The sequence below is a fragment of the Artibeus jamaicensis genome, unplaced genomic scaffold (assembly GCF_021234435.1).
Source record: "Artibeus jamaicensis isolate MK-2021 breed Jamaican fruit bat unplaced genomic scaffold, CSHL_Jam_final contig_685, whole genome shotgun sequence".
In the NCBI taxonomy this organism is placed as follows: domain Eukaryota; kingdom Metazoa; phylum Chordata; class Mammalia; order Chiroptera; family Phyllostomidae; genus Artibeus; species Artibeus jamaicensis.
In genome coordinates, this window is record NW_026521924.1 from 34,267,394 (window position 1) to 34,390,663 (window position 123,270).

Below are 123,270 nucleotides of genomic sequence, written 5' to 3' on the forward strand. Positions count from 1 at the left end.
TGAGAAACATTTTTTCACCTGTTCGCATTTCCAAAATCAGGATGATTCGTAGGGTCCAAATTGTGTTATAGGCCACGACTTGGGCGGATCATACGTATTCAAGGACGTCGCTGAAGTAGGAACCGACTCAGAAAAACTGTATCGAATTCTAATGTCTTCTTGTGAGTCCAGCACTCATGACCTTTAACTCTTCCACGGGCGCTTTACGGCAATGCCCCAGCACCGGTGCTCTGGGTGAGGGCTCGGAAGACAGGGCGGAGTGGAAAAACCCCGACGCGGATGAGTCTGGGCCAAACAGTGATTCAGAAGGAGTCGGATTCCGTGGAAGAACGTCTGAGGAATGACAACCAATTTACCTCACTTGTGTTTTCATTTTTATGTGTACACAATAGTCATACGTGATAAAAACCTGTCTGATTAAGTCTCCGAGAACTCTTTCAATCAGTAAAATGAAAAATCCTGAGCGACAAGGAAGCGTCGTGTCATGGATTAATTGGCAGCGTGTTTCTCCTTCACGGAGGAAGAAAAAATAATGCCAATTCTTGCGAGTGTGTCTTAGAGTTGATGGAACGCGGTGCTTCTGCCTGCGGCTGCTCTGTCATCCCAACCATTTCCATTTGAGTTTAAACAAGGTTTCTGGCCACTCAGAAGGTTGGTTCCTTTGGCTTCAGAGGCCACTGTGAGTCCAGATCTGACTGGCTCTGAACTGCTTCTGACGGCCGCCGTGTGCCTCGGGCTCGGACGTCCATGGGTCTGGCCCTGGTGGCCCTGGGGGACATCCATCCTGGGAACCTGGGTGCCTCTCTGTCACCTTCAAAATGGTTTTTCCTGAACCCGTGACTCACTTGTACTATGGTTGCACAGTTGTCCTTTCAAAAGCTGATTTTCCAATAGTTTACAGACTCAAAAATAGTCCGGAGAGAGCCTATGGACCCATTTCGCCCATTTCGGAGGGAGCGGCTTCCAGCCAATCACTGTCCTACGGAATCCAAAGTAGGAAACGCAGCCTCATCAGCCTGCGGACCTTATTCTGACGGCACCAGCCGTCACGCACACTCGTGTCTGTTTGTGTAGGTCTATGCAGTTTCATGGTGCGTGGATACAGGGTCTCGGCCACTCTCTGTCCCTGACCCCAGCCACCACTAGCCACCTCTATAATGTCGTTGTGAGAGCATCATATGAATTGGATGAGGTGGTAGGTATGACTGCTCTTTCCTTTATCTGGCGTGTTGGCCTTGAGATTCTTCTGAGTTGCTGGGTGCGTTGTGTTTTTTTTTTTTTTTTTTTGCTTAGTGCTCCACTCCATAGACGCAGTGGTTTACTTAATCGCTTGCTTGTTGAAGGACTTTGGGATTCTCCCAAGTTTTGGGCCAGTGCAGATAAGGCACCCAGGAGCACACACACGCAGGTTTGCGTGTGAAAACACATCTCTAGTTCTCTGGGAGAAGTGCCCTGACCTGCTGCTGCCTGCGTTGTCTAGAAGCTCCTGTTCAATTTCCTAAGAATCTGCCAGACGGTTCTTAGGGTGGCTGCCCTGTTTTCACTCACACCGATGGGTGTGGGGAACCCCTTTTCTCTGCTTCTTTGCCGGCATTTGGGCTCGGCGGTACTTTTCCACTGGACGCATTCCGACGGGTGTGCGGGAAGGTGCGCTGCGGTTTCCGTTTGCGCCTGGTGAGGCGGAGCCTCTTCTCACCTGCTTCCCGGCTGCCGGCTGTCGTCTGGGTGGAGCGCGTGCTGGTGGCCGTGGCCCATTTCCTACCTGGATTTGTTTTTGTTTCTGTTTTTTTGTTTTGTCATTGTTGGGTTGTGAGAGTTCTTTATGTGTTCAGGATATGAGTCTTTTGTCAGATATTTTTCCAACTATTTAGTGAAGACATTTAAAAAAACATTTTATTTATTTACCTTCAGAGGGGAAGGGAAGGAGAGAGGAAGAGAAACATCAGTGTATGGTTGGCTCTTGTATGTCCCCTGCTGGGGACTGGCCTGCAACCCAGGCATGTGCCCTGACTGGGAATCGAACTGCAGTTGTTTGATTCGCAGGCCCGCACTCAATCCACTGAGCTACACCAGCCAGGGCTGGTAAAGACATTTTTTAGAGCAGTTTTAGGCTCACATCACAATTGTGCAGATAGCACGGAGCTCCCATGAGCCTCTGCCCCCCATGCACAGCCTCTCCTCGCCACCGATGCCCCCCGGCGAACCTACAGCAACACCCAAAGTCCGTAGTTTACTTCAGAGCTCACTCTTGGTGCTGGACATTCTGCGGACTTAGAAAATGCGTGACGATGCGTATCTGTCAGCACAGTGTCACCCAGAGTGTTTCCACCGCCGTGAAAATCCACTGGCCTGCCCGCTCACCCTTCCTGCTGCCCCCTAGTTTCTGGCAACCACCAGTCTCTTCCTTGACTCCAGTTCTTCCAGAATGTCTCCTATGGTGGGGGTCATCCAGGGGGCGGCGTCTCAGACCGGCTTCTCTGCCTTAGTTGTGTGCGTCGAAGTCTCTCTCTGTCTTCTCACGACTGGACAGCATGTTTCTGGCTAACGCCATACAGCGCCCCACTGTCTGGACGGACCCCAGCATGTGGACCCATTCACGTTCCGAAGGACCCCTCAGCGGCTTCCAGTTTGGGCAGTCAGGGACAGAGCTGCTGTCAGCACCCGTGGGCTGGTTTGGGGTGGACGTCCGCCTTCGACACCTTTGGGTGGAAACCAGGGGCATGACTGATGGATCGGACGGGGGGAGGATGTCAGGCTAAGTCACGGTCCCGTCCAAGGTCACCTGGGTTTTCTCCTACGTCATCGTCTGGAAGTTCCATAGTTCTGCATTTTGCATCTGGGTCTGTGACCCATGCTGAGTGAATTTTTTGTGACCAGGTTCACATTTTTTTTTGTTTGTTTGTTTGTTTTGCACATGGACCTCCCGCGGCCCAGCACCAGCTGTGCGATGGGACTTGTTTTCCTTCCTCTTAGTCTGCTAAGACTAAATCCTTCTGCAGAGCGGAGGATTTACTTTTAATAAAGTCTAACTTACTGATTTTTCTTTTATGGATTACAGTTTTTGAGTCATGTCTAAGAACTCTTTGTCTTAATCTTCGGTCTCAAAACTTTTCTCCTGTGGTTTCTTCTAAAATCTTTATAGTTGTACATTTAAATTACAATCCATTTGGAGTTACTTTTGGTCTAAGGTGTGAGGGTTAGCATAGTTGGGCTGGGTTTTTTTGCCTAAAACATCCAATTGCTCCAACATTATTTGTTGAAAAGATTATTTCTTGCACCTTTGTCAAAACCATTCAAGCATGTTCCTGCGGGTCTATTTCTGGGTTGTTTATTCTGTTCTGTTGGTCTGTGACGCGTTCTCCATCAAAACCACGCTGTCTTGATTACCGTAGTTATTTAGCGAGTCTTAAGAGGAGGTGGTGTGTGTCCCTCAACTTTGTTCTTCTTTTTCAAAATCATTTTAGCTATTCTACTTGGTTTGGGTTCCCAGAGGAGTCTTAGAATAGAATTAATATTTTACTTAAATGGGCTATTTAAATGTATTCTAAGAGAGAAACACGTGAATTCGATCTGTTAGCTGGAGCTGTGCTAAGTCACATTAAAATAAAAACATAACTACCATGACTTAACAATTCATTTGTAAACCATGTGAAATGATCCCATAAACCACAGAATTGGCGCAGACCCTCATTTCTCCACACCGCCCCCAGCCCCGTATTGGGAGGGGCCTTCCGTGGGATGCTGGCCATGTCCTTGGGAAATTCACGTGACTGTCCCTTGTTTAGGGCTGGCTCGGTGTTGGCTGGCTGTCCCCACAGAAGTCATCCGTAGGATGGGTAAGCTCTGACCAAGTTCAAAGCCCTACGTGGGAGCCAACCAGATCCTCCCTGCATGTCAGGTGGGAAGAGCCCAGAGCTGTCAGTGAGCCTGGGTGGAGGCCATGACCTTGTAGAGGCTCCAGGGGTCGGGGCTTGCAGAGAGCAGGCCTGCGGCACGGGGGTGGGGCAGCCCTGCGGCCCAGCAGCGCCCGGGAAGTGTGGGGGACGAGGCCCCCGGCCCGCGAGAGTCGTCCTAGGCCCTGAGCAGCCCTCTTCTCCGTGAGACCTGAAGTCTGAGGGTGAGACGGTTCTTCAACTGCTCTTCCGTGTGAGGCAGGAGTTCCGAGCTGGGGGTTCACAGTGATAACGGAGCACAGGGCCCCTCAGGGGACATGGAACCCCGGGGTTGAACAATGACAGGTCACCGAATGGCAGGTGGCACCCTTCCCAACCACCTCGGCCTCCATCGCCAGGTCCTTAAGTTCTGGGCCCTCTTAAATCACCTTTTAGGCAGGAGAGGCTTGGTGTTAGGGCTTTTGAGGACCAAGACTCACCACCTAGAGTTTTATAATGGTGCTCTGTTTTCACTGTGTTCAAAAAATTTTGTTTTAATCCTGACCCAAGTATACGGTTATTGCTTTTAGAGGAGGGGGCGGGGGAGAGAGAGAGAGAGGCATTGATGTGGGAGAGAAGTGTCTGTGAGTCGCCTCCTGTACCCACCCCGACTGGGGATCGAACCCTCAACCTGCGTGTGTGCCCTGATTGGGAATTGAATCTGCAGACGTTTGGTGCATGAGATGACGCTCCAACCACCTGAGCCCCCTGGTCGTGACTTGCTATGGTTTTTGATAGTGATCTGCTGATGCAATTTTTTTCCACCCGTGGATAATGCCTGGTACCTAGCAGAGGTTCAAATTCTCAGCTCACAAGCGGTTCCATGACTTAGATGTTTTTTTTTTTTTTCATTATTCTTTGATGTTCATCTTTTTACCCCAGGTGACTGTGAGCTCCAGGAAGGCAGGGACCGTGCTTTCGTTTCTCTGTTCCCTTTTTGTCCCTAGACACAGCCAAGTGCCAGCAGAGCAGGTTCTCCGAGACATGGCGGTGGCGTGTCCCGGTCACTGAGCAGACGGGTTGGATGAGGAAGGCCTGGGGAAGTCGAGACTGACAGGCTGGCCTTGCTCTGGTTTGGCTCCCGGAGGAAGCTGACATCACTGGCTCCCATGGGCCTGGATCAGTGTCCCCGTCAGGAACTTGGCTCATCACTCCATCCTCGAAAGCCGCTCTGCTGGGGCTGCCCCGCGGACTGAGTCCCTCACACACATCCCCTCTCGCTTCCCTCCCAGGACGACGGCCTTCCCGCACTCCAGTCCCAGCAGGCCTGGCGCCACCTGCCTCCCCCAGCTCACACCTGCCTGGAATTTCTCCACCGTCCAGGACAAAGCTGTTCGCTGGGTCCAGAGAAGTCGATTCTCCTGGAGAGGGGCCCAGAGGGCGGCCTGGCCGGCTTCCCCTGTCCCAGGCCGGGCGGTCGGCTGGAACCTGAGTCGAACTTGAATTTCGCTTTCTCTTTTTGTTGGCCTCTAATAATAACCTGCCGTGCATGGAGGACTGCATTGCCAGCCAGGACACAGAGTTCTGTAAAAGAAAGCCCGGCCAGGCCGACGCGTGTGTCCGTGCCATCGTGACCCTCCTCAGAGGGAAGGTCAATAAATAACTTCGGCTCCGTTTAAAGCCTCTGATGGGTTCCGTAAGACGTGCTAATCACCAGTAATTATCTGTGGAAGACCTGGCAGGCTTCTTATAGGTTTCTACACCCGTCTGACCTGGTTCACACGGGGTCCGAGTTCTCCGATGTACAGAAGCAGGGGGGAGCATTTCTTTCCTGTTCTACTTTTTTTTTTTTTTTTTAAATTCTGTGATTTGGAGTGTTTACAAAAACAGTCGAGCTTTCTCTCTTCTTGGTCTGAGGCGGGGAGCTTTCACTCCCCTCTCCATCTGCTCCTCCCCGTCCCCCGACAAGAAAGGAGTTGCCGCCTCCGTGATATGGAAGCACCTTTTCTACCCGCAGCAGTGCGTCGGCTTCCGGTTTCCTCCCCCACCTGCGTGATCCGCTCACGGGGACTGGAGGGCCCGCCTGGACCAGGGTCCCCACTCCTGCCACACTGCTGACATCGGGCTGGGTCCTTCTCCATTGGGGGACAGTATCCCTGGACTCCGCCCACTGAACACCAGCACTGTCCCCCGGCTGTGACAACCAAAAATGTCCCCGGACTTGACAAATGTCCCCTGTTGAAGGCAAAGTCTTCCTCGGTTGCAACAGTGTTCACAGGCAGAGGCCAAGGCACACAGGCTGGCCCACGGCCTGGCTCCTGGGGAGCTCCAGCGTGGCGGAGTCCGTTGCCAGCCCACTGGGGGCCCCAGTTGAGCCGATGGTGCCAACGGTCCCTCTCCCGTCTCCTGGCCCACTTCCCAGCCTGACCCCGTGTCCGGGCCTCCCTCTGGCACTGGGGCCTCTGGAGGGCAGCCTCAGTCCCCTTGTCCCATCTCTGTGCCCTGCACAGGTGTGTGGGCAGGGCGCTGTAAACCCGGGGAGGCTGCCCCGCGGGGGCCCTCGGAGCTCGGGTCCCTTCCCGGCCACTGGCCACCGGCCACCAACCACCCCATTCCCTGGGCTGTGGAAATGAGGAGGGCACGACCTGACACAGGGGAGAAGACGCCAACAGCCCCCGAGGGGTCGTCTGCCTCCCACGTGTTCCCTGTCCTGCCGGAACCACGCACTGCGGTCCTTTGGTGACCGTTTAGGGCCATTAGCATTGACAACAAGCCGGAGAGTCTGGTTTCCAGCACCTGTCGTTGCCTGCCTTCTCTTGCTCTCTGGCCGAAAGCGTTGATTTGGGATTTGAGCCAAGTCACCTCTGGGGCGGTGGGTGGGGATGTGTACGTGTGTGGTGTGTTCGGTCACTGGTGGTGGCGTGGCTCACGGAGAGGGTGTCTTTTCGCCTAAGGTCTCACATGGTCTGGACACGTTGGATTAAACATAGTTGGAGAAGATTCTTTCTTGTAGGACTTCTCAGAGGCTTTACCTGCGAACGTGCCCTGTGACGATGCCATAGCAACCGTTCCCAGAGTCATTTCACCCCAGGACTCCTTCTTCCCATAGAGTCTCTCCCACCACCACTCACAGAACTGTCCCTGGGAGAGTGCCACCCATATATGAAAGGGCACCTGCTGGGCTTGGCGGGATCTGAGGCCACTTGAACACCAGCAGGGATGAGTGGCAGCCACGCAGGGAAGCCCACGCCCTCGTGGGTCCTGCGGCTGCCAGTGGCTGGATCTTCAGCAAGGCCCCAGGGAAGAGAAAGTATTTTTCAAGTGTCTGGGGGCTCCCAAAGTTGGGAGGGGTCTGTCCGGATGATCTGACCTACTTGTCCATGCTGGTGGCCGTCTCTTGCGTGGCTGCAAGAGATGAAGTCGGAGTCGGGGGGGGGGTGGCCCAGAGGGAGACATACCCACTATCACCCTCCTTTTGCGAAACCCACGGTGGGGGGCGTTGAAGAAGGGGCAGACGGTGCAGAAAGAGAAAGGAAAACAGAAGTTTCCACTTGTGCCGGATGGTTTTGTTTTTTTATCTGTTTGCAAATGTTCAGTGTGATGGTTTGAAAGCCAGCCGTGAAGCTGCCGCCGCCCACACAGAGCCGCCGTGGCACAGAGCTCCAGCAGGCAAGCCACCGCCCGGCGTCGGCCATTACACCGAACCCCCACCGGGCGGGCGCGCCCCTCCCCGGGCGTCCCTCAGCACCCACTCGCCCCGGCTCTCCTGCCACTGACACCCTCCACACACACACACACGCACACACACACGCACACACAAGTGTGTGTTTTTTCAAACCCTCCAGCCCTCGGTTTCTCTAGAGGAGGCATAAAGAGAAGCAAAGGCAGGTTGGGACGAGTGGGGAGAAAGCGCCTGCCTCGTCGGAGCCGCCGGTTCTCGGGAGAGCGCGGGGCCCCCACCTGCCCGTGGACTGGCCACTGAGAGGTGAGAGAGGTCTTCGTGATTTCTTTGTGCCCCCGGAGGTCTGGGAGGCCAGGCTGGACGAAGGGACCCGACTGTGGAACCCTGTCTGCTGCCTCCCCAGTGATTCCCTCAGGCAAGCCTGACGGATGCTCCCCGCCACGCACAGCCCCCACGCAGGTCCCCCAGAGTGAGTGCTTTGAACCGGGGGGCCTCCGAGCGCCCCCTCCACCACCTGTCAGCACAGCCTGGGGTGTGGATTCAGGTCAGATCCTGCCTTTGGCTGGACTTGCTGATTTCCACCTGAGGCTGCTGACCCCTCCCCGCGGCAGTGAGCACAGACCCATCGGTTTGGAGCCCTGCGGAATGATTCTCTGTCCAAGGGGCTTTGGGAAACCTGTTTCCCCGGTGACCCCAAGCCCGGCAATCAGGAGCCATCAGACCCAGCTGTCCAGCTAATCTGTATGAAATAGGCTTCCTTCCCGGTAGAAATCAACAAAGTTTAAAATAGAAGGGACGGTCACCAGAGACAAAACCGTGGGGCCCTCTGCGGAGCCACAGGCGGGGACCCCCACCTGGAAAATATTAAGTACAAATGACATAGCTCACGGCCGTGCGAGCCAGGAAGGGACCCGGTTTCCTTGCTTACTAAGCATGTTTGTGGGTCGGAGGGTGGCGGAGCGGGGACATCTCTCCTGGAGGGTCCAAACCTGTCAACGAGGAGGAGAGACGTCCAGGAGCCCCTGCAAAGATGGAGGGCAAGGAGAAAGGCCACGGCGCAACATGCGTGTGGAAGAGAAGCAGATAAAATAGCTCCGACTTCTGTGCAGGCAGGGAGGATGAATCAGTTAGCATAGGTCTATTTTTAGCCCCCAAGATCTGCTGTTACATGTTGCCTGGCATTAATTAATGTCGCAGGCATGGAGCATCTGCAGGGTCTGAAGGGCCCTAGCACGTGTCATCCAAACCGGGGGCGTCCACCCTGGCGGAGGGGCACCCTCGGGGTCTGCGGGGTCCAGCCTCCAACACAAACACGGGTCCAGAATGTTCCGCTCTCTGGCCGGGCTCTCCGGGTGTATCCGTTAATCTCCTGGCTTCAGCCCTCGGGGGTCTGGCCACTAGCCAAGGGAGGTTTGCGATTGTTATACTTTGTTTTCCAAAAAGGAAAGGCTGAAATTAAAAAAAAAAAAAAAAGAGAGAGGTTGGGGAGAGAGAGGTGTGGGATCATGGTGTGGAATAAGAAAACGGCACTGGGGCAACTCGCCGTCACAAAGAAGAACATGGCCGGTCATCCCCAAACGAGAGTGATTTCAATGAAATTTGTCGCATAACTGGGAAGCACCGTCTGACGTCCTTTAGACGAAGTGTGACGTAGCAGCAGGGACTGAGTACGGGGCCGGGCTGGGCCGGAGGTGGGCTGCAACTCTGGGTGCGGCCGACGACCCCCCAAGAGCCTGTTCCTGCGTCGAAGTGGAGGCCGCCGATCCGCAGAGAATCTGGATGCAGGTGTGGCCGCCGGCATGGCGCCTCGCTTCCCTTGGTGGCCACCGGGTAGCGGTCGGCTTGGGCATTGGGCAAGGATGAGAAGCGGAAGGCCAGGTGGTAGCTGAACTGTCAGGACAGCGTTTCGTGCACTTGCAGCCGGGACCCGGTCAATGAGAGGGCGAGAGCACCGCAGGGCCCCGAGTGAGATGAGACGGCCCTTGTCCTCTCTTACTCGGAATATCCCCCTGTTGTCCCAGGGCCGGCCGGACGGCTGGTCCGGCGCCATTGGTCCCGGCCTCCTCCATGCGACCACAGTCGTTGACGGCTGTGCTGAGTGGAGAGACACCGGGTGCGTGGGTGACCCCTGATGACTGCCAGCAAAGTCAGCTTCCGGGCCCCCAGGAAGCATCTCTGAATTTCCGATGTCCTTCAGATGGGTCAGAGCCCCACGTGGGGTGTGGGCAAGCGGGGTGCTGACCTCGAGTGTTACATTATGAGGCTCTATCCCATTCTTTCACCCAGACCACTGACCTGGGGGTCCTGAGCAACCCCCATCTCAGCTACGTGTGCCCGATGAGTCCCGTCCGCCTGACCATACCACGTCTCTACAGCGCCACCAAGCACCCCCTCCCCACGGCCTGTCCCCCCCGCACAGTGCCTCCACTAGTAACGGGAACCCTCTCCAGGTCAGCCGCGTCTGTGGGCACGAACGTCCCAGACAGGCACTCATCGGAAAAGGCTTGCAGGTGCCCGTCCTGTGTCAGACCTGGTGGGAGATGGCGGCTGTCACAAGAGAATCAACAGACAGCTTCCTCTGGGACCCCAGTCTGGAGTCCTTTGGCTGCTTTGTGACTTCTTGATGCATGTGGGGTTCTGATGCGCAAGACAGAGGAACCGGTCGCTGTCAGCAACGCGCCCGTCTGCTCGGCCCTGGGGGTTCTGACGGGAGCAGGGCTCATTGCCGCCTGGCTGCGTCCGGAGGGGCGGACTTGCCTGCCTTTACCGAATGCTCGCAAGGCCGGCCCTGTCGCCACCTCACGGAGCAGCAGGCACAGCACCCGGAGCCTTCTGTGCTTTATTTTTCGCACGTTATCTTAAACGGACAAAAAATTTGCCTGGCATTCTGTAGTCTAGCCATTGATTCTAAAAACATCTCGAAGGAAAATTGTCACTCCTGGGTGAGGTGCCCGTTTACCTGTACTGACAAACAGGTGGTGCACCTGTGGCCCTCGGCCATCTGGGAAAGACATGTGTCCCAGCCAGAAGAGCCCACGCTCAGCTCCTCAGAGGGAGGGACGTTCCCAGGAACCTGGAGCCTGGAGCCTGGAGCGCTCTCCACACATGCCTGGTGCTGATGCCTTTGGGGTTGACGGGGACTCCCAGGGCAGGGCAGTGTCCCTGACCCGCAGTGTGATTAAGGAATTGGGCGCAGGCACTCTGCACAAGTCCCAGTTGCCTGGCATGTGACAAGGAAGCCTGGAAGAGGCTCAGGACCCTCACTCTGGAGCAGCACCCGCCTCCCGCCAGCCCTGCGGGTACCCCGCATCCCCCTCCCCTCCTCGGGGACCCACCGTGGGCCTCACATCCTGAGCGCTGCCCTAGAAACCGGCCTGTTGATGAAAACACACGTCCCCTTCAGCACAGGAAACGCGGCCTCACGTTCTCGGTGGAAGCCACCAGACCCCTTGCAGAAACCAGAGAGGAACAGATTTCAGATTTTTAACTAAATTAGGAAACACATGTTCTCCCTCCCTCTGTCCCTCGCTCCCCTTGCAGCTCTTGGTTTACCTTGCCCGTGACCTCTGCCCCCCACCCCCCAGCCCACACTGGGAAGCTGGATGTTCAGGAAACAAAGCCCATGCCCCTCCGGGCTGAGGGGAAAGCGGGGAGAGAGCAGGATACGGGCGATGACAGAGGCGGTGGCCCCGGGCCCCGGGCCGGGCTGTCGTGTGGAACACATACAGGACGCCTCTTAAACCTGGAGTTGCAGTTATGCCACAAAAACTCTTCAGTGTGAGCATGTCCCAGCAATTGCACAGGCCACACTTATCCTAACATAGTATCCATTGTTTCTTTGAGATTCTGATTTAACCAGGTGGCCTCTGCTTTTTTATATTTGCTACAGCCCCTGACCGTTGTACAGGGAACCCACCAGGCGAGACTCAGAAGCTTCACGTTGTCACCTGTTAGGGCCACCTTCTCCCTCCGGCTTTGCTTCCTGACCCTCTGACATAAATAATAAACCAGCTTCGATGTTAATTGACGCGGGGGTCCCTCAGCACTGGCACCTGCTAACTGGTCCTGTGCGGGAGGGGTCTGCCCAATGGGGGCATGTCGCTGGTGGTTGTCCTGGGGGAAACGAAGGCCCAGGAGCTGGCGTGACTCAGGGGCCTGTCTCACTGAATACCACCTTCTGGCAGTGGGTGGGCAGGGACCCTCAGCGCAGAAGAAAGCAGGCTGGGAGGAGTCTTAATAGCAGGGTAGCTTGGGAAGGGTTGTGTCAACACATGCAAATTATATGCAGATACACTTGGCCACCCCGCAGGACGCCCCACCTGGATGGGAGACCCAGGAGCAGGTCCCCCAGCCCAGGGCCTCAGGCAGAGGCAGGTGTACCCTCCCGGCTGAGCACGCTGGGCCCGAGAGAGGGCCATGTTCCTGGGATGCACGTGGGCCGGGGCGGGAGGCGTGTGTGTATGTGTCAGCAAGCGACACACGTGCTCTGGGCTGGATGAGGATGCGAGGGGGCTGGTGTGGAGGAGGGTGCATGAGGCGGGGGGGGGGCGTGTTGATGGGTGCGTGACTCGCCGCCTTGATCCGTGCACCTCCAGCAAGCCACACGGCTCCCGTCTCCTGGGATAACCTCTCCCCAGGCCCCCCTTGCCCCTCCACGCAGAGGAGGAGGAGGCAGCCCCTCTCCCTGGGCAGATTAGAGCCAGTTGACAGGAACCATGCTGAACAGGGCAGCGGTGTTAGCATTTCTGGGGCCTGGGGTCTACCCGACGGGGGGGGCCCTTGTTGCTCCATTCTCACTGGTGCCTGGTGCTCTTGTTGTCCCTGGTGGACAGGTGGACCCAGGAGGCTCGGAAAGGTCAAGTGACTTGCCCACAACTAGGGAGACATCCAGTCCAGGTTCAAGGGCGGGTGCCACATCCTCCCATGGCCTGTGATTTGGCCGGGTGAATAAACAAGCGTTAAGACCTGGATCTTGGGCCCAGCTTTCAGAAGAGAAAACACTCTTCTGGAAAGTTCTTGATGGAGACTTGGAGCAGTTTTAACCGAGATAATTTGGGATCCGTGCCCTTAGGGTGAATAGGGTTGGGCTAATGTCTGTGCCCACTGGGCCTGGTGTGCGCTCTCCATGCAAGAGAGACGTTGTGAACGTGGGCGAGGAGTGGGCTTCCCTGCCTCCTCCTGAGTCTGCCAAAGGGGTTGACTCTGTGGCTACCCATGCTGGCGTGGGGCTGGTAACTTGGGTCCCAGCGGTGTGCTTCTGGATGGCTGGCAGAGTGGCCGGGGAGGTGGCCTCACCCGTACGGGCCATAAGTGGACCATGACCGCTTCCCTCGCGTCAGTCACTGTGGCGGGCCGGGCCCCGTCTCGGGCGCTCAGACTGCAGGGGCTCCAGCGGTCTGAAAGGTGCGGCTCTCCCCGTGGAAGTTCTCAGAACCCAGAAAACCAAGCTACATCCATGACCATGGGAGGCTGCCAAAGATACATGTCCCCCAACGTGCCACAGACCACGTGCTGCTGAGGGTCCAGCTGGGGGGATCCTCTCCTGCCATTGAGAAGGAGGCTCAAGCAGAACGCTTCGGTGGGCGGGGCGTTTGTGCACTGACCCACCTGTGCCAGCGGTGGGCTCAGAGCTGGTGACGAGGTAGGAAGGTCCTTGACCTCTGGGGGTGGCATTGTTACGCAGCTAATGCTTAGTTATCACCGTGTTGAGTGCAGGGGGCAAGGCTGGTCAGGGAGCGGGCACCTGGGAAGTCTTCCAGGGGACCAGAGAGCTGAGCGAAGGCAGGGAGGTTCAGTGGGAGGTGGCGAGAACCTCAGCTCTGGTGGGGCTGCGGCGGGGCCTCTGACTTCGAAGGAGCGTAAGGAGCTGAAAGGCAGAGAAACGAGGACGGGGTTCGGGAAGGGGGGGCAGGCAGAAGAGACCACTTCGCCCCCAGGAGTGGGGCCTGCAGGCGTGATGTCCTTATGACCGACGGAGGGGGCTTTGTGAGGGGCTATGTGACCGGGCTTTAGTGAGCAGTGGCCTGTACAGTTCGACTAAAACCCTGCTTGGCTGCCGCCGCCATCCCTGGCCCCGCAGGCCGTTTAGCAGCCGGCGCGGCGTCTCATCAGACCCTGTTCCCGAGTCCACCGCCTGCTCCCCACCTGGCACCCCCCCCCCCCCCCCCGCCCGCCACCTTCCTTCAGAGAACACGTGCTTTGGCTGTGAGCCTGCACTCTCCCGGGTTCTTCCTCTTTGAGCCAAATCTGCACAACTGAACCCCGAGGGAACAGGAAAGAGTGGACGAGATAGGAAGCATGCTTCAGACCTGGGCCTGATTTGGGCTCAGTCCTCCACGCCGGGCCGGGGGCCTCTTTCCGGGCGGGGCTCCCCGGGGAGCGGGCTGGGCAGGAGGGGCGGGCGTTCCACGGCCCACAAGGTGAAGTGCCTCATTGCCACTGCCAAGGCCTGACTGGGAGGCAGGACGAATGTGTTCGGCTGTCCCAAGGGCCCAGCCACACACTCTGAGGGGGTACGGTTGAGGTAGGGTGTCCCTGCCATGCTGAGCTATGGAGGGACCTCGAGGACGCTCTGGACAGTGTGGCCTCAAAGAAGGCATTCCTGCCCCGCTGCTTCACCTTGGGGCGAACTCTTTCTTTGAAAAAGCCTCAGACAACTTCCATTCTCTCCACAAAGAGGTGCCAGCCGGTCCACAGTTGCTCACCAGGCGGGCCCGCTTGGAGCTCGGCCGAGAGGGCTGGAGTTTCGTCTACAGCGTTAGGGACCGCTGCGTCCGGGGAAGATGCCCAGCTCACGCCGGCTCTTCCCTCTGGGTGCAGAGGGGAGTCTGCACTCTGCCTTTGGAGGGAAATCGGGTGGCTTATACCGTGAGCTCTGCTTCCGTCCAAAAAAGATTTGGGGTACTTACAGCGAGAGCACAAGTGGAGGATAAGACAGGGGGACATGGAGCCGGAACCCGAGATCCGAGCCCGGGAGAAGAGGGGAAACGCCAGGGTGGCGCCGGCCAGGCCTGGATTCAGGAATAGTCGCGCTTGGGTTTTGCCAGGGCCAGAGGATTCCTGGCTTGGAGAGGCAGTCGGCAGAGGCTAATGGAGAAACCTGTGTTTTAATCTGTTAATTGAAATGTTTGAAACATGCCTTTTTTTGGTAAAATGCATCTCAAAGGTTTTGATTAGCCTGGTTCCCAAGGGGTAGGGGCAGGGGTGGGACCTTAGCCATTGAGCTCCTGATCTGGACTGGTGAACTCTCCCCTTTAAAACAAAAACAGCAATAAAAACAACAATACCAAAAAAAGTCTTTACCTAAGAAACTTTTGAGAGTAGGAGGAAGGGGAACCCGTTTTTCTCGTTGTTGCTGAAATGTAAAGTTTTTTTCTTTTCTGGTCTAAAAATTCAGCTACAAATCCAGCGGGTGACATCAGCGAAATCGCCTCAGGTGCCAAACGAGATTTCGTTTTTACTCTCTGTGGCTGAAGAAGCCTGAGAGCCAAGCGTTCGAGAGACACATCATGTCTTTCTAAGTGAGGATGAGATTTGCAGGGAGACCGAGTGCCCCCCCCCCCCCGTCTGTCGCTCAGGCACTTGCTGTGTGTGGCTGGGAGTGAGCACGGCTGGGTTGGCAGTCTGGGGCTGTGACTTCAGAGGTGCTGGGGGGAGGGACAGCACATTGCTGCGGGCCCTGCGAGGCTCCCTGCATCCCAGTTGCAGCCAGGAGCCAGCTGGATGGGACCATGCCCACCAGTCTGATGAGGCTGTCCTGGAAAGGGCTGGAGGCCGGGCATTCACTCCCCAAGCAACCTTTCCTGCACAGGGAGAAGGGACAGAGACAGTTTGGGAAAACCGTCTTGTGACTTAGAGGGACATCATCTTGGTGGGTCTCCACCCTCTGCCCGCCGAGCCGCTGGTTTCAGCAGAAGGGGTCTCCCTGCTTCTTCTCCTGGGCCTCTGGGCCAGAGACACCCTCCCCTCCGTCCCCAAGCCCAGCCTGTCCCTGGGTCAGGGGAGTCCTTGGGGCCAACCCCGGGGATTCTTCTCTTCCTCCTCCTCCGTTCCCTTCGCCTCCTCCTTCTTTTTTAAAAAAACCTTTTTAACTTAACTTTCGGAGAGACTTTTTTTTAAAAATCAACTTTGCCCTTTGGGGTCATTGTAGGTTTGCAGGAAGGTTGCAGCATGTGAGCACAGGGGGTCCCCACACCCCTCGGTCCCCTCCCTCGGGGGGCACGGACATTTGTCACCCTGAGATGCAGGATAGTAACTGGACTCCCAACCTCGTCTGGGTCTCAGTTGTGTGTCCATGAACTTTGTCTTTCTGCTCCAGGATCCACACCAGGGGCCGGGGTTACCTTTTTCAGAACGTTCACGCTCGGGGAGTTATTTTAATGGCCACGTCAATTGTGATGACAGCTGTGTATTAAGTGGTTAAGAGCAGGCCACTTGGAAGAAGTACATCGTAAATATCAGTGACGATGACACGCAGCCCCACTGAAAGGAAGGGCGTTGTTCATGGTCCCCTGAGAGCCAGTGACAAAGTGTGTCCCCGTCCAGGCCGGGGCCCCCTCCGCCACATGACAGCACCTCTCTCCTCCGTAGAAGGGAGGTAGGAAGGAGGCGGAGGAAGCTCTCGGTGGAAATAACGTTTCCAGTTCAATTATTCTACTGATCCTTGACCCCCTCATTCCCATGGATAATCAAAAACTGGCTGGATGCATCGTGTTTTAAGTAAAAAACACCTTTTACTTCCTTTAAGTAAAAGGAAGTGGCCTTGGGGACGTGTGGGCGGGTGGCTGCCTGGGGTTCGCGTGCAAATCACACCAGGGGGGGCCTGATCCGCAGGTAATGACAGCAGCGGCCATCGGCACCGCGTCGCACAGCTGTGCGGGCTCCTTTCCTCGGTGGCACCCCTCTTTTGACGATGAGGCCTGTGTGGGGGAGGGACCCAAGCCTGATGAGGGGACAGGCTTAAATGGAAACCTGGGTGCGTGGATCCCCGACGTGTGGAGAGGGCCGTGTCCCACAACCTGCTCCTCAAGAAGCCCTTGCGCCCAGCGGGAGGCTGAGACCAGGCCCCTCTCGGGCTCGCATGCCAGGCAGGTCCCACCTGGTTTGTGACTTAGTAGGTCTCCCATGCCAGGCCTGAGCTGGCTCTGGGAGTGAGGGACTTGATGAGTGTGGCGCTCAGCAGATGGCCACCAGGGCCGACGGCGTCCAGCGTGGCGGGGAGTGCGCGGTCCCCCTCCATGAGTTCTCAGGGAGGGACAGGCAGGCCGTCTCGCAGGCTCCGGCAGGGTCTGGGTTCTTCACCCGTGCGGTCCCCAGTGTGGACCAGAGTGCTGAAGTGAGCACACACGCACACATGTCCCCCGTTCTCATCGCTCGTCCGCCACCTCTGGGACCAGGATGCGGTGCTAGGCTCAGTTCAGTGCCTTGAAGAGGGCTGCCAGGGGTGGGGGTGGGGGACGGGCAGGCAGATGTGGGACCATCCAGAGAGACCTGTCTTGTAGTCGCTATCGATTTGACTCATCCGAGGCACAGAGAAGCGCTGCTCAGCCTGCCCTGCTCGCTGGTGAGGCCCGGCCGGGCCCCCGGGCCCCAGGTTTCCTGCTCAGACTCACCCACATGCCCAGCCCCAGTGAGCCAGGTGGCAGACTGCAGAACAGCCACGGGGGCGGAGCGGGGTGGGGGCAGCCACAGCCAGCCCCTCCCTGTGGCCTTCTGCTGTGCAACTGAACATTTGGGGACTGGAGGAGGCCCGGGGACCCCGCTGGGTTCCCTTGGCCGTGGCCATGTGTGCTGTTGGGGCGGTGGGCTGGTGCCTGCGGCGTCGCCCCCGGGGCCCCTTATTCCTGTCCCCTGCTCCCCCTTGGACCCCCAGGGCGTCTGACGCCTTTGCCTGGCTTGGCGGCTTTTTCTCTGAGATAGCTTTGTGGTGCAGCACAGCCATTGTAGGCTGCAGTTTTGCCAAATGAGCCTGGCTTTTGGCAAGGGAGCGATCCTATCTTTTTTTTTTTTGGTTTGTTTCCTTGGGAATAAAAGGCCCGAGGAAGCAAGTTCACCATTCTTTGGAAATTTCTTTCTCTTTGGTGACTGTTGCCACTCGCTTAGCTCATTGGCTGTTTGCTGCCTGCTCCGGAGAGCTGAATCACATCACGGCACTGAGAAAAATTGGAAGGGGAGCGAGGCATTTATTATATTGAGATATAACTCACACACTATAATGTTTATCCTTTTAAAGTGTGCAATTTAGTGGCTGTTAGTATAGTCACAAAGTTGTGCAGTTGTCACTATTATGTAATTCTAGAACATTCTCTGCTCTCCTCAAATGAACTGCATCCCCATCAGCCCTCACCTCTCTCCCTCCCCCAGGCCCTGGCAAGCACTCACCCGCTTTCTACTCACCGGTTTGCTGCTCTGGACGGCTCTTTCACTGAGCACAGCCTGTTCAAGGTTCCCTTTATTTTTATTTGTTTTTTAATCTTTATCTGAGGACATTTTTTCATTGCTTTCAACAGAGATGGATGGAAGGGAGAGGGGGGTGAGAGAGATAGAGAGAGAGAAACACGGATCGGTTGCCTCCCATACGCCCACCGACGGGGGTGGGGGAACTGACCCCACATCCTAGGTACACGCCCGCCGTGGCGAGGATTGCACCTGCCCACGGGACGATGGTCCAACCGGCCGAGCCACCCGGCCAGAGAGGACCTTCTTCCTTTTAGTCTCCTAATGCTGCTCCGTTGCAGGAATATGCCACATTCAATTTATCCATTCAGTGGTTGGGATATTTACTTTTCATCAACTCCAGAGGTATTTTTTAAAAAGTAGTTCTTGTAGAGGAAACTTTTCATGAATTTATCTTCTCAAGGGGCATTCAGACTGCGGCTCGAGAGGAAAAAGGCAAACGAGGTTATTTCAGGCTCCAGGGACAGGCTCGTCCCTGAGGACTCCCCTGGTGAAACCTGGGGTGCTGCTGACCAGGCCCCCCCCAGGGAGCCTCGCGCACCCCGGCCTGCTCCTCTTCCACGGCTCTCTGCTCTTGAGCAGCTGGGGGTTCCCCCTACTCCGGGGAAGGGCCCATCTCTCCAGCATAAAGGGGGGATGTTTTGCTGGCGTGTCAACCTGCATTTCCAGTGCCTGCCTCCCCCTCCCTCCCCACGTCCGTGGCTGCCCGCGCCTTCCCCATTTGGGCAGCAGATCACTCGTGAGTGCCCGACTGTTGCGCACAGTCAGCCCTCCCTGGCTTACCTCTTGCTGTTGCTCTTGCCTGTCACACTCTTATGCATCCTGCAATACCCATCTCCACTGTCATCTCCTCCAGGAAGTCTCCCCAAACCCTCTTCCCCTGGGCTGCCCCAGCACTGTGTTGGTCTGCCCAATGGCCTGGGGGGTGGGGGTGGGGCTCTTATGATACTCAGTAGCAGCAGAGGTGCTAGTGACCATAAATCAGACCCGACGCCGTGTCAGTGCCTGGCAACAGGCATTGACTCCTTGGTTGCTGGGTCCTGGGAGTCCCTGGGAGGGGAAGGGATGCTGGGGTTGATGTCAGCTGACTGCGCACCTGTCCCTCTCCCGTTCTCGGCTGCACGTGCCCCCTGTAGCCTCTTGCACGCTCATGGTTCACACTGCCAGCAAGGTGCCTGCTCACCAATACGGCGGCTCCAGGAGTGGCAACCATGGGAACCTGCATAATCTGGTTCGAAGCCCAGCTCACGGGGCCAGATGAGACCCCGCCAAACCCCATCTAGTGAACAGGAGGCTTTGGCGCACGTACAGCTGTTCCCGGAGGCGAAGTGGGCTGAAGGAGCAGCAGCCTCCGGTGAGAGCCAGCCTGAAGGAGTTAATGTGCATCACTCTGCGTGGACGGCTTCGCCTCCGGTGGCCCCGGCTCGCCCCAAATGTGTTTCTCGCCATTAGCTCCTTTTCCGGTTTAGAGATCCGATTTGCTTCTCAGCCCCCGCCATTTAGTGTAATTGGATTTTTCACCCTCCATCACTCCCGAGCTTGCTCCTTCCAAAGTCACAGAGCCCAGGGCAGGGACTCGGGTGGGCAGAGAGAGGAGCTCATCGTGGCGCAGAATTGAAGGGGCCCTCAAAACCTCTCCATCAAGACCACAGCTCAGGGCCATGCGTGCAAAATAAAAATCAACACCAAAAATTTTACACTGAACCCCCTGTGAAAATGCTGGTTGAAGGCGGCCCCGCAGAGACCGTTGGGTGGCCTCTGACAACGGGGTTAGGTGCCCTTCTGGGCCCTCGGGAGCCCCCAGGCTCACGAGGGGGCTTTGGCGATGCTCCTCCCTCCCTCCCGGGGCCAGGAAAGCAACCCCGCTGGCTCTCAGCTCTCCACCTGCGCAGAGTCCCTTGGTCTGTAACCTGGTGGGTGCTGCACCCCCATTCCAGGCTGCAGTCCCTCTCTAGGGGCCTTAGACCCCCAGTCCCCGGGTGGAGAGCTGGTCTCTAATGTTTCCCTTCTCCGTGTCTCTCTCTTCCTGTTTTCAAGCGCTGCTGCTGTGACATGAAGAAGCGTAGAGACGTTCATTCACTTCCTATTTCTGAGCCTGGGCTGCTTCCATCTCTGCCCGAGTCTCCACATCTGTGCACGGCGCCTTTTCTCCGTTAGATGCGGGTGGCTCAGAGGCTGAGCCCTGGGAAGTCAACCTCTTTTCTTTTCTCTTCTAAACCGCAGGGGGTCTCTCTCTGCCCTGCAGAGCAGGACCCGCGGTGAGACAGGTGCCAGCTCCCTGCTCTGGGAGGAGTGTCCCTGGGCCCCCTCTCTCGGGGGGGCGGGCCCACCTGTCTTTGCCCTGGCTGTGGATGCATTCTCGGTTTGCGTTGGAATCTGAGCGCCATCGGCCCAAAACTCATCCCTCTTCTTACAGGTATGTAACGTGCTGTACCAGATAGGTATACAGAAGGTGTCAGTTTAAAAAAAAAAACAAAACAAGATTTGTTTTTTACTGTGTGCTTGCTGATGTGTCTTCGAGCACATGGTTACGGAGAAGACGCTCCGTAGGACTGGGCCTGGCCCGGCTGGGTAATTCTCTTGGGTGCTTCACCCCAACTGTTGCTTTTGTCAAAATATTGACTGCAAGTCCCGATGCCTGTCAGGAGCCAGATCCATAGTCCACGCTGCACTGAACGTAAAAATGAGCTGGGAGGAATATCTGTGGCTTCGTCACAGTGTTTTCATGGGCAACGGCAGACCGAACCCAACAGCAGGTGTGAATGGGTTAGAAACGTCGCTTACATTAGCCCCGAGCTTGGAAAACAAAACGTACAGTAGACTCTACAGGTCGAGACCCTTGGCAGTGGTATTATTTACGGCTGTCCTGCTGGTCAACCGCCCACGGGAGCATTTTTCAATGTGATTTACCAGGGGCCGTGGACTCTGGGCCATGTATTTCTACAGGAGTTTGGTTTCCCAGTCTCCAAAATAGCTAAGAGCTGGAGGGCCTGTCTGATAAGGCTGGAGCCCGAGTTCTGGGAGGTGACACGGGTCTCCGTTCCCGCAGCAAATCTTACTCTAAGAATGAAACCCGAGATGTTATCTGCCCCCAGTGCCGCGGGGAACCGGATGCAACCTAGGGGAATGGTAACACCGCTGACTGGGAAAAGCAGGACAAACGTCAGGGCCTGTCTGAAATAACGTGCCTTTTTTAACCGGCCTCCTTCCATTACCCCAGGAAAGATCCATCATTTAGGATCACAAGGTGACTACTAATTAGAGCAAGTGTTCTGCAGGCATCACGGGGGCTGTGGGAAGATTTGGAGAAAGCCAGAGGGTGGATGAAGGTTGCCCTCCGACTGGGAAGCTGGGGGCGGGGGGGTGGTCGTGGAGGAGAAAGTCCATGGGAGCAGGGTCACCCCCAAGTGTCTAGCTGGGCTACCCTGGTGTGGCCATGCTCGGGAATTTCTGCAGAGCCCGTTAGGAGCAGCCGCAGGAAGGCTTCGCTCTGCCTTGCGCTGGGAACCGAGTGAGAGGCGGTTGCGGGTCTTCACAGCTTGCGTCGTAGTTTCCATAGGATCCCTGCGAGGTCACAGTCAGGGTGTGGCCACTTCTTCTGGGGCAGGGATGTGGGATGTCTTTTGAATATAGAGGCACCGAAGGAGTGTGCAGGCTGAGTCTCGGTGTCTCCCAGGGTGGCCTTGTGGCTCGAGGAGCCAGGGCCACGGCTGCAGGTGGAGGAAAGCAGCTACAGCAAAGTCCGTCGCCTCCCATGCAGGGGAGGGCCTTCCTGTTTCAACGCTCTCTTTAAGGACTCACTCACTGCTTCTCATGTGTACACATTCGTCTTTGTGTTCTGAGATCCTTGGAGACTCACATGCAGCTGTAAGAAATAACCACAGGATCTCTGGTGGCCACCCTCAAGTCCATCCCGCTTTCCTCCTCTTAATCCCGGGTAAACACCCGCCTATTCTTCGGTCCCATAACTTGGCATTTCAAGAACCTTATATATGGTCATGGGGAGGTAGAACCCAGCCCAGGGCGTATAGTGAGCAATGTTCTGATAACTACGTACTGGGGTAGGTGGGCACTGGACATATTGGGGGACCACTTTGTAACGTATATGATTACCTAACCACTATGCTACACACGGAAACCAACGTAAAATAATATTGAAAGTAAACAGGAACTGGAAAATAAAGCATTTTTTGGAAGGACGCTGTATAAACGGAAGCAGTGTGTGGCTTTGGGGTCGGCTTTTCCACTCAGTGTAGTCCTCTGGAGGGTCGCCTGAATTGTTCAATATCCAGGTATTGAGAGTCTCCCCCCGCCCCGTTTATTGCTGAGCGATATTCTACGACATGGACATAGCACTGTGGCTGAAACGGTCCCCTGCAAGGGACATCTGGGCTGGTTCTGGCTTTTGTCCGGACAGACCTGGCTGGGCTGCGGTGTGAACAGAAGTCGTCCTTTCTCTGGGTCCAGTGCCCAGGAGTGTGGTTTGCGGGCTGAACCAGAGCCACGTGTGTGGCTTTGGAAGAGAAACTGTCCAACTCTTCTGCAGAATGGCTGTCCCACTCCACACCCTCCCGCGTGTGCCTGGCTTTTCCACGCCATCAGCTGCATCTGGGGTCGTCACAGTTTTCTATTTCTGCCGTCTGACAAGCGTGCGGTTGCACATTGCTGTGATTTTCATGTGTGTTTCTCGGGCAGCTGATATGTTGACCGTCTTTTCATACATCTGTGCGTTTTCTTTGGCTTATATTCTAATTGGGTTGTTGTTGAATTTTTTTCTAATGTTAAGTTTTCATTGTTCTTTATATATTCTAGACATGAGTCTTTTATCAGATGTGGGGCTCGCAAATATGTTTTTCTGGTAGCAGAGACATTCGTCGAGCAAACAGTTCTAATTTTGATGAGGTCCGATTGATCGACTTCCCCCTAGGGTTCATGCTTTTGGTGTTAAGCATAAATACTCTTCCCTGTGTCATAGATCCTGAAGATTTTCTCCTATTTTTTTCTAGAGCCTTGTAATTTTACATTTAAGCCTATTTTACATCTTGAGTTAATTTTTGTGTAAGACGGGAAGTTTAGGATGAGAGTTATTGTTTTGCTCATGGAGGTCAATTGCTTCAACCCTATTTGTTAAAGAGGTTGTACTCTCCTCAGTAAGTTGCTTTTGAAGCTTTGTTAAAGACCATTTGGGCATATTTGGATGGGCTTATTTGTTTTTGTAAATTCTGTTTTATTGATGTGTCTTTTCCTCACCGATATGACACAGTCTGGATTACTGTAGCTATGTAATACTTTTTCAAATCAGGTAGACCGATTCCTCCTATTTTATTATCCTTTTCCAAAATTGAGCTATTCTCACTCATTTATTTTCCTATCTAAATTTTAGAATAATCTTGTCTTTGCCCACAAAAATTCTTACTGGGGTTTTGATAGGAAAAGGAGCCTTGTGTGTAACTTTGGGGCGATCTGACAGCTTTATAATCCATGAACACAGTATGTATCTTTATTTTTTAAAAAATTGTTTTGCTTTTCTCTGAGTTCTTTTGCCAGTGTTTTGTAACTTTTAAGCATAGAGGTCCTATGCATGTTTTATTAGACCTTTGCCTAAATATTTCATTTTTTTGCTGAATAGTTATGTGTTATCCAAATGACCCACTGTGTATCTGGAGGGTGGTGGTAGTTTGTGATTTTCAGGGAGTTGTTGGCCCGTGCAGTCTAAGTTACCAAGTTCATGTGAACAGAGTCACGCGCACGGGGTCCCTCCTCCGCAGGGTCTGCAGGTGCAGCCTGGGGCGTGCGTTCGTATCTTCTCTCTATTCTCCCTCAATCTTAGTAAAGATTCCAAAGATCAGTTTTATGATCTTACTAAAGAACAAGCTTTTGAAAAATGGACCTCGTTATCTTGCTGTTCTCACTTCCTCAATTTCTTCCTCATTTCCTTCCTTCTGCTGGCTTTGGGCTGGTCATGTTTTTCTTTCACTGGATTGTGGAGGTCAGAGCGTGGGTTATTGACTGGAGGCTCTCTCTTTTCTCAGAGAAACACCTGGTGCCATAAAGTTCCACTAACTCGTGGTTTTGCTTTTCACTTTCATTCATTCGATGTGTTTTTTGTTGCCCCGGACATTTCCTCTCTGACCTGTGGGTTACGGAGCAGCGCACCGACCGGTTTCCCAGTGTCTGCGGTTTCCTGTTATCTTTCCATTGTTCATTTCCAGCCGGCTCCCCCTGCGGCCACACGTGCTGCGTGACTCCAGCCCTTCGGACGTGCTGAGGTTGGCTTTGTTGTGTGGCCCGAGGGGTGACCTGTCCTGGTGCAGCAGCCTGGCTCCAATCAGGGAGTCGAAGCCACAGAGTAGATTCGACCAGAGAAGTTTCACGCCACAATGGTTAATGCTACAAAGAGGGGTCTGGACACCGGAGGGGTAGAGCTCACTGGCTGCGCCAGCGGGGTGAGCAGCGGTGCTCCGTGGACGCCCAGCCGCAGGCGGGCGCATGTGGACTGAGCAGGAGTGGGGCTGCGGGCAGGTCCGCAGCAGGTTGAGGCCGCGGGGCTGGCTCCTGCAGACAGTCTGGCACCCAAACTTCTCGGCCAGCCCCCTGGGCCCTGCTGGAAATCGCAGGAAGCCTCTCCTTCCTGGGATGTCCTCCCAGCATCTTCTGTTTCCAGAAGACTAATTGTAAAATTAACCTGCAGTAATGCATGCTTAAAATTGTTACATAGGGAGGAGGAAGAAGTGGAGAATGATTACTATATGTAAGTAAACTCATTCGTGAAGCGCACATAGAAATCAGACACACAGCCCCTCCCAGCCTCCCTGTGCTAACTGACCATGAGGCTGAAGTTTACGTCACGACGTTCCCATTCCAGACTCCACTTGCCCTCAGGACAGAACCTCAGCTACCCGGGGTTCTTGACCTCCTGGAGTATCTCGTAATCCCTGAAAAATCTGAATATTTACTTGTCCCCCCCAAATCGCAGTCACACTAGTGTGTGGCTGTAGGTCCTTTAGGGAAGACTGGGAGGAAGATTCATAGCGTGTCTGTGTAACAATAATACAGGGTCCTTTTCCGAGGGGACCCAGGCTTCTCGCCAATCAAGGGCCCCCGGGAACTGCGAGCTATCTCAGGTCTGAAACCTGGAAGGAGGGTGCGGGTCTCGGTGACCAAGCCAGGTTACTAGCTACCACACTTAGAGGGTTTCTTGTTATGCAGATCAAGCAAAGTCCTGGCAGGCTTGACCCCTATGTCACTGTGAGGGACACCTTGATCAAGCAGCTCCTGCAGCTAGAGATCTCTGAGACCCAAAGAATGCAGACCGCTGGCATGTCACTATGCCCACTCTGTTACTGACACCCAAGGCTGCCCCTTGGCCTCTGCAGTCCTGTCTAAACCTTGGAGCCCAGCTTCAGGGTGGCGTCCCTGGAGTCATGCGGGGCTGGAGGAAAGGGCCACCATGGAGGTCGCCAGGGACCCAGGACCCTTCCTCAAGTTCAATGCCCTGGTCACCGCAGAGACTTCTGGGTCTTTTGGAGGACTGGGCTGGGCGGCTTCGATAGTGTCGCAGGGTATTTCTGGTCTGGCATTCCTCTACCCGACTCTCCTCGTCCACTTCAGCCAGAGGAACCTTGGCATCCCAGCCTCCCTGCAGGTGACTGAGGTGGCGGGATTCGGTAAGACAACCGAGGAGGCCATTAAAGCCACGTCCAGCCGTACAACTGATACAGCAGATCGGGGATCTCTAGTTAGTCCGGTCCCATCAATGAACCCAGCCTGACCGCTGGCGCTGATTTCTGCCCTTCTTGGAACAACACCCTTGCAGTCCAACCCCGTACTCGTGCCCCAGGTCTCTGCTGATGTAGATCGGCCAGGGGCTTCGACTTCTCTGCCGGGCGAGCTATTCCTGCCTGGTCCCTAGTGTGTCCTTGTGCCCCGGGATCGGGCTGGCATTTGACTTCGGTCACAGGTCTTTTGGCAACAGGGGGTGGTGGTGGTGAGCTCCGAGAACGAACAACCCCTTTCAAAGCATCAGCCCCAAGGGAGGGTGTCCAGGTTTTCAAGCTGAGGAAGACCAGTCTTCTTGGACCCTGGAGAGAAAGGGGCTCATAATGACTTGGGGGTCGACAACGTCCATGTTTTCGGGTCCAAAAGGATGCCCTTCTTCCATGTTTTGGGAGCTCATTGCTACCTGAGCAAGGTTCTGATTATCACACGAGAACTTGGCCAGACTGAACACAGGGGCCCTCCTAACCCAGATGCATGCCCATTAAATTTCGTGTTTGGGGCTCAGCATGTCAGCTCTGTGGCTCTAGGAAATCAGAGATTGGTTTAGGGCTGCCTGGTTCTCTGACCGCGACCCAAGGTGGTAGCAATGAACTCGAGCTTGTCATTTTCTCTCTAAGCACGCCAGGGCACTCAAAAAAGTTCCTGTCCTAGCAAAGCCCTGTCAACCATCGTCACTGCCAGGTGGCAAGCCGGGAGCCTGGGAGCTCCCGAGACACGTGCTCCTGTTGGCACGGTGTCACACCCAACTGCAGGTGACAGCGTGATGAACTGTGATGCCACCACCCTGGCGAGGAGCTCGGCACCGCACTCCAGGCCAAGGGCAGGCGTGGCCAGGGGAAGCCCAGGCCCCATCTGTGGGGGCCTCTCCCAGTACCGGGTCTGTGGTCGACTCGCTCATCAGGGGACAGAGATCTCCCAGGAGGGCACACTCATGAACCGTAGTAAAAGAGTCACTGTGAGACATAAGGCGACTCCGTGCGGCACCCCAGGATGGAGACAGAATTCTCCAGAAAGGGCACACTTGGAAGGCGTCCAGGCCTCTCTGGGGGAGCTGGGGGCTGGCCGTCCAGCAGCAGGGGAGCTGGCCGCCTCCGCCAAGCTGGGGCTTCATCTGGAGCTGCTGAGCAAACAATGGGTGACCCTCTGGCGTGTGGGCAGGAAGCAGGTGATGAACAACAGGAGGTGTGGGGTGCACTGCGGGGCTGGGGGCCCCCCGGCGGGGCAGAGGCCCTCCGGGCTCACGGGCTGTGCGGAAGGAAGTGGGGCCTGCAGAGGGAGGGCCCCCCTGTGCGGACCCAGCCGCAGGTGGCTGGCGCTTTGGCTGCACGGGGCCCCAGTCTCGGCTGCAGACTCATCACCTCCACTCCGAGGCTGTGAGGTTGCAGAGAGATGGCCTCTGTGGGCTGCGGTTTGGGGGGGGCCCCTCGGAGGATGCCGTCTTCGCCGTCTGTGGGTGTCCCTACTTACCGGCTGCAATGAAATGTAGAAGCTGTACCCCACTTTTCCTTCCCCCGTTTATAATTGTCTGAAGTGTTTCTTCTACATATACCGAGAGCCCTATCAGACAGTGTTATTTTCGCCACAAGCATCAAACACCATTTAGGAAACTTAGAGGAAAAATACTGCATTCACCTATATTTTGATTCTTTCCACTTGGAACTTCTCCAAGTTCCAACTGTCCTCTCATTTCTTTCTTTCTGTTTGGAGAACGTTCTTGGGCCATTCCTTTAGGGTTGCTCTGCTGGCAACACATTCTCTTTGTTTTCCATGATTTGTTAATGCCTGCATTTCTCCCTTGCTCAAGAAGGATCTTTTTGCTGGACACCCAGAGTTTTGAGTTGACAGTTCTTTCTTCATCCCTTGAAAAAAGGCTTGTCACTTCTTCCTGGCCTCCGAGCTTCTGAAGAGAAACCTACTGTCATTAGGAGTTGTCTTCTCATACAGACGACGGAGCATTTCCTCTCTGCTTTCGAGAATGTTTTATTGCACTTTATTATTATTATGTTTTGGGTCTTTATAGTTCAGAAGTTCTGACTGGTGTGTTTTGGTGAGGATTTCTTTGGGTTTATCCTGTTCGGAGGTCAGCGGCTTCCTGAAGCCATAGGCTGATGTCTTTTACCAAACTGAAGCTTCCAGCCATTATTTCCTGGACGGCTTTTGCCAAGTCCCCTCTCTCCTCTCCTTTTGGGACGCGATGGCAAGAGTGCGGTCCCTTTGTCACTCCCACAGGTCTCAGGGCTCCATTTCCTTTCAGGCGTTCAGATTGGCCATTTCTCTCGTCCCATCTTCTTCAAACGCACTGGTTCTTTTTCCCTCCCGCCATTCTGCGGCTGAGCCCACCCACTGAATTTTCAAAAGGTTGGTCTGGTGGCAGCGTTTTTCAGTTCTAAAATTTCCATTTGGTCACTTTTAAAATTTTCTACTTCTTTGCTGAGCCTTTCTCATTCCTGTTTGTTCCAAGTGCGTTTGTGAGTGTGTGTGGGAACACCTTGCCAATAGCCGCTCCAACCTCTCTGCCGGAGAATTGCCGAGAGTGCTGGCACCCCTCTCGGACTGTCGCTTTTTTGCTCAGTTCGAGCTCTTCCCGGCTCGAAGAAAACGTGGACGTTTTGGGTGCTACATTATGAGAGTCTGAATTGTTAAGCCTTCTGCTTTAGCTGGTGTTCTTTGGTCCTGCTCAGCGGGAGGAGAGTGTGGACAGAGGTCCAGGTCGCCCACTGAGTCTCTGTTGGCCCCCAGGAACGAGCTCCTTCTCACTGCCGGGGGTGGGGTGCGGCTGGTGGTTCTGACTCCCCAGGAGGCCACCCCAGGACTCTCCCTGGGAGGTGGGAGAGCCCGGAAGACGCAGGATGACTCGGCATTGCTCCCCAAGGGACTTCCCCGGACACTGCAGGTAAGGGAGTCTTCCCGCTGGTGGATGGCAGTGGCTTTCCAGACCCCCGTGCAGGCCTCATCTGACCCCACCCAGCAGGAAGGGGCACGCATGCACACGCTTTGGCACCACCACACCCCGGAATACTGCTCAGCTGTGACAAGGAGGGAACTTGGAGCAAAAGAAGCTAGACCGAGGGAGTGACCCAGTTGACAACTCCATTTATACGACATTCTTGAAAAGGCAAAACTACAGGGACAGAAATCGGTCTGTGGCCGCCAGGGGCTGGGGGTGGAGGAAGGGGCTGACCCAAAGCGGTAGGGGCACTCTGGGTGGGCTGGGTTCAGGCAGGGTGGCGCGTTCTTCTGCGGCAGACTCTGCTGGTAGCTACACAACTGTGGCTGTTCATCCAAGTTCTTGCCGCCCGACACTGCGAGGGTGAACAGCACGGTGTGTAAGTTGTTCTTGAGTTAAGGACACGTGCCCTGCCTCTGGGGTGGGTGGGAAAGCTGGGGGTGCGTCTCTGCAGCTGAAAGAGCACCTCTGCGGGCTCTAGTGAACACGCATCCACGGTAACTGAGAAATAAATTTAGAAATAGTAAAAAACAAGAAGTCGAAGTAGCACCCATGCCTTTTAGGGGTGAAGCCCTCAGGCCCCCGCCCCACTGCTGCGTGTCTGTGCATGCGTCTGGCGTGTGCACACGCAGGTGTTTCCGAAGCGAGCCGTTCAATGTGTAGGGTTCGCTCTGGTAATCCGCTGGGTCCCCTCGGCCTCCCCTGCCTTGAATTCAGCCTCGCATCTGTTTGCTATTTGCCTGACTAATTAATGTAATTATACTAAACAATGACCGTCTCCAACACAATATTTCAAATTATGTGATTTCGCACCATAAACAGATAGGTCTGTGTGGAGCGTGTCGGTGGCTGTGGATGGCGGCGTCGTGTGCCATGGTGTTTCCTGAGTCCTGGACCGTGAGGGGTCAAGGCGAACCTCCCGCGTGGCCAGGCCCACGGTGGGAAGAGGTGCTCTTGGGATGCAACTCGGCGAGCGAAGGTCACCTTCAAAGCTGTGTTCCCTGGGGGAAGGGCGTGGTCCTCGGTGACCGTTCTCACCCTCGTGTTGGGCTTGCCTTTCAGCCAACAATAGTGCTGGACGCCGCGCTTCCACCGTCTGCCGTGGGGGACAGCATGGGTCACAGCAAAATCCAGGCCGCCCTCCCACTGGTCACATGACTAACAGCGGTGCCTCTGTGCCGACAATCTCAAGTCTTTTTGTACCCAGACCACCCGCGCCCACCCCCCCTCCCATCTTGTAGGTGAAGAAACAAAGGCTGAGGGGAAGTGAAGGTTTTCCCAGAAAGAACCACAACATATTGGCGGCGGCGCATGTGTCCCCTTTTTGTCTGTAGTGTGCCGCGTCTCTGGCACATCAGTGTGCTCCCGCTGTTCCCCGTGCCTCGCACGCTCTGCCCCCCATACCTGCACGCTCACCCCATCACGGCCTCCTGAGTCTGTTCCGACACCACCTCTCAGTGAGGTTCACCTGACCCGTCCCATTTACCATGGCCACCCTCCCTCCCTCCCCGCTAGGACCCCGCCCCCAAACACCAACACCACACTTTTATCCTTCCTTGCCAAGGTCTCTTTGTTCCACAACACCATTCTGACACGAGATGTAATTTTTATACAAAAAACTTTCTCATCTGTCTCCCTAACTAGGATATAAGCTCTGTAACCTCTGTGACAGGGGCACCCTCCAGGAGACCAACACCTAGGACACACAGGACACAGCACCTGTCCCCAGGGCAGTGCTCCATGAACGTTTGGGTGGGTGCCCGGGGCAAGTCCCCACAGGTGCGAACTGCGCTGGCATCCTCACACATTCTGCTGAATGTCACTCCAGAGAGCGCTAATTTACTCCGCCTCTTTCTGTTGGAAACCTTTGACTACACAACACGTGTTCCTCAGCTGATGGGCACTTGGGTGGCTTACAATCCTGGCTGTTTTGCATGATGTTGGTGTGAACACTGGAGTGCATGTGTTTATTCGAATACCCATTTTCAGTTCTTTGGGTATGTCCCTAGAAGCGGGATTTACCCTACTGCGTGCTGGGTCACATAGTAGGCCTGCGTTTACCTTTTTGAGGAGCCAGATTGCTTTCCACGTGGCTGTACCACCCCACACTCCTGCTAGAGGCGCGCAGAGGTTCCAGCTTCACCGCCTCACCAGCGCTTGTTAATTCGGGTTTGTCACTCTTGTTACCACAGCTGTGCCAGTCGGTATGAAGTCACACCTCCTGGTGTCTGCATTTACATTTGTCTGAGGACTAATGATGCTGAAGATCTTTCCATGCACTTTTGTCCCTTTGTGTATCTTTGGGGAACTGTCTCGTCAGGTCTCCTGCTCAGCTGTAAATTGACTTGTCTGCCTTTTCGTTATCGAGTTATGAGTTCTTTATATATTCTGGATATATGATTCGCAAGCGTTTTTCACTCCTTCTTTGGATTTTCTTTTCGTTTTCTTGTATGCGTCCTTTTTGGCACAAAAGTTCTTAATTTTGAAGAGGTCTTAATTTATCTTGTTTTTTTGAAGTGCTATTTTTTCCAACGTCACATCTAAGAATTTATTGCATAAAATCCAAAGCCAGTAATGTTTACTCCTATGTTTTCTTCTAAGAGTTTGGTGGTTTTAACTCATCAGTTCTGAGTTTTTTGCACAAGGTGTGAGGTAGGGGTTTCACGTTATTCTTTTGCATGGAATATCTGGTGGTAGGACCTTTTATCAGAAGCTATTTAATTGTAAGATTAGATAATTCAGCTTTTACTTATGGCCATGTTTAACAATGGACTTGCAGAGTTCCTGGAAATTTAACCATTAGCTCTTGGTGTGAGCCGGTCTGAGCCGGCTCCAGCGGGCCCCTGCATGCCCCCTCCCTCCGCCTGCTGCAGCCGTCCGGCTGCTGAAGGCTGGAATTTGGATTTGTTTTCAGGAGCAGTGGGGCTGGGGGTTGGTTGGAGTGTGCTTACCGAGCCCTGGGGGGGTGTCTGCCTGAGGAAGAAAGCTCTGGACCTCCAGTCCTGTCTGGCACCTGGCCTTCCCTCCCGGGGTTTGGAGAGAGTAGCTGGGGCTCTCTGGCTCCCTGGCCTAGCCTTTGCCCCGTGCTGTACCCCTGGCTGACCAGGAACCAATTGTGTCCCAGCTGGATCCAGGGGGGCCAGAAAGCTGCCCCCCGGAGCGGAGACCCAAGCCTGTCCCCAGGTGGGGGAAGTGCTCCTTTTCCTGGTTGGGGGGCCAGGAGGCACCCAGGGTGCCGGGTGCCATCGGGACGGCGTGGGTGGCACGTGCGAGGTCTGGGCTGTGCCCCGAGGGACCGTGCGCTGTTCCTCTGGGACTCAGATTCCACCGCTTGTGCCTTACTTTCTTAGGCTGGGTCCTGTAAGCTCGCCCCCAGGTTCGGTTTCTTCCCTGTTGCCCCCACCAACAGCGACAGTGGAGACTCAGAACTGCCCTGCGGGACGGGCCTTAGGGAGGTGCTCCGCCCCGTCACAGGGACCAGCCTGCTGTGACCCAAGTCGAGGGCAAGAATCGAGAGCTCCTCTTGGACATGTCAACTAAGAGACAGGATTCCCACCCTGGATGTGAACTCCGCTCTGCCACGCATCAGCCACATGACAAGTCGCTTCACTCTCCTGACATGGGGATCAGAGCACTCTTCTGGGGGGCTGTTGCCAGGCTCCCTGGGGTGACGAACGCCTGGTGAGAGGCAGAGAGAGTGCTGTGTGATGGAATGAGAGGGGCCCATGCTGATGTTTGGTTTTGCCCACAGGTCACCCAGGGTCACCCAGATGACACGGGATGGAGGTGCCAGAACTCACCTGCCCTGCCTCACCTGCCAGGGACCAGCCAGCTCCTGCTCCTGGACCTCCAGGGACCCCAGGGGGGCAGGCCTCAACCCACCTGACCCTGGGCCCCGTCCTCCTGCCGCCCGAGCAGGGGCTGGCCCCCACCGTGTTCCTGAAGGCGCTGCCCATCCCGCTGTACCACACGGTGCCTCCCGGGGGCCTCCAGCCACGGGCCCCCCTGGTGACTGGCAGCCTGGATGGCGGCAGCGTGCCCTTCCTCCTCAGCCCCCTGCTGCATCCGGAAGGGCCTGGCCCCGCCCCCATCGGGAAGCCAGCGACCCCGACGCTCACTGTGAACATCGTGGGCGCTCTTCCTGTCCTGTCGCCGTGCCCAGGGCCTGCACTGGGCGGCCCCGGGAAGGCGCGCCATGCCGGCAAGTACCTGTGCCCACACTGCGGCCGGGACTGCCTGAAACCCAGTGTTCTGGAGAAGCACATTCGGTCCCACACTGGAGAGAGGCCTTTCCCGTGTACCACCTGCGGCATCGCCTTTAAGACCCAGAGCAACCTGTACAAGCACAGACGTACTCAGACGCATTTCAACAACGCCCGGCTGTCCTCTGAGTCCGAAGGCACTGGGGGCAGCCTCCTGGAGGAGGGGGACAAGGCCGGAGAGACCTCCAGGGCAGCCGGCAAGGGGGACAGCTGGAGCCAGGGTGGCGCTGTTGGGGCCCCGCCAGAGAGACCCCTTTCTCCAGGGGCCCAGGGTGCCGGGCACTGCCCGGTGCCCCCGACGCATCCGTCCCCCGTCTCCAGGAGCCTGGATCTGAAATCGGAAGCTGCGTGCTGTCCGGGGCCCACGCCTGCTGATGGAGAGGCCCGCACGGCAGGCACTGGGCTCCCCGCGGCCGCTTCCCAGCCCAGGCGCCCGCTGCAGGATCAGAGGGGTCCACCGGCCGGCAGGCTCTGCTCCCTGGCGCAGCCGCAGGCACCATTCTCGGAGAAGCCAGGGGACGCCAAGGCCTCCGAGGGCCGGCTGAGGAAGTGTGAGAGCACGGACTCCGGCTACCTGTCCCGCTCTGACAGCGTGGAGCAGCCGCTGCCCCCCAGCAGCCCCCTGCGAAGCCTGTCAGAACACAGCCCCGAGTCTGAGGGGGAGGGCGCCCCGGGGCCCGGGGCGGCCAGGGCCGAGCGGGGTGGCCGGGGGCCCAGCCTAGAGCTGGAGAAGCGGCAGCTGGAGGAGCGCATCGCCCGCCTCATCTCGCACAACCAGGCCGTGGTGGACGACCCACAGCTGGACCACGTGCGGCCCCGCAAGACCGTCCTGTCCAAGCAGGGCAGCATCGACCTGCCCATGCCCTACACCTACAAGGACTCCTTCCACTTCGAGATCCGGGCGCCCGAGCCTGGCCGGAGGCGGCCCGGCGCCCTGGGCCCCGCCCGCTCCACCTGCACGCCCCTGGACAAGGCGCGGCCCCTCTTCTTCCACTCCGTCCCCACCCAGCTCTCCACCAGCTCGGAGTGCGTCCCTGTCACCAGGAGCAACTCGCTGCCCTTTGTCGAGGGCACCAGGACATGGCCGGACCCCCAGGACGCCGGTCCCTGGAGGCAGAAGCCACTGAGCCCCAGGCCCAGCCCTGCCCGACTGGCGGATGTCCCCAGCGGTCACCCCCGGGCCTTGGTGAGACAGGCTGCGGTGGAGGACCTTCCGGGTCCCCCCACTAGAGACACCATGACCCCTACAGAGGACCTGGATGGAAAGAGGGTGGGGGCAGGGGACGATGGGGTGGCCGGCAAGGGCCGAGGGGCCGGCAGGAGGCGTGGCCAGAGGAGGCTGCAGATGTTCTCCCAGGAGAAGTGGCAGGTGTACGGGCGCGAGACGTTCCAGAGACTCTACCAGCAGATGAGAGCCACCCGCCAGGGGGGCAGGAGGGCGCGGGAGGGGAGGGTGGGGTGCGGCGCAGAGCAGGACCTTCCTCCACAGGGAGGGGCAGCGGGGGGCGAGGGTGCAGCCGTGTCCCAGGATGGCAGGACCCCTGTCTGTGGGGACGCTTCTGTGGGCGCCCAGCCAGGGCCTTTGGAAAGTCCGCCAGCCACAGACGGCTTCTTGGTGACTGAGTCCCCCAAGCGGAGGGAGATGGCGGCCGGAGCAGGAGGCACTGAGCAGCCCAGGGAGAGCAGGTCCGTGTCGCCCCCCACCTGCATCTGCAGAGAGTCCCCGAGTTCGGGCAACAAGAGCCCTGTCCTTCCTCCACGCGGGAGGCTGGATCTGGGGTGTCCTCTGCCCCCAGCACTTGGACCCCTCAAAGGTGGGGACCTAGAGGCTCCTAGGCTGCCAGACGCCAAGCTGGAAGGAGGTGCCCAGGATGATGGGGACACGGAAGAGCAGGCCCTCTGCTTCCTGAGACGGCCGGGCAGCAGCCCTGGGGAGCCCCGGCCTGTGGAGCCCCAGCTGCCCTCAGAGAGGAAGAAGCTGAAGGTGGAGGGGCCGGCCCCCCCAGAGCAGCGGGGGACTCTGGGAGCAGGAGGCCAGACCGCAGGGCCCCCTGGACAGGCTGCCCCCCTGCCACCCTGGAAGCCGGACAGTGGCCCTGGGGACAAGCCCGGAGAGCTGCACAGGGGTTCTGAGTGCACTGTGAGGGGTGGGGCCCAGGCCTCGGAGGTCCGTGGTGCATCTTTCTCTGCTTCCTTGGTGGCCCTGACACCGAGGCTGAAGGACAAGGAGCCCGGACTTGGTCCTGAAGCTACAGTCCTGGGGGTCCCCTCGCCGCTGGCACCCCAGCTTCAGGCTCCCGACACCCCAGCAGCCCTGACAGACACCACCTTTCCCCCCAAGTACCTCCTCAGGTTACCCCGGGGAGAGAGCCCATCACCCCCGCCTGGGGCCCAGGGCCGCCCCTGCAGAAGCCGGGGGCCCGAGGACCTGGTGTCCTCCGTCGGTTCAGAGCCGGGGACCCTCCTGTCTCCCCGCCCAGCCTCAGGCCTGGCCCCAGGGAGAGCAGACAGCTTCGAGGAGGACCCCAGGCTGTGGGGCTGGAGAAAAGGGGTGCCGGGAGAAGAGGAAGGAGCCTTGGACGCCAGCACCCCGCAATCTGGGGAGCCTGCCAGCTTGAGCGCCGGGGCCCTCCAGGAGACGGCCTCCGTCCTGCCCACCTGGGCCCGTGACTCCTGGGGGAGTGAGACCCACGCCCCGGGGCACCTCTGTTCCGGCAGCTCTGGGACCAGGGCCCGGGCCTCCTCCAGCACCCTGGATCCCCCGCCACTCAACAGGGACGTGGCAGAGCCCCCTGAGAATGTCCCAGAAGGCCCTCCTCCAGGGCCCCCAGCGGGACACCGTCCCTACTGCTCTCTGCAGGCCAGCTCTGTCCTCTTGCCCCCAGGCCAGCCCGGGATGGCCTCAAGCATCCCCTCAGGTAGCCCCGGGGGCTGTGGGCCCCAGGGCCCCTTCCCTTCACTGAAGGCAGAGCCCCAGCTCACTTGGTGCTGCCTGAGCCGCAGCTTGCCTCTGCCCACGGAGCAGGGGGAGAAGGCCGCCTCCATGTGCTGGGCGCTGCACCGCCCTGGCCGCGGCTCTCTGGCCCAGGGCGCGGACACCAGGCCGGTGAGCAAGGCAGCGTGGGGACGCTGGACCAGGACCAGCCCGGCAGAAGGAGGGGAGACGCGGCCGTGGAAGGTAACACATCTTTGCCCCAAGGCCCCGGGCTGAGGGAGCTTGCTCAGTGCGGAGAGTCACCTCTGCGGCCTCTGCCCATTAGCACGAGCTCCTGGAGGGACACAGGGGCTTCCACGACAAGGGCAGGAGAGAAGGAAGGCCGGAAATGCAGGACAAAAGAAAATCATGAAAAAATAAATGTTGAGGGAAAGAACTACTGCACCTGAGACTCTGGATGAGATATTTTTCCTTATTAGACATAAAATTTAACTCTGAGCTTCCTGGTAACAGAGGCAAAAAGTGAAAGAAAATGCTGCTCATAAGAGCTCTTTGGATTGTCTAAGATTATAAACCAGGGACGCTTATTGGGAGACAGACTCCAGGTAAAACAGACAGACAAACAAAAGCGCCTCTCCAAGGGGAGAGTCATCGTACCAGGGATTCTGGATAAATACTCCCCACAGTCAGACGCAGTTTTCCTCTGAGTTTCCTGGGGCCAGGGACCAAAAGGGAAAGGAACTGGGGGCCCTAGAAAGTTCCCACTTGGTGACTGAACGATAAGTGTACAGTCCCATCTTGAGAACGGGTCCATTCACCTAGATTTTATAACTGGGGGTGTCTCAGACCAGGGCCACAGAGCAGGGTCCTGGAGCCCCTGTGCTGATTCACTGTCTGGGACGAGGGCAGGGCAGGCTGCTCCCCCGGGAGGGCGGGGCCCGAGGGAGTGGCCGCGCCTGTCTGAGACAGGCGGGTCACTGTAGTTTGCCGTATACAATGCGCCTTTTTTGGTCCAAATTTTTAAGGGAAAAATAAGGGTGCACATTATGCACGGGAGTACCAGTTCCATATTTATATAAATGTTTTTAATTCTTTTATTTATGCTTATGCGTTAAAAGTGTAAGTCTAGAAAGCAATAATGACATCAGTATACAAAATAATACCCTGGAATACGACAGTTGGTTTCGTTTGTAAATACAAGTGGATAAAAAATGAAAAAAAGTTGAATGAATAAATGAATAAAAATTGAAGTAAAAAATTAAAACAAAAGATTTTTTTCCCTCTGAAAGTTTGGGCCAAAAACGTGGGTGTGCATCATACACAGCAAAATACGGTAACGTAGAAGGCACCGGGTCTGAGGGGGGGTGTCTCTCTCAGCCTCCATCGTCCAAAAGGCTGTGAGCAGGGGTGGGGGTCCTGCAGATGGGGGGTTAGAGGAGGGGAAGAGCTGGCCATGGTGTTCCCTGGACCTCCCGTTAATGCCAGACGTCTGGGTTTTCCTCTGTGGATCTAGCCTGGGCGGGGTTCCAGAAGGTTCCTCCCAGGAACCTTTGGCGATGCAGCATTTCCATGCCTTGATTTCCCCAGACAGGCATCCTGTCTGCAGAGAGAGAACCCTTCTGTGTGTCCCCATCGTCAGGGCTTGAGCAATACGATGCCAACCTGCCTGGTATTTTCAGCTCTCCTACTCGACAGCCCCAGGGGTGACATCCCGGGACCCGGGGACCGAGCCAGCGTGGAAGAAAGGACCGCCTCGTAGGAGGGTGAAGCTGTCCCGTGCGAGCAGCAAGCAGAAAACACTGAGAAGGTAGGGTCTGTGGCCACTGCTGGCATGTGCCCCTGTGCCTGTCGTGTTGATAACTGCAGCCCGCAGTGCCCCTAACACCCCCAGGAACAACTCACATGGGATCCCAAAGGCTTCTCTGTACCCCTGAGACAGGGTGCCTGATTAGGAACCAGGGTCGTCTGGAGCTGCACCATTAAAGCGCTCAGTTTGCCCCGGTCTGTCCACCCCACACAGGCTGGGTGGTTTCCAGGGGTGCCTTTCTAAGGCCAGGAATCTGGCAAACGTTTGAAATAACTGAGTTGAAAACACATCCACCCCATTTAAGTCTTGAAGAGAGAGCATGTTCATTATTTACAGCTTTTATTGCTTTTTTAATTATGCAAGCGATGCATGTCCATTGCAGAAAAATTAGGAAGTCCGGATGAGCAAAGAGAAGACAATAAAACACCCTAGTAATCTCACCACCAGAGATAATCAGCGCTAACAGTTAGGTGTGTGCCCTTCCGGACTTTTCTCTGGGATGTGCGTGTGTTCCTGATACACCGGCAGCAAATGCCGGGGGACAAGTGGGTTTTAATTTTGTTATTTGATTCTCTTGCTCCTTTTTGCTCATAAGCCATCGGGCTGCCCACAGCGTACAAGGTATAAAGCATCCTCTATCCAGCTCTTGCTCCCTCTTGCCCTTCCCCATGAAACTTTTCGTCTCTTTTCTCCCAATCTCCTCCCCTCCCACTCAGGGCGACTCAGTGCCATCTGGCTGGCCCTCTCCCATTCTCTAATAGGACTCGGACACCACATCCCTGAGACCCCCAGCCTGCCCGCTGCATCCCCCTGCTGCCCCCAGCAACCTCCCAGGCCTGGAATGCTTAGCCTCCACCCCCCCACCCCAAACCGCTGTCACCGTTTGACCCAGGGCCTAGGCACTCTTCACGAGGCAACACCAATCCCGGATTCTGCCCCACAGCCACTCAGCCCTTGGTGGCTGCAGGTGGCACCTTCTTCTGAGGCCCCCTGATCCTCCTTTAACTGTCTGCCAGGACCGGGCAGCCACAGCGGCCGTCTCTGAGGGCTGCTCTGGGCTGGGTGCAGTGCCGTGACCCCCCACTCTTCTCCAGAGGAAACTGAGACACAGAGAGGTCACATGACCTCCCCAGGGACCTGGACTCGAGTGAACGAGCCTTCCTCCAGTGCTCATATGCTGTACAGAGGCTCGCCCTGGGGCTCCCCGGCCTGCGGTGGGCTCGAGACTCACCTGGAGTTTCCTTGGAGGAGCGAAGCTTTGCTCTGCTTCGAACTGCATCCTGTCCTTCCAACCCCCGTCATCTCTCTGACACAGTCTGATGCTGCTTCTTCCCTTCGTAAGGACTCTGGTGGGAAATGGGGTTCGCCCCAACAACCTCACCGTCTTGCTGTCCTCACAATCACACCTGCAAAGTCCTTTCTGCCATGGAAGGTGACCCATTCACAGGTTCTGGGGACCAGGGTCTGGACATCATTCTTCTTGCCTATCACCCCTACGCCCCTCCATGGATCCTTCCATCCACTCCTCATCCATCCAATCACCCATCCATCACCCACCCATCCACCCTCCCACCTACATACCCATGATTGTGTGTATTCCTGTATGTCTCAGTTTATACACCCATCTACCCACTCACATACCTATGTACACGTCCCTATCATCTATCAACCTGTGTGTTCTCTCCCCAAGAAAGAAGCTGATTTCTTAAAATTCACTTCCCCATTTCACTTCAGTTCCCTTAACGTCCTACAGAATATCAAATACTGTAGCGCGGACCTCCCTGGCCTAAGCTCACAGAGAATGGTAACCTTTGTGTGTCAGAGTATCCGTTCTCTTTTTCTGAAACATAAAAAATAAAAAATACAGAAAAGCTCAGAAGCTATATAACAGATTCTGGGTAACAATCCATAATTAACCAATATTAACGTTTTGTCATGTTTGCTTCTGAGCCTTTAGAAAATAAAACACATGAACTGTTACTTTACATATTATGGAAAATAAGATAAATAAAACACAAAAGACAATTGTGTACTTTTGTGTATTTGGCACTAATTGTTTCAATTCCTGTTTTCATACTTTGCAAATCAAGGTATCCACTAATATTATAAAATAATACTGATTTCTGTCTTTAAAATGTATCTGTAGAGATCGTACTAAATTGATTGTCCTCCAGTTTGACTTTTAAACTCAATACTGTGTTTCCAAAGACCCAGCCGTGCTATGACAGACAGACCAAGTTCATTACCTTCATTGCTGTAGAGTGTTCCTTCCAGATGTAGAGCGCATTTTATTTTTTATTCCCTAATTTATAGGCATTTAATTTGTTTCCAGAATTTGTACGCTTACTTTGCAACGAGCGTGCGTACACATGCCTCCCTGGGCACAGGGCAAGAAGTGTTCTAAGAAATATACCTGAAAGTGGAGTCGTTAGATTATGAGATAATCACATCTTCAACTGGACAAGTTACCACGAGGTCCTGTGCACAGTAGCCGCGTCCTTGGGCTTTTCCTGTGTGGCCCCGTGCCAACGTTCTTGGAAATGTTTGTTGTTTATAGGTGTTAAACTGCTTTGCCCATCTGGAATTTGTAGGGTTCTGTACACATTCCGGATTTGTCTGTGTTCTTTGCTTGTTACATATACTGCATGTGTTTCCCAAGCCTGTTACTTGTCTGTTTGAGCCCTTCCACTCCTCCTTGCCCACGGCTGACCTCTCACGTCTTCATTCTTCCCACGTGGCAGGCAGACCTTCCCTCTGGCTCGCTGTCTTCTGTCAGAGGCATCTTCTTGGTGCCTTTCTATCCATCTGAGAGTACAGTGATTTCCTTGATTATTTGCGAACTATCCTTGTTGCTGAGGCAGGTGCCCGGGGGGATTGCAGTCTTGGGCGGACTCCCCCCAGCATGGAGAACTAGGGTCACCCTGCCCTTCACTTCCCTGCTTCGTGCTGGAGAAGTCAGCTCTCAGCCTCCTTGCCCGTCCTTGGAAGGCCTTTCATCTCTGACTGCTTTTAAGATCTCCTTGCAATCTTTGGTGTTCCACACTTGGACTTGGATGTCTAGAGGTATGGGTTGCTTTTGTTCACTCTGTGAAGAGTCCACTGGGCTTTCGTCATTTGGGGCGTGATGCCCACCCAGGAAACACTCTGGTGTTGCTGTGCAGATGCCGCCTCGACCCCGTTCCCTGCCCTCTCTTTCCAGAACGCTGAACCAATGCGCCATACACGCTCTTGGTCTTCCGTGCCCCCAGCCTCCACTTTTGAAACCTTTGTCTCTCTAGGCTATAATCTAGACACTTTGTTCAGATCTATCATTAAGATTTTACTAATTTTCTTAATGCACTTATTTTTTAAAGGGCTTATTGAGTTTTAGTGTTATGCACATTCAAAGTATGCAGCGTAATAAGTTTTGACACAGCTGCACACCTGTGAAACCAACAGCCACCCCAAAGTTTCCACGTGTCCCTTTGTGATTCCTTCCTTCTGCCCACCCTGGCACCCTGCCAGCCCAAGGTAATTGCTGGTGTGTTTTCTGTCACTATAGATTTGTTCCCTTCTTCTAGAATTTTATACAGCCCTGGCTGGTGTGGCTCAGTGGATTGAGTGTCCGCCTGTGAAACAAAAGGTCGCTGGTTCAACTCCCAATCAGAGCACATGCCTGGGTTGCGGGCGAGGTCCCCAGTAGGGGGTGTGTGAGAGGCAATACATGGATGTTTCATCCCCTCTTTTTTCTCCCTCCCTTCCCCTCTCTCTAAAAATAAATAAAATCTTTAAAAAAATAGAATTTTATAGAAATATAATAATACACTATATACTCTATGTCTTTGGTTGAGGGGCTGGCTTTTTTCTCACTCAGCATGACAGTTTTGGGGTTCCTCCATGTTGCTGTGTGTATGATAATTTATTCTTTTTTATTACTAAGTAGGGCAGAAATGTCTCAGTTTGGTTCTGGAGTCATTGTTTGGTAGACATTTGGTTTGTTTCGGTTTGGGGCTGTTAGAATAAAACAATGATGAATATCCCTATACATGTCTTTGTATGGATGCATACTTTACATTTTCTTGGGCAAATACCTAAGAGTAGAATGGACACATGATGTGGTGGATGCATAACTAATTTCTGAGAAACCGCCCAACTGTTCGGAGAAACTGTTTTCCAAAGTGGTTGTGTTGTTTTTCATCTCCAGTAGCGGCAGGGAGAGTGTTGCTTCCCCCCCAGGCTTGCCGACACTCGGAGTGGACATTCTGTTTCATTTTTACTCTTATTTCCAGTCTTTTCAAGACACTTACTGGTTGGTTTTTTTTGCATCGGGTGGTAGCAACGCAGGAAGCCTTGGCAAGCCCGATTCTGCTTTATGTCCTAACCCCTGCTGCCGGTAACTCATTTCCTTGTCTGTGCTTGGGCTTTTGACGGCGAGCTGAGATTTTGGGGACCTGGAGACTTGGGCTGGGGGCGGGTTTCTTCAGTGATGATGTGTTTCGCTTCTGCTAGTTGCCCAGGGGCACTCTCTTGTCACTTTAAATAAAACTCTTGGTTTTAGGTTTCTTCATGTCACGGTAGGAAGTGGATTTCAACGGCCACCCCCTGAGAATCCTGTCTTATTGCTATGAAATCAACAGAAGAGACCTTTGTTCCTTTCACTCAGTGATGAGGTGGAGTTTTTATGTCCCCCTCGGCAGGTGGCGAGGGTAGGGGGCATCATTCCTGACCCACCCAGACGATAAGGGTGTGACTTTCAGCAGTTGCAGCCGTACCCAGGCGTGGAGGTTGGCTCTTCCACGGGCTCTCACTTGGGATAGAGTCTGGGTGCGAATCCTGACCCCGAAAGTAACGAATTCTGACCCCGAAAAGTAACGAAAGCCCTCTTACTTTTCAGGCCTCCGTGCTTGCTGGGTTTTTGACTTGTAAACGCATCTTACCATCTAGTCAGGAAGCCAATATGTTTCAATATGTTTTAAACATGCTTGTATTTTAGTCTGCATTTTGAGTCGTGGACGAGGGGGTGGGTGTGGTGCTAGTCCATCAGAGTAAATGCTGTCGGAAAGGGATTCTTATTTTCTAACCTTGTTTACAATTCACTTGTGGTCAAGAAGTGCTAATTTTGATATAGGGAAGCGCAGGTACCTTTTTCTTCATAGTGATTACTTTTTGGTCTTGTCTTAGAAATCTTTCCTTACAATCACAAATACAAAACGTATTCTCTTATGCTCTCTCTGTGTAATGTAAGGAAGGGTTTGTTTTTGGACACATGAAAACCTGCGGGCCATGGGTCAGATTAGGCTCTGACCTGTTTCCGTATGTCCTGGTGAGCCCAGGGTGGCTTTTACACTTTTCAAAGGGTATGAAGACTCACATACACGAAGTATGTGTGCAGACATACTATGTGGCCTGCAAAGTCTACGCCATTTATTATACCCATTATCTGGACCTTTACACAGGAGGTTAGCAGACTCCTAAACTCATCACTTCTTTCCTCAATTATTTCCTATATTTTAACTCCCCACTTGCACTTGGAGTTTTTTTTTTCGAGGGCCTCCATTCTGTCTCATCTGTCTCTTTGTTTGTGGTCCACTCCAAAAACCACACTGTCATGAAAATGGCTGTTTCCATGACTGAAAGCCCTTGAGTCAACAGAGAGGATTAGACAATGCAGGGTTCATTTTCCGAGGGGAAATGGGAAAAAGTGGAGACTTCAGACGTGGGTGCCTAATGGCCCCGACGCCGGCTAGAGCCCCGGAGACTCGGAGAGCTTGCGGAGGGCGTCCCTGCCGTGCCCAGAGCGAGCGCCGGCCCGTGGAATTGGGTTTTATTGATTCCTCTGTATCTGACTACTGTGCCGTGTGGAGCGGGAAGCTCCAGAGACTTGTTCTTGGAAGCTTCCCACCATTGGAACGACGAAGACCCCGAGGAATCGGCAAGAGCGCGGTAGAGACGGGAGGTGATGGGGGCGAAGGGTCTCTGCAGACCCTAAATCACACATCGGTCACCGAAGAGGAGAGCAAGAGAGAGACCCTGGGACCCGCAAGCGTCACCAGCATAATTGGCAGCATCTGTCCTTCCAAAGCAGACGTTTCTGTCTGGGAACATGTCTGTTGACGTAGTTATGACACGGGTTACATGTCCAGTGAGGTCACACTCGTGGTAATGAGAGTGCAATTTCTGAGTGAGATGGGGACACGAACCTGGAGACGTGATGGCCACCGGTGCAGATGGTTGAGACCCTTGTCACAGTTGCTGTGGCCCTGGATGTTTCCACCCCAGTCCCAGGTTCTGCTCACTGGGGTCCGGAGGGTCTGCCTCGGTGCCACCCCACTTCTCTTTGTGCCGTTGTTCCCTGTGGGGCCCAGAGGGGACAGCGGGAGGGGCCGGGCAGACGCGCCAGGAAAACCCCCTTCCCGGGGGAGGGCAGCGTGGGGTCAAGGAGGCATGGTGGCCAGTGGCTTTCAGCTAGCGTGGAGATACGGGACGAATGTCTCACCTGCTCCTTTTGTGAGCTTCCTGCTGGACTCTGGTCAACACTAGTGTTCCCCGAGGCCTTGACCTTGGCCAACTGGCATCAATGTCCCTGATGGAACTGAGGTGGCTTTTTCTGACCATTTTCCCAATGAGGCCCCTAAACAAAGAGATTGTGGGGGAAGATGGGTGTGTAGGTAGATACGCTTCGCTTCCTCGCACAACCGAAAGAAGAAGAACAACAAATTCAAAAATAAAAAATGACCAGAACTGCCAGAAAACTGAGCTATGTGGAAGTCCAACAATGGAGGAGAAGAAACATTCATCCAGACTGGTAGGAGGGATGGAGACAAGCAGCTGGGGTGGAGAGGATGCGTGGCAAGGCGGCAGCTGGAGGACCAGGTGGGCGAGGCAGCCGCTGGTGGTCCCACATTCACGTGAAGATAAACTGGGACTAATAACCGGGGAGTGAGACAGACCACTCAACCTAGGGTTCTAGCAGGGAAATAAAGCCTCAAAACCTCTGACTGTAAAAACCTGTGGGGGTTGCAGCAGCAGGAGAAACTCCCAGACTCAGATGAGAGACCCACAGGCTCCTAGAACGTACACAAGCCCACCCTCCCAGGAATCAGCACCAGAAGGGCCCAGTTTGCTTGTGGGTGCTGGGGGAAATGCCTGAACGCCAGCCGAGAGCTGGGCGAGCGGTACCGTTCCCTCTCTGACCCCTCTCCCACATACAGCACCACAACACAGAGAGATGGGTCGCCTTTCCCTGGTGGATCTACCTTAGGTTCTACCTCTTATAACATAACGGGTGTGCCAAGACAAAGAAATATGGCTAAGTGAAAGAACAGATCAAAATTCCAAAAAAGGAACTAAGCAATGAAGAGATAGCCAATTTGTTAAATGCCAAGTTCAAAACACTAGTAACCAGGAGGCTCACAGAAATGGTTGAGTATGGTTGCAAAATAGAGGAAAAAGTGAAGGCTATGCAAAGTGAAATAGAGGGAAATATACAGGGAACCAATAGTGAAGGGAAGAAAAAGGGACTCAAATCAATGATTTGGAGCAGAAGGAATAAATAAACATTTAATTGGAACAGAATGAAGAAACAAGAATTCAAAAAAAAAAATGAAAAGAGGCTTAGGAACCTCTGGGACCACTTTAAATGTTCTAACATCAGAATTATAGGGGTGCAAGAAGAAGAAGAAGAAGCTGAAAATTTATTTGAACAAATAATGAAGGAGAACTTCCCCAAAGTGGCAAAGGAAATAGACTTCCAGGAAGTCTAGGAAGCTTAGAGAGTCCCAAAGAAGTTGGACCCAAGGAAGCACACAGCAAGACCAATCATAATTACATTACCCAAGATTAAAGGTAAGGAGAGAATCTTAAAAGCAGCAAGAGAAAAGAAGACAGTTACCTACAAAGGACTTCCCATAAGACTACCAGCTGATTTCTCAAAAGAAACTTTGCAGGCAAGAAGGGGCTGGAAAGAAGTATTCCAAGTCATGAAAGGCAAGGACCTACATCTAAGATTGCTCTATCCAGCAAAGCTATCATTTTGAATGGAAGGGCAGATAAAGTGTTTCCCAGATAAGGTCAGGTTCAAGGAGTTTATCATCACCAAGCCCTTAGTATATGAAATATTAAAGGGACTTAGCTAAGAAAAAGAAGATGATAAAAAATATGAACAGTAAAATGACAACAAACTCACAACTTTCAACAACTGAACCTAAAAACAGAAACAAATACAAGCTAAGCAAACAATGAGAACAGGAACAGAATCACAGAAATGGAGATCACGTGGAGGGTTATCAGCAGTGGGGAGAAGTGAGAGAATGGGGGAAAGAGTACAGGGAATAAGAAGCATAAATGGTAGGTAGAAAACAGCTGGGGGGAAGCTAAGAATAGTCTAGGAAATGGAGAAGCCAAAGAACTTATATTTACTACCCATGGGCATGAACTAAGGTGGGGGAATGATGGTGGGAGAGGGGGTGCAGAGTAGAGGAAATAAAGGGGAGAAAAAAAGGGATCACTGTAATAGCATAATCAGTAAAATATACCTAAAAAAAGAGATTATGCTGGTGTTGCATCTTTGTCCATAATGTAGGCTCTTCAGGGAAGACCCATTGAGACAGACCAAGATCATGGTGGGTGTTCCAAGTGTAGAAATTGTACTGGGTTGGCCAAAAAGTTCGTATGATTTCTTCAGCAAAATAAAAGACACATTTTTCATTTTCACCGATGACTTCATTGATATTTGGATATTTTGAGTATGTTGGCTCTCTCCTACGTGGGATAATGTTGATTGTTCTCAGTTAATGTCTCGATTTGATCACTGTCAACTTCAACTGAGCTACCCAACCATGGGGTGTCGCCCAGTGAGAAATCTCCAGCATGAAACTTCACAAACCAGTTTTGACACGTTCCATCAGTCCCAGCACCTTCTCCATACACTGCACACATCTTTTTTTACGTTTCAGGTGCATTTTTACCTTTCTTGAAATAAAGCCTAATATGCCAAAAAATGTTGCACATTTTCTTTCATCTTCCATATTAAAATGGCCACACCAAAATTCACCAATATTGATGTTTTTAAAATATGCACACTGATATGACAGCTGCCACAATACAATCTAACAAAATTGTTTCGAGTGAAATTAAAGACAACCAAGTGCTGTCTCCTGGAAAAAAAAAGCCATAGGAACGGTTTGGTCGACCCAGTATTTAAAACCTGGACCCAACATGGCAGCTTGCTTTTTGGTTTTTGTCTTTAGAGTAAACCGCAACACAGTCACAGTAATCTACGTGGATCTTATAAACACAGCCTCGAGTAAAAATAAAGCGAGAGAAGGAACATCTCTGTGGTACAACGTGATGTGTGAGAGCGACGGCGTGTTGAGACGGACGCCTGTGTGTGGAGGGCGCTTGTCCGCACACGGCAGGGAGTGTCTCTGGGGAGCGCGGGTGAACGAAGGTCAGAGGGAAGAAGAGGGGACACTCCAATCCTGTCTGAAGTCAGGCTCCCCAGAAGCAGGGACTGGGATGGGGATCGCTGTATGAGTGATGTATACAGAGGGAGCGGCTGCTAAGGGGGTGAGGGGAACGAGGCAAAGGAAGAACCAAAAGATATGGCGCTAGTGTCCAATGCCGCCCGATCCCATTGGGAGACTGTCCTGCTCAGAGGCAAAGGGCCCGAGTTCCCATGTGCCAAGGGCAACTCCCTGGAGAAGGGAGCTGGTAGGAGTCACCGGTAGCCAGCTCTCCAGCGGCCAGGTGTGGGTGTGCAGGCCTGGTGGAGGTGAGAGGCACTGTGGCTTCTCAGGTGACTGGTGACCGGTGACAGTCAGCATGCGGGCCCTGCCTCACCCTGGCTGCTCATTCCTGGTGGGCACACTGTTCCCGGGGGCGCCGCACGAGAATGGGGAGAACCCAGGAGGGAATGCAACAGACTCTCCCCTTGGCTGAGAAAAGTACTGCTTCGAAGGCAATGCCAGGACCTGCTTGGGTTCCCAGGAAGAGCAAAGGGGCCAGATTCTACCCCAATGAATTCAGGGCCTGGGCCTCTCCCATTGGGCTCCTAGCTGCTTTCATTGAGTGGAATGCCTTGCTTCTCCATTTCCCAAAAGCGAAACCTCCCTGCAGTTCATGCTGTGCCATTCTTAACACCTGCTGACGTGTGGCAGTCACCCACTGACATGGGGGCAGAGGTGACCGCGGCACCGGGAATTCCCTCCTTCCTTCATTTGTCTCTGCACGTGGAGGTCGTTCTTGGCCCGACTGGTTCACAGCTTTGTGAGGATCAAACCACAGCCCTGTGGCTTCCTACCCTGGCTCAGGCGCGGTTTCAGGAACCTGTAACCTGGATGTGCAGGGATGGACTGCTTCAGAGAGCAAGGCAGGCACCCCTGGGGAACGGCAGCTCCGGCCCAGGGCCAAGGCAGCAGCCGTGCCCTGTGAGTGGAACCTCTCCCGAGCCCGGAGCCAGAGAAAATGAACAGAAAGTCACTTTCCCACTGATGCTGCCGTCCAGATCGGCGCTGAGGGGACACTGCGTTAGTCCTGCAGAGCTGATTTAAAATTCTGCCAGCACCCTGGCGATCACGGGACTGCGGCTAGATGTTGGCAGAGGCTCGGACAAATGAGAGAGGAACACAGCCAAGCAGGGCACCTCGCCACACTCCCCAGCCAGGTGGTCCTGGAGAGTGTTGTGGGGATCAAGTTCTCGTGAACTGAGGTTTATAGTGGAAACAAGCCCTTGTGGCCTGACTGGGTGGCTAGAGCTGGGGCAAAGGCCCTTTCTATGAGCTGGCCACTGATGGCAACCTCTGCTAATTGGTTCAGAGCCTTTGATGGAGAGTCTAGCTCCCCTCTGGCCACCTGGCCTGCAAGTCTCACTGGAGTTGGCTTGGCATCTCGATTCTTTCACCAGCAGCATGGGGGCGCTAGACTAGCCTGCTAGTCTGCTAGTTGCACGAGTCTGTTAAGAACAAGTTTTGAGCCTGCACTCACTAGTAAGTGCATAATTGTTCATTTACACACGCCACACATGTTTATTCCACCAATGTATTACGCACACTGTAAAGAGCACACAGCAACAGACATAAGGATGTCTAGATGATAATAATTACAAATAGAAGCTCTAGAATCTTCTTTTCCTACAGTTCCCGTACCCTCACGCTGAGATGTGAACCCTCCATTTTGGAGGATGAGCCCAGGGGTCTGGAGAGGTTTCTCTAGATGGGAAGTCTGGACCCATTTTTTCAAAGTAGACCCCTTCGACCTGTGCTGTCCTACACGGTGAGCCACAAGCCATGTGTGGCTATTTCAACTCTGACTTGAGATAAAATGTGAAACTCAGTTCCTCAGACACACGAACTATAGTTCCAGTGCTCGATTATTCAGTGGTTAGCGTCCCACCCAGGTCAATGCGGGTTGCAGAACATTTCTGCCATTGCAGGGGTTCCTGTGGGAGTCTGTTTATTTCATAGACAAGACCACGTGGTCCAGCGTTTAGTTCCAGCACAGGCATGTGCCATGCAGCTCGGGAAGTGGTTTATAAACGCCATCTCACCTAGTCCCTGCAACAACCTCATGACCGAGGTCCTATGATTGTCCCCATGTCACGGGGGGAAAATGAGGAGAAGAGGAATGAAGCTGCCCAGAGATCAAGCCTCTGTGTTCTCCCAGGCGGCCCAGGGGTGTGGGTGTCGGAGCATCGCTGTTTGGGGATTTTCTGTGTACGAGCTTCTGGACACCCGCTCCCAAGGTTGGTCACTGCACATGTGTTTCTCTGTCCCACAGGTACAGAGGGAGCTTCTTGCAGGGCCGAGTACAGCTCAGAGCAAGGAGACTACGCAAGCCACTCTGGGTGCTGAGAAAAGATGGCCACCCTCCCCCACTCGAGGGGCCGGACCCTCGCAGGACCCCCGGGCAGGCTGCTTCAGAAATGGCAGGTAATGCTCTCCCTGGATGTGATTCCTTATGGGACATGAAAAGGCCCCAAGCTGCTGGGCTGCAGGTCGAGCAGAAGACATCTGTGAGACAGTCGGCATGACACCACATTAGGGCCCAGCGTCCTGGGCGAGGATACCCAGTGAGAGTCACTGAGCACCCAATCGGGGGAAGTGGGTGGACGTCCTCAAGCACCAGCCACACGTCCTGGGTACGGGTTCCCGGCAGGACCTGGGCAGCGTGAGTCAGAACTCGCGTCTCCACCCACCCCCCCCTTTAAAAAAGGTCACTTGATTCTTTCCTCGGAACCAGCGTGAGGTTGAAATAGGGCAGCGGATGGGCTGGAGCGTCCGCATGAAATAGAAATGTAAGTAGTCATTATGTGTGTGAGCTGCAGGGAACATTGCTTCCATGCGAAGTGGTAAGAGTCCCCTCTTCATGCTCGGAAATAAATAAAGGATGGACTAATGGAGACTGCTTCCTGGAACACAGGCTATTTTAAGTTGCACTCATTGGGCAACCGGCACAAACTGCTTAACTTCCCTGGACCTCAGTTGCTCCTCCCTTTCTCCCCTCTCCCCAGCGGTAATGAGCCAGGTCTCAGCCTTGCTTGCAGGGTGTTGAGGGGGGGAACATGGAGACCCTCTGTGCAGCGTCTGCAGGGACCCCTCTGGCCAGCTCTGACTGAGTCATCATCCTTTTGTGGCTGACCGTTGTCTGTTTGGCTCAAGGGCTGACCGGGGGCTCTGTATCATGGCGGAGGTTTTGCTCCCTGGGGACCCATCCTCCTCCAACTTTGTGTAGCTCCAGCACCCCCTACAGGCAGACAGCACTTTCCCAGGCTCCCCCCTCCACTGCCAACCCCCAATCCCCAAAGCCCTTTCTACCAGAAAGGTAAGGACAAAGATTAGTTTCTCTGTGAGAATTGAAACCCAGGTAGGTGTTTGCTCACCTGGATGGCCACATGTGGAATGAAATGCGTTGGGTTTGTGGAGTGGGGAGGGTTCAGATGGCGTAGGAGAGGCTGGGATGGGGGGGTTGGGGGGAGAAGGCAGAAATATGGTCGGGAAACCCAATCCTGCTCTTTCTCCATGTTCTGTGTTCCTCATCCCTCCACTCCTTTCCTCCTTCTCATGTAGATAAAGACCATGGAATTGCCCGCGGGGGTGGCTTGGTGATACCCACCCCTCCAGTACAACCCAGCAGAACCCACCAGTTGTCCCCACAATCAGAGTTTTTCCAGCAGCTCTCTCCCAAGCACCTCAAAAGGGTTGAATCAAGCCGCCCCTGGAGATTTGCCTCAGTCTCCATATTTATACTCCTGAGGCCCAAGCTGTGTGCCGAGGGGGACAGGCAGAAAAGCTGCACTCTAGGTAAATGTACAGGGTGAAGACAGACACCCTTGACTCGAATCTCGATGAAATGACATTGGTGGGTTGGTTAGCTTCCTCCTTGGAATTGCCTGTCTGTATGGCTACACTTCCATGTAAGTCTCACTTACCCAGTGGCTCAATGTCAAAGTCAAGTGAGCTCCTGTGTGTGGCGAGTGCTTTGCAGACCCTAAAGCAGATGGGTGTTGGCTGTTGCCACCTACTGAACATAATGAGTATACAAATGGGTGTCTGCCAAGCACCGAATGGCGTGGTTATTAGGGTCTCTGTTGTCTAGCAAAGGACAAGGTCAGTGTTAAGGGAGGAACCCAAAGGGGGCATTTTTTTTGGAGAAATGGGGCTTTTCCTGGAAATTCAGATGCAGGGAGACTAGAACTCAGGCTCTCTGGACTGGGGAATGGTGAGGAAAGGCTCAGGGGTGAGAACGGAGGGTCGCGGCAGGGTCGAGTGAGTCTAGGCGGGCTGGTGTGCGCTGGTGTGGGTGCAGGACATGGGAGGCTGCTGAACCCACTCTTCTTCTTTGGGTACCACTGTGCTAATTTCCCAGAGGGGCTGAAGAAATCGCCGGAAACTTGGTGGGTTAGAACAACAAAATCTATTCCCTTACAGTTCTCCCTCCAAAGACTTAGGTGAAGCCCCTCCCTGCCTCCTTCAGTCTCTGGTGACTCCAGGTTTCCCTGGCTTGTGGCTACCTCACTCCAACTTCTGCTTCCATTTCCCGTGGCCTGTCTGCTGTGTTTCTGTGGGTCAAACCTCTCTCGGTCTTTCTAAGGAAAGGAGTCATTGGATTTAGGGCCCACCCCAAATCCAGGACCATCTTATCTTGAGGCTCTTCATCTAATGACATTGGCGAAGACCCTCCTTCCAAGGCCAGGCTCACAGGTTTCGGGGGTTCTCTCTTGAGCATATCTTTGTGGGGGACCACCACTCAACCACTCTAGCGCTTTAACAACTTCCTCCTATCTGTGAATTGACAGGAGTGGCCTCCCAATGTGTTTCTGAGTGAAAAGGGTACACACGGACAATCAGGGGATAGTGTGCACATTGTCTGAACTCCTACTGTGTGCAGTTTTGTTAGGAAACTTGTGTTTTCAACTTAGATCCAGCCACGATCATGAAATCAGAAACAGCCCACCAGCAGCGGGCACTGCTCCACACTCAGAGGGAGGAGTTGCCCAGGTGGCTCCGGGAGCCTCTGTCCTGAGAGGGGTGTGCCAGGCTCTGGGGCAGGGCAGCTTCTTTTCGGAAGAAGGCCCCGTGGCAGGCTGGATGGGGCGGGCTGCATCCTTAGGGGCTGGCATCCAGCCACCACCTAGTTTGTCTGGCCTCGTGCTTTGGGGATGGGGCGGTGTCAGTCCAAAAGGAGGACCCCTGGCTCCTCGGCACTCTGCCCAAGGGGGGCTCTTTCCACACATCCTCCAATGGAAGTGGGCGCCACTTCCTGACGCACCCAGTGTGTCCACAGGCACCTAGTGGGAAAGCCTCTGATTTCATCGTCCTTTCCACTGATTCCTCCCTTTGAAGCCTCCTCTCCCGCTGGGGTGTGGGCCTGCCCCCTCCCACTCGGGCTGATGGGCTGCACTTCTCACCCCGGGTCAGCTTCGACACTGACACCGACATCCTAAGCACAAGCAGGGGGGCGCCCATGATCGGTGGGTAAAACTGGACCCAAACAAAAAAGATCAGCATCAGAAACAGTCTGCATGTGGACCAAGAAACGAGAGGCCACCCACAGTTCAAATTCTCCCTGGGGACGTAGCTCCGCCCCCCATAGACAATAATCTCACAGCAACAGCTGGAATGGTGGCCGATGTCTGCGCTTTCATGTTGATTATTCGAGCAGAGCGTTGAGCGGGGTGGGGGGGGTTGGGTCCCTGGAGCCCATTTTCAAAGGGGGTCCCTCCCCTGCAATTAGGGAGAACAGAGAGGATGTCCACCAAGGGCAGGTGGGACCCTGCGGGACGTGGCCTGAGCGTTGGCCCAGGGAACATCAATCAGCCCCGCATCTAATTGAAGTGTCAGGGGACAGGGGTGGCTGGTGGGGACACTGGCGAGCCCGGTGGGCAGGTCACAGTGGACACCATGGCTTCGGAGGGAGGTAAAGTGCATGAAGATCAATACCGACTGGAAATCAAAGGGGTCTGGGGATTTTATTGCCACCGCTACCACTGGCCACGGCCGATATTTCACAGCGGAGTGACAGGCACTCTGAGACAGCTGGGTGTTCGGAGACGCAGTGCTGCAGCTTCAAAGGGAGTTTGCCCTGGGCCGTCCACCCTGTTCAGACATGTCTCTGGTCCCCTTGACGGGGTGGGTCCTGGTGGAGAGATCAGAGCCAGCTTCTCAGTGGGACAGCTGACCTCCCATGTCCGCGTGTACATTCACGCACGTGTGCTCATGCTTGTGAGTACATGCAAGTGTCTATATTTTGCGGGGCAGGGAGGGGCTGGGCCTGTGTCCTATGGCCGGACAATGACGGGGTGATCTGTCCAGGGTGACCTGAGAGGCTATAACTTGGGGGAACATAATGAAACCCATCAAAGAAACAGAATGACCTTCAGGGCCAGGGGGGTACCTCCCGATCAAAAGGTAGGGACAATCTTTGGCCCTGGTCCTTATAGGCCGACTAGAATCAGTAAAATAAAATTTAAAAAAGTAGTCAGGAACACCTGTATCCAGGGGCTGAGATGAGATGTTAGAACCGATTCTCTGTCGTCTTCATTTTTGGAGAATCTTCCTGTCAATAATTCATGAGGGTGAGAGACAGAGGATGTTATAGAAAAATATTTTTTAAAAGGCTGCTTAATTTCCCTCTCTTTTCGACCATTCTGATAGCTCGGTCCTAATCATTCAAATTGACAGATGGCTTGGCAGTGAAGTCATGAGGAAGCAGAAGGGCAGAGGAGTTATGGCGGATAAAGACATAATTCATAAGATTTTATAGTGACTGGAGCCTCTGAGATGCTCCCAAGAGCTGAGTCTTCTTTTTAAAACCTTCAATTCAGTTGTCCACCCCACCCGAGTTTCCAGCGGCAGTGGGGCGGGGGGACTGGGAGTTTCTTTTCAGGTGTGAAATGGAGCCCACTGAGCGGACGTTCTGGGTGAATGTGCAGGTGGGTGGGCATGTGAACTGACACTTCAGAGAAGCATCCCCCTCGCCGAGTCACCACAGGGCCGGGGCTGAGCTTTAGCATTAGGTGGGTTTGATCCCAGAAACTCCAGCTGCCTCATTGAAGGTGTCGGTGAAAGAAGGTCCCAGGTGTCAAGTCACTGGACATGCCAAGGACATAATCCAAGCATTCTTTCTGGGACACCCACGACTATCGCGGGATAAGGACCTTCCCTAATACATCGCTGATAAATCGATAAATTTAGCTTCTCTCTCTCTTTCTCTCTCATGAACATCTGTCCCTGCCCTTCAGGGCATTTTCACCATGTCATGCACACTGACCGCGAAGTCAAACCACAAATCACACTCAAGACATAGAAGTTTATGAAGCCGATGGAAGTGGCCATCGGGCCGACTCACACCCAGTGGCAGGATCAGACCAGGTGGCACGTGGGCTGGAGAAAAAGCGGAAGAGAGTGGCTCTTGGTTTCTTTGTTTTTCGAGAAAAATTCTCCTTGTCCTTAGTTCTTCACTATTTACAGTAAAATTTTGGTTCCCTTGGTGAACACGTTTATTTTTGGCGGCCTGTCCCCAGGGGCAAAGATTTCAGTTCATCAGGACTCCGTTCACCCGGCTGGAAGGCCATCCCACCTTTGCGCCGGGGCCCGGCGTGGTAGCAGGTCCTCAGGAAGGAGTTTGGTTTTTTGTGGTTTTTTAAAATGTATTTTTAGTTTTTTGATGAACCACCGAAGGAGCAGAGAAGTAAGCCTCTTACCCTCAGCTTCCTTACTGAAGCTGAAAGGATGATTAAACCAGAACCCAGATCTTCCTGGAGAGTGAAGGAAGGGGCTGAAGACTTCCTTCCTTCCTTTCATTTCTGGTTGCATCATGGAGACGCGTTGGTGACAGACAGTCCAGTGGCTGTCTCGGGTGGCAGTGCGCTAATCACTGTGAAAGAAACTCCATCTTTCATTTCTTCGTAAAGAAGCCTTTTTGTCTAAAAAGGCAACTTTCAGCTCCCCCCACCCCTTTTTGGCACATTTGTGCAGAATGGCGATCTTTAACCTTCAGGACCATCTGTCTGACCCCGCCCCTTGGCCCTGTTTTACAGATGAAAGCTCTGATAAGACAGAGCAAGGCAGTGACTTTGAACCTGAAGATGTTCATTTGCATGTCTTTTAACCTGGGATCCTCTCTTCTACTTAGTGGGGACCAAATCTTAATTGGGGGGGGGGAGTTCACGTCCAAAGCCAGCCCTTTAGTCAAGAGCACTGCGGTCAGAATTACCCGTGGGAATCGGCACACGTGGCCGTGACAGTGTAGTTGGTATGTGGGACTCTGAGCAGAGGCTCCCCCAAGCAGTGCGTTTGAGGGCCATGGTGGTAAAGGAAGAACAAAAGGCCATCGGTGGAGCTGCTTTGAAGGTAACAGCAAATCCTCAGTCTGAGCAGGGGAGTGAGAAACTCTCAAGTGTCCCCGCTTTGTCGCTCAGAGTCTGCCCGGCGTTTGTCTTCAGCACTCCACCTCTAAAACCCTGGTGACATCCTAATCAATTGGTCTGCTGTGGGGGGATTAAGCTATGGGAGCTGCGGCTTCTGGGCAGGGTTGGGGACAGCGTGTTCCCAAAGTCGGGGTTTAGAGCGAATGTGTGATGGCTGGGGTGGGTTCTCATCGGCCCTGAACACCTGTCGCTCTGGTGCTCGCATAGGAACGGCAGGGCGCAATTCCACGTGGCAATTACTCCACGCCACCTGGAGCCGGCGGGTGCAGGTCAGCCGAAGACCCCGTCTTCTACTTAAGGGGAGGTTCACCACCAAGTCAGGGCATAAAGATGCTCTCTGTGCTGTTTACTCCCCAGGGGAGAGAGACCCACTTCAGAAGAGAAGCCGCCCGGATGTGCGCGCACGCGCACATGTCTTCGCGTTCAAGTGTTATTTTTCCATCAGCAAATGTCCTTGAAAACCCCACACATCCACACAGAGTGGGCGATGCACCCGTACACCTGAGCAGAAGCCTCTCCCCGCTTCCTTTTGTGGGGGTTACACAATTCCTGATGAGGTCACTGCCCTGACATGAATACTTTCCTTCCAGCGCGGGGCACAGGGGCGGAGGAACACAATTATCATTGAATTTTGCTTGCGTTTCAAGTGGGCTCTCTAGACTCTGGGAGCTGAACACCATCAGCCTGAAGCCTTATTACCGGTCTCCCAACATCACAGGTATTGACCCTGGGCTGCAAACAAGAACCTCATAGTTAGATTTGCTCTGTGTTTGTGTTTATGGCCACATCTCTTTCTCTCCAGCCGATGACACAGCAGCCTTTATTTATATTTTATTATTGAAATACTCGGCGTTAAAAGGACCCGCTCCATTAAATGAGCCCTGTTCCAGCTACTTCAGTGCTGGGGATACATTAAAACATTCCGTCATATGAGGAGTGCTCTTATATATTTCCTTAGAAACGCGTTTTTGGGGCATTGAATGGGGAACACTGATGTGGTTGAGGTTAATTATTCGGGCTTTTGCTGGGCACATTGGGATGCCCTCTGCCGGAACACGGGCTAACATTGGAGCACTGAAGAGGAGGGAGTCTGTGTGGCCCGATGACACATCTGGAGTCGCACTGATGGAAGGACATGTTCTGCTGAATGATGAGGAAGCGCCTGGGTTAGGGTGGTGCCGCGTCCCTGCAGCTGGCCAGGCTCAGGGCAGTGGACGCCAGCGAAGTTCGGGGCTGTATCTCCACGTGAGAGTCTAGAAAACTCTTAACTGAACTCAGGAGGCACTTTCAAGTTGGGAGGTCCGTCCCCTTTAGATCCCCCGACAAACTTGTGATGAGGGACTCTTACCGTCACTTTGCACACGGAAGGACTGAGACTCAGAGAGGCGGTCAGTGAGGTGAGGGGTCTGGCAGTCAACAGCATTCCCCAAGTTCAAGTAATTCACTTATCACCTTCAGTACTGTTGCGTCTGGGTGCCACCTACATGCTTATTTGCTTATGTTTCCTTTAGGCTCACTCACAAAAAAGAAAAAAAACAAAAATGGAAATAACATTTATTTTATTTTTTAATTTTTACAAAAAAACCCCAACCCATACATACATCTACTTTAAAGAGAAACTGTTTACCAAACAGGGAGCGCCACTAGCTGCCTCCTACCATTAAGAGACCGCTGCAGAATGAAAATGCTGGGAGCCGTGTGTTTTGGTAAATAACTCCAACCAGAATCCACTGGGGGCCGGAGGCCGTTGCCCTGGGTGTCCTCCTGTTGCTAAGAGGAGATTGGGAAGTGTTAGCGAGGTGCTGGGGACACGTGAGCACCCACCACCCACCGAGACTTTCCATTTTCCTGGTTCAGAGGGATGACACGTGGGTCGTTCTATTGTGTTATTCTGTGCTGTTGACCTTGTGAATCACCTCCCCCCACCCTGTTTGTGCTCCCGAGTCCCCCCTTCCCTGTCAGTGGGGTCCCTGCTGGTTTGTATTGTCTGGTATTTCCTCAACTTCGTGAAACTTTGACCCGTGTAGAGTTAGACTCTCCTCCTTTGACAGAGTTGGCTGCAGAGGCTGTGGGGTGGCAAGAGTCCCCGCCCCCACCACGGCAACCCGTCCCAAGACCCTACCTTCTCTGTCTCACCTGGGGGAGGGTGGGGGCTGCCAGGCAGCTTCAACCTCTGCATTTCTGTCGTTGTTGTTGATCAGTTACACTTGTCCCAACCCTCCCCCCCCCACTGCTTTGTTGCTCCCCCCACCCCTGCATTTCTAAGATTCTGAGACGCTGACCTAGCACAGTGGGGAGTGCTCTGGGGTGGAGGGGGCGGTGAGGGACCGGATATCTGCAGGGATTTGCAGACCTTGGTGGGTGGGAGGGGGTGGGCTCGTCTTTCTCCTGAGAACAATGGGGAGCCCTTGAAGGATTTGGGTGCTGGGGAGGAGGGCGGAGGAGACCATTCAGTGTAGGCTTGGAAAAGGCCTCTCCGGGTGCAGAGTGAGCCAGGATGGGGGCGGATGGAGGGGAGGCCAGGAGGCCCCTGAGCCAGGCCCAGCACCTCCGCCTTTAAAAAGGGCTTGGAACAAGTGATGCTCCATCCAGAGGAACGAAGGAGCTAGTTCGTGACTCGGGTCATCCTGGATGACACCTCTTGTGACACATTACAATAGGTAAAGGAGGCTAATGTTTGCTTTGCTAGTTGCCCCGGCTCCCAACACCCCTGAGATGAAACTGCCTGTTCTCAAGGCCCTCGGCAGAGAAAACCACAGTTTGGAGTTTGCGGTGCATCCGCCAGACTGTTAGCTGTGTGCACGCATGCGCGTGTGTTCATTTGTGTGTGTGCCTGCGCGTGCACCCTGTGTCCAACACAAACGGCAGGCACCACAGTGCACATTTCACTGTACCACTTGCCTTTTTTTTTTTTTACTCAACAACATTTCAGGGGTTTTCACAGCCAACACATAGAGACCCATCTGAACCCTGTAACAGGGAAGGGGCCTCCCTGTGGGGAGACTGGGAGCTGTGTGGCCACGCCCCCAGCGGTGGGCAGTGTGGGTCTGTCCAGAAATCACGGTGGACCGTGCTCCTCGCTGCTCATAACTCCGAGGCCCAAGCAGAGCGTTCCTCTGGGCAAGACCCGAGGCGAGGAATTTCTGGGTCTTTGAGTCTTAAGTTGTCCATTTAAAAGTAGATGTTTCCAAAGACGCTTTCCAGTTTATATTCCCATCGGTAGCATATTAGGGTACCTCTTCTTTCCTTGACCTTATCAAACTTTAAAAAACCCCAGAGATGGGTAAAAAGTGATACTTTTAATGCCCTTGGACAAGAGGGAGTTCCACTTGACCTTATATCCCCCTAGGGGTTCACTGTCCAGCCGGACCCTCCGGTAGAAAAAACAGGGATGGGTGATAAGACTTTTTTTAAAAAATCACAGAGAAGAGAGTTTCTCTTGACCAAACTCTAAGTGCACTGGGCACGTTGGATGCTCTCTCCCAATATTAATCGATTTGTCCCTCAGCCGAGGCACGATGCCCCGTCGGCTCCCAGAGAGCCCTCCTCTGCAGAGCGCACAGAGCCGCCACGCAGGCCTCCCTCTGTGCTGGCCAGTCCCTCAGACCCACTCAGCAGCCTGCGGGAGAGACTAATTGATTTGCAGGGTTCCGAACTCGGGCTGCTGCTCCGTGGGCTCCCGGAAGGGCGGGCTGCCGGGAGCAGGGACAGCAGACAGGGGACGCGGGGCTTCAGTCACAGGCCGAGCTGCGCCCTTCTCCTTCCTGAGAAATGGGAGTGGGAGAGATGGAGCGCTCAGCCCTTCCGCTTGCTGGTGGGACTTGGGGCCCAGCCCTGACTCCGGGGTAAAGTGCGAAGGCCCCCGGGACTGGGGCTGTGGGGAGGAAAGCATTGTCTGTCATTGTGAGCTGTCGTATTCCCCCACGTCCCCACGTCCACCCTGGTCATCTTCGCTCCGAGATGCTGCTCCTGGAGGTGGAGTTCGAACTCCTCAAACTCAAGGCCGCGTGAGGGAGGACTTGCTGGGCTGTGCGGAGAAGACTCTCAGTTTTAATCCGCCTAGAAACGCACACACAAAACTCATTGTCTCGTGTGACAGGGACAACAGCCTCAGGCTCATCTGGGCCCAGCGGTACTGGGGGCATCTCGGAGACTCGGCTTCTCCCTCTCTGGGCTCCGCTTTCTCCAGGGTCATCATCCCCAGCTCCTTTAGCATCGACCCCACCAGCCCATCCTCATGCTGGCCTGACCCCTTTTCGAGACCCAAGTCCCCAAACGGAAACTCAGCGGCCAGGCTGGGGCCACAGGTCTCTCCTGGCCCCGCCCCCGGGGCTTTGAGAGGCTAGATCAGGGTCGTGCACCTTGGAGGGAGGGGTTGGTTGGGGCCACCTCTGCCACAGCCTGTGAGGCTGGGCTGTGTCCCCGAGGCAGAGGGGGCAATGCAGGTGAATACACAGGTGCCCCAGCCATCTCTGAGTCATGGTTTGGAGACATTCTGCGTCTGTCTGCAGGCAGCCGAGGCCCCCTCACACCCCTGGAGGGGGAACAGCAGGCGGTGGTATGAGGCGTCTTAAGGAACTTAGGGACGGGTGGTGGACCGAGACACCTTCGCGAAACAGATTAGAGTCACACAGCCCGAGGTCCACATGCAGTCACCGGGGGCCTCGCGGTGGCAGGCAGTGTGTGGGAGCAGGAAGAGAGGCAAATCAGAACATGACACGGCCCCCGTCCCCGGGGAGGGCCCGGTCTGGCAGAGGGAGCCGGCGCAGACTGGTAAACAAGCCATTACAGATGCAATGCGGTGAGCTCCCTGATCTGATTAAGCCTCCAAATGAGGGATCCTGACAAGGCCGGCTGGCGAGGGCGGGTGGGCCGGCACAAACAGGAACATGCTGGGGAGGGGCCGCCGCGCTCCGACTGGGTCCCCAAGGCCCCTCCATCCGGCCCCCCGCGGAGGGGAGCCAGGCCGGCGTGTGGAAGGCCTGAGGGCTGCTGTCCTCTGTCATCCCTGCCCCCGCCTCGGATCATAAAGAATTTTTTTGCTGTACATCCTAAACGGATGGAAATTGAGATGCACAGCATTTAACTACTATTTACTTATTTATCTAAAATGCTAAGTGTTTCCCTTGGCAATTGCTAATAGATTCCTGTAGAAACGGAATGACATGTTCTGAATTCTGATTTTTGTGCAGAGAGAGGGTGGGCGGGTGGGGGGAGACAGACTGGCCAGGACCCTAGGGGCTGGCCAGGACCCTAGGAGGGAGGTGGGAGCACAGGGCTAAACTTAAAAAGAGAAGTTGAAACATAAGTATTAATGTGTGCCTATGTCCAAGGTTAAAAAGAGAGAGAGAGAGAGAGAGAGAGAGAGAGAGAGAGGTGGGGGGATACCTTCAATCCCCAACCCAAAACGCAGGCTGGTAGGCTTTTGAAGGACTTCTGCAAACCATTCTCATCTCGGAGTTGGAAGAGCCCCTTCTCAGCTCAGCCCGCCAAAGAAGCCCAAGTCTTGTTCTAGAACTTTCTAGGTGAAGTGTTGGAGCCAGTAGTCACGTGGAATCAGAGGCTGGGGCAGGATGAGAGGATGTGACCTCAGGCAGGGCCAGCAGGCCTCCAGGTGGGGCGCCAGGTGGTGAAGGGTCTCCAGGCCCAGCCCCCGGTCTTTCCCCTGACACCTCCACCTGGCAGGGGCCAGGCCTTTGGTTTTGGAGACAAGTGAGCCTTTAGGATTAGTTCTAACTAAGGTGTCAGTGGCGAGGTGAGACGGAATGGTGTCGCCGATGGTAAGCCTAGAGAGGAAATAACTTTAAGCGACATACAGACAACATCAGGGGACATTGAATCATAATGAGAAAGTCGTTCTCTTCTCAGTTCCCTGTTAAGCCTCTTGCTTACATCATGGAGCAAGTCCTGTTTTGACGCTAAAGGGTCTTTAACCTCCGCCTAACTAACTCTTTACTAATCTCCCATTTAAGCCGAGAGAGGTTAGGTTTCAAGTCCAGCTGGAATCTGAGAACCCAGTTCTGTTTGCATCGATTTTATTTTCTCAGGGAACTTCTTCTGCCTGAGACCTGATCTCCCCCAGCTCTGCTTCTTACAGTCGACTTTGGAAAAGTCAAATAATCTCCCCCCTTCCCTTTTCAGCCTCCCTGAGGCCCAGGGCGGTGCAGGGGAGAAGGTTTGGTTTTGGATTCAGCCTTCTGAGTCCCAACTCCTCTCCTTACTACTTCCCTGGGCAGGACCGCTTTTCCTGCCTCAGGCCCCCATCTGTACAATGGGGGCACAGTTTCTCAGTCCACATGCTTCAGAGGCATCTACCTACATGGATCCCTTCCCCCTGACCCTCGAGAACCCCAGGGATGTGCTTGTGAGACAGTGGCAAGTCTCAAGGGACAAGAGGTGGTGAGTGGGGAGGTGCTGTGTCAACTATCAAGGACTTTGTAGGCATGCTGGTTAGCGTGACAGCAGGGGACCTTAAGCTCGATGTCCTCTCCAGGGCTGGAGAAGACATCTGCAAGCCAAAGGAATGAGTGATGAATGGTTAATTTCAGAAGGGGAGCTAGTGGGGGTCTGGGGGCACTTGGGCAAATATATTCTACAAGGATGCATATGTCCCTTTTCCTGACCAGGGCAAGGGGGACAAGACAAAGGATCTGAATAATCCTCCATGCTTCCTTGGCAAGACAGCTCTGCCCTCCGCTCCATCAATTCATTCACATTGGCCTTGACCTCACCATTGGGTGCTGGCAGGGACCTTGGAGAATCTGCTCCTACCAGCACTGCTTCCTGTGTGAGCTTTTGGACGGTTTCCTCCAAATGTTTTTCCTCATCTCATTTTCGATGTGGCCCCACGGGGTGAGGAGGGACTGTCGTGGCCAGTCTCCATCCTAATTAGGGGTCTCGTCCAAGTCCAGACATTGAGCAGGAGAAATGCAAGTTCAATTCCAAGGTCTTTCCTTTGCTAAAACTCTTAAAATTTTGGCTTGCTTATTTTCTTAACTTCCTGAGACATGAAAAAGTAATTTTTGTGCCCCCCTCCATATAGACATTAATGATTATTTTCAGTCGTTTTCAGCTTTCCGTTTTTGCTATGAGGCACCTGGCGTTCCGGGAATGGACAAAAGCCATTTTTCTAAGTACTCGCATTTGAAATTATTAAGTGTTCATTAAGCACCCCGGGTGCAAAGCACTCTCGGAGATGTTTGTTTCTCAATTTTCTATAATTTCCTTATTTTTTTCCCCCTAGCTAAAGGCAGATTGAAAAATGAACTCAGCGCATTTGAGTGCCTGAATCATAGTTAATGTGCAACGCCCCCTCCCTTAACTGCTCTGTTTTGCTTCTGTTTCCGCTGTCTCCTTTGCTTATCAATCTGACAAAAGTTCTGGGGCTTTTTAACCCCTACTCAGGGACCAGAACTTTTGCTTTAGTGCTGATTACCTGCCAGGGAGACGTGAGTGCGCAGCCCCTGACCAGCAGTCGCCCAGGACCGCAGTGAGAGCAATGGAAAAATCCAGAGCCGGAAGAGGCAGCGCGGGGGGGCGGGCAGAGTCCGGGCTGCAGTCCGAGCCCTGGTGCAGAGTGAGCCCCCCTCGCTCCCGCCGCCTCCTGCACCCCCTCCCCCGTCAGGGGCTTGAGGGGGTCCTGACGACCACATCTCTGCGCGGACCCTTCTAGAAAGAGCACAAAGCCCCAAGTCCCCCCTCCCCTCCTCCCTCGCCGGCTCTGTGATTCTGCGGCAGAGAGAAAGGCTGTTTTTTTTCTTTTCCTTTCTTCTTCTCTTTTTATTTTTTTTTGACAAAAGCCTCACATAACCTCAAAAGTTACCCATGAATTTACCAAAACTTTTTCTCAAACTATTTTAACCTCTGGTGGGGGTTAAAAAACAAGCCTTGTGAATTTATTACCCGGAAAAACGAAGCACGACTTGGTATTTTTGCAGTGAAATCCGCTTCCACACTTCAAGGGGGCCCCCTAGCGCCCGTCTGGGGTTTGCCAGGAGCCAGCGCGCTGCAGCCCGGCGTTCTCCCAGGCCCGGGCGGAGGGGGCCCCGCGCCGCCCAGGGGGTGTCTGTGCACCCCGTGCGCTGCGCCTAGTCTCGCTGGGGGCACCTGTTCTCTGGGGGGGACCCTCCCTGAGCACCAGGCCACCGGTGGGCATCGCTTGATTCCCTGTCCTTAGGAGTTCAGGTGGCCCAACTAGCATGCCAGGCTGCAGCCAGAGGAGGAAGAGCGGGGTTTGACCCAGGTCCTGGTCCCTTTTCAACTAGGCCGGACCCCCTGGCGAAGTGACTCCATTGTCTCAGCACGCAGGTGACCCCGGCTTTTCATGAAGTTGCATTGATCTCACGTAAATGCCTCCCACATGTGCAAGGATCGAAATAATTGCTGAGAGAGAGAGAGAGAGAGGGCAGAAGCCCCGCGGAGAGCAGGAGGGAAGGAGACGGGAAAGGGTGGTCTGAAAGCAGGGAAGGTCCGCTCCGGGCTGGAGGGCCTTGCGGGCTCCCCTCCGGAGGCCCCTGAGGCCAAGTGCAGGGTTCGACTGCCCACGTGGCTCCCAGTCTTTGCACACGGAACCGGCCTTGTACTTCCTCCTGTGTCACAGCCAGGGAACACACCGGTTCTCTTGCACACCTGGCCGTGTTTTCCAGAAGCACATCTAGAAACATCTAAAGACAAATGCAAAATGACGATGCCAGAGGGAGAGAGGCCGTGGCAGCCTTCCCTGCCGCAGGAAAGTACAGCCAGCAAGTGTGGGGCCGCCCCCACGCCCACCAGCGGCGCCTCTGTTCCTCAGTTTCCCCTCCATGACACGAGGGTGATAATGACAGTATTCATGTTGCAGGGCCGTGAGACAGCATTTATATCATTTTTGTATGAAATTTGCAATAGGGCTTAGCAGCCTACTGAGTAGTGAGCATGCTAGCTCATTGTTATTCATCTCTATAGAGAAGCCAGAGCCAGAATTTTCCATTAGGGAGTGAAATCTCTCCATTTTTACGTGAGAATAATGAATGCACATTCAAAGACACACACAGGCAGGAGGGCTGGACCCCAAACAGGGTCGGATGAGACCCTTCTTATTACCCCGTCGCTCTGATAAATCTCATGGCTCTTGTCAGGAGGCCCAGCCCTGGGGGGCGGGGCTGCACCCAGTGGGTCAGTCAAGCCCACCAGGCCTGGTCCCTGAACATCTCCTTTCAACACGGTGTTTGGAAGGGCGAGTCAAGCACATTGCACTGAGTTCCCACCATCTCCTCCAGCGCGGAGCCTTCCCCAAGTCCCAGAGAGAAAACGAGAGCAGGAATGACATGCCACAGTGACTCCAAAAAGCATTCCAGTAAAGACTGCCGAGCGATGCAATGCCATTCATCTTCATTCACATGGATTAAACATAATATGTTATTGATTTTTTACAGATCTACACGTTAGTGGTTCAAAAGAAATTGGGTTTGTATGTTTTAATCCGAAAGCAGTTATTTTCCCTTTCGAAACTGCTTCTGGGCCTGGAGGATTTTCATCCCTTTTCACTCTAAAGAGTAAGGAGACTGCTGGGCAGAGGGTCAAAACTCTTTTGGACTTCCTCATTTCTGTCTGCTTTACCCTTTAAATTCTGTGTTGTGTTCTGTTGTGCTTAATTTCAATTAATTGGCAGTCATTTAAGTGCCATTTCATGATAGATTCAAGGCACAAATATTTTTTTCACATTAGAAAATAGGGGGAACTTTTAATGGGCTTTGAGTAATTCCTCATCCAAGCTGAGCAAACCCCACCGCACTTGCTCGGGAAGCCTCCCCGGAGACAGGAAGAGGCTCTTCTGGTTTTATCTGGTTTCGTGTTTTCTTCTCCCCAACTCTCCTTGCATTTCCCACAGCTGGGTCAGCAGGACTTGCTTTGGTCTGGGCAGCTTGAGCTGGCCCATGTTTCTGAGGACATGGGACATATTTCTTCTTGGCTTCCGGTTTTTCCTCTCAGTACATCGGAGTAGTCACGAAGCGGCCCTCCGCGTGGTCAGAGATGGAGGGAAAGGATGATTTCTCTGGTTCTTGGCCCGGGAGAATGGGAAGTGGGATTAACCAACGTCTGTTGGAAATGCGTCTTTGTAGAAAAGACTGGCTCCTTTCATCAAAGGCGTATGGCCTCTCAGAGACCAACACATCGGATGCTTTTCCAGGGGCTTGGGGCAGACAGTCCCTTTGGAATTTGAGGTCTGTCTCTGTTGTAAGGTGATACGAGAGAAGTCCGCAAACCCACAGTTGTTTTGATGTGGTTAGGAGGGTGACGGGGGTCAGCAGGTATCCATGGTGCCCACCCATCTTATTCTCTGGGGCACAAGGAAAATGAGTAATGCCTGTTAAGAGTCAGAAGAACATTTTGGTATGAGTCACAGTTCTTGGTAGCAAGGGACCAAAATCTAACTCAAAAAAGCTGAAGCACAATGGGGAATGTGTCTGTTCGTGCGGAGAGCAGCCCGGGCTGGATCTGCAGACTTGGATGACGTCACCAGGACCCTGGGCATCTCTCTTCCCATCTGAGATGGCTTTCCTCTGGGGGGCCTGCACCCCTACATCTGTGGTGGTCTCCATGGCCCCTGCTTACCTCCCACCTGCTGAGTGTTTATGGTAGAATGAGAGGTGGAAGCCCCAGCTCTGACTCTGACTTAGTGAGGTTCGGGTCACCTGTCTGGTCTCTTCTGTGGGACCAGACCTGTGGACTCTGGCCCCTCCCCAAGATGGGAGGAGGCCAGCCAACTTCTGCTGAGCAGGGATGTTCTCCGAAGGAGGCTCAGGCTGCCAAAGTCACTGGACAACAGACGTGAATCACAGTGTGCCCTCGCTTCCCAGGCACAGGAGACCCCAGAGGTGGCACAGGCAGCCAGGTGCAAGCTGGGTGCAGGGGGTGCTGCTGGCGCCCCGCCCACATCCCGGCTCAGGCCAGGAACCCCTCACGCCCACATCCTAGAGGTTAAGGGTGACAGCTGCTCACTTTTTTGTCTGTCCCCTTCTTTACAGGACCGCCCCCTGCTGAAGGGAGCCACGTGGCTCCCAGCACACACCCAGACATGTGCCCATTCAGTCCCTCTGGGTGGGACAAATTTGCTATGTAGTTCCTACTCCAGAGGCCCCTGCGGGCTTTTTGTCTACCTTCTTCCTGTTTCTCTCACTCCCTCAGTAACTCACCTACACAAAACCCTAAGACACCAGTTATCTATCAGCCACGCAGCGCAGCTACTTATTACAGATTCCCAGCACAGGAGCAACCCTATTTTTTCTCCACTTAAAGACTATAAGGGGTTTGGGGGCTGACTGGGAACACATACGACGCTGTAGGTGAACTTGGCAAGTTTCCCCTCCCCATATGGAATGTACTCCTCTGGGCTCACATACCCCTTTCAACCACCCATTACATAAAGTATTCGTTGGGTGATGCTGTGTTCTCTGCTCACATTTCACAGCGCCCTTCTAGGTGAACCTGCAGCGAGCGTCTTTGATATGGCCTTTGTCATCGCCAGAGCCACTCTCTTGAGTCATCTAATGGGGTTCTCAGAGCCCCGCGTCTTCACTTTCATCCCCACTCTTTGAGATGGAGGACTTTTAGAAGCTGAGCACAATGCCGTCATAGAAAGCTACCCACAGCCATGAGAACCCATTTAGGTAACGTTAAGACGGTCGCTTTTATTTCTCCGGTAGGTGCCGGTTCGCAATTTCCACCAAATAAACATGTCCTATTTTGCTTTTAAAAGCAGACTTCAAGAGACTTGTTTACAACATTCAGTGCTTATAATTGTGTCCCAAATGCCCAGGAAGAATGACTACATTTGTTTTAAAGGTCTCCTTCCCATCATCTTTTAAAAATCAATTTTGCCAGGCGATAGTGGCGAGTGACCCCCAGCCAGCATTGATTGGCATTTCAGGCTAATGAGTCCTTCTCAACAGTGTTTTGTAATTCCGAACGAAGTAATTGGGAGAGTTGCCTTTAAAGTGAGAGAGTTGGTAAGGATTTTATCCTAAGATAAACTGCTCCTTTTCTGGAGGGTACATTTTGGGGGTAAAACCTCTCTAATACTCGGGCACACACGGTCCCCAGTACGCCACCTCTCCTGAGTGGTCAGAGAAGCACCCGCCATGGGGCGACTGGGGCCGAGCGAGGTTCCGAAAGTAAAATTCGGGAGCGTGGGCAGAAGGGATGCTTTCTTCACGTGAACACAAACAGAGGCAGCAAAAGACCCCGAATCTGAAAGAGGACCCCATCCCAGGGGGGTATTTGAGAGCAACTATGTTTCTTTGCACATTATTTTAAATAGTTACTCATTCTAATCTTTATTAGGGACATTTTTACTCTTGAGCTTCAGTTCTATTAATTGCTCAGCCATATTACAACTTGTTTGTAATATCTTATGTTATCTTACTAACACTAGGAAGGAGAGTCACCTCAGCTAATACCAGTGGCGTACGTACCACGGAGTAGTCGCTATTCTGAGCGCTTTTGTCTTCCTGAAACTTCGGACAGAAATACAAGTGCTGTGACTATACTCATGCTATAGGTGCATAGAAGGGTGAAGTGAGCGATTGGAGGTCACACAGTGACCTCCACGAAGAAGTCAGCGCGAATCTAGGCAGTCTGACCCCAGACCCAGGCCATCACGTGCTGCTGTACTTCTCATTCCAGCCCTCACCGGTTATGACTGAAGCCCTGGAGTGTAGGATGTTTACCTCAGTGATTTGTGCACAAATAATCTGAAAAATTTTAATTCATTATCATAGATATATATCCAGATGTCTTCTCTCAAAGGTAACCATGCACCTACTTGCTATACAGCATTAGTGAACTTATATCAAACCTATGTTTGCCTGAGATACAAGTCAGCTACTGCTGTGTAACAAAACACCCCCCCCCCAACTCTGGGGTTTATGACAATAGGTATTATTACCCATGGGTCTTTGGGTAAGCCGGGCATTCTGCTGGTTTGAGCCAGGCTCCGCTGGTCTTGATGGGTTTACTCTCGTGTCTGTGGGGTCAGCTGACAGGTGGGCGGAGTCTGGCTGATCTAGGAGGCCTCACTCGTGGGCACGGACGCTGATTGGCTGCTGACAGGAGGAGGTGGGTGAGGAAGCAGATGTCTCCCAGCCTCCTGTGGGTGTAGAGAGAGAGCAGACGCACACAGAACTCCTGAGACCCAGGTTGGGAGCCAGCACGTTACCTCTGTTGCATCCGCCTGGCCCGAGAGAGTCGGAAAACCAACGCAGGTGCAGGGGTGGGAAAAATGACTTCACCCTGCTGCAGAAAAACTGGGAAATGCAGCTTTTAGCGGCGCATCGAGGTGCCCCAGCTGCCAAGTGGGTTCTTACCACTAAGGAAAAGCATCAGAACTAGGGATGCCATGGGCATGCTGGCCACACGGGCTGGAGCTAGAGACAGGGTGTGAGCCCACCATCTTTTTCCTGAAAAATGTCTGTTTCTAGTCATATCAGTAACGCCACTTTCCGGACACTGGTCACGTGCTAGTTCACCCCTCTGTGCCTCAAGCACAAGTCTCTGTACCCAGTCCAAAAATCCTGTTCCTGGGTGGACTCCCCATCACAGTAACAAGTTTAAAAAAAACAAAAAAATTATAGATAGAACTTTGAAATTCTAGTTGGAGGAAAACCTGCTTTTGTTTGTCGATACGCAGAAAGCCAGGTGAGACCCCTTCAAGAACCTTGTCACTAAACACTCAGGTGGATGGTTCTGGGCTTGGGGACGGGCACCTTTCCTCTTACTCGTCTACCTTCCAATGCTTCCGTCTTGAGCGAACCCCTCTGGCTCGCACCCCCCCCCCCGCCAACTGTAAGATAGGAAACGAGGTGCCCCTTTGTCTGCGCAGGTCCAGGTACTGTTTGGTTTCAGCTTCGGCACTTCCTTTTGGTCAGGGCCCCCTTGGAGGGATCTCAGGTTAGATGGTGAACTGCGGCAGTGAGAGTAAGGTCTTCCTGCTGCCATCTACACAGAACAAGGCATGAGCCCGTCATAAGCGTACATGGGTGCCTCACGGTTCCTCCCCAGTGACCCCCACTGACCACCTGGGGAGAGCGCACGGGTGTGCCTGTGTGCACCACCAACAGGAAATCGGCATCACGTGTAACCGGGAGCACACAAACTGTCTGGAACACGCGTGTGTGAGCTGGCTTCACCCCCCGTCACTCCTGCTGCTCCCACGGCCGGGATCCCTGCAGAAAGGGGACAGAAAGTTAGGGACGCCTTCCGTCTCCTTCTTCGGGTCAGATATAGGGCCTGTTCCTTTCAAAATTCGCATTTAGCATTTACAGAGCACTAACCCTTTAAAGAAAAAACTACCCTTGATGAATGCAAATTGACATTAAGTGGAGTTTGAAAAAACGATCCGGGTTTTTAAATATGATTATAATCAGCGAGAATAGTGGAGCCGAGTGAAATCATTACTGATGTCACTCGTGGGGGTGAGAGGGAGGAACTGCTGTGAATTAATCAGAAAAGATTTTCTGTTCCCCCTGCCCACTGTGAACCCTCGCTGGGGTCCACCTCCACCCGGGACCCCAAGATGCTAGACACTTAGTTAACCATTGGATGGCCCAGGATTGGTACCCACATCCATGGGATGCCTCTGGGTAGGGATCGAATTTATGATTTTGAGGAACGCAGTGGTGTGAGTTTTGGAAGCAGGTTAGTTTCACTGGGTAAGTTCATGCAACAGGACCTACTGTGTGCTACTTTGGCACCTACTGTGTGCTGGAAAAATGATGACTGATCAGGACAGCACAGGCATTAGCTGAGCAGAGGCGGGCCACAAACCACATGTGAGGGACTGAGGCCAGAGTGTGTCGTGATGAAGATAAAGGCGGCAACGAGGAATAAGACTCTGTATTCTGGAGCCCTAGCTCAGAGACCCCAGGGGCCCACGGTGCTGGCTCACTTCATTCTGTCAATGCCGTTTTGGGAGACGTCGACTCCTCCCATCGCAGAGGAGGACCCGGGGCCTCTGGGAGGAGGGACCTGCCGCAGGTCACGCAGCAGCCTCCACACGGAGGTGACACTTAATTTTCTTCCCAACTCAGAGGGGCAGAGCTGGCTGGCTGCCGCTTTCCCACTCTACCCAGTGCAGGGAAGCCAGGCACCCGGTGGCGGCTTTGCAGAGCCACGTGGGGGTGCACAGTCTGGCCAGTCGGGGTCAGGCAGGCAGCATGCGTTTCAGAAGGTGTTTAGATTCCGCGTGGGTTTGGGGGTGCCCAGAGCAGCGGCAATGAGAGCCCAGCCCCCTCCCACAAAGCTCTGCCCCAGGGAGAGGCGCCTGCACAGCCCTTCAGAGAGTGCCTCGCACGTGGCTTCTTTTAGTTTGAATCAACTTTTTATTTTAGAAGTTTTAGATTTACAGCTAGGCTGCGAGGCTACCTCAGAGGGTTCCTTGTGGGCCACACACAGTTTTCCTGTTAATGTCAGCGTCTCAGGTGGTATGAGCGGGGCCTGCGTCACAACAGGGGAGGGACTCGGCGCCGCTGGCTGTTCGGGTGTCCCAGCCTCCTTCTCCTGGTCCGGCATCCCACCCAGGTCACTGTGGGATGGTGGCCGCCGCGTCTCCTCTGGCTGGGACAGTCTCCCCGACTTGCCCTGTTCGTGGGCGGCCCTCCCCTGGGGCCGGTCTGATGTTTTCCTCGTGGGCAGCCTGGGCTGCTGGGTTTGGGGGTGAGACCGCAGAGGTGGGGCATCCTCCCGACCACGTCATGTCAAGGGTCCGTCCTGTCTATGTGACGCGTCACTTTAGACGTTGACCGGGTCTCTGGCTGCGGTGGCGTGTGTCTGGTTCTCCAGTGTGAAGTGGCCCGCCCTCCCTCCCGCCCTCCGAGTTCTCACCCACCGGGGTCCTGCTTCTCTCTGCCAGCAGCTCTCAGGGCCCCACTCCTGGTCCCTCTCCCCCTCAGACCCCCTGCACTTGCAGTCCCTGCCCCCCGCCCCGCGGATGCTCTGCTGACCCCGTTCCATCTCCTGCAACGCAGGGTGCAATCAGTATTTCTGGAACAAAGAGAACCCAGAGCTGCAACATGGCACCAAGTTCACCGGCGTGTTTACCCACACCGAAACCTTATTGGAAAAGTAAATTACTTCTATTTTCCTTGAAAATATTCGATATGAACTGCAGTAGAATCCTCACTGAGAAAACATACCCAGAACCTATAATCAGAGGTCAGTGGTTACGTATAAAAAGAAAGAAAGAAAGAAAGAAAGAAAGAAAGAAAGAAAGAAAGAAAGAAAGAAAGAAAGAAAGAAAGAAAGAACCATAAGGTCCGTGTCTGGACGGAAGCCTGTTTTCCATTTTGTTGATCACCCCTTACTGCTCCATCGCCTCTCATCACCTCCCCGACTCTGTGAGCAGGTGGGTCCCCCGAATCGATAGGCAGGGGGGCCGAGCCGTCTGCCCCTCAGAGAACGGTCAAGAGAGCGGAACGCAGGACCCTGGTTTTCCATCCCGTGCAAGGGAGCAGGGCCAGGCGCTGGGCCCTCATCTATGAGAGAGAGAGATACTTCCGAGATAAACAGATTGACACTTATTTAAAATAGACTTTTTAAAGGCCATTTTTGCACAGCGAGGCCAACACCCTCTTGAAGTGACAGGAGGGGTACAGGACGCCGGGGTTTCCGCCTGCCCATCTGTTGGTCCCTCACTCTGTCTGTGTTTCACCCTCCCGGGCCATTTGGAGTCCTCGTGAAGTCACCTCTCCTTCCAGCACTGTCTGAGGTCCCTCCAAAGCAAGACGTCTTCCCTCTGTGGCTGTCCCTTTTCCTGCCACTAAGCAGCCAGTTGACAAACTCAAGGTGAGTCTGTCTGTTTGTCCCGGGCCGGGCCGACCGGCCACGGGGACCAGACCTCTCATTCCGTCCTGCAGATGCGGGGCGGGGGAAAGGCAGACCCAGCCACGGTCTCCCTGGCTGAGCCGTGCATCCGTCCAGCACTGGGGATGGTTTTCCCGAGAGCCCTTTGCCCTCAGGGGCAGGAGATGACTCCCATGGAGAAATAGTCAACCCCCGTCCTCCTCGGTGGTACCGGTTGTCGGCGAGCTTACTGCTGAAAGCCCAAGTCTGCACTCTTTTATTATTTTTCCCTCTCGGCTTAAAACGAGAAGAAAAAAAGAGTTCATTCTCCTTCTCTCCCTACCCCCTGCTTTAACATTCTTGAGAGAGGAGTTATGGGCATGGCAAAACTCTCATCTAGAAAATGTCCCCGAACCTGCAGCGAGGGTGCGCGGCCGCCTCATTCTGAGTTCTAGAATGCGTTTCTACATAATGCCCCTTTTAGACGTTATTATCTGTGCCAGCCTCTTTCCGCTCTTCACGGCCTTTCTCTCCTGCTTTTATTAGAGGCTAGCTAAGGTTTCTCACCTAGGGAAAAAAAAAAAAAACCCTTCAGAACAATGAACTCTCCTCGATTGTCCTTCCTGGTGGGTATGGGTTAGAGGCCACTTGGAGAGGAAAATGGATCGCCTGGGTCCCTTGTGTAACCGGCCGTGAGAGGGGTACTCTGAGACCATAAAGACCAATATGCTCTCAAAATTGACTTTCTGAAGGCTGTGTTTACAGTTTTTTAAAACAATAAGAGGGCTCTGGGCTGCTGCTTCTCCAGCTTAGCTGTGGCTGGGGTCAGGGGTGGGCTTCCAGGGCTTTCGGCAGCCCCCCAACAAGTGATTTCAACATCGAGGGCTGTTGGGACCACCTCTAGACTCGGGGTGTTGTTGTGGCCCCAAAGACACCTTTGTTGCTAGTAACCACTCACCTCCGATCAATCCAGACCCCACTGCCACCCTAGATGCACAGAGGACAGAGCCTGGGGCCCGGGGAAGAGGTGGCTGTCCAGCCCAGGGCTTTGTCCGGCCTTTTCCGAGCCTGGCCAGCCCCCAGCCAGCATCCTTCTCCCTACGCCCCAAGGCAGGGTGGCCCAAGTTAGTAAATCACAATGCAGAGCACCCAGTTTAAACTTGAATCGCAAATACACAATGAGTATTATTTTTTTCAGCATTGGTATGCCCCAAATATCGAATAGGATGGACTTAGGCTAGAAGAGGTTCACTGATGGCTAGAAATTCACAGTGAACTGGGCATCTACCTCTTAGCTGGCAGCCCTGCCCTCCGGCCCTCAGACCCCTAGAACTTTCTTTCTCGTCTGATTGCACCTCTGAACCCTGACCCGTTTGAGATTCGCTCTCTGCCCTGCCCAGTCTGCCAGGAGCCTATCTTTGGCTGGGTTGATTCTGAGATGTCCATTATTCAAACTCTTTTAGAAGTTTTTAAAAAACATTGATCTGAGAGCAGGGAGTGGGGAGGAGGCAGAGAGAGAAAGAAAACCAAGAGGAAAGAAAACAATCTGTTGTCCCGCCCACCCGTGCATTCATCGGGTAATTCTCGTATGTGATCAGGGATCGAACCCACCACCTTGGCGCGTTGGGTCAGTGCTCTAACCAACCGAGCTACCCAGCCGGGGCAGCTGAGCCCTCTCATGTGCTACCCCCTAAAAGGGTCGGAGGCTGGTTCTGGTGACCCGAGTGCCTAAACCTCCCAACTCCCCCGTGATCAGTCCATTTTGGTCTCTCTCTCCCCCACCCCGTGTCTCTTCCGGTCTTTCCTCTTTGGGTTGCTTGGCTCAGATGAGGTGTTTGCTTCTCAGAGTCTGAGGCCTCTCAACCGAAATGCTGTAGTCCCGTCCAGAGGAGGGGGGCGGGCAGGGGTGGAGGGGCTCTGGGACCCATTTCTTCATCAGTGAGGCCACCTTCACCTTCTGTTCCTACAGCCGTGGGAAGGGAGGGGTTAATTTCCTCTTTGAAATTTGGGGGTCGGGGGACACATCCGAGCTGCACTGTTCTGGCTCAGAATGTGCGCCGGGCGGCCGACGGTGTCGGGGAGCCTTCTGAACAGGACGCCTTCCTCCCCTGAGGCCGGGTCTTCATGTTATAATGTAGCTCATGGGCCCCCATCCTCTTCCCGTGTTTATCAGGGGCTGGGGTGGGGGGTGGCAGACACACCTCCTTGGCGGGGGCTTTCATAATAATGGAGGGTGCTTGGTAGTCCTTCTCGGTGAATACAGTGTGGGGGGTGTTTGGCAAGAAGAATGGATAGTCTTGATGTCCTCTGTCTGAGAGAAATCTTGGACGTAAAATAGACTAATAGCTCTCAATCTAGAAGTTTTGAAAGTTGCTTTATTAGAAACGTTGAAACCGTGTTGGAGAGAGGAAAGCACACGGGCTACTCCCATCACTCTTCTCTGCCACCCCGGGCAGCCCGCTGTGGCTCTGTCCCCACCCGCCGGGGGCCTCGGGGTGCAAGGCCACTTCACACCGCTCGCCTGCTCTCCCGACACCGCCTTCTCCTGGACGATGCACCGGAACCTCCCGGAACTCTGCCCCCCTACCACCCGGTCTTCCTCTCTGATGGATGTTCGTGTAATTTTCTCATTATTTTTCTGTCAGCATTCACGGAAACAGTACAAACGACTTTATTCCGAAACCATTATGTTAGTTTACTCCATGATCCTTTGAGCTGTGCATTCGGCTTGTGATGTGAATTTAGTAATAACACAGTCTCCCACAGAAGTCGGGAAGACTCCCCAAATGCAGTAGCAGCGACAACGCTCAAGGTTTGGTGTTGCGTTTCCTCTCCGTGGTCTCGCTCTTTATGGGACCTCGGCGCCCCGTGCTCAGGGTGGCTGTCCTTTGCTTCTGCACGCCTTGAAACCACACCCGCCCACACCCTGTGACTTCTCTCCAGAGAATCTGAAAGGGTAGTCCTACAGACCTCGCTGTCTTTCCTCCAAGAAAATGGCCCAGTGGTCAGCTGTGCAGAGTCGGGGCCCCCCGACCTCGAGGCTCAGCTCCTGCTCCGCTCTCCTCCCCCTTCCCTGGGTGGAATTGTCTGGGTGCTTGACGCCCATCACACTCTTTTCCAGATGAGACCAAAGGGGCCCCTTCCCTCTGCGGCGCTGGAGTTGCTAACCAACTCCTTTTGTGGGGGCAGACTAGAAGTCTTCAGGGAACACGGAGAGGTTGGTGAAGACCTGAGAGTGTGGACTCTAAGTGATTCTGACACGTCCACGGCTGCCTTTTATTTGCTTATTTATTTATTTTAGAAATCAGATTTCTGAATTAGTCTCATAGGGTTGGAAGCTGTTTCTGGGGGCAATAACCAATGTGAGTAAGTTCGGAGGAAGCTAACGCGTGGGGCTCTGAGCCTAAGGTAGTTTCTGAAGTTCCGAAAGTCCTGCCATTCCAGTTCCATATCACGAAAGGTAGACTTTCCGGGGCGGGCGTGAAGACAGACAAGCGTCGTCAGAGGATTCTGGCAGAATTTGGACCCTCCTTCCTATTGTTACCCCTTCCCCTTTGTTCTGCCTCTTGGCCTGCAGGTGCAGGTAACCTTGAGGTTCCAAGTGTTCTCGAAGTCTTCATCTCAGGGCACAGCCTTTATCCCTGGCCTTGGCCATGACCGCCCCGCTTAGTGTTCTGGCAGGGTCCACAGGAAGCACAGAGAGGCTTCTGCTCAGAAGCCTTCTGCTCCTGGAGTCGCCTTGCCACAGGGTTGTGAGGACAAAAGTGCCCCTTTTCTTTGGAGGTGGAAATCTCGAGACAAGAGGAAGCCAGGCCGAAAGCATTTTGGTTGCAGCGTGATCTGCCGCCTGGTGGGGTTTCTCTCTTGGGCGAAGAAAAACCACATTTGTAAAACAAGCCCGGAAGCCTATGTTCTTGAGTAAATTTGGGTATGAAAAGTTTCTAAAGAGAATTTGGGACCCCTTTTATTCTTTTTCTTTTTTTTGTACCAGTCCCCTGGTTATTGAGTAGTTGGAAGAAGTGCGGTTGAATTCCGTGCTGATTCGCGATTTCATGTTACTGAAATATTTTGAAGGGGCTCTTCCATCAGGTGTTGTTCAGAAGAAATACCTGAGTGGGACAGAGCTTTTGGCTCACCAAACACGTGCCTTCCTTCAAAAAAAAATCATAAAAGTAGAGAGGATGGAACAGCAGGTACCCTGAGGTACGAAAAAGAAGGAGCACCTAAGTGCCACGCGAGATCGACAACCTGAACACATCATGGGATCAGAGACATGTTCCCCCATCTGTCTTTCTCTTTCCTTCTTTGGCCAGGTTAGGTTCTCCTCCTTGTAATTCGGATCTGAGGGAAGCTCCAGACTCAGAACGGCTCCTTTCCTAAGGAGAGGAGAAGAAGTAGAAATAATGAGGGCATCTAGCGTTTTCTATCTCATCTGTGTTTCCAGTCTGAAACCAGTCTGCTTTCCCCCGTATCGGGATGGATGGAGGAGAAAAGGGGAGGCCTTGCTTCCCAGTTGTTATCCCCGAAATACGTCGTTTTCTTCCTGTTCGGGAGGCAGTTTCGAGGGAAAATGAGCTCTCTCGAATCCCTCCAGCACAGCTCAAGGAACGACCGTCTTTTCCAGATTCCTTTAGTAATGAGACATTTTGAAAATGGTAACTTAAGGGTAGATACTCTTGACTTCAATCCTGGCAGGATGGATTTTAAGTGGTATTTTCAATAACTGTATTCCCCTCCTTCACCTCACGTATGCTTTGCTCTTGAAATTTTAGGTACATACATGGTCTTGGTGCACACTTTTAACTTAAGGATTGATTTTTAAATATGAATTTCTACTGCATATTTTTTCAAGGTAAGAAACCCCATCTCAGATTGATCGCCTTTCATCAAAGAAAAGAAATGAGGTACCACTAAGAAAAGTAGTTCTGACATAAAAGCATATGATGATTCAGAAGAGACAAACTTTCAGAAAATTGCATCAGGAGAGAGAAATACTCTGTTAAGTAGTTAGACTTCGATCAGAGTGTTTTTCTGTCCCTCTGATGGGTCGTTTAAGTACTTTTTCTCTGAAGAGCCGGGTTGGGGCTTCTTAGTCATCTTGGTTCTCCTTGGATGGTTTTGAGAGGTGGCATTTAGAGATTGCTCAGTCTGGTCACATTCGACTCTTGAGCCAGATTACAGGAGGCATGATTCATAACTCATCTCCCCTGTGGCATTTCCCGCAACGCTGATCATTGTGAAATTATGTCCTAATTTCCATCTCTTCGCCTACGTGTACATGACATCCACCGGGCAGAGCTGAGCTTCTGATGGTTGACAATAAGCCTGCACCTGGTTCCAGGATGAGGGGGACACTTTCCTCCTTCCTTCTCCCCATCCTCTTCCTCCCTGCCTTCCTCCCCCCTCCTTCCCTCCCTCCCTCCCTCCCTCCCTCCCTCCCTCCCTTCCTTCCTTCTTCTTTCCTCCTTCCTTCTTCTTTCCTCCTTCCTTCCTTCCTTCCTTCCTTCCTTCCTTCCTTCCTTCCTTCCTTCCTTCCTTCCTTCCTTCCTTCCTTCCTTCCTTCCTCTCATTACTGCCTTTCTCACCAACACAGTCTTCTCTTAAATTCTATGCACAACTAACTAAGCTTTGCAGAGAGTGAAGCCTCTTCCCCTCCCCACTAACATGGTTTAGGGCGAAGTCCCCTGAGGGTGACATTAGCGAAGCAGCTGTCTTTCATTGAAGAAATGCAAAGCGAAAGAGAACTTCTCTGACAGGCACTTTCTGAGATAAAAGGTTTACCTGATGGTGTTGAGGAGGTAGAATTGCTAAATACCCTGGGAGGCTGGTGATGTAATTCTCTGAAATTAAGTTGATGGAAGTTTCTTCCTTGCTTTTTAGCCTTTAAACTATTAGTCTGTCATGAGTGAGTGGGGACAGGTGGGCTGGGGACGGTCCCTTGGTACTTCCCTCGCCCCGTTCTCTGTCACAAATCACCTGTGATGTTTTCGGGGGAGCAACAAGGTGGCAGCCTGAACCCCAGGGTCCCTCACCCGCCAACCCCCTCCTGCACCTCCGACGCGCGATAATGGCTCTGTTCCATTATTTTTCCTGTCAGAATTAATGGGGAGATATTCTTTTCCTAAAGCCATTAGTTAAGTAATATTGCTTATAGAATTGCTGAAACAGGGTAACCCCTCCTCCTCTGGGGTGTAAATCTTAAGAAATGATGGGACAATTGCTTAAACACATCAATTATGTGCCAAAGCCTGAACTTCTTTTCTTTATAATTTTCATTTAGAGTTAAGAAAGTTGGAAAGTAATGATCCAATAAAGTAGGTTCTCTTGATTCAATTTTGGCACTAAATAATTCAAATAATAGGAACAAAAAAAATTTTTTTGTCCTTCCTTTGGTTTTTCTGCTTCCCCACCATTTGCCGACCCCTTATTTTAGGGCCCCCTCGCCCATTGTCTCGGCATGGTTAGGGTTGCAACTTACCAAAAGATTTTAAGCACACTTTCCCACTAAACATGGTTTTGGGGTTTTTTTTTGGAGAAAATGGTAAGTGAAGTGTTCTCAAACTGATTGCCTTTCATTAGAGAAAGAGCACAGAAATGTGAACCATGGAGAAAAGTGGTTTCTGAGAAAAAAGATGGGAAATGATTACTTGGAAGAGGCAAAATTTCACACAAAAAATTAGGATAGTACAGAAATACTTCAGATTTGGTTAGAGATGGAAAAATACATTCCCCCCCTTTCTGCTGTGAGTCAACTTATCTCTTCCCGAGAAACTAAACTTTTGTTATAAAACAGCGAGGGTTTAGGTCCCTCTCCCAGACATATGCTCTGACTGGACGGAGCCGGCCCACGGCTTTGCCTGAGCGCGCCAGGTTTTTCTTCATTATTTTCAGTCTCCATTTTAGGGCTCATGGCATCATGTATCTCTTAGTTTTCCATCAAATCAATAAAGCAACGCCCTGCTTGTTGCAACAAAGAAAGTAACATGGATAGGAGGGGGGACCCCAAAACCCAGCATCACCTTCTGGAGGGTGGGCCCCTGGTAGCACAGGCTTCCCTGCTAGGTGAGTGCTCTCCGAGCCCAGCTGTGTCAGTGCACCAGCTGGCGTTGTTGTGAGAGGCTGTGTTTGGCTTCAGTGGGTTTTTTTTTAAGACTCTTCTACATGTCTGCTCATTTCAGGATGGGCGATTTACGAGCGCACCTGCCCGCTGCACACTTTTGTGTTCAGCAGTTTCTGACCCAAAATGGCATGACCCCCACGCCCCACCCTCCCTACTCATTAGATCTCACCGTGAGTGATCTTTTTTGTTTCTCTTGATGAAAAAAAAATCCTCAAAGGGAAACACTTTGCTGACATGGAAGAGGTGAAACAGAAAACGTCAGAAGCATGAAAAAGCATCAAACTGTGTTCAAACACTGTTGTGAGCAGTGGAACAAACGTCTTGATAGGTGCATTGCATCAGGTGCAGAGTCCCTGGAGGGCGACTGAAGTTCAAACACGTGTGAATAAATAAATACACAATTTTTTACGAACAGATTCCGGGGGGTTTTGGGTCCCCCCGCCTACAACCCAGGAGACATGGCGATTCCCAGCCCCGTGGCCCCCTGAGGCTGCCCGGGTGAGGCGATGTGGTGTCCCACGCGACACCTTTTTGTTTTGTTTGTTGTGTTTTGACACAAACAGACCGTAGCACACGGAGCAGTCTACAACCCTTTCCTTCTTATATACCTTGTGCACAACTCCAGGCCGAGGCTACAAAGAGAGAAATGGATGGCTTCGGGAGCGGCGGGAGGTCTCGCGGGGAGCTGCTCCTCCCCGTCTGCTCGGCCAGCTCTGCCCCTGCTGACGGACCGTCCTCAGCCGCCGCTGCAGGAGACACCCCTGCTCAGTTTCCCACGGAGCCACTGCTGGATCCACGTCCTGGGTGCCCGTGGCTGCTGTGGATTTCATTTTATAAGCTACCACCAAAGCGCTTTGGAAAAATAGGTTCTCTTCCCCATACATATCTTTTAACAGCATTTTTTAAAATTTTTTATTTTATTTTTTTATTTTTAGAGAGAGGGGAAGGGAAGGAGAAAGAGAGGGAGAGAAACATCCATGTGTGGTTGCTTCTCATATGGCCCCTACTGGGGACCTGGCCCGCAACCCAGGCATAAACCCTGACCGGGAATCGAACCGTGACCCTTTGGTTCACAGCCTGGGCTCATCCACTGAGCCACACCAGCCAGGGCTTTAACTGTATTTTTTTAAAGAAACGTTGCTTCAGCAAAAGAGGAGAGCCTGCGTGAAGCCTATAGCCTCCCCTTCCGAGTCCATTCACTGAGAGTCTTAACTAACTAAGGGTCAACCGCGGGCCCACCTCGGCCACATCCCGGCCACAGACACACATCCATGCTGGTGAGCAGTGTTATTGTTTAAAAACTAGCTTTATTGGGGTTTGAAAACACACGGAATCTGGACTTGGGTTTCTCGGGGAACGTGGACAGCTCTGGCAAACTGGCCCCTGGTCTGTCCTGGGCTCCGTCGGCAGGAGCCGAGCGTCAGCTGCGCCCTGGGTCATGCGCTGTGTCCGTGGCAGCCCCCCCCACCAGGAAATTACCTCCCTCGTTTGTGGTTTGTGCCTGGCCCCTGTCGCACTTGTGTCTGGGTTCTCGGTTCAAACCGGGGTTTCTCTGCTGCAGCCCTGCTGACTTGGGAGCTGGATCGCGCTCAGTCGGGTGCAATGTCGGATGCTGGGTGGCATCCCCGGCTCCCTGCCACCAGAGGCTGCCTGCTTCCCAAGTCAGGACAATCAAAAGTCTCCGGGCATCACCTTGGCTGAGAACCACTGGTCTGAACACTTCCAGACAATCCACTTTCCTGACTGGGTTTCAAGGGAACGTTCCCGAGTGTCCCCGGGCCGTTTTCATGATTTCTGTTTATGCCACAGACCCCCGTTTCTCCTTACGAAGAAACAGAGTTGAACTCTGTACATGGCCAAGCGTGAAAGTCCCCGATACGCTTCAGACCAGCCCCGTTCACTGAGTTTGGGGGGACCGTCTGATCAAACCACTTTGATCTCAGGAACAGAAATGTGGAGATGGCTGAGATTAGATTACAGGTGGTTTCTGAAGTACGAGCTTTACCTCCTTCCACGTGCAGAAAAGGTGCAATTTCCAGGTCCTGCAGGCAGGGGCTGCAGTCCATCCCTGGGACGGAGGTGGGTGCTGCCCGAGTCCCCGGGTTTCTCCAGGAGCTTCCTTTGCTTTTCATCCCAGGCTCCAGGCCAGCTAAGCTCTGCCTCCCTGCTCTCCCCAGAAAGTTCCTGGGAGTCTGGAGGTTGGGGCGGGGGGCTCCCCGGGCTCTTCTCCGCGTCGGCCCTCTCGAGTCTCTGACAGGAGCTGATGGCTTTCCGACATCTCCTCTATTAGCATTAATAGAGAAGTATTCATTCTTCCCCTAAAGCTATTAGTTAAGTCACAGTGCTCTGAAATTGCTGAAACAGAATAATTTCTCCTTCATTTTCGAGTGTAAATCTTGAGGAAAGAGGAGACACTGTGGCAAGTGTATCAATTACGTCCCGGGGAAGAGACCCGCACACGGTTTTCATTTAGCCACGAGAGACTTCTCAGATGGTGACAGGCGGATTTGCGGGGCTGCGTCTCGGCATCGGACTCGGCTCCGTCAGTTCTTCTTATCGCCTTCCCTTTCCCTCCCAGGATTCCCTAATCCTGAGCCTGCTCCGTATTTTGAAGCCGTGCTCGCGTGGCCGGAACAGGGTAACAATTTTAACCGGGGGCACGATTTTGAGCAGCACCTTGCCTTCCAAGCGTGTCTGTGTGAGCAGGTTCTCGCCCTGGCCGTCTTTCATTAAAGACACAGAAAAGGGACGAAAACAGCCAAGAAAGTGGTCTCCGCAATGAAAGATTCTTTTGCAACGACTGGGAGGCAAACTTTTTCAAAAGAGAGCATTAGGAGAGTGCAGCGATGCCTGAGGCTGGGGCGGTGAGTGCGTTTGCCGTCCGGGTCCGGAGGTCCACCGCACTGCCCCCCGGGTCTGAGGCCGCCTCTCTGGGTCGGCCGAATGCACACTCCTGGTCGTTTTCTGATTAAAGGCATTTAGTTTAACAGCAGAAGTGCCTGTTAAAGTTGGTTCTTCTTTAGTTTGGGTTCTACTGAAGTACCATGCCTGGCTTGCAACAGAAACGTAAAAATACATATATTGCTTGCATAATTACATGAATGAATGATTCAAAGTTCTTAGAGAGAAAACCAGCCAAAGCAAGTTCCGTGTCAGAACGATTTTGCGGTACGTGCGGTTTTACTCTTTACCATGGGTATCGGCGGCGCTAGGGCCCCGTGTGACCATCTCATAGCGGCCTCTGCTTTTTCTGTCATAGTGCTGACTATGTTGGCTTGGTGACATCATTTGTACTTATCTGAGGACTGAATCCCCCTCCCCCCTCACCTTTGACCTTAAGGTCCTGGCGGACGTCTTTCTCGTCTGGCCCTGAGCATGGTGCCTGCAGGCAGCTCAGAGTGTGGGCCGGACCTGAGGCTCACTAAACATCAGCTCAAGAAATATTTAGGTTCAGTAATATGGGCTGCAAAAAACCCAAAACAGGCTTGGAGAACTTTTGACTAAATGAACAAATCACTGCCCATGCACCGATGACTTTCCGAGCGCCGCCGGATTTCCCGGAGTCACGGCAGACTCTGTTTGCTGGAACACTGTGCCTCCTTCCATTTTGAGGGTGCTTCTGGGCAACTTCATCTCACATTAGCTCAGAGGAGAGGGTGCTGGCGTTCTTGCTTATTCTTGCTTGCTTTGAAGGCCTGCATGGTGCATTGGTTTTTACCCCGTCCTGACGGCTCACCACTCTTTGGGCTCCGGACAAATGCGGTCCTTTCTTGGTGTATTGGGGCAACTGAAAGAAATGTATTGAGTCACTTACACTCTCAGATAATGATGGTAGAGCAATGTGTCTATCAGGCAGCATTCTAATCTGGCGAAGAGTTAGCAAGACCGGGGCAGGTGGGCCAGAGACAGGTAGAGACATGCGCGTCCTGTGTTTCACCGTGGTGTTCTTTCACTCCATCGTCGTTCTGCTTATTTTACGGTTTCCTATAAGCCTGTTCCAGAGGCTAAATTTAGATTTGTTATGACACTTTAAGAAATCCCTCCCTCTCTACACATGGTTGGGCAATTATTTCTGAGGGGAATCACTAAAAACGCAGCCTTTCATCGGGTGGTGGGGGAGGGCAGGACAGCTCACAGAGCTGGGGTGAGAGATGGGTGGTCCAGATGCACCTCCTCGGGAGAGGGTGGTGGGATTTCGGAAGATTGCGTGATGGAAACGCCTGAGGTTTCTGAAGACGTGGGAAGGGGTTCCCACGCGATGCAGAAGCCCACACAGGACCACACCCTGCGCCTTAGTGTTGGACCGACTCGCTGCTTGGAAAGGGCCGTTCATTAAAAGCACAGGAGCATCCTTCTTCCAGCGACCAAATGCATTTAGCTCACTTCGGTGACATCACTCGAAATGTGACGTCACAATTAGAAAAGGTAACTCACTTTGTCCCGTAGATGGTGGGTTGGGAGCCAGTGAAATCAATGGCTTTGCTCCCCTGGCTTCCTCAGCTGAGTCAGAAGTCGTTGGTCACGGCGCACTTGGCCTTTCTGCTCGGCTTAAAGAGCCCAAACCTGGGAGGACTTTGGGCCAATCTGATTATTTCCTCTCCCATAATTGGTTTTGCCCCACTGAATTCAATGAATTGCCTGGTTGTTTTGTCACCGTGGGACACGGTTTAATCCACTTAGAGGGAGGCGCTTGGCAGACGCTGGGGCTCGTGAAGCCTTGATCATCGGGATCATCTCTGGGTGATTTTTCCTGGGGCGGGGGCGGACACGCCTTCGGTCTCTCCATTGTCATCCACGTGACTTGCTCCGCCCTGGACAAGCCATCTCCCCTGATCCCGGCTGATCTTGTAACCCGGTTTCCTGCCTCTATCCCCTCTCTCCCAAAGTGAGTCTCTGCTAACTAAGGAGTAGTTGTGGCCTGCTCCTTTAAAGATGTGGGACCCAGCTGAAAACACCAGTTTCTGCACAACGACTAAGACCTACACCCCTTTCGGTCTCTGGCCTGCCCCCTGCAAGGTCCGAGCCCCTGTGGGCTTCCCCGCCATCCCATGACCTCGGCCCTGCTCAGCACCCTCCTTCCCCGATGGCTGCACTGGCTCCTTCCTCCCACGCTTCTTCCCACCCCAGGGCCTTTGCACCTGTTCTTTCTTCACCTGGAACGGCCTCTGTGGGCGAGGCCTTCCTCAGTCCCGTGAATCAGTTACCCGCCACTGCTCCCTGTAATGTGGCATTACTCTCTGCATTACGCCTTTGATCATTTCTCTCTCTTCCCCTGTTTATTGTCATCATCGCCTGTTTACCGTTACTCTCTGGTAAGTTCATTTCCTGCATGGCCCCTGTCAAGCCCGAACCGATCTCATCTGCATCGTCTGTTTGTCTCTGTTTCTCTCCCTCTTGGGACAGAGCTCCTGAGGGCCTGGCACCTTTGTCTGGTTCTCTGATGCCTCAGGGCTGGGCGCTGTGGCCGGTCATGGAGGGAGGGGCCTCGGGCTCTGCATGTTAAGCCAATGGCTTGGTTCTGCATCATCGGACAACTCCGAGATGCTGGTGCTCAACTGAAGGTTGTATTAAAGGGAAAATCATTGCTTCTGTTCCCAAGACGTTGCACTTGCTGATTTGCTCAGGATTAGTGTACTTGGTAATCCAGCACCCTGCCCCCTGAGTAGGCTTGTCCTTTTGGTTCAAGATGAAGGACAGAACACGTTCATTTGCCTCCAATTTCCTCGAAAAATCTGGGACAAATTAGTAAAGAAACGTGTTTGGGATGCTCCGGCCCCCAAGGACAAAATGGCAGAGGAAATGGTGCCGCCGCTGTGGGGATGGAACGCGGAGCCCGAGAGCCACCGATTTAGGGGATGCCAGAGGGTCCCGATTCAGCAGTGGGTAAGACCTTAAAAACTCAAGAGATGTATGGGGCTGAGCCCAGAAAGACTGGATGGAAGACTAAGCAGCAGGCAGACCTCCTAAGCCATCCCTGCTTCTCACAGCCTGGTCCCTTCCCTCGCCCCCCTCCCCGCCCCCAGCAGAATACTGGGGGCTTAGTCTTTGGAGCGGGTACAAGATGCCAGGGACACCGGGCACAGTTACGTCAGCAGGGAGCGAGGGGACTCCATTGAAAACAGAGGGTTTAACCCAATCGCTGATGCTGCACATCGAGTCCCCCACCTCGTCCCCAGTTCAAGGCCGGAATGCCATCCTTCCAGCCAGCAGCCTACAGGGTCCTCAGAGAAGCCACCAGCCTGTGTGGGGACCTACAGAGAATGACTCCGGGGCGTGCCACTTGGACAGGGAGACCAGAGAGCCCAGCGGGCGGCCTGCGGTTGGCAAGCTGCCCTTGTAAGGAGCTGCCCACCCGCGTTTTTGTGCCCATTTCTTAAGTGTGGATGGATAGCTCAGACTGCCGACTGCCTCAGGAAAATCTTTACTATGGAAGAAGAAAAGGAATCAGAAGCAAAGGAACTTGGCAGAGAGAGAGACTGTGTAGGGAGAGACAAACTTTAGCGATAACAACAAATTATTATGGATAATGTTAACAGAGATATGAGAGAAGCTGGCGGAGCCATGAAATAATAGCAGGATGCTATGACAAAGGAATAACAACAATAATAATTAATAGTAATAGTGGGCACTTAGGAGTGAAAACCACGATAGCAGAAATAGACACATAGAAGTTGGGATAGAAAATGGAAAGAATTCTCCCAAAAGTAAAATAAAAAAAAAAATAAACAAAGAAGTAGAAAATAGAAGAGAAAAGGTAAGAAATATAGAGGATTAGACCAGGAGGTCCAATAGCCTCATAGAGAGAGTGAAAAGACAAAACATAAGGGGGGAAAAATCAAAGAAATAAGAGAGTTTCCTAAGACTGAATCAAAAGGCCGCACCAGGGCCCAGACAATGAAGACAAATAGATCAGGACCATGGTGACAAGGAGACAATGAAGAGCCTGGGGAATTTCAGAGACAGAGAGCAACATACAAAGGGATCGTCCGGAGGCTCGTGAATCATAAGTCACGTTGGCTCCAGACTTCTCAGCGGCTAGAACGGAGTGGGCCCCGGCTGCTATTCCGAAGGAAAATAAATCCTAATTCAGAATGTTCCACTCAGTCCAGCAGCCAGTTGGGGTCTAAGCCACTTTATTTCACGCATCCTTTCTCACGAAGCGGCCAGGAGTTTCGCATTAGGAAAGTGAGAGAGGAAACCAAAAGAACCCTGAGGGTCCCGGAACCAGGGGCGGGAGTGGGAGGGGGAGGCCCAGGGGCAGCAGCCGGGGAGCAGATGGGAGGGGTTCCCGAGTGGCGGTCAGCAGCCGATACAGCTGTGGGGGGGCCTGAGGGAAAGGGGCGAGGGAGGTAGGGGAGGGCTCGGGTATGTGGGGTGACGGGAGGAGACTTGATTTGGGGCGGCGGACACACCATGAGTTGTAGACAGACGCCATCCTAGAGACTTGTTTGCCCAAAACCTGTATGATTTTATTAACCATTGTCACCCCAATCAGCTCAATAATTTTTATTTGTAAAGAGAGGAAAGTTTCATGAGAGATCTAAGAAAATGAAATGAAACCTTAGACCACAGGATAGGAGATTGGAGGATGATTTCAGTAGTAAATTCATAGACAACTAAGCAAAGGAAGAAAAGCAAAGTAACGCTGAACTCCAGGAAAAACCGGGCGGGCAAGAAAGGCGGTGCCGCCGTGGTACGCCGTGTGGCTCAGGCATGACAAGCACGTTCCTGGACACACGAACGCAAACACTGAATGTCCCTAGAAGGTCATGACCGTGTTCATGTTACTGCTGAGAACAGAGAGGGCTGGGCAGTGCACATGCCCGTGAGGGGACGAGGGCTGTGGGTAAGGGGCGCTCACTCACCCCAAGCCTTCCTCTCCCCCACAGAAGTCATGGACTAGCGTCCAAACTGGAAAAAACAAAACAAAAAAACAGCCAAAACCAAAGTGAGGTAGACCAGGAATAGTGCTAGTCCCCTGTTTTCCGGAGGGAAGGAGATACATAGGAAAAGAACCCAAGGCGGGAAACCGGGAGTGGGTGGGCAGGTGTCGCTGTTTTTCTTGATAAGTAGAAAGGTTTGACTTTTAAAAAGTCCTTGCATTTGTCACTCTAATCAAACTAAAAGCAACTTTAAAAGGAAGCCGAATGCTTTTCTCTGGCGACACAGCCATTCCGGGATGTTTTTCTGATCTTCACTCAGGGTGTCCTCTATCCTGGGGGGCATTTCTGGGGTGCTTTGGGCCTGTGTTCCAGGGCGGGGCTGCTGGGTGGGTGTTATTAATGTCACGCCTTTGTCTCCCCTTTTCCCCTCAAACCCCCAACATGAAACAACAACCACCACAAACAACAGAGACGCAAAGCTGGGCTCACCTGGCACCTGCTGCCCTGAGCTCTGATGACGTCGCCATGACGCAGGGGGAGCTTCTGTGTCCACCTCCGGCCTGAATGAATGGCCAGAGAATTCAGGCTGGTCTCAAACTCACACAGGTGGCTAGGAGCGTGGCTCTGACGAGAAAAGGCTGCAGAAGAGATTTTTTAAAAATATAAGTAATTGAGGGATTTTTCTGTCTTTGGGTGTTGGTTTTTGCCACTCCTTTCCTGGTCTTAGCAACAGGGAGACGTGGTATTTGGCCACAGGAAAGGGTCCAAAGTCCATTGATTTTCCCGATGCGCCTCTTGCACCCAGAGCGAATGATCTCAGGGCTGGTCGTTAAGACACAGGTAAACCCCTAGGAAATCGCGGTTTGCTGATTATATGGCTTCAGGTGTGTCTCACTGTGCCTCCCCACTTTCAGGGCTGAGTCTGCAAGAGGAGCCATCTCGAGCCCCCTCAGCCTCGCCTGCTGGTTGCGGGAAGGGAGAGAAGGAGGAGGAAGACTGCAGGCCAACTGCCGGAGGCGGCCCCCCCAGCGCAAGGCCGACGGACAGGGACCCGTTAGCGGTGCAGGTGGGCATTATGATTTGGGCGTGTCCCGGCCCATCCGTCGTCTGGGTTCCTGGCTCTGTGCTCCTTGTCGGTGGTGTTCCGTGTGCTCAGGACTGGTTGGGAAGCCAGCTGAGAACACCCGGCGATCTCGTGTTGACCGGGACCAAGACTCGCCTTCATGCCCCGATTAGTTGTTAGCGGAAACCGACGGAGACCATGAGATAGAAGTGCACGCTCGGGAAAGAGTCATTCAGAGTCTCCAGACCTTGTTTTCATTGAGGACCCTGGTTTCCAACCTAAGTTTTTTGTGCCAATTAACCTTTCCCCCTCGTATATTGTCCTTTGCATTTTGTTACAGGATGCGATTCTGTCTGCCGGCGAGCCCGGCGACTGTTGTCCTCAGGACACTTCGGTCAGCTCGGGGTTGTCGCTGCCACCTGACTCCTACATACAAGCGGCCAGGAACAGCCTTCCGTCCCACGGCACAGGTCTCGGCGTGGGATTTCTTGAGACTCAGCAGCCGCCTCCCCAGGAGCAAGTGCTGGCAGATCCCAAACTGTGCGTGGTCTCAGATGCTCGAGACCCTTCATCATTTGAGTCCAAAGGAAACTCTCTCCGCCAAGACGTTGCCACCTCTGTGGCCACCGTCTGCACTTCCCTGGGGGCAAGAGGAGGTCACGCAACCGTGGGAAGTCACTGTGCAGAGCCACAGGAGCAGGACCGAGCTTCAGGGGAGACAGTGACACACGGCAGCTCCCCGGACAGACAAGCTGCAGCACAGGGCACGTCACCGTCACTCCTGCCGGGGAAACCCTGCCCGGGGCAGAGACTCTCAGGTACGGTCCCAGCGAGGCCACCTGGAAAAACTCACCCTGAAATATCAGCTTCAGGACCAGGCTCCCGCCAAGAGGAAGAGAGACCCAAGGCGCCTTTCTCTTCCGGGGGGCAGCCTGGGTGTGGGGAGATGCTCGCCCCCGGCCCTCCCTTGGGAAAGAACAGTGAGACGTGCCAAGAATCTGGATTCGCGGCTCTGAAGGATTGTGTGGTTCCTTCTAAGCCGGGGCCGTCCACGGAAGTCCCACAGGCCCCTTCGAAAACAATCAAGAAAAGGAGTTTGGAAGGGATGAGGAAGCAAAGCCGAGTGGAGTTCAGCGACAGCAGCAGTGACGATGAAGACCGGCTTGTGATAGAGATCTGAAGCCCCCAGGAAAGACGGCGTCAGTGGCCAGAGGTGGCCGATGCGCCCCAGTGAATGCCAACCTGGCAGGACACCCGAACCCCCACCACGCGGCACCTAGAGATCGGAAAGCCATTTGGGGCTCTTTCCAAGACGTCCCCAACCAGCTTCGAACCCCTGACTCAGCTTCACCAGCGTCCCACTGGTGTCCACGGCAGGGCAGAGGTGACATGAAGCAAGTCTAAGAATGCTCGACACACAGTGACTGTGGCTGGACCCCCAGTGGTGTCCTTTGGCTCCGTCCACCACAGCCTCCTCCGTGAAGTGGCTTTATCCCCGAGAGCCGTGACCGGCCCACGTATCAACACATGGGTCTGATTGAGTCCAGGCAACTGACCTCCTGATTAGTGGACTGCGGGTGGGCGCCCGAGGCTTAGTTGGGAGAGTGGGGCATGAATGGGGCACCAAGTCACTGCAGTGCACACTGGAGACAGAATTCAGATTTGTGCAAAAACTGAAGTTTGGTCAGGATGATTTTTCTCTTCTACCGGAGCTGTAAATATGCTTCCAGATGTGTGTCATCTGGTGGGACGCTGATGACACTTCCATGGCACACCAACGGCCGGCGCTCCGTGAGAGTCAGAGACACAGGCTGTCCCATCTCGTGCCCGGTGCCTCTTCCGTCAAGACCTCTGAAGCCCTCGGTTTTCCCAGCTCTTGCAAAGGAATGCTGTGTTAAAAGTTAATAGCACAGTCTCTGGAATGAGTCATTTTTTCTGAGGGGGAAAAATTCACTTATTTTCCTCTGATGCTCTTTGTCATATTGTGCTCTGAGCAACTTCAATTAGAGGGTTACATTTTAGTAATCGCTGCAGCTTAAATTGATGCCTGCTCATCGTGACGGGGGCCTTTTGGTTTCCTCCCGAAGCTTCAAGGATACAAAACTAATTGGAGTTTTGACGCTGTTTTACATCTCAGTAATTTTATTTTGGGGGCTTGGTGTTACTTTGCTGTCAAATTAAATCAGCCTCTGTATTGTGCAAGTCAGAACAGCACACACACACACACACACACACACACACACACAATCCCCCAGTGTTTCAAGCTGGCACACCCCTGTGCAGAACAGAATAGTTGCTCTGCATCTGCAGCCCGGTGAGCAAAGCCTCAGGCGTCCTGCCTGTTTCTCCTCCTTCGATGGCGGAGGAAGAACTTCAGGAGACTGACGCTGCTGCATTTCAATAACATGTTGAACTTGGTGTTGGTACGATTTTGTGGGCTCCGAAATTTACAGCTGAGCTCTCTGGGCTTACCCTTGGTGGAAGCGTGGTCTGGGCACAGCTTGTATTTCAAAGGCAGGATGCAAAACATCTCACACCTACGAACACACTTCAGTGTGTCTTTGCCTGCGACAGAAAATGGGGTTGCTTTTCATGTAACTTCATGTGAATCTTCTGGTTTTAGGGTGATTGATTGATAGAAAACTTGAATGAGGGGCCAGTTAGCTTCCCCTGAGGACTCAGACTGTGTCTGTGGTCATTTTACCTGAGCTCATAAATGCCGCAGTGGTTTCGAGCCCAGCCAAGAAATACAGGAGAAGGGAGGGTAAGAAGAATGTTAGGTATTTACTTTCTGTACTTTCTGAACCAAACGAAAGTGTTGTGGTGGTTACCGACCCTTCGAATGGACCCTGCTACCTTGATGAGAGAGGCTGTCTGGGGAAGTGGTCCCAGTCCTGTGCAGAGGAAGAGTCAAGGTCTGACCTTACCCTTCACCCGCTGGGAAATCTTGGTTAAGGCGTACGCCCTGTCTGTGCCTTGGTTTCTCCAAAGGAGCAGGTGAGCTCAGTATGCCTGCAGGCTCCCATCCTTGTGAGGAAGCATACGCTGCCGTCTTCTTGATGTAGGAGGCTTTTGTGGCTTGGGGGTGGTGCCCACGGGGAGAGATCTTGCACCCAAGAAGTTTGGGAGGGGAACCACAACCAAAACACCTTCAGCCAATTATTCCCATGAAGAACTTGAGCTCAGAGGTGCTGCCCTGATTTTTCCCCCAGAGTTCCAGATTTGGGGGCATAGTCATGCAGTTTATTGATGTTGGTTCATAATTCAGAAAATTAAAAAAAATACCCAGAACGCTACTATGTGAATGGAAGACGGTATGTCCACAGGCTGAACTTGCCACCTTGTCTTGGGAGGCACTGACTCGGGGAGAACAGTCTTCCAGATTCTCCCCTCCTGGGTGGTGGCCGAGCAGTCACCTGGTCTACTGGGCCTCAGTCAGCAAGTCAGCCCCACTGGCACCGGCCCGGGCATGGTGACGGAACCTCTGTCCTTCTGTGAGCTACTGCTTTGGGTGGGCACCTCCCAACCCCGATGAAATATGATGGAAAGTTGAGTTTGACTCTCACTCCCTGTGTTTCTCATAGAGGGGAGCAGGTGGACACACCATCCTGTCTTAGCCGGTCATTTAGCCAGTGACCGATAAAAGCAAAGTGTACCTTACTTTACATCCATGCAAACTGGTGCAAAGCTGTATTTCGGTGGCTTTAAAAATAAACAAAAAATGTAGTTTGAACGACCCTAGAGTAGCTGGCTGTTGGAAATCATCCTAAGGTAAAGATTTTTTTTTTTCAGTGATGAAGCCTTTTGTAAAGCAACAGTCTCCGATGTTGATAAATCTTCATTTCCTATGGGTTTTCTTAAAGCAGAAGGCAATCCCAGGGATACATTTTAAGGATAACATCAGTGACATATAACCCAGTTCGGGTTAGCAAAAATAAACTTCAACATTATCAGTTAATAATAGCTACAGTTTTATATGCTGTACGCATGTCTGTGTGCCAGTTAAAAAACCACCAATCTAATTTAGAACAAGGCCAAACAGAGTTGAAAGATCAAGCCCCCAACCCCCGCTCTTCCCAGTGGGATTAATTGTATTGCACCTTTGGGTAAGGGTCTTAGCCCTGGTGCCTCAGTTTCCTTCACAGAGAAGAAATCCAGGGGTGCTGGCATGAACTCAGACAAAGGGTCACTTGGAAACCTTGGCGATTTTGGGGGGCAAAGTAGACAAGTACTAAGATGCTCAAGACTCCCTGCGAGGTTTATTTCTCCCGCCGTGCCCGCACCTGGCCAGATCTTGCTTGTTGGAGGTGCGTGGAGGAAAGAGGTCTCCCATCTGCCCTTGGGGTGGAGAGGTTTCCGAAAGTCACGTGGCCTTTGATGGACAGCTCGAACCCTCCTTGCCGGAAGGCGTGATGGAGTGCAATTCATCCACCCTGTTAGGTATAACCCTGAGATTCTGCACGAAGCCCACGTCCCTTTAATCCATGACCCAGCAGAACCTGTGGTTCATTTACCAAAAAGTGAAAATAAAGAGGGGCCGAGGGCCTCTGGATTCTAATCAAAACCTTGCCCGTAGCATGGTGGGTGTCTGGGGGCAAGGTGAGTGCCCCCTTTCAAAAGTCCCTCCTCCGTTATGGGAGGATATGTGTTGCAAAAATGTGTGGCAACCCCGGTTCTTGGCACCCAAGGGGAACGGCGGGCAGCCTCAGGCCACAGACTTTTTCCTTGACTTTCTGTGCATTGCTGAGAATAATCACATTCTTTTATTTTTTCCCCCCAGCATAGATATTTGCCTTTTGCACAAGATTTTTATAGTGAGGGAAACCGTCATGATCAACAGCCTGCTCAGCTGCTTGCCTCCCCAGACGGGATTTCACTCGGTGAGGCAAAGATGGGCGATCGCGCTCCTGCCACGGTGGCAAGCGCGGCGTGGGTGTTTTTGTTCAGTCCAGCTGTGATCCCCACCTCTCTTGTGAGGGACACTCTCGGGCTTTGGAAACACTATATCTCTCTACTCTTAAGCACAATATCTCGCCCTGGTCTTTCCTAACTCATCAGATAGAGGTGTCAGGACCCAGCAGATCTTGTGAGCCAGGCTTGTTCCCTGAGCCAGTCTCTCTACCCATGCTTTTTACTGATGTGGGACCAGATGTAATTTGATCTGAAGAAGTATGGGGACATTTCTTTGAGCGTGACGCCTCACCACGGGGAGAGGAGCAGCCAGGGATGCTGTCAGCCCCCGTCCCTCGCAGCCCTCCGGGATGACTCACATCCTGTGTGTGCGCTCAGCTGTTCAGAGCTTGCTGCTCTATCGATTATTCATAATCAGGGAAGTGGTTGGCTTCTTGATTGTTTGTTGAAACTTCCTTCCTTCTTTCTATGGTTAAATTATTTTGTTTTGATAAAAATAAAACTGAAAATGAGAGTGTCTAGGGTGATTTGTTAATGTTTGAACCAGACATACCCGAAGCAATGTCCCGTACGAGTTGGATATCTGATTAGTCCCCAGTACTGGACATCCCGTCCGCCATATTGGTAGCCCATTCCATTCAACGGAAGGAGGAGGCGATGGCAAAGGGTCACATTTCCTCGGGCTGCTTCCTTTTCCCGAGTGTCTCACTTATTACTGTCTGCCATATTTTAGAGTTCATTCCTTAAAAATGTAGCTGAATGTGGAGGCTGTGGGAAGGCCCTGTCCCCGGAGCAATAATCCCAAACTCTCCCCCTTTAAGTTGAGGTTTCCTGGGTAGTTAATGTTATTCACTGACAGAGAAGACGCCCTTAATTCAAAACAATATCTCCTTATGAAGATAATTCATGTGCTCTTTGTAAGGATAAGTGTGCCTGTTTTATACACCTGCACAATATTCTTCTTCTCCATCTATACATCTTTTTTTTTTAATTAATTTTTTATTGATTATGCCATTACAGTTGTTCTATGCCCCCCTTCATTCCCCTCCACCCTAACCCCCGTCCCCACCATTACCCCCCCCTTTAGTTTATGACCATGTGTCTCAAGTTCTTTAGATTCTATATTTCCCATACTATTCTTGCCCCCCCCATCAATTTTCTACCTACTGTCTATGCTACTTATTTTCTGTACCTTCTTTCCCCTTCTCCTCCTCCCACTCCCCTGTTGCTAACCCTCCTTGAGATCTTCATTTCTATGTTTCTGCTCCTGATCTAGCTGTCCTTTTAGTTTGCTTTTGTTTTAGGTGTGGTTGTTAATAACTGTGAGTTTGCTGTCCTTTCACTGTTCATATTTTTTTAACTTCTTTTTCTTAGATAAGTCCCTTTAACATTTCATATAACATCTTGAAGGCACTTGAAGTCAATGGGGACACAAGGTCTTGTGGGGGAAACTGGGAACGGAAACATGGAAAGAACAGCTCTACTAATTGAGGGATCTTAATAGCATTTTCCCTAACTCATCGGACTCTAATAGTAATAAATTAATTCATCATTTCCAAATTTCAGCCATTTGAGAACCATTGTAATGCTTTTCATCATCTGTGTCCACATGTGGGCATATTATTTGCTTAATACGTTTATTTAAATCATCTGTTTTTTAAAAAGATTTTATTTATTTAGCGAGAGGAGAAGAAAGGGAGAGAAGGAAAGAAACATCAATGTGTCAGAAATACATTGATTGGTGCCTCTCACACATCCCCACCTGGGGACCTGGCCTGCAATCCAGGCATGTGCCCTGACCGGGAATTGAACTGGTGACCTTTCGGTTCTCAGGCCAGCACTCGGCCTATTGAGCCACACCGGCCAGGGCAAAATCATCTCTGCATTAATGAAGCTATTATTGCCCTAAGTAATAATATCTGTGAAATGTCAGCCTTAATTGAGTAGTTAGGTATATGCATTCGTAGAAAAAAATTCTTAACAATTGTTCATCCATGTAGCAGTCAAACACTGTCTTTATAAACACTCCCCATTGTACACCCCACAACCGGGGCAAACACTGAGTGGCTCTAAAAGGCACCTACCTTGTGAGTTTCCCTGGTTATTCGACGTCCCGTTCAGCACAGCTGTCTCCCCATTTCTCCTCCGAAGCAGCAGACCTGATGACTGGAAGTCGTGATTTAAGTTTATTAAGTTTCTTCAGCCAAACCTCACAGTTGAGTTAATAACATTCCTAGTCAAATAATTATTGCATGTTTCGGTCTCCAAGGAGTAATCAGAATGTCTTATTGCATAAATATCTACACTTTTGGTGTTTTGTTGGCTGCTTGTTGAGTACAAATCGACCCCCGGGAAGGCACCTCAAGGGAATCCCACTCAGCCACAAGCAGCGCCATCAGTGCCACTGAGGGACCAGCTTCCATGCTTTTGAATTTAAAGCAAATGCATCTGGCTGAACTGACAACCACGGAGAACAACTTCCCAGCCTCCTGCCTGACGACACCCCATCGGTCTTTGGACCAGGAACAGAGAGGGATGCGCTCTGTGGTGCAAGACCTCCGCCTCCAGCTGTGGCCAACATCTGCTTTCGGTCTCCCTCAGCTCTGGCCAGAGGCGACACCCTTCACGATTTCTGCCCAGAACCGGGTGGCGTGTTCCACACGAATGCACGAGAGAACGGATTCCTAGAGGGAAGGAGCGATTTTCTATGTGCAGCATCAGGGGCATAGCGCCCCTGCCCTGCCTCTGGGCCCCCCGAGGATCCGGTCGTCTCCCGTGTGGGCACTGGGTGAAGTGGACTGCAGTGCAGCTGCTATGAGGCCTCGTGATTCCATGAAGAACAGAAGGCCAATGGCCGGGCTTGTTTATTCCATAGAGTAGTGTTGCGGTTTCAGACATGTTTACTTTAAGGACTGTTCGTTCCTCTGCACACTTGCTTGCACACGTGCACCCAGGCCCTCACCAAAATGTTCTCTTCTTGTTAAAATCGAGAACAGGGTGGAGTGGGGCCAGTGATGCAGGAAATGAAACGCTCACCTATGTGACCCGGGAGGGATGTCCTTGGAGGCGGGGCCCACCTGCAACAGCGCTTGGCCTGCAGCAGGTAGAGTGCAAGTTCGCTAAATAGACCTGTGGAGATGGCCCCTGGGGGGTCAAGGAGAGAAAAGGACGAATTGAAAAGAGGAATCTGGCCCAACCCTTTCCTCGGGAAGGTCTACTTCATTATCAGAGAGGAGCAAAGACATCCAGAGAACTTTCTGTTCACCAACTTCAGAATTTAGCCATGATTTTCCTTGTTTGCCATTCCATGCGTTCAACTAACATTTATCAAGTGCTTAAGTATGTTGCAGGCTCATGAAGGCATAGGAGCAAAAAAAGGTTTACAGGACACACAGGGCTTTTATTTGGGGGGTGGGGGCGTCCATTCATGAATCCACCAGCAAACAAACACGTGAAGACTATGGTATCAGCTAGTGCCCAGAGCTAAGAAAGCTGAGGGGATGTTAGAAAGATTCTCCAATTCAAAATATTAAATGAAAATAAACTTAAAAAAACCTGGTGCTAGTAGAGAAGGGGAAATCATCCTATGGATTAAGATCCATCTCCTCCGAGACAAGCAACAACGTGAGTCCTCCTTGCGTGGAAGTGGGAGGAGCATCAGTAAGCGCACCCTCCGCCCTAGCCTGGGACCTCGGGGTCCCCCTGCCCCAGTGTGCAGATTTCCAGGCACCTCGACACATAGGGAATGAATGCCTCTCGGATTCCACAGCAGCAAGGGAGCCCAGGTGGGCCCTGTTTTCGATCTAATTTCTCAAATATTTGGTTCCCTGATGCTTTCAGTCCTGAGTTCTTTTTCTCGGGAAAGAGACTCGAGCTTGCCCTGAAAGGCTGCAGCCCTGGAAAGGGGCTGATCTGACCTGCCAGGGGCTGTCGGACAAGGTCTGGAGACAGTTTTGATTTTACAGCTCGGGCGAAGGGTGTCATTGTGGGTAGAGGCCAGGGGCGCCACCCACCCTCCCACGGTGCCCAGGACGGCCCCCACAAAGAAGCATCCAGTCCACCACGCCTCAGTGCTGAGGGTGAGACCTGGGGAATAAGGAGACGAGGTTGCGGTCTTTTGGACCTTAGAACAGCTCAGTCCTCCTTCTGACGACGAGGCTGGAGGGAGGGGAAATCCTTGCCAGGGCAGGAAAAGGAGAGTCCAGGCTCCAGGTCCCAGTTCTCTCTGGACAGTGAGACACCGGAACTTCGCGGTCAGGGCGTACCTCTGGAGTCAACATGCAGTGGACCCTGAGCCTCCCTTTTTTTCACTCTTTAATCCACCTTGAAAAGCAAGAACTAGGACATGAGAAGGTAAGTTTGTGTGAACAGGTGCACGAATATCCAGTGGACATTCAAGAAATATTTATAGATCCGAAGATCAGATTTTACTTCGAGGGGGAAATACAACCCACAGTCTCACGCCATCTCCCTTGACGTCCAGAGCCGAGTGGAATGAATGGAATAAACAAGGACCCTGGGCCCCAGGAAGCTTCCAGGTCCGACCGGAATGATTCCGTCTGTTGGTCGGCGCTGGTTATTTTTAAAGGGGAATCTGAGAACCGGAGGATTTTGTCCTGGCTTGAGTCAGGGACACAGCTGTGACCGATGCCCAGGGTTCTAGCCCCCGAGGCCAACATTCTTGCCCTGACTTGACCACATTGTGTCTCCGCAATTTTCCATTGTTTTACTTTTCTCGCTAAGACTGTTAAAAAAAAAAACAACCAATGCATTGTATAAGGTTTTCCTCCTCAGGGTTTGAAGAAGACCAATGGATTTCTGGTTCACTGGAAATGACCCAGAAAACAAAATTATCCAGACTATATCCCATTCCCCAAATTTTCCACTTAATCAAGGTTTGATGGTGTTTGCTTTGCACAAAGAAAACGTCTCTCGTAAGACATTGGGACTCGAATAGATGTGAGCCGTGCCTATGTGGTCTCATAATTTATGTGCTTGGGTTGATGTTTCATGGGCAACTGGGCGGGGATCACAGGCGTAGACAAAGAAGATGCTAGCAGCATAAAAGACATCACCAGAAAGCCTTTAGAAGACGAACCCTTCACATCTTCAATTACAAGACAACCTGATGCAGAGAGAGAATAAATTAATTTAAAAACCTCCTGCACAAAGAGAGTAATGGAAAAATACATCACAAGTAGTTATCCCTTTTGTGCTAAAAACAAGCGGTTTGGAGGAATCTGCATGGGGCTGAATGTGTTAGTTTTATTATCTTTTTCTGGCTTTAAATTCTTAGGGGGGAGAAAAAGAGAACAAGAAAAAAAAAAGAAGCTTTCATTCTTGGGCATTGCCAAGCACTGGGCTATATTTTCTGTGACTTATTCTACTTTAAAAGTTACCTTCAGTCATGAAAAAGAAACCTCGGGATGTCTCATGGCTGATTCCAACAATGGTTCCAGAGAGGCCATTTCTTCTAAGGTTTTGGCCCCAAACTGTTATGTTTCCATTTAGATGAGTAGCTGGAAATATCACTTGGTGCTCCCCCCCACCCCCCATGCCGCCCTGGGCTTTAGTGAACACCCATTTGCCCAGGGAGGGCCTTGGGTGACTGGGGTTGGTGAGAGTCTCCGGCTGGCTTTTCCTGGAGGATGACGCTGGGATGCAGTGTAGTGAATGGAGGCTGGTTTGGAAGGCCCTGGGGTCCACACCTGTGTGAAGACCCCCCAGGGAAGCAGGAGAGGCAGAGGGAGAGGTTGAGCTTCCACAGGATGCACGGCAGCCTTGGCTGGCCCGGGGCATGCCCCGAGGAGCGGTCGACCTCGGAGGGGGCGGCTGGGCAGCCGAGGCACTTTCCCAAGGGATCAATGGCCAAAGGCTGCTGCTAACAGCGCCCCCAGCAGCTGGGGGTCACTCTCTGGGAGCTGGTGGCATGGCACAGAACCCACTGTGATGAGGCCCCACTGGGGGCACACCCAGCTTCCCCCCACCCCATCCTTCCACGCCTCCAGCCAATATTTATTGAACATCCGCCATCTGCCAGATAATACAAATTATTTACTTACCATGGAATAAATGGAGAAAAGGAGCCATAGGAGGCAGAAAAGAGAAAATAATTGGGGAACCAACAGAATCAGGGAAACTTTAGTCTGAACTCTGGAGGGTGAATTAGGGCCTGAGAGAAGTGGGAGTTCCCAGCAGAGGGGGCTTGGATCTGAAGAAATGAAAGGACAACGGTGTGGCCCCAGGGACAGGGTGGGGTGCTCAGGACCTGTGAGTGCGCAGCAGGTGAGGGCCAGATCTAGAAGGTTCGGTGGGCAGAGTTAGGGGGTACGCTTTCAACAGGACGACCAAGAAATCCACACTGCGCTTGTGGACCCAGAAAGGAGGTTCTCCCGGGACTGGAAAACTGGAAACTGGCTTCAAATTCAAGTGCATCCTTCTGCCTGCAAGGTTGGCATTGTTCTCGAGAATGGGCGGAGCCTCAGATTAAAATAGTTTGTGTCACGGAGGCTTGGGAAGGAGCTCCACGCAGACGTGAGCAGCGTCTCAGTTGGGCACCTCCATTAGGTTAACCGTTATCATTTTCACGGCCGCTCACCCACACCGAACAATCTAAGCCATCCAATGCGACTTGTCCAGGGCCGGCCAGCCCCAAGATTTCAGAGCTGCCATCCCTGAACTCTCTGATGAAGGAGGAGTCGGTTTGACACTTTTTTTAAGTTTTGCATTCATCTGGACGAAAAGATAAAAGAAAAACAAATGTCGCTGTAACACCCAGAAGATTCCAAATGCCTGAGTCAGTGTTGGGCGTCGTGGGCCTTGTGGATTAAGGAGTTCTGTGGATTATGTAGGAACAGAGTTGAAATGGACTGGGATCTGAGAAAATTCCAGAAGGTTAGACTCAGCTTCGGTCTCTGTCTCTCTTCCCCTCCCTCCCCCATGCCCACTTCATCCAGAGCGAACGGTGGATGAAGAGCAAGCCGATTCTTGGTCAGAGGCCACGACAGTTTCCTCTCCTGCTCGGGATCTGCTCAGAACGCCTCCCTGATCCAGCTGCTCTCTTCTCCCTCCCAAACCTCAGTCCGTATTTAGCGTAGATCTAAAGTTTGAAAGGCTTAACCTTTCAATTAGCAGCTGAGCTCTCCTCTGCAGAGATACTCCAATTAAACAGCCCATCCTGGGGTCCACGCCGATTTGGTACCTATACCAATGGCCCACGTGCGACAGGGGACCCCATCCAAAAACAAAGCACTTCGATGTGCACTGACTTCCAAGTGTCCGAAGATAGCGCTTCAGGGCTGGGAGGCTGGGACTGGAAGGTGCATGTCGGTCTTTAATGAAGGCAGCGGTTGAGAATGAGGGACATTTAACATCTTAATTCCTTGGTGGCTCACGGGCAGGAGGCATGAAGCCCCTGATGACAAAGATGGGCTGCTTGTCCCAGCTGTCTGTCCGGTGCCTGCCTCGTCCCTGTGCAGGTGACCCAACGCTCAGTGTTCCCCAAGGGGGTTCAGGGGGAGATCAGAAGTGGTTGCCACCGCCCCTGAGCTGGGACAGCTGAGTTGTCACACGTGGCCAGGAGAGTCCCACTGTGGTCTCGTCGAGGGGGACGGGTCTGCCACAGAAGTGAACAGAGAGCTGGGGCGGCAGCTGTCCTTCGCCAGGAGAAACCCGTGGACCTGGGAACTTGCAAGGACGCCCTGGGACGAGGACTCAGAACCTCGCTGTGGGCATGTCATCACTATTTCATCTGGGGGAGAACCAGCCCACGGGAGGGCGGGTGGAGGACAAAACCCCACAGACCGACCTTTGATTTCAAGGCTGGGCTGTTGGAAATGACTGACAGACGGAATAAAGTAATACGCCTCGGAGCAGGAGGGAATGGAAGGGTAGACATCTAATCGGCTTCTCCCCCGGACCCAGGAGCCGGGGGTGGGCAAGCTAGATTATTAATGACCGCCATGGTGGCAGCGTGCCAGGGGGAAGGAGATGTGACATTCGATTACATACCTGTGCATTTCCAGGGACAAAAAATTTCTGTGGGTGGGGCACTGCCACCCCGGTATGGACAGGCATGTTGCCCCATAAAAATAATGTGGTTAGTTAGAGAGAATCGGGGGCCTGCACACGGGCGGGGGTGAAGCCCAGTCTGCAAGGGCCCCACCTGGACAGTCCTCAAAGGGGAGCCCTGCACTCGTTCCAGCCAGGAGAGGCTTCCGACCCGCCTGGGACATGCGGTACCTCTGGCTGGGTTCGGCTGTTTTCTACCCCAAAAGTCAGAGAGAAGGAGGGCTGGTCGTGTCTGGCTTTACCGGTGTCTCCAGAGTTCCCCCAATGTCAGATAAGGTGAGGGGCACCCCAGGGAGGCTTTTCTGAATTCACGTGAGTGCTTCAGTGTCCAAGTTCAAATGCTTCTCTTCTGGCAAGCATCGAGTTTTTCTCTGGCTTTCAAATGAAAGACAAGGTTTTTGCGATGGGGTTGATTCCAGGAAGGAATGATGATCTCCTTGATCAAGAAAGTCCTTTGCGCTCCCGGAGAAGAGAATTCCAGCCGACCTCAACCGCCTGCACACTCACCTGGGCTTGCTGATTTGCATATTGAGGAGGTAATGGGAAGCGGGGTCTGTGCGGGACACCGGGGCTCAGAGGTCCAGACCCGAAGCGTGTTTTAGCCCCAGGCGAGGGCCTTCCACGTACATTATTCTGTGTAAGCTGGAGCGTTCATTCATTCAAACAGCCTTTCTCTCCAGAGTGTTGGATATATGCTGAGTCCCTGTCACCTCATCCCCAGATAAAACGAAGGGCTGAATGAGAGCAAGTTCAATGTCGGGCTCGCACAGGCTTGGGAAGCAGACACACCTGGGCTTCCATCTGGCTGTGCTCTGAATGGCTATTCTCCATGCCTCAGTTTCCCCTTCCACGCAGTGGGGACAGGAGGGACCACCTTCAGGGTTTATCTCATTGCACACATGCTTCACATCCATTTTATAGTGGCTCTGGGGTCAGGGCTCCTTGTCACCTTTAAAACAGTTGACAGCTCTAAGGAGCCCTGTTACAGAATCCCTACTGCAAAATAACGATCAATATTTAGCGGGTCGTAAAGGAACATGGAGAACATTTAATGTTATTTATTAATTCATTTAAAATAGCAATAATAAACCCATTGCAAATTTTTTAAAGTGAAAAACAGCGGCGTTTTCCAAACCAAGCATTTGGTGAGGACCAAGGCTTTATTTTCCGTTCTGAGCTTCTCTTCAACAGCTGTCTCCAGGCCGCACTGCATGTGGTCTCAGGAGAAGCCCTCGGTGTGCGCTCCTCGCAGAGATGGAGCGTAAAAGCCTCTTTGTGTCCTTGCGAAAACGAGAGGAGCCAGGACAGACGTCGGCCCCGCACCCGGAGCACCATGGAGGTGAGTTGTTGCGGCTTCACGACAACCCCGGCGGGGGAGCCCGGCTGTCCCACCCATTGCGCTGATTGGAAAGTGAGGCGCAGGCAGGTTAAGGAACCTGCCGGAGGCCGCACCGCAGGGAGCAGCAGACCTGGCCTTTAAATCCGCCAGTCTGCCCCCAGGGTGTGCTGTTCTCGGTAACTGTAAGCAGCTGGGACATCCTTCTGTCCCACCCTCCCAGGGCCAGTTCATCTCAGTGCACGGAGAAGCGGCCGGAGGGAGGATGGTGTGGGAGAACTCACTGGAACTGAGGTCAGAGGATTTGGAAAGGACTCATTAAGGATCTGAACATTCTTTAGCCGCCCCCGTTGTTCTGGCACGTCTGCGGGGACTCGAAATTGCTCACAGAGGCAGAGCCCGGCCTGTCCGTGGCCCGGAGAGCTGCGGAAACCCCCGGCCCTCTGCGGAGCCCTGCCCCCTGTCCTGCCGGGTGGGGGCCGAGCCCACCGCTCACATTCTTGGACAACAAAGAAACAGGACACGCAAGGGGTGGGCAGAACGTGTCACCCTGGCACAGGTGGCTCCCACTCTGACCAGAAAGGTGGGTAGAGGCTTCGAAGGGCCTGCAGCTGAGGGGACGCTCTGAGTTCTTCCAAAAGCAGAGGAATAGTTTTTATACTTTAAAAAAAAAAATTCACAGGCCATTTACTTTGGGGACCTGGAATTCTCTACAGACTTTACAACACACCTGTCCCAATCTGCCAGTTAAAAGAAAAAAGACCCCCAAAACCCCCAAAGCAAAAAAACTCAGCCTCACTAGAATTCAGGGGAAGAAACGAGATTGTTGTTTGACACAGGCGAGTGGATTTCTTTGTTTCATTAGCATAGGCAAATTACTAATTCAGCACAGAAGAAGCCTAGGTCTTTACCATACAAGAAATCATCAGTACCACAAGGGATCGTCCCAAAGCAGGGTGACAGTGATGTCTTACGTTTCCATGAGGCCACGCAGTTTACAAGGCCCTGGTCCATCTCCCACCTGTCCTTCTAATCAGTCCCTTCATGATGGAGCCAGCTGGGGCCAGCCTCTGACGCCTGCTGCTGGGGCTGTGTATGCCATGGCGGGCCACTAGTCCTCCCCACCAGCTAGCTTTATCTTGCAGTTTATCTCTCCATTCACCCATCTAGCCCTTGACCTTCTGTTAATCCATCCATCTGTCCATCCAGGCATCCACCACCCACCCATCATTCATTCATCCATCCATTTATCCATTCATCTTCTTTTATGTCCCTGCTCCACCCCCTTTGCTTTGGCCCCACTGACTACCCTAGTAATACGTTGTTTTGTTTGTATTTTTTTAAAAATATGTATTATTGCTTTATATCCAATAACCATATACATATGCATATTTTTCTTTTTCTTTTTTTAATGAGCATCTTATTTATTTATTTTTAAAGAGTGGGTAGAGAGGGAGAGAAATGTCAATCAATGTGCAACAGAAACATCCATTGGTTGCCTCTCGTGTGCCTCCAACTGGGGATCCGGCTGAAACCAGACATGTGCCCTGACTGGGAATCAAACCAGTGACCTTCCAGTGTTCTACGCTAGCCAGAGCACATGTGAATCTTAAGTACATTGCTCAATGAACTTCACATGTGTCTATAGTCCTAGCCCCAACCCCGGTCAGGGCACAGAAGACCCTCGGTACGCAGAAGACTCTCTCGTGCCCTTCTGATCCTCAAGGTGACCACGACTCTGACTTTTATCACTAGAGATAGATTTTGGGCACGTAATTTCAATGTGCTTCATGTTCTTATGTATCTTGTCCTGTTTCTTATTTTTTGCATGAAGGCCTGCGGGTCCCGAAGGCCCACCCACGCGGTTGGGCGTTCATCGGGCCTCTCACCCCAGCTCACGCACAGTGCTCCGGCCGCCGCGTCTGCTTATCCCGCCCCTTGTCTGGGCTGCCTCGACCCCCGGGCCTTGGCACTGTGGTTCTGGCGTGTTTGTGCATGGGCATCCGCCGGGTTTCTCAGTTTGCTGACACTGTCCAAATCCCAGTTTTAATGCTGAGGTGGGGCTGGGGGGTCACCAAGTAAACTCCTTGTATGTGTATGTCCTTGACACTACTGGTTAATTTGTGAATGCTTCTCTGTCAACGAGAATTTAGGGGGGTATGTGGCCATCCTTTCTGGATGGAGAACCCTCCTCTCCCCCCTAATTTGACTCAAGGAGCCCCCCCCCCCACTGCCTGCTTCTGTGCCGTGCTGGGATGACGCCGGTGAGTGTGGTGAGTTCACCCAGTCCCTCCCTCGAGCGCTGTCCCCTTGCCCGCCACTCAGCAGCCCAGAAATTCCAAGACTGGCCTCGGGGTGGGGGGCGCAGGGGAGCTGCAGGGAGGGGACCCAGGTGAGAGAACGGTGCTCCATGTCTGTCAGTGGAGTCTTCCTCGGTGAGTCAGCGCCAGGGAGCAGGGTGGCTTCCGCCCTGGGAGGCGACTCTTTCCTTGGCCTCGCCCGCATTCCGTCTGGGAAGGAGTTCGTGGAGGTCTGCAGATGGGGACGTTGGGAAAAAAGTGTTTTCCCTGCAGAAGGCAAAAGTTTATGGACAAAACTAGCCGAAAGGCAAAGACCTCGGATGCGGCCCTTCTGTGTGAGGCCGCCTGCCCCGCCCGCGGCGCCGGCCCCTTTAAGCCACAGGAAAGCCTCTCGATCCTGCTCAATTTGGGGATGGTCCGGAAGGTCAGACTGGGGGGATTTAGTAGCCTAAGTTGACAGAAAAAGAAAATAAATGAATAAAAGAAAATAATCACTGTCCTCCAGGACATAGCATGAAAATATCAGCGAAGTCCTGATTTCATCATAACTCAAACCAGATGAAGAGAACTTCACATCCGGCCGCTGCACATCAGTGGCTCCGATTTCCTATCGATTCAGATGGAAATGACATTCACAGGGTTGAGAAGGCACCCCGCTCCCCAGCCCCTGGGAGACAGAGAGGGAGAGGCGATGGGCACGGGATCCAAGTGAGGCAGGACGGAGCCAGCCCCATATCTTTCCATGTATCGTTGCATTACATCATTCGGAAGGCATACTTAGTCTCCCCAAGACTCAGTTTTCTCATCTGTGGAATGGGGTAGTAGCTGTTTGGGCATCACAGGACTCCATGCGCTTTAAGTTCTCAGTGCTGAGAGGCCTCCAGACATCAACACCCAGAAGCTTCTCATGCAGTGTGAGCTCTTTCTCAGTTTTCAAGCCACAGGGTCCCAGTGGGGTGATGGCCACAGAGAGCCCCAAGCCCAAGGGGAGCCGTAGGGGAGCCATGGCTGTCTAACCGCGGTGTGTGTGGTCATCGCACGTCCTCCTCCAGACGTCTGTCCTACAAAAAGACATTTGCATCTGCAGCAAAACACCTTCATGGGGATGAACACCGTTTGTGACGGTGACACAGTGGGATCGACCTGCACGCCCATCAACGGTCACGGAGAAATAAGCCGCCATGTGCCCGATGGGTATTCTGCAGAGTCAGAAGGAATGAGTAGATTGGGAAGTACGATAAGGGAGGGTGACCTCATCCTAAAAGAGAGGGTGTGGCGATATTTACAGGGGCCTGTATGTTTGTGAAAAGAAGAAGCAATAACGTGCTGGAATTGAGCCTGGAAGGAGACAGTGGGAGGAGTGTGTGCAAACGGTACATTTATGGAGGCTTCTTCCCAGGAAAGTGGGGCCATAAGGAAGACGGTGCCATAAGGAACAAGGTTTTATCATGAATAGGCCCACGTGGGGCCCTTCTGAGAGCAGAAGAGGCAGGTGCTCTGTCCAACCTGCCCCGCAGGTACCGACTCGGAGCCACGAGAGCCCGGGGGACATGCCCCGGGGGACTCTCCTTTTTGTCCCTGAGGACTCAGGACTCTCCTTTGCTAGTGACGGGATTCAAGTCCAACCCATTCGGCTCTTTTCCCTTTCCCTGAGCCCATCACTCACTGGGACTGTCACTCGACTAGGCCTGGACAAGGGAGGACGGACCTTGGGGACTAGAGCCACCCCTCGGGGACGAAGCATGGCCCTAGCTGTTCTGTGAGGAAGGCAGCGAGGGTCTGGGAAGGCTGAGCCGGCAGCGCGCACTGCGCGGATATGTGCGGCCCTGGATGTTTGTCAGCCTGAATGCCAGTGGGAGGACGTTCCAGAGCAGGCCTGTGTCCAGAGAGAAAGGGGCCCTGCAGAGAATCCGCTGTGGGTGATGCCGGGGCGGTGGAGGACTCGGAAAAGTGGTGGGGTTAGTGCGGAGAGGAGAGAGGCACACTGGGTCCCGGATCCGAGTGTGCGTGTTTTATTCCCGGCACGGGAGCGAGGGAGCTGTGCTGTGAGCAGCCGGTGATGGGGTGGGGGTGGGAGAGGCTCTGAGCGCAGAGTCTGCTCCCCTGATTGGAAGCAGCTGTGGGCCCGCGACGCCGGGAGAGGGGAGAGGAGCTGCGGAGAGTCCGGGCGGCTGGTGTGAGAGGTCACCGCGGCTGGCTTCCTGCCGCCCAGGGCCCTCTGAACAGGCACCATTTTTCAACCTCCTCTGACATCCAAGGCTGCCAGGGGTACGAGGCGGTCTCCAGCATCCATCCCGATCAGTCTCGCCATGTCTGTCTTTCCCTGGGAGAGCTTGAACGAGTCAATCACTGTGCACGGTCCTCAAACCCAGGCCTTGCGGACCCCTTCGCTGTTGTCCCCCCAGGGCAGGCTGGGTTGCTCACGCTTCTGACCAGAAAAACGATCCCGTTGAGACCTCCTCTCACGGTGTAGCTCCCAGGAGCCCTGGGAGGCCTTCTGCAGCGTAAACTGCGGCCTCGGAGCAGGGCCAGAGAAGCTGCTAGAATGACGATTCCTGTTTGGAGACAATGATTTTTTAACTCCCCTCACCCATCAAACTGGGGCACTTGACCACGCCTCCCTTAGACGGTTACGTTTTCTAGCAAGGTTTTTAATTTAAATACAATTTTACATTTTAAGATAGTTTTAGATTTATTGAAAAGTTGCAAAGATAGGAGAGAAAGTTCCCGTACACCTCTTTCTTTTCTTTTTTATCCTCACCTGAGAACATTTTTTGTTGTTGTTGCTTTTACAGAAAGAGGAAGGGAGACAGGAAGAGAGAAACATCAATTGGTTGCCTCCCATACATGCCTGGAATGGGGGTCGAACATGCAACCTAGGGATGCGGTCTGACTGGGAATCGAACCCATAACCTTTTAGTTTGGGACAACTCTCGACCAACCGAGCCACACCAGCCAGGGCAGTTCCTGCAAGCCTTTCACCCAACTTCCCTTGTTTTTAACATTCTCCTTTCCTATAGTACGTTTTTCACAACAACAGAGCCAGCATTGGTGACGACCATTAGCTAAACGCTACAGTTTATTCGCATTTCACTAGTTTTCTCCCAATAACTCTTTTCAGGTCCAAGACCCACCAAGGACACCACCTCAGATTCTTGCCCTGTCTCCCTGGGCTCCTCTGGGCAGTGACAGTTTCTCAGACTCTCCTGGGTTCTGATGACACCGATGGTTTGGAGGAGGACTGGCCAGGTGTTGTGGGGACTGTCCCTCCAGCTGGATTTGTCCGATGTCTCCCCATAACCAGTCTGGGGGAGGAAGTGCGCTTCTCATCACATCACACGAAGGGTCCCAGCCATCACTGACCTTGATCACACGGGTCGTTCTGAGGGGTCAGCAATATCCTGCGTGTAAGGTGCGTGGACACGTTCCCGGCCCATCACGGTCTGTGAGGATGAGGCAGGTGCGTTCACTCTCTCAGGCTGTGTGTCCACTTCAAAGGCCAGCCAGCCTTAACTCCTGCCCTTCGGGACCCGCAGCTCTGGGTGTGGGCAGCTGCCCCCTTTAATCCACTGGGCTTTGATCAGCTGCTTCGGAGTCGGGAATGGTAGCTGCTGGCCTGCGGGGGGCGTGGGAAACCCCAGCACGAACCAATAGCCATTTCTGGCCACGGGTGAGCAGCCCCGGTAGACTAATGGACAGGGTCTTACAGAGCCGCAACTCAGCGCCTTGGGGACAGTAAGTCACAAGAAGGAAGGACCTTCTTTTGAAGTAGCTGTCAGGAGACGTGTGTGGCCGAGGCAAACACTCACGCTGCTATCTCAGCAACTTCCCAGGTAACCTCGAGGAATTCCTCCAAAGCGGCACGCCTTCCGCCTCCCTCTGTGTCCTACGGGCACCAAGGGGGGTGGCTGGCCTTCGTTGCCAGGTGCTCTTCGATTTAGCCTTGGTTTCAAAGACAAAAAATGTCCCAGCTCAGAAAGCTCAGTTTTAGAATATTATGAGACTCCAAAGGTACAGAGCATGTAAAAAGTGCTTTAAAAATGGGAAAGGCACTGTGAATGTAAGACTAAAAAAAAAAAAAAACCCCACCTGAGGAAATTTTCTATTATTGATGAGAGAGAGAGAGACGACAGTGAGGTGCCTGCCGCGGGCACGCACCCTGATGGGGCATCAAACCCGTGAACTTCGGGTGCACGGGCTGAAGCGCTAGCCAGCTGGGCCGCTGGGCCAAGGCTAAGATTTTTGGATAAAAGGCCCAGTAGGCCTCAGCTGTCTTTCCCGTCACTTTCTGTCACCAGCACAGTGATCTCGTTGACAACATCATCTCTGAATATGAAAAATGTTGCTGCGGAAGTTTTGCTCCCTCTGCTTGGCTGGCCACACAGAAAGAGGACGCATTTCCACCTTTTGTAGGAAACAGGAACTTTTAAAATGACCGTCTTTCCACCAAGACACATCACGGTGAGTGTGCCTCCTGAGACCCCCACACCACCGTCGGTTTTCTGCTGAAAATCTCGCAGGACGGGGTTCGGCATTGCTGCTGAGTTGAGCAAAGGCTGTGGTTTGCAGAGAGGCATCTGGACAGTCCCAGCGCGGGCTTTCTTGGGTTCTTTGGTGACAGGGTTGGTCCAATTGAACCCAAATGAGTGTTTAATGTCTTCTGGCTGAGGACGAAGCGGTGATGGGTAGGCGTGCCGTCTGGTTTTTGTTCTTTGCAGTTACTGGAACATCTCCATCATATTCTCCTCGTCAGTAAAGAGCTCACAGCACATTCGGGATCACGGGTGAAAAACGGATATCAGGGGAAAGCCAATTAGTTTCTATTTTTAGGTACAAGGGGAGGGCGCTGGCTGAGCCCCTCGCTCTTCCCAGTCTCTGAGGGTTAATGAGCACCTCGGAGCTTGTCAGGCACCTTCCCAGCTCTGTGCTGACGGGCAGGGCTGCACAGGGGCCTCTCGGAGGGCCATCATCCCCTCGTGCGTGTGCTGAGCCTGCAGGAGTTTTACATTTACTCCCTGGCTGGCGTGGCTCAGTAGATGGAGTGTTGGCCTATGAGCCAAAGGGTCGCTTGTTTGATCCCCTCCCGGGGTGTGTGCCTGGGTTCCCGGGTCCCCAGTTGGGGGTGTGCGTGCAAGACAATGGATTGATGATCCTGTGCACACTGATGTTTCTCTCCCTCTCTTTCTCCCTCCCTTCTCCTCTCTCTGAAAATAAATAAATAAGAATGTAAAAAAAAAATTTAAAATGTACGTTGTGTACCAACTGCATTTACTTCCACCTCTGTTTTCCAGGGAAAGTTCACACTCCACAGGAATCTCAACCCGTTCTGGAGGAAGTGTACGAGACCACGCAAAATCGAAGGATGCAGGGGACTCTTTGCTACCATCCGGCATCGACGAGAGAGGGACGTCCTGCCCGGATCAGACAACAGCCTCGGGAGGACACAGCACAGGCCCCGGGGTGGGCCTTTCTTTTTGTTTGTGGACATTGGGTCCAGCTGAGCAGAGCTCTGGTCAGAGCGCCCACTGTGCCCAAGACTTCAGGGCTCCAGCCATAGGTTCCTGTGGCGAGAGCCGGTGGACTCTCTGTCTTGCCCGAGAATGACAGAGTTGGGTGCTGCCTCTTGGCCTCTGAAGAGCCCGCTCTGGTTTCTACACACACAGCCCGTTGTGCAGAGGGATGTTTGCTACGGAGGTGTCATCTGAGTGACCGAATGACTTAAAATGTATGTCCTGGGGACCAGGGGTCCCAGCATTGGCCCTCGGACACTTATGGCACAGGTGTCCCATGCATTGTAGGACAGCCCTGGATGGCAGTAGCCACCATTCTCCCAGAAAGTTGTGACAATCAAAAATGTCCCCAACCCTCATTAGTGGGCTCAGTGGGCTGGAAATCACCCTGTGGACTGAAAGGTGGCTAGTTCAATTCCGGGTCAGGGCATATGAAAGGCCCCAGTGGGGGGGCACGTGCAAGAGGCAAATGATCGATATTTCTCTCTCTGTCCCTTTCCTCTAAAAATAAATAAATAAAATCTTTTTTAAAAGTCTCCAGACATTGCTAAGTGTCCCTTGGGCAGCAGGTCACCCCTGATGGAGAATTACTGATGGAAAGAAATCCGCAACACCTCATTTTGAAGAATGTATTGAGCATCTCCTCTGAAAAGTAGTGGGTGAGAGCAACAAGAAATACGGTGAGATGAAAGTCAAGGCCTTGCCTTTGTGTTGCTCTGGGTTTCGAAGAGGGCCACCTCTGGGGGCAGAGGCTGTGGCTGATCCCACCCTTTTCCATTCCAGGAGCTTCTGGGAGGCAAACTGGCGGCCTCCACCCGAGCCCATCGGTCACTGTCCACCCGCTGGTCTGGCTGGGAGTCGTTGACTCTCCAGCTAGGTGCTTCCTACCTTGCTCAAACCTACACCCCGTCCCTGTCTTTCTCTCTTCATAGTGAAAAGTGTTTCAAGTCCGTAGAAGTTTGCTTGTCATCCTAATCGCACTTATTTATTTAGAATGTCGAATTCCTCATGAGATGACAAATTTTGCTTTCTGCTAAAGTGTGCTGGGTGTTCATAACGGATCCTGTAATTAACTGGATTCTGTCACTGGAATTAGTCTCTCCTCTGGTTGGCAGGTGTGAGCATCTCAGCAAGGGCCCCTCCAGGTGAAGCCTCCACGCGCTTCAGCCCGAAGGGACCGGCCCTGCAGCACCTTCCTGTTTAATTGGCTTTGTACATTGGGCTGATTTCCCTACTAAACAGTCACCTCTTCTGTTGGATCTGGACAGCTCTGAACATTCATTACACCACCGAACTGGTCTCGGCTTACTTTGGAGTTATTATTTCTCAAAGCTTATTTAGACAACCTCTGGTCTCCCTTTTTGGTTTATGTAAGTATTTTCTCATGAGATGGGGCCTTGCTTCCCCGGGCGTCTAAGGCTCCTTCAAACCACAGCATCTTCTTCATGGTTTGTGTTGTGGGACAGAACAAAAGCACCACAGCTACACAACCCCCTCTGAGGTGAAAAGCAACGCTCCCCGCACCCACCCTGCTCCCTGAAGCCGGTCCTTTTCCCAGAGTCCCCGGCCCTATTGTGGAAATGTACCCAATGCGAAACCAAACCTAAACACTCAAAGCCGACTGGCTCTTTTTCAGTCTAGTCTTTCATTTCTTTACCCCTGCGTTGTCCATAATTTATTTTTGTTTTTGCTTTTGATGCCCTGAGACAAGTTTCCAGAGCTGTTCCCCACCCCCTTCCCATTCCAAACACACAAACTTCAGAGGACAACACAGTGGACAAGAGAAAAACGCCAGGCCACAAGAAGAGACAATTATATATTCCTCAGTGACACATTAACAGACTAATTTTAAATGAATTTAATTAGCTGATGCAGGATGACAAAAAAACCCACACACAACCCAGCAAGACCAGTTGCCCAATATGCCAGGTTTTTGAACTGGTTTGATGAAATCGATGGGTGATCGAAAAGGCCTGGCCCTGGGCAAACACACATCTGCAAACTGATTTTTTCAAGGAAATTGAAGAGACTGATGCAGAATAAATATTTAAGGCAAACACAAACCCTACAAATAGCAAATAATCTTGTCTCCCGTCACCGACAGCTCTGTGGAACAATTTATCCTTTAATTTGTCTGAGCATCAAAAGAACCCCTCAGTTTGAAATACCTCCCCCAACGGCGTTGGATACGGGTCTCTTTCACACAGAGCTCAAGCTGGAATGGAAGTCCCCCCTTATCTGCCCAGGGGCACTACATGTTGCAGCCCCCCAATGGGAGACAGTACTCGCCAAAGAGAGCTTGGTTCAGGGTCGAAGGCCCTGCCACCTTAAACGGTACGATTCGGGTGATTCCGGTGCAAAGGGCACGCAACCTCCCGGGGAGTCTCAGTCACACTTGAGCACAGGTGCCCTCACGTCTGAGAGTCGGGGATGGAATGGCATTATTATTATTATTATTATTTTCATTAAGAGACCCTGTGCCCCAGGAAATAAGCCTCCACACATCTATTGAAGCCACATGACCCAGGTTTTCGATGTTCTGTCCAGAGAGAGAGTTTGTTCTACAGCAAAACCGTCTGGTCCGACGGCCCAGAGCAGACACATCTGCTCCGTCTCCCTTAGTCGCCATGGAGAGGGGGCCCAGCAATTTGCATCGCACTGAAATGAAAAGCAAAAGTCCATTCCTCCCTTTTGGGTACCATGTGACTGTTCTTCCCTTTTCTTTATTCCAACATCTCCCACCCCCGGCTAAGAGATCGGGGCCTTTTTTTTTTTTACCCCCTTGGAACTTTTATTATTCTTAAAACTCCCGCCTCTGCCCTCCCTAAAACGGCCTTTGGAAAAATGGCCGCTGGCCCCTGTGTGTCACTTAGACTGCGATCACTGTACCCGCCGCATTCCATGTGGCTCGCTCTGTGTGGCAGGCCATCACGTGGCAATGGTACAGGGACTGCAGGTCGAGGATCAAATGTCGGGCCACCTCCTGGGGGTCACTCGCTTGGCTTCACCTCCCCTTTCAAGAGCTGGTGGGAGAGAGATTCCGAGCGGATCACTGCAGGGCAGGTATGCTTTGTAGAGGAGCTCAGAGAAAGAAGAAACGATTTGTCTTCGTGACTGTCTCAGAGACGCACGCATTTCCTTCCAGCTCCTTCTGGTCTTGGATTAAAATGCTTTGCAAAACCATCGGAAGTGGCCCCTGTTGCCAATAATAACTCTTTTTTGTGGAAGAAGGGGGATGGAGACTTCTCTCCTGTTTTGTTCAATTTACTTTTAAAAACCATGGTGGCATGCATATAAAGTGTACCCCTGTAACCACTTTTAAGTGGGCAGTGCAGTAGCATTAAGTATGCTCACAGCGCCGTGTGACTGTCGTTGCCTCCTGTCTCCGGGCCTTCCTTCATCTTGCAGAACGGAAACTCTGCCCCCACTGAGCACCGGCTCTCTGCTCCCCCCACCCCCAGTGTCCAGTGACCAGCGCTTTACTTCCTGTCTCTAGAAACTCACCTGCCCTGAGTACGTTGTATGAATGAGTCATACAGTATTGCGCCCTATTGTGCCTGGCTTATTTTGAGAGCCTCATGTCCTCCAGGTTCATCCGTGTTGTGGCAGGGGTTGGGACTTCCTCCCTGTTCAGGGCAGGGTGCTATTCCATTGCATGGATGGACCACATTTATTTACCTGTTTACCCGTCCTCGAACACTGAGGGTGCGTCCACCTTTTGGCTACTGTGAGTAGAGCTGCTGAACCTGGATGTGCAGATACCTCTCCAAGGCCCTGCTTTCAATCCTTATTTTGTTTTTTTGTCTTGCAGCAGTCATCCCACTGGCTGGGATTTGCCATTTCATGGTTTTGGTCTGCATTTCTCTGATGATTAGTGATGCCAAGCATTTATTTTTTTGGACGTACTAAACATTTGTGTATTTTCTTTGGAGAAATATCTGTTTGAGTCATCTGCCCTTTTTAAATGTTTGGTTTTTTGCTGTTGAATTTAGGATTCTGGACATACTTCGAATATCAGCCCCTTATCAGATGTGTGATTTGCAGGTATCTCTCTCATTCTGTGTCCCACTTTTTTACTCTGTCAATCACATCCTTTGCTGCCCAAAGTTTTTTTTTTTAATTTATCTTTAGAGGGGAAGGGAAGGAGAAAGGGAGAGAAATATCAATGTATGGTTGCCTCTCGTGAGTCCTCTGCTGGGAACTGGCCTGCAACCCAGGCATGTGCCCTGACTGGGAATCAAACCATGATCTAGTGGGTTCGCAGGCCGGCGCTCAATCCACTGAGCTACACCGGCCAGTGCTGCCCAATGTTTTTAATTTTGATGAAATCCAATTTTTTCCTTTCTCTTTTTTAGTTTTTCATTTTTATTTATTTATTTTTAAAATATATTTTATTGATTATGCCATTACAGTTGTTCTATTCCCCCCTTCATTCCCCTCCACCCTGCACACCCCTCCCCCACCGTTCCCCCCTTTAGTTTATGACCACGTGTCTCAAGTTCTTTAGACTCTGTATGTCCCATACTATTCTTGCCCTCCCCCTATCTATTTTCTATCTACCGTTTGTGCTACTTGTTCACTGTACCTTCTCCCTCCTTCTCCTCCTCCCACTCCCCTGTTGCTAACCCTCCATGTGATTTTCATTTCTATGGTTCTGCTCCTGATCTAGCTGTCCACTTAGTTTGCTTTTGTTTTAGGTATGGTTCTTAATAACTGTGAGTTTGCTGTCCTTTCACTGTTCATCTTTTTTATCTTCTTTTTCTTAGGTAAGTCCCTTTAACATTTCATATAATAAGGGCTTGGTGATGATGAACTCCTTGAATTTGATCTTATCTGAGAAGCACTTTATCTGCCTTTCCATTCTAAATGAAAGCTTTGCTGGGTAGAGCAATCTTGGATGTAGGTCTTTGGATTTCATGACTTGGAATACCTCTTTCCAGCCCCTTCTTGCCTGTAAGGTCTCTTTTGAGAAATCAGCTGACAGTCTGATGGGAACTCCTTTGTAGGTGACTGTCCCCTTATCTCTTGCTGCTGGTAGAATTCTCTCCTTCATTTTAATCTTGGCTAATGTAATGATGATGTGCCTTGGTGTGTTCCTTCTTGGGTCCAACTTCTTTGGGACTCTCTGAGCTTCCTGGATTTCCTGGAAGTCTATTTCCTTTGCTAGATTGGGGAAGTTCTCCTTCATTATTTGTTCAAATAAGTTTTCCACTGGTGGCTGTTCCTCTTCCCCTTCTGGTACCCCTATGATTCAGATGTTGGAAGGTTTAAAGATGTCCTGGAGGTTCCTAAGCCTCTCCTGATTTTTTAAAATTCTTGTTTCTTCATCCTTTTCTGTTTGGTCATTTTTATCCTCCTTCTGGTCCACTCCTTTGATTTGAGTCCCAGTTTCCTTTACATTACTATTGGGTTCCTGTGCATTTCCATTCATTTCAATTAGTTTAGCCTTCATATGTTCCTCTAATTTGTGACTAAAATCAACCAGTTCTGTGAGCATCCTGATCACCAGTGTTTTGAACTGTGCATCTGAAAGTTTTGCTATTTCTTCCTCGCTTAGATTTATCGGCTCTGGGGCTCTGAGTTGTTCTTGAGCCATGTTTTGATCTGTTCATGCCTGTTAGGTTTGAGGAGTGGAGCCTTAGGTGTTCACCAGGGCAGCGCCACCCAGGTCGCTGTTTTGTGACGCTGTATGTGGGGGTGGGGTCAGAGAGGGACATTGGCAGTTCCCTCTGCCGCTTCCTGCCCCTGTGGCCTGCAGGATCCATCTCACTGCTAGCTCCTTCACCGGTTTATCTGCGCACAAATGTGTGACGGCAATCAGCCCTCAGTGGGTCCGCCCGCTTCTCCACACCTGGGACCCGCCCACAGCTGCTGGTGCACCTGGGTCGCCCGCCCGGGTCGGTCTGGTGGATCCTTCCTGCCCGACCCCGCTCTGCTGCTGGCTCTGCCCCTCTTACCAGTTTGGCTGAAGGGCACGTTGTTGTCAGACTTTCGTGTAGTTAAATTTTCTGTGGTTTGGCTGCGTTTTTGTTGCTAAAACTTTGTTGTTTTTAAACTTAGTTGTACGAGAAGGCGGAGTGCTTCCACCTATGCCCCCATCTTGGCGGAAGTCTCCAATTTTTCCCTTTTGTTGCCTGTGACTTTGGTGTCATACTCAAGAAGTCACTGCCAAATCCAGTGTCATGAAACTTTTTTCCTACGTTTTCTTCTATGAGTTTTATAATTTACGTTTAGGTCTTTGAACAACACTGAGTTGATTTTTGTACACAGTGTTGTGGGGGGTCCAGCTTCACCCTTTTGCGCGTGGACGCCCAGTTTTGCCAGCGCCACTTGGTGGAAGACCGTCTCTCTGCCATGGAGGGGTCTTGGCGCCCTCGTGGGAAATCGTTTGCAGACACGTGTTGTCTCATCACTTACATTTGCCTCATTCTCAAAACATCTGTGTGAGTTCTGTGCCTGCCTCGCTGTTCCTGTAGGTTGTGAACTTCTTGAGAATGGTCCAGACTTTCTCATCATTTTGTGTCTGGGTGTGACCTGGTGGCTTTCTTTTTTTGTTTATCGGGATTCAGCTCATCAGTGTTGCCAGGGGACTGGGTGTCCACAGACCCCGGTGAGAAATGAGCTTCTCCTGGGTGTGTTGTAGCAAAACCTGGGGTCAAGTGACTTTTGTCCCTCAGCCTCCTCCTCCAGCCAGTGGCACCCGCATCATTCACGTCTCCACAGGTCCTGTTGCACACACCCGTGAGCCGTGAGCAGGTGGCTGCTGGGAATGTGGCAGTGACCCTGGGCGTCTGGCTCTGCGCTGCCCTTCTCAGTGGGAGGGGGTGGCCTGGGGGGGTTGACGCAACGTGACCTTTTCTTTCCAGTCCCCTTCTCTGGGTCTTCTTCCTTTTCACAGCTCCAAACTCTGAGTCCACTCAGGCAGGCCTCAGTCTCCAGAGGTCTTCTCGATCCACACTCTCTCCCATGCAGGGCGCCTCTGGAAGGCTCTGTCTGCGGTTCGGATCTCTAGACCCAACCTCTCCCCTTAAGACAAGACCTTGGTTAAGTCTCTCAGCCTTTCTGAGCGTCAGTTTCCTCGACTGTAAAATGGGAATAGAATGATCTTCCTTGCTGCTATGTATGAGGGTGACCCAAAACCCCAGAGTTCATTTGTAAAAAATTGTGTATTTACTCTCACATGTTTGAACTTCAGTCACATTCCAAGTAACTGCATTTGATGCAATGCACCTATCGAGACGTATTTTGCACTGCTCACAACAGTGTTTGAACTCGTCGATTTGGATGCTTTTATCAATTTTGCCATTTTTTGTTTCACTTCTACTGCATTGGCAAGACATTTCTCTTTGAGGACTTTCTTCATCTGGGAAAACAAACAAACAAAAAACTCAGGGCAAGATCAGGTGAATAGGGAGCGTGGGGCACGGGGGTAGCGCAGCTTTTGGTCAAACACTGCTGAACACTCAGCACAGTGTGGACAGGTGTGCTTGTAAATCACTCATCCTGAAATGGGCAAACGCTTTGGAAGAGTCTTCAAATAAAATTCACTGAAGCCAAACTCAGCCTCTCACAACAACGCCAGCTGGTACACTGCTACAGATGGGTTCCTAGAACACTCACTTAGCGGGGGAAGTGTGTACTGCCTTCCAGAAGACTGCCTTCCAGAAGTGGGTCTTTTTTGGGGGGTCCTTTCTTGTATTATAGATATTTATGTCAGTTTGAGGCCCCTATTATGTGCCCAGCAGGCAGAAAGCTCAATTTTAGTTATGTCATGAAGGTTCAGCTGTAGGAGGACCCAGGATCTCTTCTGTTACCAGCCGTTCCTCAATAAAGAGCATTCGGGGAACGAAATGGAAGCACGAATTAAACTCTCACAGATCCCAGCGTCTCCAGGCTGTCTTTCACATGCACACGCTGGCCAGCAGTCAAAGACAGCTCTGGTCACCTCGGCTCCTGACGTGTGTGTGCTGTTTGTACTTTTTCTCCTTAATCTGTTCTTTCCTAAGTGTTTTCATTTGTCATTTCCTTTGTCTTCAACACATTCAGGGCAGCAGTGTTAACAGACACTGTGATTACTTCAAGCTGCCCACGACGGCATTGTTGAGAAGGGCGGCTTCCGGAGAGCAAGGGGATCACGCACGAAGCGCCCGCCTGGTGTCCCCCGGGTGGACTGACAGAGGGCAGTGGGGCTGCCTTACCAGGAGCGGTGTCTCCAGGGATGGGTGTGACGAAGGGCGTTTTGGGGGTGCCAGAATGGAGGGAGCCCACTCAGCATTTTGGGTTCTGGGGTCAGCCTCCAAGAATTGCTCTTTTCTCTCTTTCACCCCCAATACTTGTCGATGAGAAACATGCTTGCAGCTTGGAGTGGAGATGAGGGTTGGACTGAGAGAGAGAAGCCGGCTGAGGGCTCGAGGACAGGCCTTCAGATATGACCTTCTGGTGTTGGGAGTGAAGCCTGGGGCTGCTTACCTTCTGCTTTCTGCTGTGGGAGGGGAAAGGACTCCCTCCACAGGACTTCACGGTGCATCTCAAAAACGCTTCTGCATCACCCCTCACCCAGCCCCAGGCCAAAATCCTAGAAGGCACCTGAGTCTTTCTCAGGACTCCTTTCCTGCCTCCTAAATCCATTGTGTTACAAATTCTACCTGGCCGTGCCCCCACAGTACTTTGTTAATTTGATCGACCACGAGTTCTTATTCCCACCCCAAGACCCCAGGTGCAGCCGCCGCCACCTCCCATTTGGTCCAGACGAGCATCCTGACTGCTATCCCTGCTTCTGCCCAGGTCCCTGCAGTCTGCCCTCCATGGGGTGTCCAGCCTTGTGGCATCTCTGGAAGAGGAAGCGTTGTCTCAGGCCGCACATTAAATACACAAACACTAATGAAAACTGATGAGCAAAAAAAAGGTTTTAAGTAAATGTACACTTTTTCGTGTTGGGCCGCCTTCATAACCAGCCTGGGCCACATATGGCCTGTGGCCCTTGGTTGGATGTTCTTGCATCTACGTGTTGCTGGAGCCCAGGGGGTGGAGCCGGGAGCTGCAGAGAGTTGTTCTCAGGCCGTGACACCTGATGGAACTTGTCCTGCTGGGTTTCTAACTCCTGCAGGGGCCCAGGACCACTTTATCTCTTACAGCCTTTCTGTGTTGGGGCGGCAGCATCCCGGAGGCAGACACCAGGCTTCCCGGGCGCTGGCCCCCTGGGCAGATCGCGCCTGGCATCTCGCCCCTGCCTGACTCGGTGACTCGGTGATGAGATCTGAGACTTTCCAGCTGACGATATTGACATGAGAGCTGGGACACAGAGTTGATGCTGTGGTGGGTGGAGGGGGGACTCGGAGTGGGGTGAGCGTGTTTTGTATGTGGAACAGACAAGAATTTGGGGGAGCCAGAGGCCAGACTGTCAGGTGCCACGGTCAGGCACCTGGGTCGGACATACACGTGCAGGATGAAGGAGACAACGGGCCCACCAGCACCGGCACCGGCACCGGCACTGGCAAGCACCATGGCTGTTCGCAAAGGAGGTGTGCACGCCTTTTAACCCAGGCCTCGCCCAGCTTCTGTCTGCTGTAGACCCCCATCTGGCTGGGAGATGGAGGGGGTCCTTGGGCCTTCAGAAACCAGCAGACACTTGGCTCTCTCCCTTGGAGCCCTGCACTATAGGGGCCCCGGGAGGTCTGCCTTTGTTCGTGCGCAAATGGACCTGGGGGCACTGAAGAAGCACAGGTGTCATTGCAGAGCCCCTCGTTAGGTCTGGTGGCATTGTCATAGGGTCCTGCTGCTATCGTCCATCAGGTGGATGCCCCCCTGGTGGAGACAGGCACACAGGTCCCCTAGGCCATGGGATTCCCGCCTTTTCCTCTGGAGGAGGGGCTGGGCCCCTTCCCCCTTCAGCCTTAACAGCAGGCACCTCCGTCACAAGTCTGTGGATGTCGGTTCAGCAAACCGGTCCCATGAGCTTCAGTTGGTGACTGCATCTGCCCAGTACTTTGAGATGCTCAGAAGATGAAGGTGACAATGGCAGGGACCTCGCACTCGGGGACCTCCGACCTTCTGTCAGAGGGGTCTCCCCAGGGTAGGGCCCGCCGAGGCCTGTGTGAGGATGATGGTGAGCCCGAACCCTTGGACACACACAGACCTCAGTGTGGGCCCCGGTGACTCCATTCTGTTTAAGTTTTATGATTTATGGCCTGTTACTTTGTCTGTCCAGGCCTCGGGTGCCCAGGGCAAGAAAGGGACCCTGGGGAGCCTTCCTCCCTGGCTGTTGGCACGAAGATGAAACGGGATGAGATGCGGGAGAGCTTGCCCAGCAGGGTGCCTGGCACGTAGCAGAGACTCCGAAAATACATAGCAGCTTTAGATTGTCATGAACAATTTGTACACAGCTTGGAGCCACCCACCTCGAGGTGCTCCAGGTCTCCCTCAAGCGGCCGGCACATAGCGAAATTGTCAACTGGGCACACAGTTCCTACAGGCCAGAGCAGACATCCGGGGGGCTCCTGGCCTCGGGTCTGTGGCTGGCAGAAGGCAGGTTCGCCAGGTAATGGGCATGGATGGCGCTGGGTGGTACTTAACCACGGCAACCTTAGGCACCACCCAGGCAGCCCTTTGGAACAAACACAGGGCAGGTAGGCCTGTCTGGCTACACCCTCACCAACGATCAATCAGCGCCCGCCTGGCAAGGCCTGCTTGACCTTGGCCCGGAGGGACACCGGGTGGAAATCCCCAGGACTGATGTTGACAACTTGTGCTCAGGGCTGCTCTCCCATTGGCTGCCCAGACCCACTCATTTGCATGGCAGCGATGTTCTCTTTGCAGTCTTTCCTGTCTCTGTTTCAGGTCTTAGTGTTGAGGGCCTCCTCGGGGGCCACCTTGATTGCCCAGGCAAGGTTGGGGTGCCCTGTTCCAATATGGTCACAGTCATCATCATAAACAAAGCTCGAGTGAACTTTGGGCCACCCCACCCACAGGTGGGCTGGGAGTCTCCAATGTTATCATTATTGTCCTTGCGACTCAACAGATTAGATTTGCTGAATTCCGACCTGCCCTTTGTTGCACAGAAGTCACCTCCCTGAAAACCCTCCCCACAGCACTAAGAGCCGACCAGGTGTCGTTCTGGCCACCACTTCCCAAGGAGGACACAGCCAGCCCATCGAGTGGCCCCTGAACCTGAGCCGTGATGTGAGCACCCTCACCCACAGCCACCCTATAGGTGTGCCCATGCGAGGTGCTTGAGAGATGCCGGGGTCTGACGTCCACACTCGTCACATGCAGATAAGGCCTCTCCCTTGTCCTGTTTCAATCTGATGGCCTCCGGGAGAGCCTCTCTCTGCTGACAGCCTCCCTCGGACACCTCCCTCAGGCCTGCTGAGTTTTTTTTGCATCAAGAGAGGGCCAGCCAAGTGTTGACAGTCTGATGCACTATGATATCTACTTGATGATCGTGTCTTTGGCTTTCTTAACATTTAATTCGACAGTTACTTTTGCTTTGTGGCACATTGAGACTTGTTTCCATTAGTGGAAATGACATAGGCTCTTTCTAAAGCAAAAAAAAAAAAAAAAGTTACAGGGTAGAAGAAAGCTATAAAGTGACTAACAGTAGGGACATACCCAGCTCCAGCAGGAGCCATGGGCGTGGGGGAGAAGGGATGTGACAGGGTCCCTGGGCCGATGGTCGCTGAGAGCTGGCCATGCCGTCACGGGAACAGACGCCAGGACACCACGCAGGCCTGACTGTGCCTGCCTTCTCCTCCCAGTTCTCTCCCTGGCACATCCCAGGCTTTTAAAGAGCGAAGACTGTGTCAGGCTGTCAAACCTCTGGGTGCCGCTGGGCACTGGCACCGTGCTCCTGAGTTGCTGGTGACTGGCTGAGGCCTCTCCTGTGGGTCTCACTGTCATCACACGACCTGACCTGACTTGGACATTTGGCACAAAGTAATCATTTATTCGGGGTCTTGAGGGAAACACAGACGTGGCTCCGAATTTTCTTATCACAAGCATCTCCAGGCAGCTTATTCCTCCTTGGGCTATGGAGGCTGCTGCAGGGGGTGGGGCCAGCTGGTCTACCACGGGGAACTGGGAGCTGCTGAGAGGGTTGGGGAACGAGGGAAGGGAGGCAACCCCTGGTGAGCTTTCTAGAAAAATTGGTGTGTGACCAGCTGTGGTAAAATACATACACATTTAGGTCTTTGTAGTTTTCATAGAACAATAGTCCCAGTAATGAGGGTGGTGACCGTGACCAGCAGGGTGGATTGATTAGAAATGGTGATGTTGCAAGTGAGAGGCACAGACTCACTCTGCCTTTGACTGTGACAGGTCTCTGAGCCGCTCAGATGCAGGTCTGGCTCGGGGCAGCTTGGTCCGCTGTCTCGAAGGGTGTCCCCGAAGGCCTGACTCTCTGTCTCGTCCTCTGTCCCCCACAGCCTTCCTTCTCCTCAGGATCCACGGTGGGGAGGCGGCTTCCTTCCCCAGAAGCCGCAGCAGATGTGGCGTATGACGTGCCATTGGCTCCCGTGGGCTCTGATGGAGCCTGCCCCCAAACTGAGCTCCTACCCAGAGGTGGGGGGACTGGCTGGGCGTGAGAGCCGAACCGGCCTGCATTAAAGTCCTGACCACCCCCGC

At 52.9% G+C, this 123,270-nt stretch overlaps 1 protein-coding gene across 4 annotated transcripts; it reads left to right on the forward strand.

The window, feature by feature from the left end:
- Positions 1–7,597: 7,597 nt before the first annotated feature.
- Positions 7,598–93,948, forward strand: ZNF831 (zinc finger protein 831). Of its 4 annotated transcripts, none has more exons than XM_053671344.1 (6): positions 7,598–7,857; positions 32,487–36,175; positions 37,612–37,739; positions 49,494–49,645; positions 88,377–88,528; positions 88,866–93,948. In XM_053671344.1, the coding sequence occupies exons 2-6, from the start codon at positions 32,516–32,518 to the stop codon at positions 89,703–89,705; spliced, it is 4,932 nt and encodes a 1,643-aa protein (XP_053527319.1). In that variant the 5' UTR covers positions 7,598–7,857; positions 32,487–32,515; the 3' UTR covers positions 89,706–93,948. The 4 variants fall into 4 exon arrangements, with proteins under 4 accessions (XP_053527319.1, XP_037009456.2, XP_053527321.1 ...); XM_037153561.2 differs by lacking the exon at positions 7,598–7,857 and adding an exon at positions 20,119–20,425; XM_053671346.1 differs by lacking the exons at positions 7,598–7,857; positions 88,377–88,528; positions 88,866–93,948 and adding exons at positions 20,119–20,425; positions 67,094–67,271.
- Positions 93,949–123,270: the final 29,322 nt, after the last annotated feature.

Excerpts from the sequence above, each read along its gene's own strand:
- ZNF831 (XM_053671344.1), top strand. The coding sequence starts at position 32,516 with ATGGAGGTGCCAGAACTCACCTGCCCTGCCTCACCTGCCAGGGACCAG. Across the intron at positions 49,646-88,376 it reads GGCTGCTTCAGAAATGGCAG|GGCTGAGTCTGCAAGAGGAG; the intron begins GTAATGCTCTCC and ends CCCCACTTTCAG. Across the intron at positions 88,529-88,865 it reads GGGACCCGTTAGCGGTGCAG|GATGCGATTCTGTCTGCCGG; the intron begins GTGGGCATTATG and ends ATTTTGTTACAG.